Genomic DNA, 112,118 nt, shown 5'->3' with positions numbered 1-112,118 from the left:
CAATTTTGCAGGGCAGCAGCTCAAATTTCACTACTTCAAGTTTATGCATAAATTAACACCCAGGCTAGTTGTCTGTACGATTGTTGTAACACTGTTCAACCAAAAACAATGTCCCGACGGCTTTTTGAAGATAAACACATTGTCAATCATTTGTGAACATTTCAAAACAAAAGGTCAAAGCGCCTAGATGCTATTTTTTAAAGAAAGGCTGAGATAATTGCTAATTTGCATAACAACTCACTCAGTAAGTAGTTTGCTAATGCTCATAATTAAAATGGCTGTAACAGTTCCAAATTTAAATGTATTATCGTTCTGTTAAAAGTTATATATAGTGCATAATATGGAGATCCCATCATTTCTTTTTCCCACCATGTTTCTTTTTTATTATTTATGTACAGCCTTGCTAAATCTTGCTAAGCATTCAAAAGAGAGAATGTTTGCACCTGTTATCTATATTTTAAAATCGTTTTTTGAGTATGTTCCACTATTCACAATTCTGCAAAATGTCAACAGTCTATAGCCAAGACTGTTTGAATAATAAAAAGCAAAAAAAAAAAAAAATCACTCCCAAGTGCCCACGAACCTGCAACTCTACCTTAATTTGAAAGAGCGTGTGATGATAGTGTCTTCACTATGAATACAAATAAAAATAAAATAAAAATAACACTCATTTTGAATTGTAACCATATAAAATTGAGCCCGAAATTTATCAAAAAAACATAAAGGCCAGAGCATCGATAAAATAAAACACTGACAAAAAACAATCATCTGGTCCGAAGGTTTTAAAAGAACAGTCCAGAGAACTAAATTTATTTATTTATTTATTTATTTATTTATTTATTTATTTATTTATTTATTTATTTATTTATTTATTTATTTATTTATTTATTTATTTATTTAATTTATTCCTTACTATATCATCGCATACACGTCTTACCATCGTTTTGACGACACACATTGGATTGACTTTTAATATAGTTGAATTAACTTTTAATATAGTTATGTCATGTTTGGATTAAAACGCAACTCTATATAGGGTTGCTATTTAATTGGAGTTTAAGTAAGCTCAGTTATAATTCAATATAAAATTGCGTTTTAATTCAAGTTTAATTAAATAAAAATGCAACAAAAAGAAGAAATAACATCATACATTCTGTGTTAACATAGAAATGTTTGCGAAGCTTAGGTTTAGTAAAAAGGGAAGGTATGGTACAATTATATTAATATTAATATAAATTGTACCATACCTTCCTCTTTACTAACACTAAGCTGTGCAAACTTGACTTAAATTCGATTAAATATTAATATAAATTATGAAGAATAATGAGGGTTGTCACTTGGTAGGTTTGCCGTCACTTGATAGGTGTAAGTTAAATGGAAGTCGTCACAACGTTGATAAAACAAACACACACACAGACAGACTTGCCGCCCTAACCACCACAAGCCGAGTCACTACACAAACACACACACACACACAGACACACAGACAGACTTGCCGCCCTAACCAGCACAAGCCGAGTCACAGTGTATTCACTATACAAATCTCAACACCGTGCCGATAACTAATTGTAAATATTCCGGATATTCTTAATCACTGGTACGGCTCTCTTCCGTGTTTACTGAAGACGAAACAGACATAACACAGCAAAGACAGGTCAATTATATATGTAATAGAGGGTGCTAGCTAATGTACGCGTAGACGATCATGACCGGACAAATGCCCAAATTTCCCCTTCATCTTAGAATGCATAATTGGCAATTTGAAATTCTCCAATATGACAAGCCAGTTACAGGGCGCCATTTTTTTTTGAAGTCATAGATATGAAACATTTTTCGTCGTGAAATAGTAAACAAAACAGAAATTAAATGGCGTGTAAGAAAGTTACATATCAGACGCATAGAGCATATACTGTAGTTTGAATGTCACAGGAATGTATACGGTTCTTGTATGTCTGGGACCAGGAAAGGCATGAAATGAAATAGAATGAAATAACATGGCTGCCAGTCAACGACTGATCCCATGATGCTCTATGTATGAACCATATTTGAACGAAATCCGTCAATGCAACTTTGGAAAGGCGATTCTAGTCGACCACCTGGGAGTACCAACATGTATGTATCCCAAAATGCATTGCGCATGTATGAAGTTAAACCGTCGCTACGGTAGTATATACAACCAATTGGCTGCCAGACAGCCATTCTGAATCATATCTGTTAAAATAAATGATGTTCATCTTGAAGATAAATTACCGGAATGGCAGAAATGATAGATTCCTAGTATCACGAAAATGATAGTCGGTCAACCATCCCGCGCTGTCACGACACTAAGCGAATGCTCGTGCATATGTATCGCAATAGGTATAATGTATATGTACTGTTTGTCCGAGATATGACGAACGGACAGAGTTCAACCTCATAATACGATTTACATGTGACCTGACCATATACATTGATCACTTTGATGAACTCATTTTATTAACTATACTGCTCTGTGTAGTGTTCTACAAGAGCAGCCATCTAACAAAACAGTTGTTTCTGGTTGGGAGGTATTTAAAAAAAAGTAACCGACGTACGCGCTGGCCAGAAACAAATCGTTTTTGGCGGCAAAACATAAATAAATATACCTGGAAATGTGCAACATGTTTCTTCGTTTTTAATCAGTATACATATGGTACGCAGCATTTCACTCGACATAAAAACGGACTTAGATTCCGGCCAGATCAGTAGAAACACACATTTCGCGCATATAACTATTATGAATTGGTAATTTAATCGACTGTACTCGTAATGCCCCACAATTCTTAGTGCAATCTAAGATATATTTCATTGAAAACAAAACAAGCTGTAATAACAAGATGCTCACAAGTTTTCGCTTAGTAAATCTGATTATTGTATACGATGGTTCGCTGTACCCTGGTTCCACAGAACAACCATTCGAGAAAACATGAATATTGTGTAAGACAGGTGAATGACGTCACAACACTACAGTGTCTGAAACACAAACAAAAGCAAAAGGGATTATTTTTAACGACATTAAAGATAGTAATTACTCTACCAATCATACACGTATGTATATTTCATCCCAGGAATTATATGTGTTGATAAAATAATACCAGTTAACAGCCAGATATGTTCTATCTGTATGAGTATAATCTGTCCAGTGGTAAAAAAAAACTGGCCCGACCCTGGAATCAGATTAGTTCACATGACAACATCGGCAACTGGTCAAGACGGGCCGTTAAATATTTTTGGTTATGTTGGTGTTTCAGTAAATTTCGTGTTGTTTTACTCATCCTTATTGATTAATAAGTTCTTAATTTATCATAATTTATAAGGTGTGTACGGATACATGTCTTAGTCGCCCTATTTGTCTTACTAAGTGCCGGCTATAGAATAACGCAAACTGCAAATATGTTGTCCTTACACAGTCAAGTGTTTGGCTAAAGTGTATTTAATTAAACCCGTGTCGTTTTCTTGGTTTGTGTAAGCAGCGCTGCCACTGAGTCTAGACTGCAGATGTGGAGTGCTTCGTAGCTGCAGCCACCCGTGGCCTAATAACGTGCCTTTATCAATACAACACTGCAAATATGTAAACTATGACTATCCCGATCTAAACACTACATTCTTCAACGCAATTTGTTTATTGGTTCGTTGCATGTGTTCTCATTTCTGACGACGCATGGATGTAGAACACCCTAGTTGAGTTGGTTATACAAGTAGGTGTGCGTTCGACATTAGTCATGGCCATTTTACGTCAGCACAAACGCAACTGAACAAATATTTTGGAATTCTTCTTCGGGATATCCTGAATACTGTATGTTGTACCAGTGTAGTACGTAATGATATGTGTTATGTATTTCGCATCATACATTACATAGGCACACACAGCAATCCATCACATCATACATTACATAGGCACGCACAGCAATCCATCGCATCATACATTACATAGGCACACACAGCAATCCATCACATCATACATTACATAGGCACGCACAGCAATCCATCGCATCATACATTACATAGGCGCACACAGCAATCCATCACATCATACATTACATAGGCGCACACAGCAATCCATCACATCATACATTACATAGGCACGCACAGCAATCCATCGCATCATACATTACATAGGCGCACACAGCAATCCATCACATGATCATACATTACATTGGCGCACACAGCAATCCATCACATCATACATTACATAGGCGCACACAGCAATCCATCACATCATACATAACATAGGCGCACACAGCAATCCATCACATCATACATTACATTGGCGCACACCGCAATCCATCACATCATACATTACATAGGCGCACACAGCAATCCATCACATCATACATTACATAGGCGCACACAGCAATCCATCGCATCATACATTACATATGCGCACACAGCAATCCATCGCATCATACATTACATAAGCGCACACAGCAATCCATCACATCATACATTACATAGGCGCACACAGCAATCCATCGCATCATACATTACATAGGCGCACACAGCAATCCATCACATCATACATTACATAGGCGCACACAGCAATCCATCACATCATACATTACATAGGCGCACGCAGCAATCCATCGCATCATACATTACATAGGCGCACACAGCAATCCATCGCATCATACATTACATAGGCGCACACAACAATCCATCACATCATACATTACATAGGCGCACACAGCAATCTATCTCATCATACATTACATAGGCGCACACAGCAATCCATCGCACCATACATTATATACGCACACACAGCAATCCATCGCATCATACATTACATAGGCGCACACAGCAATCTATCGCATCATACATTACATAGGCGCACACAGCAATCTATCGCATCATACATTACATAGGCGCACACAGCAATCCATCGCATCATACATTACATAGGTGCACACAGCAATCCATCGCATCATACATTACATAGGTGCACACAGCAATCCATCGCGTCATACATTACATAGTCCCACACAGCAATCCATCACATCATACATTACATAGGCGCACACAGCAATCCATCGCACCATACATTACATAGGCGCACACAGCAATCCATCGCACCATACATTACATACGCACACACAGCAATCCATCGCATCATACATTACATACGCGCACACAGCAATCCATCACATCATACATTACATAGGCGCACACAGCAATCTATCGCATCATACATTACATAGGCGCACACAGCAATCCATCGCATCATACATTACATAGGTGCACACAGCAATCCATCGCGTCATACATTACATAGTCCCACACAGCAATCCATCGCGTCATACAATAATATATATATAAATTGGTAGTAGGTAATCCCAATGCGGTCAGTGATATGAATGGTAATATTATCGTATGTCCGTCATACGATGACAGATGCACAGAATATAGATCTACCATTGAGAAAGTACATCGTCTGATTATATTGAATAATTATCTGATAGCAGATTTTCCCAATTTATATTTGCGTCATTCATAACATGGCCCACACAGTAATGCATGTAATTACGGGATTTTAATGTGGGCGTGTTACTTTGCTGGCTTTGCTTGATAATATTGGATTACGGAGCGTACCGGGAAAATACACAAATACGTATCAAGTTCAGTTTTCATTCATAAATCACTTAGAAGGTGGTGATACTGCCGTCTGAAGACGTGGAACATGCCACAAATGTCCCACCTCTCAATATTATTAGTGATAACAACTTGCACGTGACTTGAATTGGCTGTACTCAATTACGACATGCTATATAAACACATCTTCAGACTCAAACGTGCGTTGATTCGTATACGAGGCCGTGTCTTTATTTGGTAGTCGGTGTCCGTGACTACCTCAGAACATGGCTCCACTAAAACAGTGCGTATATTGAATACGCCCAATACAATGTTACGGCCCTCACTATTTGCCTGGGCTCATTGAGTTTGCAGTCCAGTACAGATTTCCATTCAACGTTCCACTTCACTAAGCATAGGTATTGCCAATGATTGTAGAATGCGTAACCTTTGACCCAAAGGCTATAGAAGTGATAAAGTGTGGCGCCAGGATGTCGGGCTTTATGTCCATAAATAGCCTACAAAGCCGTACAGGTGCGTTTACTGCTCAAATGACCTCTACTCAAAGGTCACCGCCCTCCAGGTGTGTTGTGTTGCTAGGTGTATCAAATATGTCGGTTTCGCACCTGTTTATTTCGTATTCCCATCTCAAATCCCTGGCTACGATCACCGCCGTCGCATCAGATGTCCGTCTGATATTTACTGCAATTCAACGGATAGTGGGTAAACAGAGCAGCTATACGCCGTTTTACATGCATTCTATGTATTCATATTAGTCAACACACATAAATCTCGAAATAATTCCCGTCTTAAAATGTAACGTGGAATACTATATGTGTAACATACACAATACAGGGTTGCGTGAAATCCTGGAAAACTAACAAGACAATCAAACTAACTGAAAAACTATTGTAAAACATTAAACTGCACTAAACTATATGCCATAAGTACTAACACTTTTACGTGTCCGCTGATTGATCTGTAGAGTTGACCTTCTAAGACATTTTCTTTTACTAGTATCTGTTGATTTTACGATCGGCATATCAGACGTTATGTGTTTTTTTAACGACAACACCAGCAGACATTGCCCTCCCCCTCCCTCCCCAAGCTTGTGATGTCTAATCTGATAACAAATACTGGCCTGTTTATGATAAATATTTGTTTACCATAATAATCTTCGAGTATTTTTTTTTTAGTTCCGGGTAAGATCAGAAAAATTGATAGATCGTTGAGGTATTTCGGTTTCGTTGTCAGCACCATTTTGACTGAATTCACTACATGAGATTTTAACGTGAAATGCGATACAAAACAAGGTTATTTCCATGGCCATGGTTGATTCAGCATGTGTCACTAAAACGTTTGAGTACATATGAGCATAGAGCTCGTTGCACTTGAACCTCGTGAATATGACGTGAATGCCCATGACTAGAATAATCGTATGACGACAGACGTTTGTAATGCCGTAACATTTTGTGATAATTTGCGTGTTTTGTGATAATTTCGATAGATTTGTAATGAGTATGCGTATTTTGCGTATTTCCAATGTTATTCCAGTCATTAGTATAATACATGGTCTACCTTATTGGTTGTCTGGGATTGGACTGCAGGCGAACTACCTTATTGGTTGTCTGGGATTGGACTGCAGGCGAACTACCTTATTGGTTGTCTGGGATTGGACTGCAGGCGAACTACCTTATTGGTTGTCTGGGATTGCACTGCAGGCGAACTACCTTATTGGTTGTTTGGGATTGGACTGCAGGCGAACTATCTTATTGGTTGTCTGGGATTGGACTGCAGGCGAACTACCTTATTGGTTGTCTGGGATTGGACTGCAGGCGAACTACCTTATTAAATATTCATGAGATGCGTTTATTGTGAGTATACATGAGTGCATGATGACGTAATAGGGTTCGTTTAGGTCACAGACATGGCATGTTTTACAATACCAATTGTTCAGGCCAGAATTCATCAGATTGAAATTGCGAAAAAAAAAGTTTAAGGAAGACAACGCAAACCCCGGGACAAAGACTCAGAATGACGTCAGTCAAAATTCATCGTTCTTTTGTAATTATTGTATCCAAGTAACTCGAAAACTATTGTATGATAACAATTTGACAACAAAATAATGTATATGTGCATGTACCGAACCATTTTACAAAACACGTTGAATGGTTATGATTACGAGAAAAGTACTAAGTAATCATCTTAATGTTCGTAGGTGTTATACTGATCTACAACGTTCTCAGATGATGTTTCGATATACTAAAGAAAGGCAAGTTCACGTGACGTGTAGTACTGGCATTGCAGCAATTAAATAAAAATTCAAATTTTCCAAGTATGAAAAAAGGTGCACAAATTACGAACATCAGTTTGTCAATGAGCAGAATTGCCCCCAAAGCATGCCTGTCATAAAGGAAAGACACAAACAGTAAAACGTGAAATCAGCACACTAATGATACAGTGAGATACAGTGTGAATAATGAAATACATACATGTACATTTATTGTTGGCATCAGTCATTCATGAAACAATAAAAGAAATCGAATTCACGAAAATAATTTCGCTTATCAATGATTTTAGAATATAACTGAAATACTTTTTATTTTATGTATTCAATTGTGTATTGAGTTAAACGATTTGTACCCGAATATCAAGTGTTTGGGGGAAATTGCGTCATTTGCTTTTCTATGCATTGATCGGACCACCCCAGGATTTTAAGTATTATTAACATTTTCGTTTTTCCATCAGTATACCCAAGTTGGGTGTAGATGAAACGTAACCAAATTTTTGAAGTGTCGGAACTTCAAGAAGCCAAAACATTATTTTACCTGACAGTGTGTGATAGAGATTTAAAAGCTCAGTTGAGTGGTTCATAATCCAACAACAAATATCCGTCCGCAATGAAAAGAGGTTGGTCCCATTCACTCACTCGAAGTCTTCTACAAAACTAATTTTTAGAGAAAAATTTTGCCATGGCAACGTCATTAAGCTGTAGACTTATGATAATATAATCAAAGTTATTTTCCTTCTATAATTATCAGTTAAATAAGATGTTATAACGGTGCAGACATAAGTTATATATTTTTACACTTAAAAAGTAAATAGCAATATAATATTTCCATAATTTGCATTTTTAAGTGTTTTAATAGCATAATATGTATACAAACACGGCACCATGGATTTCCTGATTCCTGGTATCCATAGCTACAATTTGATATTTTCATGTTTGGGTTACTTAAGAAATAACAGCTTGCGTTCATCATTACGCTGCATTACGTTATGCAGTCAATCCAACGACATTGGTCTGAGCGTGATTGGATAATCTGGGAGCTATACATTAGGTGACGTCAGCAGAAAGTTGCTCATCAAATCAAATAAATTATTAACGGTTAATGGTTTACCCTCTTAAAATCGAGAAGAGTATTTTTCATGTACACCAGTATCCAGAACTCTTTACATTTCAGTATTAGCAGACAGACCCTTCTAACAACATCCACCCAACCCCCATTTAGTATGTGGCCCTTATCTGTATCAAAGTTCTGCTGACTTGCCAAATTTGTTTACCATATTACGGCCTGAATTGAAGATAATGGAGTATAAGACAATCATGATACTTGTGATACTCTATACGGAATGATTGCGTCTTCAATTTAATTCCACACAGAGTTCCTCTGTATTGTCATGCTTGGCAGTGTATGGTATACCTTTCATAGCAGGCGACTATCAGTTTGGTAATTACCTTTCAGATCGGTTATGTGTTTATTGAAGAGTAAAACAATCAAGGTTTTTTACTTTTGATTTTTGATTTTTGATATGTTTATTTATAAATCAACAGTAAAGTTGAAGGTTTGGTGTTAATGTTTAGATTGTTCTCAGCATTTTAGGTTTAAATAAATGTCCATAACTTTGGGATCAACGTTGGAAAAGATTGGCAGGAAAAATATTTCGAGACTATCCAAAGCTCATATAGAATACTACAATTTGGCGAAGATGCTTTGGATCCGATTGAAACCATACATTGATTAGTACCGTCAGCTAATAATATTTTTGAGAAGAAAAAAAAACGTCAAGTCTAAATAAAATAGAAATTGCAATGATAAAAATATACCTGTGAAGTAAGATGCGACACACTCGGCAAATAATCCGTGTCAGAGACTTCTGATAACAGAAAAAATTTCGAGCATTAACGTAGATTCATTTGATGGTTTAGCGACGGCGTTCATCAAGTCACTGAATCGCACACAAAATGATCTAATCGAGAATTTTCCAGATGACGATATCACAAAATGAAAATTCGAAGTGAAACATTTGTTTGTGCTACAAGTCATTTCCGTGTAGTCTTTTTTATAGAATGGTTATTTTACTAGTGTTCCCTGTAAATGCGTTCAGGTGACCTTCTTAATCGTTCTACGTTAATTCATATAGGATTGTGAGATTCGACTGACCGAACGCAGCCTTAGTCGCAGGATTAGCCGATTTTAGCGGGCACCGAATAATAACTTAGGTTAGGCGAACGGTGTAACTGTCAGATTTGTTGTTGGCCCATGTTACATAAAATGTAAAGGGTTTTGGAATAAAGTTGCTGACGTCACATACTAGCTGCGGGTATTTATTGAGAGGTCGGGTACGTGTCGACTTAACTATTCGGTCAAATTAATAATTAATTTACCATGGAAACAAGTATAGTATACAACTTGGTTACCGAGCGGCTGAGGTTGGCCATCTGAAACGAATGTGCTATCTTTGTCAATGAACTTGCATGCTAATTTTATACTTGACTTCAGTTACGTCACGTACTTGATAGCGTTGCAGTGCAAATGCAAATCAATCGGTTATAAACAACCAACGGTGGATAAACAACCTGCACGCACACCAGCATTTCGGACATTCCGGGTAATCGTTTAAAGATTCTGAATTAAAAACTTAATAGTTATGCTTCAGTTATGACGTTATGGGCTGTGATTGGCCAACTATGATAGTGATATACTCGGCACGCGCCAGACGAATACATTTTAATCAAATTATGGCTATGAACAATGCATTACCTGGTATTAAACCACGCCTTAATTTGCATATGAATGAAGAGCCCACGCGCTGCACTTCACGAGAACACTCAAACACGCGACCTGGATCAGTACACCACTGAAACCGTTCAAAGCATGCAGCTTTTTATCTTAGTAAAATTTCGCAATTTGCTCTTTCGTGTATGGAATATTTTGCAGCATACTTGTTTCAAGGAACCAGGATGAAGTATTGAGGCCGTTACCACAATGAGCGAGTTATTGAAGTTGTGACGGGAACTTGGTCTGAACGCTTACATGGCAGATGGAACGATTTTGTAGTAGCATATGCCTGGGATGTCTTTGTTCGGAATTACTTAGGGTTTAAGAGGACTATATGGACTGCATTTCACCTGTTACTACAATCTCACGCTACCTTTAACGATACAAAGAATATACAACTTTGACAAACGGTTTTCCTGCTGTCGGGTTTCGCACGAACTATCGTGGGAAAGGCTAGAAGCTGCGGCGCACACGGATTTGGGACTAAAAATTGATATCGGAAGTACTTACGACTTTGTGATATCCGGAGTCGGAGAGGACTACGATAATATGTCGATTCGATGGGCGGTTTGTATTCGCTCGTTTCTTCAAACCATCCTCGGCAACGTTTGTGAACATCTGGCCTTATTGACCGCGTGGAGATAGTTATGGGACATTGTTTGGACGGAACATTGGTGTTTAGTGTCTATAAGCATTAATGAGTATAGTCATAATATGCATTGGTGAACCCGTGGTGACATCAAGATAAACACAAGAGAGTGGCATACATCACGTGGTCACTGACATCCCAAGTCTAATGCCTTTCGGGTTTGAATGGGACAACATGGAATAAGACTGTGTCAGTACCGCACAGTAGTATATTATGGGATTAGTAGTATATTATTGTCAGATTGGTAATGCCAGTATATTCTCAGATTGGCAATGTTAGTATATTGTCAGATTGGTAATGTTAGTATATTGTCAGATTGGTAATGCTAGTATATTGTCAGATTGGTAATGCTAGTATATTGTGGGATTGGTAATGCTAGTATATTGTCAGATTGGTAATGCTAGTATATTGTGGGATTGGTAATGCTAGTATATTGTCAGATTGGTAATGCTAGTATATTGTGGGATTGGTAATGCTAGTATCTTGTGGCAATTCTAGTATAACTAGGGTTGATAATGCTAGTATATAATGTCGGATTAGGAATTCTAGTATATTGTCAGAATGGTAATGCTAGTTTATTCTCGGTTTGGTATTGCCAGTATATTATGGAAGGCGAAAATCTAGCATACTTTCGGATTAGTAATGCTAGTATATTATAGGACTGACAATTGTAGTACAGTCTCGGATTGGTAATGTTAGTTTATTGTCGAATTGGTAATGCTAGTATGTTGTCAGATTGGTACTGCCAGTATATTATCAGATTGGTAATGCCAGTATATTGTCAGATTGGTAATGCTAGTATATTTTCAGATTGGTAATGCCAGTATATTGTCAGATTAGTAATGCCAGTATATTGTCAGATTGGTAATGCCAGTATATTGTCGGATTGGTAATGCCAGTATATTGTCAGATTGGTAATGCTAGTATATTTTCAGATTGGTAATGTTAGTATATTGTCAGATTGGTAATGCTAGTATATTGTCGGATTGGTAATGCCAGTATATTGTCAGATTGGTAATGCCAGTATATTGTCAGATTGGTAATGCTAGTATATTTTCAGATTGGTAATGCCAGTATATTGTCAAATTGGTAATGTTAGTATATTGTCAGATTGGTAATGCCAGTATATTATCAGATTGGTAATGCTAGTATATTGTCGGATTGGTAATGTTAGTATATTGTCAGATTGGTAATGTTAGTATATTGTCAGATTGGTAATGCTAGTATATTGTCAGATTGGTAATGCTAGTATATTGTCAGATTGGTAATACTAGTATATTGTCAGATTGGTACTGCTAGTATATTGTCAGATTGGTAATACTAGTATATTGTCAGATTGGTAATACTAGTATATTGTCGGATTGGTAATGCCAGTATATTGTCAGATTGGTAATGTTAGTATATTGTCAGATTGGTAATACTAGTATATTGTCAGATTGGTACTGCTAGTATATTGTCGGATTGGTACTGCTAGTATATTGTCGGATTGGTACTGCTAGTATATTGTCGGATTAGTAATGCTAGTATATTGTCGAATTGGTAATGCTAGTATATTGTCATATTGGTAATGCTAGTATATTGTCATATTAGTAATGCTAGTATATTTTCAGATTTGTAATGCCAGTATATTATCGGATTGGTAATGCTAGTATGTTGTCAGATTGGTAATGCTAGTATATTGTCAGATTGGTAATGCTAGTATATTGTCAGATTGGTAATACTAGTATATTGTCAGATTGGTACTGCTAGTATATTGTCAGATTGGTAATACTAGTATATTGTCAGATTGGTAATACTAGTATATTGTCGGATTGGTAATGCCAGTATATTGTCAGATTGGTAATGTTAGTATATTGTCAGATTGGTAATACTAGTATATTGTCAGATTGGTACTGCTAGTATATTGTCGGATTGGTACTGCTAGTATATTGTCGGATTGGTACTGCTAGTATATTGTCGGATTAGTAATGCTAGTATATTGTCGAATTGGTAATGCTAGTATATTGTCATATTGGTAATGCTAGTATATTGTCATATTAGTAATGCTAGTATATTTTCAGATTTGTAATGCCAGTATATTATCGGATTGGTACTGCTAGTATATTGTCGGATTGGTACTGCTAGTATATTGTCGGATTAGTAATGCTAGTATATTGTCGAATTGGTAATGCTAGTATATTGTCATATTGGTAATGCTAGTATATTGTCATATTAGTAATGCTAGTATATTTTCAGATTTGTAATGCCAGTATATTATCGGATTGGTAATGCTAGTATATTGTCAGATTTGTACGGCTAGTATATTGTCGGATTGGTACTGCCAGTATATTGTCAGATTGGCAATGCTAGTATATTGTCGGACTGGTGATGATAGTATATTGTCGGATTGGTACTGCTAGTATATTTTCAGATTGGTACTGCTAGTATATTGTCGGATTGGTACTGCTAGTATATTGTCGGATTGGTACTGCTAGTATATTGTCGGATTAGTAATGCTAGTATATTGTCGAATTGGTAATGCTAGTATATTGTCATATTGGTAATGCTAGTATATTGTCATATTAGTAATGCTAGTATATTTTCAGATTTGTAATGCCAGTATATTATCGGATTGGTAATGCTAGTATGTTGTCAGATTGGTACGGCTAGTATATTGTCAGATTTGTACGGCTAGTATATTGTCGGATTGGTACTGCCAGTATATTGTCAGATTGGCAATGCTAGTATATTGTCGGACTGGTGATGATAGTATATTGTCAGATTGGCAATGCTAGTATATTGTCGGACTGGTGATGATAGTATATTGTCGGATTGGTACTGCTAGTATATTGTCAGATTGGCAATGCTAGTATATTGTCGGACTGGTGATGATAGTATATTGTCGGATTGGTACTGCTAGTATATTTTCAGATTGGTACTGCTAGTATATTTTCAGATTGGTAATGTTAGTATATTGTCAGATTGGTAATACTAGTATATTGTCAGATTGGTAATGCTAGTATATATTGTCAGATTGGTACTGCTAGTATATTGTCGGATTGGTACTGCTAGTATATTGTCGGATTAGTACTGCTAGTATATTTTCAGATTGGTATGGTACTGCTAGTATGTTGTCAGATTGGTAATGCCAGTATATTATCGGATTGGTAATGCTAGTATATTGTCGGATTGGTAATGCTAGTATATTGTCAGATTGGTAATGCTAGTATATTATCGGATTGGTAATGCTAGTATATTGTCAGATTGGTAATGCCAGTATATTGCCAGATTGGTAATGCTAGTATATTATCGGATTGGTACTGCTAGTATATTGTCAGATTGGTAATGCCAGTATATTGTCAGATTGGTAATGCTAGTATATTATCGGATTGGTACTGCTAGTATATTGTCAGATTGGTAATGCTAGTATATTATCGGATTGGTAATGCTAGTATATTGTCAGATTGGTAATGCCAGTATATTATCGGATTGGTACTGTTAGTATATTGTCAGATTGGTAATGCTAGTATATTATCGGATTGGTAATGCTAGTATATTTTCAGATTGGTAATGCTAGTATATTGTCAGATTGGTAATGCCAGTATATTGTCAGATTGGTAATGCTAGTATATTATCGGATTGGTACTGCTAGTATATTGTCAGATTGGTAATGCTAGTATATTATCGGATTGGTAATGCTAGTATATTGTCAGATTGGTAATGCCAGTATATTGTCAAATTGGTAATTCTAGTATATTGTCAGATTGGTAATGCTAGTATATTATCGGATTGGTAATGCTAGTATATTGTCAGATTGGTAATGCCAGTATATTATCGGATTAGTACTGCTAGTATATTTTCAGATTGGTATGGTACTGCTAGTATGTTGTCAGATTGGTACTGCTAGTATATTATCGGATTGGTAATGCTAGTATATTATCGGATTGGTAATGCTAGTATATTTTCAGATTGGTAATGCTAGTATATTATCGGATTGGTACTGCTAGTATATTGTCAGATTGGTAATGCTAGTATATTGTCAGATTGGTAATGCTAGTATATTATCGGATTGGTAATGCTAGTATATTGTCAGATTGGTAATGCCATTATATTATCAGATTGGTAATGCTAGTATATTTTCAGATTGGTAATGCTAGTATATTATCGGATTGGTACTGCTAGTATATTGTCGGATTGGTAATGCTAGTATATTGTCAGATTGGTAATGCTAGTATATTGTCAGATTGGTAATGCCAGTATATTGTCGGATTGGTAATGCTAGTATATTGTCATACTAGTAATGCTAGTATATATTGTCGGATTGGTAATTCTAGTATATTGTCAGATTGGTAATGCTAGTATATTATCGAATCGGTATTGTTAGTATATTGTGGGATTGGTAATTCTATTATATTGTCGGATTGGTAATGCCAGTATATTATCAGATTGGTAATGCTAGTATATTATCAGATTGGTAATGCCAGTATATTGTCAGATTGGTAATGCCAGTATATTATCGGATTGGTAATACTAGTATATTGTCAGATTGGTAATGCTAGTATGTTGTCAGATTGGTACTGCTAGTATATTGTCATATTAGTAATGCTAGTATATTTTCAGATTTGTAATGCTAGTATATTATCGGATTGGTAATGCTAGTATATTGTCAGATTGGTACTGTTAGTATATTGTCAGATTGGTAATACTAGTATATTGTCGGATTGGTACTGCTAGTATATTTTCAGATTGATAATGCTAGTATATTGTCGGATTGGTAATGCCAGTATATTGTCAGATTGGTAATGCTAGTATATTGTCAGATTGGTAATGCCAGTATATTGTCAGATTGGTAATGCTAGTATATTGTCAGATTGGTAATGCCAGTATATTGTCGGATTGGTAATGCTAGTATATTGTCATACTAGTAATGCTAGTATATATTGTCGGATTGGTAATGCTAGTATATTATCGAATCGGTATTGTTAGTATATTGTGGGATTGGTAATTCTATTATATTGTCGGATTGGTAATGCCAGTATATTATACTGGCAATTCTAATATATTTTATACGTCCTACGTTCATCATGGTGATGGTTTGGCACATCCCTACCCACCAGCTCCATAAAAACACTCAAGTTAAGGATTATTTCATGTAGATTTCCAAATCAAACGCTGCCTGGGTTTATATATTAGATACTGGTAATTGGAAGATATTGTCGAGACTTTCCGTCTCATCCTATGTTCGCATGTGGCCTATGGTAGATGAGTGTGTATGCAAAAATGGGTAGCACGTGTTTGTAATTTCAACACGAACTCAAGGCAAATATTACCCGCTGTTGTGATGTACGATATTAGATACGGTGTATGTGTGGTCCTTCTGTGTGTGGTATGTGGCTTACCCATGGGCAACTTTATGTTCACGCCACACCATCCCTAGCTCACACATAACAGCACAGTTTCAGCGTTTGTATTCGTTGTACGTTGTACGTACTGCAGAAACCAAGTGACCCATCAGTGGGAACCGTGGTTGCTATGGGAATCGTTGGATGAAGATGCCGGTCGTTTGGCAGACGCATTGCATGCGGGTCCTTCATTAGCTCATTGCAAGCAATGTGACTGTTTGTGTATTGGAATTTAGGGCTCTACTCGCCAGTGGTGGGTGGAGTTATTAGTTTGCTCGATTCGTTCATATCGCTTACCACCCACGACTCCAACACCTGTATTTGTCATACTAGCTCGTAGTTCTACGCAATTCGTGTTTATTTCTGCAGCGTTCAAACGTCCCAGTGTATATCATTGCGTCTGGCAAGTGCACACAACGTGGGAAACATCAAATCCCGCTAAAATAACTATGAAACTGTTAGTGTGGGAACGGTATGTGATTGGCCAGCTGTTCTTCCTAGACCCAATCTTCACAATAAAGTAGTCTTTTCTATTGTCATTCTAGACTTTGACGACAATACGCGAGAAAGCCGGCATCGATGAGGTATAAGTATGTAGCTATTGCGGACACAATAATAAATGCAATGTTTAAGTAATCTTTTATTATTTCTGAAAATACTTGCATTCGTCCAGTCTCGATGACCTATGCCATAGCCAGGTGTGAAGAATAGAAACACCCTAGATACAGGTTTAATACGTTGTGAAAGTTTCGGCGCCGAAAAGGAAGAAAACACTAAAAAAACTTTGGCAAAGTTTTGGGATTTCATTGTAATTAGTGCCGATGGAAAGATGCAGATTTGCAGGTGTGTAAGTGTGAAATGACAACAGTTCGAAGGTGACGAATTAAAAAGCCATTTATCACACAGGAATTGGTCCCGAGTAATTGCCAGTGCCGCGGTTCCCTTGTACTAAGTTTTGATTGGCGTGTGCGTGTCCATAGCGACCGCCATCGTGTCGCCAGTCTGACAGCATTCATGAGCCCAATGAATGGGTGACGTCACAAGACTGGCGCCAGCGAGCCGGCGGCAGCTGTTGTTGATTGTGGCTTGTTTTCCCCAATTAATCACTTGTCAAATCTGATTCGGTATGTCATGCGAAAAATACACACACCTCTCACACAGCTGTGTGGTACGCGGGAAAACACATCTGTGCTGCAACCCAACTTCAAGAAAGTGCAAGAAAATTGTACGGACTTGGAAAAATCGACGCGAGTTGCGAGTGAGAGCGTGCAATGAGGAAGTAAACAAAGGGGATTCCGCGTAGAGCGTACTATTGACAGACATAAAGTACACAAAATAGGGATATCACATGGTTTTGTAGACTGCCCCCTAGGTATTCATGATTGACAGCTTAGTCGTGGTATACAGAGTGCTGATTGGCTTTCAAAGTGTAATCAATGTCACTCGTACAATCAGGGCCCTCATCATGTTTACAGGTAATTAATCATATGCCGGAGTTGATTGGTTGATCCTGATCACAGTGTATTTAGACTGTGTTGGTGGTTTGATATACGGAGCTTATCTAAGACTGCCATTCCATAGCCAGGCTCTACTGCAGTAATACACACATCGCATCCCTTCTCGCAACCGTTGATAGCTATCGCCGACTGTGATTTGTACAGCAAACATGAAAGAAAGACAAGGAAACCGGGCTACTAAGCTCCACAACTCTACATCAGCGCTGCGACATGTGTCTAAAGAAAGTGTTGAAACGTGTAGCAGGGGAAATATGGTTGCCGCTGCTGCTGCCGTCCTCGCTGCCGGGTCTATGTCGGAGTACTTGGATGGGATTTTGACGTATAGCATGTCAGACTGTTACAGCAAATTGAAAGACTTAGTGCCAACTATACCGCCAAATAAAAAAGTCAGTAAGGTTGAACTTTTGCAGCATGTCATAGACTATATCCAAGATTTACAGGTCGAATTGGAGGCGCATCCTGCTATGAGGAACACACCACCACCACCCCTCGAAAAACAAATACCAACGAATCGCACGCCACTTGGAACGATACCACCAGAAAACACTGCCATTGCCGCAGATCAGGTTAGTAACATGCCTAGATATTAGTATTATTACGCTAGCGTAGGATAGTTTGTGTGTGGCCTATATTTCCAGTACGGTATACATTGCATTGGAATGTGTTCATCGTTTACACACATCATGTTACGGGAACATACGCGCTGAATGACCTAATGTGTCAGGTTGTCCATCAAGTCAACGCTTACAGATTGATTTTACGATTTTTTTACCCACTCTAAATTGTCCTCTTTCCAGCAGCTGTTCAATATGCTTTGATTTGATACTCTACGTTTGTTTGTAGACACCATATGTCAATTTTCCGTGTGATGTTCCTCTCTTTACATGTACTTATCGTTTAATAACTGTCATAATCATATATTCATACCATCCATGAGCAATATTTCTTATTGTGTTATTTTTGTTCCTGTTCAACCAGGTCAGTCATTTAGAGAAAAGCGCAAGCTGTAGCTGGGATATAGACAGCTGTTCGCCGAGAAGTTGCTAGCTATGGGAACACTGCTTGTCAACCACTCACTTATCTCGGTAAGTTCCGTCTGCTCGTATTCACACAATTCATTGTTTTCGTCTTGTCGTATTTAACACTGTTATCAAACACATAAACCTGTAAATGTAATTAGCTCAGCCTTTCACACATGTTAAAACACATGGCTGATTTCAATTGACAGTTTTCACACCTTACATATACGCCGAACGCAGTCGTTTTTTATCTGGTGTGTTTTACAAATGCATCGTGAATAGTAGTACGATAATATATATTACCAATCATTAATCACACTTTTTTTTAACTATTTTATCCTTTCGATTATTTTCAAATACTATAGTAATATCCCCATGTTTCTAACTATGTATAAAACAACGCCTTTTATAAACGGCATTAATTCAATATATATTGCAATAGTACGTAGCTCTTATTTATTTGTTAGCCATAAAATGACAATCTTTCCATTAAAAAACAATAATTAATATGTATATGCATTCTGAATTGTTATTTTAGGTTAACGAAACCATGCAGTGAACAGCGACTTAGCTGAAATGGTCGACTATGTTTATAACGAAGTCATACAACTGGGCGAGGTGGCTGAGATACGTCGCTGTCTGATATAGACTTGTCGCTAATACATCGAAAACCATATGTGTGCGTTCCGTTGATCCAGATGACTGCGATTTTAATGTGCTTTTCCTGTGCCAAAATAAGGAACAAAATATTGTCTGAAAAATGACTCTAAGTGTAAATAATATATTATTAAATGTGCGTCGTTGTAATGCAGAAATGCGGACAGTGTAAAACTACAGCGATGAACGCTATATAAACGATGAACCAATGTGTGTTCTGTCAAATAGTTTTTTTTAAAAGAAAGCGACATTTTGTAACTTGGGTATTTTTGTGAATTTATTCTTGTCTGTGTTTTATATTTCTGACTTCTCAAGAGATTTAGTACGGATGGGTGGGCACCGTTTCCATATGGCGTCTTGTTTGTACAAAATCATCTCGATGTGTCTATTGTTGACAGTGTGATTTTCTCACGGAGTATATCGTTGGCCAATAGAGCGTTTCACCCTCTATACACGGTACAAGTCTGTGTCAATAAGGACAGATGATAACTTGACTCTACCATATTGATCGCTGAAATGTCAACAGGTGACATGTGTATCCATCTGTCCATTTTTCTAACATAGATTCGTTATTTCTCACCGGGGCCATTTCAGCCTATCAATCTGGCTGCCAGTTCAGTTAGATTTACATATCCTATAGCCGCTCATCCGTGGAAATATTGCCGCCTTTCCCATTTTCTATACTGAACCAAATTTTCAATTAAATTAAATGTTTTTAAATAAAGCCATTTACTTTATGATATCATGATAATAAAGTATAGATTGATATTGGATATTACGTAACCATGTATTGTACTTCCTTCTATTGTTACATAGCGACGTATGTGTGAATGTGAACGCCCCTTTTTCACGTGTTTTAGTTTAGAGAGCACAGACCCCATTCAGAAGCCTCCACCCAATTACGCGGGTACGAGTTAGAACAAGTCGCAATCATTTTACCATACTATGAATACATCAAAACGTCGGTCTTCTGTGTCCGGTTTTATCCGGTGTTCCACGGAAGTAAGCGACTGTAAAACAATGCCAAAATAGGTGTGTATGTACTTTTCACAATTGTACATTACAATGACAAACAATCCAATATAATCGGTCCAACAACATGTCAGTTGTTCCCAGTGATATATTATAATTTCCTATTTGGCTTGCATGCTCTGTTTACTGGTTTACACGAGATTAAAATATGTTTGACGGAGTATAAGAAGAGGTTGAACATCCCCGCTGGCCAACAACATAAATGTTTACATTAAGAGGTGTTGGCTTTCAGCTAAATTATATCCTTTTATCCAAATTATATTCCTTCTGTAAACACGTTCAGTTTAGTTCAAATCAGCGCAGTTAAATGATTATATTGTGAACAAATGTACACATATGCTTATATGTATTACACAACTCCCTAAATTACAAGGTCACATAACCATGGCAACTGGTGTATGCCGTATCGCACATTCCCAATTACTTTCAAATTGGAAACCAAACTGTACCCCTCCCCCTTACACCGTGCAAATCTCTTGCACGGGAATTAATACATACAATGTTATTGTGACTGGATTTATGTATATTTACCGTTGACACATAGGAACCAGCTCCATGACAGGCTGGCATGGACTCAACTCGTTCCCGATACCGTTCTTAGTCTAAACAAACATGTGTTTTTATTCATAATTATAAACTCGTTCAAATGCAATTTGTTTGGTTATCACGACATATCGCATTTGATTATTTATTATGGCTCCTCAGTAAACGCTTGTTTATTTTATTTTCTATAAATTTGTCTTTAAAAATGAATTTGGCGTTAAAAATAAAATAAAATAAAATGGCGTTAAACGTCACATCACGTGATCCTATTAATACTACTAGAAGTGTATTGTATAGCAAAAAGAAAAATGTAGCATTATTACACCGACACAGTTATTGGATATACTAGTATTATTTTTTGTGAGAGTTGCGACACAAATGAACATAGGATGAAGATTTTTTGTTACGTCTTTGTTTTTATTTCCTCGCTGTTTTTTTCGAGGTTTCCATGGACTGCTTTGGTCCTACTGCTTTCCATGATTACTGCCAAGCCTGGCCACAGAATATTTTTGTAAACCACTCACCGTGTTTAATAAACGAATCTCAATCATGAATGCAATGACGTATAGTCGTCGGGAGGGGAAAACGAGCGCCCAAAACGAGAACGTACGTTTATTTTCAAATTTGAGAGGAATAAAATTAGATTTTATATGCGTAAGTATTTCAATTTGCGGTAATAATAGCAGTTCTGTTAAAATACACACTTCATCGTCACGTGATCATTGGAGTTACTTTAATAAAACCATCACAGGGGTCGCCATGTTGTTAGTCGTCTTGTCACGTGACACCCACTATGTGATACATGACTCGTATATTCGTATAAAATATTCAACCAACAAACTCATCCATTCTATGGGATTTGCATTTGTACTGATTACATGTGAGATACACACGAGATGGAAGTCGCCTTACATTGCCCTAAGCAACTAACAGACTAATTTGCACTCACTAGACGACGGTTTAGCTATAAGGAGGATAAAGTTGCCATGGTAACGGCTTTCCATTCTCTCTTTATTGGCTTCATCAGCATGAAATGTAGTTTTAAAATGACTTTGGAACACGACATGGCATTAGATATATTACCGTTCTTATTCTGTTTGAACGGAGATTGCGATCATAGAGACAGTGCAGCTATCGTTACGGTTTTGTGTGTACAAGGAATATACCAGTATTCGTTCCATAAAAATATATCTTTCTCACAAGTTTTAATTTTTTACCTTATTTAATATTAATAAAAAAATGTAAAATTTTACTTTGGTTTCATGTCTCCCGATTTGCTTTGAGTAAGCTGAGCCCTAGAGATAAACTCTTCATTTTGATACACAGTAATTACAGATATGGCGAATACCATGGCAACGCTCTATAATATCTTTGTTGCACATCTTTATTGCAAATAAAAGCTCATTTCAAAGTCAGGACGATGGGGATAATATCAATCATGTTTTATATGATTATTAATGCATATCAGGATAAAGAATGTAGATCTTTGTCACATTGTAACCATGACAGCACGGACGCTGTCACCGTGACGTCCAGAACAGACCTCCTAGAATAAGAACTGATTCAGAATGAAAATATGCAATTTAACTATGGGTTTAAAATTGTCTCAAGTGTCTAAGTCACAATTAGAAATCAGTGAATCGGTATATGAGAAATATTCATCAAATATTGAGACATGTGGATGGAGCAATCTTGATGTGACGACAAACGCGATTAGCGAGGCGGCAGAGGGCGTGAAGTAATGTCAACTCTGATTTTGGCCATGTGTAAGAGTATCACGTTTTGTCTGGAAAAATATACAATGTATTTGCAATTCGAAAGATAGAAAATATAGTTGCTAAATGAAAGACATAACATGTGCATATCTACATTGTGTCAAAAAAAGTTCGAACCATCAACGAGACGCAGTGTCGATTAGTTCTCATGTTCAACTTGGTGTGATTCATAATGACTCGCTGCCTTGCACATCGCTTGCCGAGTACTAGTATAATATCGAATCGCCTGTGTCTGTAGTTCTAACACAATTACAAGAGAGTTTTCGTAACTAAATATATGATAATGTACGCGTTCAAGTCTTAAAGTCGTCGGACATTTGTTAATATGTTATATATTAGCTGAACTCGTAATTTATTCTCCAGTTGTTAGCCAACTGTATATTGCTTGATGGACAGATCCCCTCACAGTGGCATCACAGATGATGAAATCACAGGGATGTCCTCTAAGCCTCTCCTACCCGTCACGCCATCTTGAAGATGATGGAAAATAGTATAAGGACGGTAATAGACATACGGAAGGTAAAGGCGTGCGTACGCTTTGAAGTTTGTTGCCGTCAAATCATGATGGTCGAAGCCAACACATCTCAGAATAACTTGTATCTAGTGTAATATCCAAAAATAAAATTCAATGCATTATGGGTTTTATCAAAATATTCATGCAATAAACATCATATATATCATTTGTTTAGATGTCAATGACTCTGTGTTCGGTTTCCCATGTGCATTTCAGGCCGGGAATACTTTGACAATGGTTTTGACTTTCAGAACAATGCTTTGTCCAAAAGCTAAAACTAGTATCCCCACGGGGTATTGCCAAACTTCTATCACCACGGGAACTGTCAGCTGCGAACTCCCAGTAACCATGACGATCTCGGCTTTATGAGAGAGCCTATAGCTGCACGGCATGAGAAAAGAGTTGTGTGGTGATGGTGGTGTGTGGCTTTATCTCACAGCGTGTGTATTAGCAGCGTTCTTAAAATGCACAATTTATGTATCCAGTGCCATTATCAACATAGTCTTTATTAAACATTCATTGCCATTACAATAAATCATAAACTAGTTTTCACTCAAATTCATAACCCAGCTCCTGGAATGGTGACTATTGTTAAACCCAAGGTCTTTAGTTTCCATAGTGAAGTGCACACACATCGACGTACTTTTCTAGACAACTATAAGGCCGTACTCAACTTTGGATTATATTTCCCCCAATAAAAAAATATTGCGTGTCTACAAAATATATATTGTTTCAATATTATGAATACATGGAATATTTGCTGTACGTTGATTTCTGTGACGTCACGGAGCCAAATGAATGTACGAGTAAGTGGCGTAGCACGTTCCGGGCACGTGCGAGTTCTGCACCTGTATCCCGTCTCATCGTCTCCCCTATCTAGCAAGTTGGATTCTAAAATGTAATCATTATATTCCGCCTCATACAACGTACGCTTTCCACATTCTCTATTTAAATATCTTTTAACATGCACGTGCGCTCGGCGGGCTACCTGGCCGGAAGTTCACTTCTCTCGTTACCACCGTCATCACTCGTCTCCATCATAGATTGATCGGCAGTCATTTTAGTTTAGCTGTTTGTATAATTATCTTTAGCCGTAGATGGAGAAGATACGGTTTAAAATCATTATATACTGTTTCCTATTTTGTGATCTCCCAGCCATGGTTATACTTAGACTGACTCACAAATAAACTGAGAATTTTTGCCACAACAGAATTATGAGAAGTTTTTGCCAGAACGGAAGGATATTTGTGGAGCTTTCTCAATTTAACTGTTGATTTTTGTGTCAATCGGGTGGTGATATATTTTGGAATAGCTTATATGGTGGTTGAATAATTACATGTAATGAGCCAGATTTAATGGCAGATTCCTGACTTGGTTGAATAGACGCCGCCATAGAATATTTCATATTTGGTCATCGTTAAAAGTTATCGAAATAACATCACCAATATCAGCTACGAGTATAACACGTTTAAGATTTACTATAAATAACCTATGTGTGTTGTTGATATTAGAGAACATGTTAATATACTGAATACTATTATCTTGTTGAGGTGCTATATTTCATGTAGCGTTTATGAAAGCAAAAACAGATCTGAATGTGTCAGAGGTTAATTATCTGCATCTCTAGTATCTTGCTGGACAACAACTAGTATATAAATAGAAATGCATATATGATTTAGAACGACTTAATTTTTTAACTTGACTAAAATTCATAGAAATCTCACGAATTTGTTGTAAAAATCATTTACAAAGAACATTCCGATTTGCCGATCGCCGAGACCGTTGTGTTATTGGTACCGCCATTTTGTCTGTCCTCGTTACTCGGCGTTCTCACTAAACCATTAAAATCAAACAAATTATGAAATTATATTTTTTTATATTATTATAATGATACCTGTGAAAATTTTAATAAGTAAAAATGACATATTTTGTGCCGATTTTATATAAATCGAAAGCTTGTTTCCGCATTTTGGGTAAATTATGATCTCCTAATGGAAGGTTTGTGTACATTGCATGATGAACTAAGGTACGTTCTCATTGATATGGTACGACATATCGAATTTCACAAACACAGCGTACATCTGAGATTTGCAAACACTTCGCATCAGTAACAATTACACTAAATGTAAATTCTGCACAGTGTCATAGTATATAGCCCATTACTGAGGTCAAATCGGATAAACTGGTTGTAGCGCTCAAAATAAATAGTTTTCATGACTGTGCTCAAGATGATGCCGCAGAAATCACATTTTTGCGTGTTTTTTTTTTTTTTAAATACGGGCAATATATATGACCGTCAGTTTAGGGGTTTATTCATTTACAGCCATAATAGTATCAATAGCTGTGTTCGATTGAAATATTCAAATACATCAAACTGTGCCTAACTGCAAATGATTGATCTTATATCCCCACACAAAGTCAAAGACCACGCTGCTCAAACTTCAGGTAAAACACCCAACATGGAAAAAAAGAAATACTGAGATCACATCGGGTGCCGGAACCCATTATACAATACAATGTCAATGTTAGTGGTCACTTGCAGTAACACGCAAACAGAACAGATGGCCTCTCGATTTGTGGGAAAACTATCCTCAAAAGAAACGAAAAGAAAAGAATATCCAATAAAATAAGACAATGCGTTGTGGTGAGCACGAGACCAGGACGTAAATACACATGCAACACGTCACAATTAACAATTTGTGTTGATTAATTAGTTGATTTATCCTGACACAGGTGGACAATAATGATGACAAGTAATCATTACCATGCCTTCATTAATTTCATTTTTATTGTTTATTTCAATAGAGTTAATTCATCATTAGTTTACGTTAATTATCTTCCTTGTGAATTTGAAAGGAATTGAAAGAAATGTATATCGTTTCAGTTCATTGACTCGGAGTATTTAGCTAATGAGTTGGTATCTAAGCAGCTATTGTTTTATTCGTAGTTATTCTATTCATTGTGAAATGTTATTAACGCGGTTTGCTGTTAATATGTATTTTGACACAGCGCTGTTTTTGAAACAAAACAGACAAGATTATTTTCTCTTCGATGATATTCGCTCTTTGTCTATTGTTGTTTGAGTTTACAAAAGACTAATTAACACTTCGCATCTGTTGAAGGAATGGACAGAGTGTTGCCATGGTACCCTATGGCACCTTCGTCGTGAACTAGAGATGAAGAGAGATAAATAAGATAGATGCAAATCCTCTCTGAATTTTCAGGAAATATTGCATCCACATATTGAAGAATACTCAACGGATATGAAACCTTGCAGCGGATGATGGTGATGAGCACGTGTTTACTGTTAAAAACTGACCAGAACTCTGGGTGAGACCATCGCGTGGGTCAGTAATGTGGGTTGCTGAAAAGCGCGCCCCTGGGGTGGACGATGAAGAAATCACTGGTGTATTTCAGAAAAATGAATGGGTACTATATACAAATCACACATATCTGTGGGCACTATAGTGATACATTATTCGATGTATACTGTACGGCAGATAGTCTTTGTACTGTTAATGAAACAGGGCATGGCGTATATGAAATAACAGGGAGGGGTGGATTTGGTTGTGGGAGGGGGAAACATACATTCAATGAGAGTGTTGGTATTCATTACGACGAAGAATAAAGCACTGCCATGGATTATATGATAGAATAGAAAAAGAAGAATAGAAAAATTCACACAATGGACAAAATAATGGGGTGTTGACACAGGTGCGCACGGCACTATGAATGGTAGCGACACTATAGGGATAGCAAGCGTGGGAGAGAATCCTAGAGCGGGTTCCAGTAAGAAAACCAACATACGATATCGACCCACCGTGATCATCGTCAGTCTCATGGCTATGTATCTTTTTAATGTGAGATTGAACACAGCGATATACATCCCATATAGTTACAATACTGTGCCACGTGACTAGCACATAGTACACAGTTCACAGAGATCGTAGGGACGAACACAGTTTGATAATAATTCAGAATACCGGGCCGCGATAGCGCACTATCATCCAAAACATTATGACTTGAGTTCAAAGTACTAATTGAAAATAAATGTAAAAACACGTGGTCCTGTCATAGAAAAATATTCCTTTTTCATCACAGTGCTGCAACAACCAAGATTGTAACGTAACGTAACAGCACTGCCCTAAAACGTGAACTCTACCACAAGACAACATGTGATAATAGCAGAGAGGGGCAATATGTGGTAATAGCAGGGAGGGGCAAAATGTGGTACCATTGGGGTGGGGCAGTATGTGGTACCACCAGAGAGGGTAAAATGTGGCAATGGCGAGAAAGGTAAAATGTGGTAATGCACACTAAATATCACCAGTCTGTGCTCGAGCAGTAAGGAAAACAAATCGGACGTCGGTACTATGGGCAATATAATAGCAGAGAGGGCAATATGTGGTACTTGTGGGGAGGGAAATATGTGGTACTTGTGGGGAGGAGCAATATGTGGTACTTGTGGGGAGGAGCAATATGTGGTACTTGTGGGGAGGGGCAATATGTGATACTTGTGGGGAGGAGCAATATGTGGTACTTGTGGGGAGGGGCAATATGTGGTACTTGTGGAGAGGAGCAATATGTGGTACTTGTGGGGAGGAGCAATATGTGGTACTTGTGGGGAGGAGCAATATGTGGTACTTATGGGGAGGGGCAATATGTGATACTTGTGGGGAGGAGCAATATGTGGTACTTATGGGGAGGGGCAATATGTGATACTTGTGGGGAGGAGCAATATGTGGTACTTGTGGGGAGGAGCAATATGTGGTACTTATGGGGAGGGGCAATATGTGATACTTGTGGGGAGGGGCAATATGTGGTACTTGTGGGGAGGAGCAATATATGGTACTTATGGGGAGGGGCAATATGTGGTACTTGTGGGGAGGGGCAATATGTGGTACTTGTGGGGAGGAGCAATATGTGGTACTTATGGGGGGGGCAATATGTGGTACTTATGGGGAGGGCAATATGTGGTACTTGTGGGGAGGGAAATATGTGGTACTTGTGGGGAGGGGCAATATGTGGTACTTGTGGGGAGGAAAATATGTGGTACTTGTGGGGAGGAGCAATATGTGGTACTTGTGGGGAGGGGCAATATGTGGTACTTGTGGGGAGGGGCAATAAACAATCCGCCAAGACAAACAACCAAACAATAGAGATATAAGTGAGATATAAAAAACAAACAGTAAATATTTGGGTAATATATTACACCATAAAGACAAGAAAACCATTAAAACAAATAACTTGGATGGTCTATATGTTACTAAAAGCTTTGTCAAATTATCACTGTCTTTAAATGTTTGCGAAAAGTCAACCTACTACGAGATATATCGATATGAGAATTAGTTTTCAACATTATTATAGCCATCCAAGCTACAATGGTGAACAGCGTCTTGATCCATCGATTCTTTGGAAATAAATCGGCAGGTTTATTCGTAAAAGGTGACAATGATTGCGTTCAAATGACCACGTTACATGTCTTCAATCCTTATAAGACGGACAGTATATTTTGAATGTCGAGGTATAGTAGGATTTTTTGGAGTTGTAACATTTCAAATATATAAGAGTTTCCCTGGGTGATGTGCACATGTATTTTTAAAGTCTATATCACATTGGCAACGACGTATTTTCTTGAATACCTCCTAATTCATCTTCATATTGTAACCTGTGATTAGCTATAATAAATCATAACTTGGTCTGTAACGTGGCATGTTTATTAAATAAGACATTTCTATGGTTTGACCTTTTGGTCACACACCTCTTTCAAAATGGAAGCCAAGTGCCCCGGGCTACAACTGTCCCCAGACATGAACACTTGAAATCAGCATCATCATAGCTCCAAGTGTTAATGTTTTATTTCTGCCACAAAATGTAAATACTAACAACAAATATTTCCCTTGCATCAACAGTTGCCATTTTTTGAAGCAAAGTTCCCATGTAAAAAAGAAGCATTACCTTTATATATTATTATAAATTCACGAATTGTGTTTATTGAGTCCGCCATTGATTTTACCTATTGTGAAGCTATTATGATTTGATATCAAGGAAAAGGAATTCATTGTTTTTTCCACGCCCATCTTATACGACTGTGCACGAAAGCCGCATTCCCACTTCATGCGACTGCGCAGTAAACGCATGAACTAACACGACTGCGCAGTAAACACATGAACTGATACGACTGCGCACGAAGCCACACCGAACTATATTTATTAATTACACATTCATTCATCGACCAGTTATTTGGCAGGCACAGGAAGTGACGGTGGACAGGAAGTGAGTTCTTCCTCGCTCCATCATGTATTCAATACATTTTCTTTGTAATTGATGATGATATTCGAAGCCTCGTTCTAGATCACTCACGTGACCACTTTCACGCCTTGTTCGATTCAATAGTTGGTTTCTTAATTTGGCGCGAAATGACTTTGCTCTGATTGCTTTCATTGTGTCAGCATATAATAACTCAGCTTGAAAACGGATATGAAATATACGCATATAATAAGTGAAATAATATTTATGTTAGAATGGGAGACAGCGGCAAATGGAATTTTGATTTGCATTTGAAAGACCGTGTAGTAGGATTGAATGCCGGTCTTACACTGCTTCATTGTAAAATATGCAAACGACATCCCTTGGTATTAGGTTAATTACCGTAGTTGGATGCAGGTGTAGACAGTATCGATCAGCAATCCCATTTCACACCAACATTCACCCTATTAAAACACCAAACATTCACCCTATTAAAACACCAACATTCACCCTATTAAAACACCAAAATAACTTTTTGCCCCTGGGAAAATCAATGTGCCCGGTTAAATCGTTGTAATTTACCGTCACGGCAATTTAACAGCTATTAACAGGAATTTCAAAAGAAATCCATATTTTTAAAAGCCAAAAAAAAAAAAAAAAAAATATGACAAATTTGACTATATGACCTTTGAAAATGTCGTAGGTTAGCTTCGTAATGCCAGAGTAAACAAAATAATATCATATATTTGTACGCACGATATATCTTTATTTCGAGTATATTAGAAACGTATTATAATTTCAGAATATCCACAAAAACAAGTAAGTAAGTAATAATATTCTGCATGATTAATTATAACCACGAGAGCAACTCCAGAAGTATAAATGGAGGCCACTGTTCACAGTTAAATTTTTCACTGTGATTTACTAAAATTAAGAATATTTTTGACATGTATTAAATTTCTAACTCTTGAGTCACATTATAAGTGCAAACACATTAAAACAAACGGTTTCCACTATATTAATACACAAATATTTAATAAAAGAATTGAGGTATGGACCATCTAAATACATTATTTAGCTTCAACTGTTCTTGTATCATAGTACTACCCTTTTAATATCCGACATTGTTCGTTATTAAAAAAATCAAATATAATCATAATTTTTTTATTAAAACATGATAGCATTTAGAGGCAAAGTTTGATTTATATTTAGTACATAACAGAATATAAATTTACTAATTCAAAATGTATTCAATTTAAAAATACAATTTGTTTTACATAAATAAATGTATAATCGCGTTGTTTTATGTCATCGTCGACTATTTCACATACCCCGTGGAGTTAAGTTTTTTTTTCATTAAGATCTAAGCAATTCATTTCTGTATGGACAAAGTCACTCTTTCTAAACCACGACTAGATATCAATGAGGGTTCTGTAATATTTCGTCGCGCAGTCGCAGTCACACCGATTTGAATACATGTAATAAACTAGCAGCTATTTAGATCGGTAATTTTCTTATTACGCCTTTCCGAATTTAAATTGTCTAGAATGCTGTTAATAATAAAAACTTCGGTGTACTCTAAGTGCTGAGAAATCGTGACGTAGAAAAGCTGAGACGAATCTAAAATTGTAATAATGTATGTACGGGGACAATATGAACAATATGTGTGCATATAATTGGCACAAATTACACCAGTTACACTTGAATACACGAATTACTCACACAAACGAGAACATATCGTAAAAGAAATAATTTTGGCGATATTGACCAATATGGGACAAAAGAACACCGACGGTTTTCTACAAGCGAATCGACCAATCAGCATCCCCCGAAGATGATGATCGTGATTTCATGGCCATTAATACTTGACAACCGAGCTCTAATTGACCGGGTTAAAATAAACACTCGTATTGCATGAATAAGTCATACAATAATCAATCAAACTGTGCAGATTTTATGCCATGACTTCTCTTGTAAAGGATTGCACACTATTTTCATTTTCAATGTTTTCGTTGGTTATACATCTCCATATCCCCAGGGCAGATGGACGGCCATTGTCTTTACAGCACAGAGACAGTTGACTTGTAGTCTGAATACTTCTACGGTGAAAGATGGGATTGCTTGGCTGATACCTATGTACACAGTGTGGAGGGACTGTGCTATATACCAATAAAAAAAACTCGCAATATACTGGCGCTAAAGAGGATATGCAATTTGAAACCATACTACAGCGGAAATGAGAAACGTGCAATTTTCTTTCGTAGCGATGGCAACCACACTCAACAGATAATTGCTGATGGCATTGAGTTGCTTTTCTGAACTAACAGCGCATGTGCTGCTTTTTATAAGTTTTCTATTAACTAGGACATGATGAGCAATTAGTGGCGAGGCGGTAATTACACCATTCCAAACTGATCACCAATTAATGTTATAAAAGGGTGTCTTAAAATAAACGGGTAGTTGTGAAGAATATGATATGAGGGTCCTTTGTGACACTGGAATAGAATTCTACTCAGTCAAAGTTGGCCATGTTATTAATAATACGTGAACCAGCGAGTGTGGGTTATCGTCAAAGCAATATAAGAAAAAAAAATCGTTTTATTTTATTTTATTTTATTTTATTTTATTTTATTTTATTTTATTTTATTTTATTTTATTTTATTTTATTTTATTTTATTTTATTTTAATTTATTTTATTTTATTTTATTTTATTTTATTTTAGTGATTGAAAATTTGACAGAAAACAACAATTTTACAATTTGGTAAAGGCAATTCGCATAATTTGTTTTCTAGGCCAAATTAATGCATACATGTACACATTTTTCGGAACATTAATTCATTTTCCGAAATAAGATACACTGTATAATGTGGTATGTATGGAGGGGCGAATTCCTCACAGATACACAATATAATGTGGGATGTATGGAGGGGTGAATTCCACACAGATACACTGTATAATGTGGTATGTATGGAGGGGTGAATTCCTCACAGATACACTGTATAATGTGGTATGTATAGAGGGGTGAACTCCTCATAGATACACTGTACAATGTGGTATGTATATAGGGGTGAATTCCCCACAGATACACTGTATAATGTGGTATGTATGGAAGGGTGAATTCCTCACAGATAAACTGTATAATGTGGTATGTATAGAGGGGTGAATTCCTCACAGATACACTGTATAATGTGGTATGTATGGAGGGGTGAATTCCTCACAGATACACTGTATAATGTGGTATGTATAGAGGGGTGAATTCCTCACAGATACACTGTATAATGTGGTATGTATAGAGGCGTGAATTCCTCACAAATACACTGTATAATGTGGTATGTATAGAAGCGTGAATTCCTCACAGATACACTGTATAATGTGGTATGTATAGAAGCGTGAATTCCTCACAGATACACTGTATAATGTGGTATGTTTAGAGGGGTGAATTCCTCATAGATACACTGTATAATGTGGTATGTATAGAGGGGTGAATTCCTCACAGATACACTGTATAATGTGGTATGAATGGAGGGGTGAATTCCTCACAGATACACTGTATAATGTGGTATGTATAGAAGCGTGAATTCCTCACAGATACACTGTATAATGTGGTATGTATGGAGGGGTGAATTCCTCATAGATACACTGTATAATGTGGTATGTATAGAGGCGTGAATTCCTCACAGATACACTGTATAATGTGGTATGTATGGAGGGGTGAATTCCTCACAGATACACTGTATAATGTGGTATGTATAGAGGGGTGAATTCCTCACAGATACACTGTATAATGTGGTATGTATAGAAGCGTGAATTCCTCACAGATACACTGTATAATGTGGTATGTTTAGAGGGGTGAATTCCTCATAGATACACTGTATAATGTGGTATGTATAGATGGGTGAATTCCTCACAGATACACTGTATAATGTGGTATGTATAGAGGGGTGAATTCCTCACAGATACACTGTATAATGTGGTATGTATAGAGGGGTGAATTCCCCACAGATACAATGTATAATGTGGTATGTATGGAGGGGTGAATTCCTCACAGATACACTGTATAATGTGGTATGTATAGATGGGTGAATTCCTCACAGATACACTGTATAATGTGGTATGTATAGAGGGGTGAATTCCTCACAGATACACTGTATAATGTGGTATGTATAGAGGGGTGAATTCCCCACAGATACAATGTATAATGTGGTATGTATGGAGGGGTGAATTCCTCACAGATACACTGTATAATGTGGTATGTATAGAGGGGTGAATTCCTCACAGATACACTGTATAATGTGGTATGTATAGAGGGATGAATTCCCCGCAGATACACTGTATAATGTGGTATGTATGGAGGGGTGAATTCCTCACGGATACACTGTATAATGTGGTATGTATAGAGGGGTGAATTCCTCACAGATACACTGTATAATGTGGTATGTATAGAGGGGTGAATTCCCCACAGATACAATGTATAATGTGGTATGTATGGAGGGGTGAATTCCTCACGGATACACTGTATAATGTGGTATGTATAGAGGGGTGAATTCCTCACAAATACACTGTATAATGTGGTATGTATGGAGGGGTGAATTCCTCACAGATACACTGTATAATGTGGTATGTATAGAGGGGTGAATTCCCCACAGATACAATGTATAATGTGGTATGTATGGAGGGGTGAATTCCTCACATATACACTGTATAATGTGGTATGTATGGAGGGGTGAATTCCTCACAGATACACTGTATAATGTGGTATGTATAGAGGGGTGAATTCCCCCACAGATACACTGTATAATGTGGTATGTTTAGAGGGGTGAATTCCTCACAGATACACTGTATAATGTGGTATGTATAGAGGGGTGAATTCCTCACAGATACACTGTATAATGTGGTATGTATGGAGGGGTGAATTCCTCACATATACACTGTATAATGTGGTATGTATAGAGGGATGAATTCCTCACGGATACACTGTATAATGTGGTATGTATGGAGGGGTGAATTCCTCACGGATACACTGTATAATGTGGTATGTATAAAGGGGTGAATTCCTCACAGATACACTGTATAATGTGGTATGTATAGATGGGTGAATTCCTCACAGATACACTGTATAATGTGGTATGTATAGAGGGGTGAATTCCTCACAGATACACTGTATAATGTGGTATGTATAGAGGGATGAATCCCTCACAGATACACTGTATAATGTGGTATGTATGGAGGGGTGAATTCCTCACGGATACATTGTATAATGTGGTATGTATAAAGGGGTGAATTCCTCACAGATACACTGTATAATGTGGTATGTATAGAGGGGTGAATTCCTCACGGATACAAATAGCAGTGGTTAGCGATGAATATGTATTGTATTGTGACGATGCGAGTACAGTAGTAACCTTGCCCTAATATATTTTGCGTTTAATCATTGAAGCATGTTGCTATTCAGTCATTGGAAAATAATCGTGGCTACACAAATATTACCATGATAGGCGTCCTACCTAGTGACAGTTATCTTCGGATAACTTAAATAACGTACCGTAAGGTGAGCGAGCTTTGATCACCAACTTTTGTCAACATTCGCAAAAAAAATGAAAAAAAAATGAGCAAGATATTCAGCAAATAATTTCCATTTATCAAAAATGTTTAAAACATTTATAGAAAAATAAATTAAATTAAAAAATCCATCTTAATAATGTCGTTACGTAGCATATTTACTTCAAACTCATTGGCGGCAGGACAGGGGGATGCGTTGCCCCAAATCAAGCTGAAACCCTTGTACGACATCAAAATTTGCCTGAGGCTCTCAAAATGCAGGAAAATGCGTGTCAGAGGGTCGAGATGTCAAATTTCAACAGATCTCGACCCCCATGCACGATTTCGTGCCGCCGCCTCTGAAATGTTCGGAGTTTCTAGGATTTGGGCGTATCTGCAAGGACTGTACGTGTTGCACGTGTGACGAAATGAGGTACTGTCGTATTTGTTTTCCGCTTATTCATTTGACTTTTCTGAATTACCTACAAACGTGAGATAAGTTGAATTACAGTGGTAAGGTTGTCCAGCAAATTTCAAACCCACTCAGTTTGTTGCATCTATGTGAATCATCCCGATGACGTCATTATTTAATTATACGCAATACTGATAACATGGAGGTGCACGATGATACAAAATAGGTGATTTTCAACTGCGTGATTTCGTCAGTTGCAAAAATTGAACGATTTGATTTTGAACTCAAATTTCTTTATTTCGTAGCTCACATCGGAAGGCCGATCTTTGACAGGGGAAGATTGCGTTTGAATACCCTTTCATTATTGAAATTGACCATCATCAAATGAGTACAGCACATTATTAAGCGTGGAAATATCCCCAAAATACTTTCGCGTTTGTCGCCACTACGACGCTATGACCTTTGTTTGTCCTGTTTTTACGTTCGATTTCACGAATAATGCGGGATCTCGTAGTGGACAGAAAAAGATATATTTTACTGTGATGCAGACCAATACAACCACTATACAGTAATTACATCATGAATCCGCTTTCAGTGCCGCCTATTTGGTTTATATTGTTGTTAATAATGATCAAACCCAAAGATAATATTGCTACAAGCGATAACGAGATTATTCGACAACTGCAATGGATATTTTGTTGAGAATTTGAGTCACTGTTGATTTTCGAATTACATTACTTCGTGAATCGGTGATAAATATTTGATTTGGGGCTAAATTCAGGCGACTCAATACAAATACTGTATATAACAGTTCATTCTAATGGGACGAAGACATCTTGATCACAGAAAGACTTATCGAATCACTTCAATAAGTTATTCTGATAATCATATATATATCAATCCAATTGTAAGAAAATAATCTCAGAAGAAAATTTATTATTTAGTTGATTTTGACGAAGGGTGGACTTTAAATAATATAAAAATAAAAAAGTACCACTCTGTGTAGCGGTGTTGACGACGAAGGCATAACATAATATGGCTACCTGAATGTGACGGACAAAGACGGCAAGAGCAACGATCTGTAGCCATGGAACACATTTATAGGGTATATTATTATCATTACGTGTGAATGGTTTTGATGCTACCCCCTACCAGCACGCCTTCTCACAGTACGACTTCCCGTACATTAGCACACACCACGTGGGCATTGCAATTTCCCCCACAGTATGTGGGTTTTCATGATTTCTATCTCAAATTGCCTTCAGCAATAGTATAGCTATAAACTCAGTCGACTACGAAATATTAATAGAAAATGCAACGTAACGAACCGAGTGTGCAATATTACTCTCATTCAAAAACTCATTCAACATCTCTTCCTTGAGTGTGAGCGCCATCACCGGCGACTGGACTGCGTCATGTTCAGTTTCTAAGTACTGTAAAATACTTTATTTTCGCTCAGAATTAATTTTCGCTGAAGGAATGATTAGGTGAAAATAAAATCCAGTGAATATACCATTTTTCCTATGTTTTACATTAAACTCGTCAAAAATCAGTGAAAATAAATTCTATACAAAACACCCAAAAAGTCTTTTCAGCAAAAAATAATTCCAGCTAAAATAAAGTATTTTACAGTAACTTGGAGTGTATTGTTTCAGGTACACGTTTACAACACACAAATCGGTGCCTATATACTGACAGAAAAATGATAAAATATACTTCATATCAAAATGGACATATAAATTTTCCCCACATTTAGATTTAAGTTATCAAAATAATATTTAAAACAATTACAAGGAAATACAATACAAGATGTAGGTAAATAATCATTACCATTTTACAAGATACAGGAAGTAACTGACACTGCCAATATACTGTAAAAGAATTAATTATTCACTGGGTTTTAATTTTGCTTATTTCGCTGACTGGAAAATGCGCTAAACCCAGCGAATATGTAAAATGGAGTCTAGAACACCTTATCTAAATGATAAAACTGTGAATTTAAAACCCACTGAATATGCCTGAAATGGTAAATCAGTGAAATTTAAACCCAGTGAAAATTAGTCATTGTACAGTAGTCTGGCAGACAAGGTTGGGCAACCTAGATTTGGAGTTTATGTTTTGATGTATTTTAGTCCACAAGACTATGGAAGAGGCAATTTTGCTAATTTGCATGAATATAAAAAAATTCTCAACTATTTTTGAAGTTCAGAAATTTCAGAGTTTCATCATTTTTCTGTTCAGATGCATACTGAGAAATCAATATTAAATCAATCGATTTAGTTTCTTTCAAGATAACAAGAATATCACAATATACAATATCTGAAACTTAAATAGCCCTTTTACCTAAATATTTATTTTATCTTCAAAATTGAAGATATCGTCACAAAATGAACAAATCTGAGAGGCTCACTCAAGGTACACATATGCCAAGTAAGAAACCAATCAGACTGGCAATTTTCATGAAGTCATCGAAAATGTAAAAAATTTAACATAGACGTTGAAAATGTCAGATGGACAGATGCCATTCAAAGTTATGGTGGCCATTTTTGAATTATAAAAATTAGCAAAATTTTCTTATGACATGTCATGCAGTTTCTTCAAAATCCATTAAAACATTGTTATTAGAATAACAGCACAAACAATCACATTCAGCTAGTGGACTGATATAAAAGAACTGCAAAATAATTGTAACCATGACAACAGAAGTCAATATAATATGCAGATAGATATTTATTATTAATCAATAACAAGTTCTATTATACATACAAGACACTTAAAAAATTATTTAATACTGGGACATAATGTAATGCAAAATAAGGACAGCACACATTACATCATTGCAAATGTGCCAATTGAGAATCCGAAAACCGAGCAGTGAAAGTACAGCAAACCCATGTATTTGGAAGCTGTGTGCTACAAAGTGTCCTTCAGTAAACAGACTTACAGAATGTTTTACTGTGCTGATATAAACATAACATATAGTATGTCTGTTGTATGCCTTCACAACTGGAATATATTCCATAGTACACATAGAATATACTGATATGTCCAGACTGTTTATAACAAAATTCATTTTGCCAGTAATATTAGCAGTGACATGACAAATTAGGTTATTGTATTATGGAAAATACTGAACCAGTCAGTCTACAATGCTGTTACCATGACAGCAATGTATGGTTGCATAATTTCCAAGTATCAAGATCCCTAAAAAAAGAGTTACTGTAGAACTAATACATTGGTAAGAGTGATTTATTTTGTGATTCAAAAACAAATGAACATCACATGTTATCCAATCATAGTTCAATGGCTGCGAGTCAATGTTAATTTGTCTGCTAAACTGCAATGTATAATAACCACAAAATTGTAACACATGCAAACATATGCAGGATGTAATGTTTCTACAGTATACCAGTTTATTTTGGATAAAAACAAAATAATTTAATTATAACTACATGAGGGCGCTATACATACAAAAAATGGTGTACAGGGAGATCAGTTGTCTTGTATCCAGAAACCGTGCACAACTAGACATATAAACACATCTCAACATCTATTGTCAACTCACAATAAAAAAAATAATATTGTCATTAAAAACCAACGAAAATGAAATATTTCCAGAGCATGCTTCCATGAAACCATGCTTCTACTGCACATATATTTTCTCAGACATGTTTTTATTTTACTTTAAGTCTATTTAAAATTAAAACATTTTTATTTCTGTTTATCATACTCATTTAGGATAACAAAAATGTTTGAAAAAATATTAACTTTAACTGATTTTTTTTTCTAAATTGTGACAAAATTAATTTTCCTAGAGTTGCTGCAGTAAATACTTTGGTAGAAACCTCAATTTCAAAAGTATTCCAAGTGTCACCACTAGAGGGCACAGTATTCTCTACCAATGTCTTGAGAACACTGAAATCAGTCAGACAAGTTCATACTTCATTTGCTATTTTTTTTTCTCACTCTTGGTTTTATGACTTCTTAAATGAGAAATATTATTTGAGCATTAATCACATTTTTAAAACGTCTTGTTTATCAGACATTATCAAGTAATACACAACATAAAAAGTAGCTAATTTAAGCTATCTGTAGTGGTTTTAGAGATGGTGTTTCTTCTTTGAAAAATCCAAAAATCAAACATTCAACACTGTTAAATATATTGGCAAAGAAAAGTTGTTGAAATATTTGAACGACAAAACATTCTGTATATTCTTGTTATTGTTTTACAAATTTTCAACATTCATGCTGCACAGATTTAGAGAGACAAAAATCATTGTCATAATTGCTGTAGTTTGTAACAAGAGCAGAGGCAGGTTTTTCAAAAATATATGCAAATTTTGGTAGCAATCAAAAGTGTGGAAAAAAAGTTGCCAAACAGTGCTGACAACATTCACCAATGGAAGACCATTGGACCATGAAATATCTTGGCAAGAGTTGAATTCTACAATCATTCATTGATTCACACACAAACCTGAGTATGAATGAAAACTCAATTGAACGGAAGTTGAACAATCCATATACCAGTAAATATAATCTTAAAATCAGATATTTTAAGAAAACTCAATCAAAGCTCTCATGTCAACTAAATTTGGATGAAATTGACTTGCATTGTGTTTGGCATACTTGTTATAAATCAATTAAGGCCCAGACAGACAGTACAGTACGGTTACCTACCATTTCTATCAGAGTTGCATCTGATTTGTAGTGTATGCACAACACATACCGTATTAACTTTGTTAGCAGAGAAAAATAGTTACATTTTTTGAGTAAAAGCTTGACAAAAATTTTGTCTGTTCCCTTATAGAAATATTGAACAATAACATAAGCAAAAAGTGCAGAAACATTAAGGTTAAGGAATGGTAAAATCAATTGCTTTGGCAACAAATTCCAAAATAGTGGGTTACTGGGTCATAGTGTCTAATCACAAATAAATGTCATTGTTGTAATAATTCAATAACTCACTTGCATGCATTGTAGAAATGATTGTAAATTTGATTCTAGGATGTAATGGATAATATTTGTTATGAACTGTACAGAAACCAAAGCCAATGTAATGCTTACAATGATGTTTTCTAAGTGGGAAAGCAACTAATACTATTGTCAGAGGTGACATTGACCACACTGTGAGAGGTACTGATTGGCGGAAGGTGAAAAAAGTTGACATAGGTAGTGAAAAGGTGGTATGATTTCGTCATTGATCCACAATAACACACTAACAAGAATGATATACAAGAAATATTATAATGAATATAGAGAAAAATATTTTAAGAATTTTTTCTAATATTTTATATTGAAAATAAAATATTGTGACGAGTATATGGAAAGTAGCCAGTGTTTTCTTAGAATGAAAAGCATCATAACAATTTATAACATGCACCACAGTATTATGATGAAAGCAATGCAGTATATGACAGTACATGCACCACAGTATTATGATGAAAGCAATGCAGTATATGACAGTACATGCACCACAGTATTATGATGAAAGCAATGCAGTATATGACAGTACATGCACCACAGTATTATGATGAAAGCAATGCAGTATATGACAGTACATGCACCACAGTATTATGATGAAAGCAATGCAGTATATGACAGTACATGCACCACAGTATTATGATGAAAGCAATGCAGTATATGACAGTACATGCACCACAGTATTATGATGAAAGCAATGCAGTATATGACAGTACTCCCATTGCAGGCTTTTAGCCAGGTTATCAGTTATCTTTAATTTAACAGTAAAATTGCAACTAACTTTTGGATTGAATATTTTTCGTGAATTCCTAAATTTTTTTTCCATTTTTACAATCCTATTTTGTACTGTTGACCTGTTAGTTGAAAAGTCACATGATGGATATCGTATCAACTGTGTATTGCAGACTAACTTGCATGTGTAGGTTTCATTATCCAAAGACATGTCCAAATATGTACCAACAGCAAGTCTGTACAGCAAAAATTTCACAATTGAAATTAAATCTATTGAAAACAAATTGGCACCCTGCAATGCACAGTTGACCATGAACACATTGCCTGATCAAGCTTTTTTATATAATAGATATTGTGGCAACCCATCTGTGGAGACTTTTAGCAGTTGATGTGTTAACTTAATTACTACATAAAAAAAAAGAATAATCTGGGCATAAGTGGTCAAGATAATGATAATAATACATGCTCATGTTTTTTTAGAATAGCATTTTCAGAGAACACTGGCGACTTAATGTGATCAAAAGTTCAACATTATTTATCTTTTTTCTCATCGCTCTTCTTCTCTTTGTCCTTGCCATCAGCTTTTTGTTCATTCTCTTCAGGATTATCTTCATACCTAGAAAACAATAGCAGATACCACATTAGTGCATGATCTACCTGAATATGTCTAGACGGCCCGTCTGCATCTCGCTAGATGGCCCATTTGAATATGCCTAGGCAACTCACCTGAATATGCCTAGGCAACCCACCTGAATATGTCTAGATGGCCAACCTGAGTATGCCTAGATGGCCAACCTGAGTATGCCTAGATGGCCAACCTGAATATGCCTAGATGGCCAACCTGAATATGCTTAGATGGCCAACCTGAATATGCCTAGATGGCCAACCTGAATATGTCTAGATGGCCAAACTGAATATGTCTAGATGGCCAACCTGAAAATGTCTTGATGGCAAACCTGAATATGCCTAGATGGCCAACCTGAATATGCCTAGATGGCGAACCTGAATATGCCTAGATGGCCAAACTGAATATGTCTAGATGGCAAACCTGAAAATGCCTAGATGGCAAACCTGAATATGCCTAGATGGCCAACCTGAATATGCCTAGATGGCCAAACTGAATATGCCTAGATGGCCAAACTGAATATGCCTAGATGGCCAAACTGAATATGCCTAGATGGCCAAACTGAATATGCCTAGATGGCAAACCTGAATATGCCTAGATGGCCAACCTGAATATGCCTAAAGGCGAACCTGAATATGTCTAGATGGCCAACCTGAATATGCCTAGATGGCCAACCTGAATATGCCTAGATGGCAAACCTGAATATGCCTAGATGGCCAACCTGAATATGCCTAGATGGCAAACCTGAATATGCCTAGATGGCCAACCTGAATATGTCTAGATGGCCAACCTGAATATGCCTAGATGGCCAACCTGAATATGCCTAGATGGCCAATCTGAATATGCCTAGATGGCCAACCTGAATATGCCTAGATGGCGAACCTGAATATGAATAGATGGCCAACCTGAATATGTCTTGATGGCCAACCTGAATATGCCTAGATGGCCAATCTGAATATGTCTTGGCCAACCTGAATATGCCTAGATGGCCAACCTGAATATGCCTAGATGGCCAACCTGAAAATGTCTTGATGGCCAACCTGAATATGCCTAGATGGCCGAACTGAATATGCCTAGATGGCCAACCTGAATATGCCTAGATGGCCAACCTGAATATGCTTAGATGGCCAACCTGAATATGCCTAGATGGCCAACCTGAATATGTCTAGATGGCCAAACTGAATATGTCTAGATGGCCAACCTGAAAATGTCTTGATGGCCAACCTGAATATGCCTAGATGGCCGAACTGAATATGCCTAGATGGCCAACCTGAATATGCCTAGATGGCCAACCTGAATATGCTTAGATGGCCAACCTGAATATGCCTAGATGGCCAACCTGAATATGCCTAGATGGCCAAACTGAATATGCCTAGATGGCCAACCTGAATATGCCTAGATGGCGAACCTGAATATGCCTAGATGGCCAAACTGAATATGTCTAGATGGCAAACCTGAAAATGCCTAGATGGCAAACCTGAATATGCTTAGATGGCCAACCTGAATATGTCTTGATGGCCAACCTGAAAATGTCTTGATGGCAAACCTGAAAATGTCTAGATGGCCAAACTGAATATGTCTAGATGGCAAACCTGAATATGCCTAGATGGCCAACCTGAATATGCCTAGATGGCCAACCTGAATATGCCTAGATGGCGAACCTGAATATGCCTAGATGGCCAAACTGAATATGTCTAGATGGCAAACCTGAAAATGCCTAGATGGCAAACCTGAATATGCCTAGATGGCAAACCTGAAAATGTCTAGATGGCCAAACTGAATATGTCTAGATGGCAAACCTGAAAATGTCTAGATGGCCAAACTGAATATGTCTAGATGGCAAACCTGAATATGCCTAGATGGCCAACCTGAATATGCCTAGATGGCCAACCTGAATATGCCTAGATGGCGAACCTGAATATGCCTAGATGGCCAAACTGAATATGTCTAGATGGCAAACCTGAAAATGTCTAGATGGCAAACCTGAAAATGCCTAGATGGCCAACCTGAATATGCCTAGATGGCCAACCTGAATATGCCTAGATGGCCAACCTGAATATGTCTAGATGGCCAACCTGAATATGCTTAGATGGCCAACCTGAATATGCCTAGATGGCCGAACTGAATATGCCTAGATGGCCAACCTGAATATGTCTAGATGGCCAACCTGAATATGAATAGATGGCCAACCTGAATATGAATAGATGGCCAACCTGAATATGAATAGATAGTGGTATCACAGACCAAGTAGGGATATCATTAATAATTTAATCTCACAATGGGACAGAGGACCCAAATAACATACAGATTGATACTTACTTGAACATCTGAGAAAGTTCACCTTTGATAAGCGCTACAATGAGAGGTATTCCTAAACAAGCTGGTACAAGGTAGAGTAAGGCTGGCTGGGCATGCTTAAAAACATGCATTACAAATATAGTTGTGAATAATCCAAGTATATATGCACCAAAACTAGCATAGAAGTAAGTCTTACTGTCCTTATTTAAACTACAAATAAAATTATGAAAAGAAATGAATATTAATACTTGAATTACATAGTGGCAATGTACAGTGCTAATATAAAGTGATAGTAAAGCATGTACATTTACAATCAATGCTAGTACTGTAGCAGTGTCACAGGGTCATTTCTCAGTAACTTAACTTTAATTGTTGAAGTGTATATTGTTACAGTTTAATTAAGTTTACCTATTTTGGCCAGAGATGGCGCTGTATTTGACACTTTAATGGGTGTGACTAACCCATCCGAAAATGAAACCTTCCTGAATAAATTAACTTGTTACATGGCATGAAACAAAGGGATCACTACCCCCTGCTGCCTGTCAGCTAACATCTTGAGAAGTTTGTTGCCAGTTCCAGATACTTTGGGTTGGAAACCCCAATGTAAAGTGGATGTTTGGTGGCTATGCACTTGACAAACTATGGTGATAACAACGCATGGTAGGAACAATATATGGTGACACTGTGTAGTAACAATGGGGTGTAGCATTGTGTGATAACAATGTGTGTGGTAATATATGTTGTAATTATGTGACAATGTACAATGACAATGTGTGGTAGCAATGTATGCGGCATGTGGTAATATATGTTGTAATTATGTGACAATGTACAATCACAGTGTGTGGTAGCAATGTATGCGGCATGTGGTAATATATGTTGTAATTATGTGACAATGTCAATGTGTGGTAGCAATGTATGCGGCATGTGGTAATATATGTTGTAATAATGTGACAATGTACAATGACAATGTGTGGTAGCAATGTATGTGGCATATGGTAATATATGTTGTAATTATGTGACAATGGACAATGACAATGTGTGGTAGCAATGTATGCGGCATGTGGTAATATATGTTGTAATTATGTGACAATGTACAATGACAATGTGTGGTAGCAATGTATGCGGCATGTGGTAATATATGTTGTAATTATGTGACAATGTACAATGACAATATGTGGTAGCAATGTATGCGGCATGTGGTAATATATGTTGTAATTATGTGACAATGTACAATGACAATGTGTGGTAGCAATGTATGCGGCATGTGGTAATATATGTTGTAATTATGTGACAATGTACAATGACAATATGTGGTAGCAATGTATGCGGCATGTGGTAATATATGTAGTAATTATGTGACAATGTACAATGACAATGTGTGGTAGCAATGTATGCGGCATGTGGTAATATATGTTGTAATTATGTGACAATGTACAATCACAATGTGTGGTAGCAATGTATGCGGCATATGGTAATACATGTAATTATGTGGCAATGTACAATGACAATGTGTGGTAGCAATGTATGCGGCATGTGGTAATATATGTTGTAATTATGTGACAATGTACAATGAAAATGTGTGATAGCAATGTATGCGGCATATGGTAATATATGTTGTAATTATGTGACAATGTACAATCACAATGTGTGGTAGCAATGTATGCGGCATATGGTAATACATGTAATTATGTGGCAATGTACAATGACAATGTGTGGTAGCAATGTATGCGGCATGTGGTAATATATGTTGTAATTATGTGGCAATGTACAATGACAATGTGTGGTAGCAATGTATGCGGCATATGGTAATATATGTTGTAATTATGTGACAATGCACAATCACAATGTGTGGTAGCAATGTATGCGGCATGTGGTAATATATGTTGTAATTATGTGACAATGTACAATGACAATGTGTGGTAGCAATGTATGCGGCATATGGTAATACACATAATCATGTGGCAATGTACAATGACAATGTGTGGTAGCAATGTATGCGGCATGTGGTAATATATGTTGTAATTATGTGACAATGTACAATGACAATGTGTGGTAGCAATGTATGCGGAATGTGGTAATATATGTTGTAATTATGTGACAATGTACAATGACAATGTGTGGTAGCAATGTATGCGGCATATAGTAATATATGCTGTAATTATGTGGCAATGTACAATGACAATATGTGGTAGCAATGTATGCGGCGTGTAGTAATATATGTTGTAATTATGTGACAATGTACAATGTGTGATAGCAATGTATGCGGCATGTGGTAATATATGTTGTAATTATGTGACAATGTACAATGACAATGTGTAGTAGCAATATATGCGGCATATGGTAATACACGTAATCATGTGGCAATGTACAATGACAATGTGTGGTAGCAATGTATGCGGCATGTGGTAATATATGTTGTAATTATGTGACAATGTACAATGACAATGTGTGGTAGCAATGTATGTGGCATGTGGTAATATATGTTGTAATTATGTGACAATGTACAATGACAATGTGTGGTAGCAATGTATGCGGCATATAGTAATATATGCTGTAATTATGTGGCAATGTACAATGACAATGTGTGGTAGCAATGTATGCGGCATGTGATAATATATGTTGTAATTATGTGACAATGTACAATGACAATGTGTGGTAGCAATGTATGCAGCATGTGGTAATATATGTTGTAATTATGTGACAATGTACAATGACAATGTGTAGTAGCAATATATGCGGCATATGGTAATACACGTAATCATGTGGCAATGTACAATGACAATGTGTGGTAGCAATGTATGCGGCATGTGGTAATATATGTTGTAATTATGTGACAATGTACAATGACAATGTGTGGTAGCAATGTATGCGGCATGTGGTAATATATGTTGTAATTATGTGACAATGTACAATGACAATGTGTGGTAGCAATGTATGCGGCATATAGTAATATATGCTGTAATTATGTGGCAATGTACAATGACAATGTGTGGTAGCAATGTATGCGGCATGTGATAATATATGTTGTAATTATGTGACAATGTACAATGACAATGTGTGGTAGCAATGTATGCAGCATGTGGTAATATATGTTGTAATTATGTGACAATGTACAATGACAATGTGTGGTAGCAATGTATGCGGCATGTGGTAATATACGTGTCACTGTATGGTGGTGGCAAAGCATGATGGGAACAATGTATAGGAGAAAGTGGGGTTGTCAATGTATCTAGGCAATGTATGTGGTGGCAAAGCATGATGGGAACAATGTATAGGAGAAAGTGGGGTTGTCAATGTATCTAGGCAATGTATGTGGTGGCAAAGCATGATGGGAACAATGTATAGGAGAAAGTGGGGTTGTCAATGTATCTAGGCAATGTATGTGGTGGCAAAGCATGATGGGAACAATGTATAGGAGAAAGTGGGGTTGTCAATGTATCTAGGCAATGTATGTGGTGGCAAAGCATGATGGGAACAATGTATAGGAGAAAGTGGGGTTGTCAATGTATCTAGGCAATGTATGTGGTGGCAAAGCATGATGGGAACAATGTATAGGAGAAAGTGGGGTTGTCAATGTATCTAGGCAATGTATGTGGTGGCAAAGCATGATGGGAACAATGTATAGGAGAAAGTGGGGTTGTCAATGTATCTATGCAATGTATGTGGTGGCAAAGCATGATGGGAACAATGTATAGGAGAAAGTGGGGTTGTCAATGTATCTAGGCAATGTATGTGGTGGCAAAGCATGATGGGAACAATGTATAGGAGAAAGTGGGGTTGTCAATGTATCTAGGCAATGTATGTGGTGGCAAAGCATGATGGGAACAATGTATAGGAGAAAGTGGGGTTGTCAATGTATCTATGCAATGTATGTGGTGGCAAAGCATGATGGGAACAATGTATAGGAGAAAGCGGGGTTGTCAATGTATCTAGGCAATGTATGTGGTGGCAAAGCATGATGGGAACAATGTATAGGAGAAAGTGGGGTTGTCAATGTATCTAGGCAATGTATGTGGTGGCAAAGCATGATGGGAACAATGTATAGGAGAAAGTGGGGTTGTCAATGTATCTAGGCAATGTATGTGGTGGCAAAGCATGATGGGAACAATGTATAGGAGAAAGTGGGGTTGTCAATGTATCTAGGCAATGTATGTGGTGGCAAAGCATGATGGGAACAATGTATAGGAGAAAGTGGGATTGTCAATGTATCTACGCAATGTATGTGGTGGCAAAGCATGATGGGAACAATGTATAGGAGAAAGCGGGGTTGTCAATGTATCTAGGCAATGTATGTGGTGGCAAAGCATGATGGGAACAATGTATAGGAGAAAGTGGGGTTGTCAATGTATCTAGGCAATGTATGTGGTGGCAAAGCATGATGGGAACAATGTATAGGAGAAAGTGGGGTTGTCAATGTATCTAGGCAATGTATGTGGTGGCAAAGCATGATGGGAACAATGTATAGGAGAAAGTGGGGTTGTCAATGTATCTAGGCAATGTATGTGGTGGCAAAGCATGATGGGAACAATGTATAGGAGAAAGTGGGGTTGTCAATGTATCTAGGCAATGTATGTGGTGGCAAAGCATGATGGGAACAATGTATAGGAGAAAGTGGGGTTGTCAATGTATCTAGGCAATGTATGTGGTGGCAAAGCATGATGGGAACAATGTATAGGAGAAAGTGGGGTTGTCAATGTATCTAGGCAATATATGTGGTGGCAAAGCATGATGGGAACAATGTATAGGAGAAAGTGGGGTTGTCAATGTATCTAGGCAATGTATGTGGTGGCAAAGCATGATGGGAACAATGTATAGGAGAAAGTGGGGTTGTCAATGTATCTAGGCAATGTATGTGGTGGCAAAGCATGATGGGAACAATGTATAGGAGAAAGTGGGGTTGTCAATGTATGTAGGCAATGTATGTGGTGGCAAAGCATGATGGGAACAATGTATAGGAGAAAGTGGGGTTGTCAATGTATGTAGGCAATGTATGTGGTGGCAAAGCATGATGGGAACAATGTATAGGAGAAAGTGGGGTTGTCAATGTATCTAGGCAATGTATGTGGTGGCAAAGCATGATGGGAACAATGTATAGGAGAAAGTGGGGTTGTCAATGTATCTAGGCAATGTATGTGGTGGCAAAGCATGATGGGAACAATGTATAGGAGAAAGCGGGGTTGTCAATGTATCTAGGCAATGTATGTGGTGGCAAAGCATGATGGGAACAATGTATAGGAGAAAGCGGGGTTGTCAATGTATCTAGGCAATGTATGTGGTGGCAAAGCATGATGGGAACAATGTATAGGAGAAAGCGGGGTTGTCAATGTATCTAGGCAATGTATGTGGTGGCAAAGCATGATGGGAACAATGTATAGGAGAAAGTGGGGTTGTCAATGTATCTAGGCAATGTATGTGGTGGCAAAGCATGATGGGAACAATGTATAGGAGAAAGTGGGGTTGTCAATGTATCTAGGCAATGTATGTGGTGGCAAAGCATGATGGGAACAATGTATAGGAGAAAGTGGGGTTGTCAATGTATCTAGGCAATGTATGTGGTGGCAAAGCATGATGGGAACAATGTATAGGAGAAAGCGGGGTTGTCAATGTATCTAGGCAATGTATGTGGTGGCAAAGCATGATGGGAACAATGTATAGGAGAAAGTGGGGTTGTCAATGTATCTAGGCAATGTATGTGGTGGCAAAGCATGATGGGAACAATGTATAGGAGAAAGTGGGGTTGTCAATGTATCTAGGCAATGTATGTGGTGGCAAAGCATGATGGGAACAATGTATAGGAGAAAGTGGGGTTGTCAATGTATCTAGGCAATGTATGTGGTGGCAAAGCATGATGGGAACAATGTATAGGAGAAAGTGGGGTTGTCAATGTATCTAGGCAATGTATGTGGTGGCAAAGCATGATGGGAACAATGTATAGGAGAAAGTGGGGTTGTCAATGTATCTAGGCAATGTATGTGGTGGCAAAGCATGATGGGAACAATGTATAGGAGAAAGTGGGGTTGCCAATGTATCTAGGCAATGTATGTGGTGGCAAAGCATGATGGGAACAATGTATAGGAGAAAGTGGGGTTGCCAATGTATCTAGGCAATGTATGGTGATGGTAATGTATTAAACAGTCAAGTGCATTGTTCTAATGTAGTAGCATATTAGCTCAAACTACAATAATTATTCCAATTGCATAGGAGATAGAAAAAAAAAAGTAATATTTATTCGATCTGGTCTCTTTATTTTTACAAGTTTGCTTACCTATGATCAAAACGCAACAAGAGAGCTATAAATATACCAGGTATAACAATATCACCGAGTCCTAACATGGCAAAATTATTAGCATCTAGACCTTTCTCTAGTAGATCTTGAGGGAACACCACTAGAAATAAAACATATGAAATAAGATTTATACATGGTTTGCACTACATTCACAAATATACAAAAATATATCAACACATACATTTTGTGAGAGAAACATATCTCTTCTGTATTGATAAATGCTAAAATGTTAAATTAACAACGACACCAGAAAATAACTAACATATCATCACAAAGACTAAATACCAAAACAACTGACAGGTCCTCCGTAACTTTTGTTAAAAATAGTACAGAAAATTATGTATGTGTTTGAATGTAATTGTTGATTGTCTTGTGTATTTTGCACTAAAATAGTGACAAATGCAGATGTATATACGTATGACAGAGTACAAAATGTTTGTGCAAAGTTTGAATGTGATCAGTTCTGTAATACGTATTTAAAATTGCAGGAATGAAAATTGTGAAATTGTGTAGCATTAAAAGATTCTCTCAGTGTCTCAAAAAACATGAAATCTAAGCAGTAAAAATTAAACAGTAAACAGATGTTGTAAGTGCATGAATGCAGCAGGTGGCTAGACAGGTCAGTAACAATGATGAGTCATAATATGAAGCCTTCACAATTTGAAACAAATCATACCGTAGTTAAATCACTTACACTTGATAGGTGCTTCAAATGATCTTGCAACAGACACCATCACATCGGTAGCAAACACCCAGAATATATCGTATATAAATAATCCACTCAGTAATATACATCCAGTCATAACTGTGTTCAGTTGTAATAACTCCACTCCATTTACAGCAAAGGCTAAACCAAATACATTATTAGCAATCCAATGCTGGAAGAAATCAAATATACTGCATTTTAAATCCGTTGACCATCAACCAACGCAAAATAAATTAAAATGGCTGAACTGAAAAATCACTGGATTTTATTTTCACTTGTTTCGCTCATAGCTAAATATGCTAAACTTGTACATGGAATGACAAAAACCAACTTATAAACGTTTTATACATTCAATTTTTTATAAATCAAAAATCCAAATATAGCATGGGTTCTGATTAATATTAATGAGTTAGTTTAATATTGTCCAATCAACAAGCAGCAAAATACTGTCCAATCGGGAGCAACAAAACATCATCCAATTAGTGCAGACAATGTTGAAATGAAAGCTGATTATATTTACTAATAAACACACAAAATGAAGCTACATTAGAAACAACAGTATTTATTCTTGCAATTCCAGACTGTACATATAGAATACAATGTCAGCCATATTAAAATCTTTTGCTGGATAGATGTAAGACATCAGACATAACATTTATCTATTTAGCTCACTTACCTTTTTCCACAAATACCAAAGGCCGACAATACCAGCAACAGCCAGGCATGTAAGATCTTTACGATCAAACTCATAATCCATTAATTCTAAAAATAAAAACATAGAGAAATTATCTAAGCCTTGCCTGTATGAGAAATGCTGATTAGTGAATAGGGCTAGGTATTACAGTATAAATAAAAAGTATTTTTCATTTCAATCTTTCCTGACGCCTAAATTAGATTTTCCGTAGTCATTGATGCTTATTCAAGAGTATGATGTTTTATGTGGGTAGCATGAATGGGTAAATTGAGTTTTGACAATGAGCTGTTATCACCATAACAAGTTTTAAATTCTACCTCAATGCTCAGTCTATTTTTCGAGAACAACTAATTTCTTGTATTTTTCAACATTTCGTGACTCCTGTTTCAGAACCAAATTAAGGAGTTTCACTCTTCCCTGATGTCTAAATTAGAGTGATGCCTATTCAAGAGATTATATGGTATATATGTTAATTAAAAGCAGATGATGTATAACAGTGTAAGTGTTACACATCAAAGAAGACAGGCATACTTTGATAACAACAGGCAAGGTAAAAACTATCTGGGTTCTGAGGGCGCTGTTCATTAAAAGGTATTTTATTACACAGTGTTCTTTATTGTGAGCAAGTTGCACACACATGTAAGTGCATCTGCAGAAAACAATCTTGCATACAAGTTGCACACACATGTAAGTGCATCTGCAGAAAACAATCTTGCATACAAGTTGCACACACATGTAAGTGCATCTGCAGAAAACAATCTTGCATACAAGTTGCACACACATGTAAGTGCATCTGCAGAAAACAATCTTGCATACAAGTTGCACACACATGTAAGTGCATCTGCAGAAAACAATCTTGCATACAAGTTGCACACACATGTAAGTGCATCTGCAGAAAACAATCTTGCATACAAGTTGCACACACATGTAAGTGCATCTGCAGAAAACAATCTTGCATACAAGTTGCACACACATGTAAGTGCATCTGCAGAAAACAATCTTGCATACAAGTTGCACACACATGTAAGTGCATCTGCAGAAAACAATCTTGCATACAAGTTGCACACACATGTAAGTGCATCTGCAGAAAACAATCTTGCATACAAGTTGCACACACATGTAAGTGCATCTGCAGAAAACAATCTTGCATTCAAGTTGCACACACATGTAAGTGCATCTGCAGAAAACAATCTTGCATGCAAGTTGCACACACATGTAAGTGCATCTGCAGAAAACAATCTTGCATACAAGTTGCACACACATGTAAGTGCATCTGCAGAAAACAATCTTGCATACAAGTTGCACACACACGTAAGTGCATCTGCAGAAAACAATCTTGCATACAAGTTGCACACACACGTAAGTGCATCTGCAGAAAACAATCTTGCATTCAAGTTGCACACACATGTAAGTGCATCTGCAGAAAACAATCTTGCATGCAAGTTGCACACACATGTAAGTGCATCTGCAGAAAACAATCTTGCATACAAGTTGCACACACATGTAAGTGCATCTGCAGAAAACAATCTTGCATACAAGTTGCACACACATGTAAGTGCATCTGCAGAAAACAATCTTGCATGCAAGTTGCATACACATGTAAGTGCATCTGCAGAAAACAATCTTGCATACAAGTTGCACACACATGTAAGTGCATCTGCAGAAAACAATCTTGCATACAAGTTGCACACACATGTAAGTGCATCTGCAGAAAACAATCTTGCATACAAGTTGCACACACATGTAAGTGCATCTGCAGAAAACAATCTTGCATACAAGTTGCACACACATGTAAGTGCATCTGCAGAAAACAATCTTGCATACAAGTTGCACACACATGTAAGTGCATCTGCAGAAAACAATCTTGCATGCAAGTTGCACACACATGTAAGTGCATCTGCAGAAAACAATCTTGCATACAAGTTGCACACACATGTAAGTGCATCTGCAGAAAACAATCTTGCATACAAGTTGCACACACATGTAAGTGCATCTGCAGAAAACAATCTTGCATACAAGTTGCACACACATGTAAGTGCATCTGCAGAAAACAATCTTGCATACAAGTTGCACACACATGTAAGTGCATCTGCAGAAAACAATCTTGCATGCAAGTTGCACACACATGTAAGTGCATCTGCAGAAAACAATCTTGCATACAAGTTGCACACACATGTAAGTGCATCTGCAGAAAACAATCTTGCATACAAGTTGCGCACACACATGTAAGTGCATCTGCAGAAAACAATCTTGCATACAAGTTGCACACACATGTAAGTGCATCTGCAGAAAACAATCTTGCATGCAAGTTGCACACACATGTAAGTGCATCTGCAGAAAACAATCTTGCATACAAGTTGCACACACATGTAAGTGCATCTGCAGAAAACAATCTTGCATACAAGTTGCACACACATGTAAGTGCATCTGCAGAAAACAATCTTGCATACAAGTTGCACACACATGTAAGTGCATCTGCAGAAAACAATCTTGCATGCAAGTTGCATACACATGTAAGTGCATCTGCAGAAAACAATCTTGCATACAAGTTGCACACACATGTAAGTGCATCTGCAGAAAACAATCTTGCATACAAGTTGCACACACATGTAAGTGCATCTGCAGAAAACAATCTTGCATACAAGTTGCACACACATGTAAGTGCATCTGCAGAAAACAATCTTGCATGCAAGTTGCATACACATGTAAGTGCATCTGCAGAAAACAATCTTGCATACAAGTTGCACACACATGTAAGTGCATCTGCAGAAAACAATCTTGCATACAAGTTGCACACACATGTAAGTGCATCTGCAGAAAACAATCTTGCATACAAGTTGCACACACATGTAAGTGCATCTGCAGAAAACAATCTTGCATGCAAGTTGCACACACATGTAAGTACATCTGCAGAAAACAATCTTGCATACAAGTTGCACACACATGTAAGTGCATCTGCAGAAAACAATCTTGCATACAAGTTGCGCACACATGTAAGTGCATCTGCAGAAAACAATCTTGCATACAAGTTGCACACACATGTAAGTGCATCTGCAGAAAACAATCTTGCATACAAGTTGCACACACATGTAAGTGCATCTGCAGAAAACAATCTTGCATACAAGTTGCACACACATGTAAGTGCATCTGCAGAAAACAATCTTGCATACAAGTTGCACACACATGTAAGTGCATCTGCAGAAAACAATCTTGCATACAAGTTGCACACACATGTAAGTGCATCTGCAGAAAACAATCTTGCATACAAGTTGCACACACATGTAAGTGCATCTGCAGAAAACAATCTTGCATACAAGTTGCACACACATGTAAGTGCATCTGCAGAAAACAATCTTGCATGCAAGTTGCATACACATGTAAGTGCATCTGCAGAAAACAATCTTGCATACAAGTTGCACACACATGTAAGTGCATCTGCAGAAAACAATCTTGCATACAAGTTGCACACACATGTAAGTGCATCTGCAGAAAACAATCTTGCATACAAGTTGCACACACATGTAAGTGCATCTGCAGAAAACAATCTTGCATACAAGTTGCACACACATGTAAGTGCATCTGCAGAAAACAATCTTGCATGCAAGTTGCATACACATGTAAGTGCATCTGCAGAAAACAATCTTGCATACAAGTTGCACACACATGTAAGTGCATCTGCAGAAAACAATCTTGCATACAAGTTGCACACACATGTAAGTGCATCTGCAGAAAACAATCTTGCATACAAGTTGCACACACATGTAAGTGCATCTGCAGAAAACAATCTTGCATGCAAGTTGCACACACATGTAAGTGCATCTGCAGAAAACAATCTTGCATACAAGTTGCACACACATGTAAGTGCATCTGCAGAAAACAATCTTGCATGCAATGCAAAAATAACAAAATTTTAATTCTATGAATGATTTAATGCATTTACAGTAAATCAAATTACCGGTAGGAAGGAAGGACCTTTATTTTTATTCACATGATGTTACTTTATTTATTTTTGGGTGACATAAATAAATAAATCATTAATTAGTTATAAAACAAACATTAGTCACGGTGATGTGAAAATTGTAATTTCAATTCGGTACATTTATTGCTTACTTTATGGTATTTATTAGTTGATATCACATTTTGCTTTTAAATATTCATTTCCCTATGAATTCTGTTCAGTACAAAGGATAAATTCTGCCTGATGTTGGGAAAACATTGTTTTGGTTTTACTGGATGCCAATTTGATACAACTCAAATGAACATTTGTTACAATTTGATTGCAACCACTGCTAGTTTTGTCTCCATTTTTGTTTTCAATGAGAAAATATGATCAGCGATAAATTTATACATTTTATGCTGTTTCAAAAATGCAGGGCAGTTTGTCTCAAATTTGATACAGTGTACACTGACTAAAACACATGACAGATCTCTGTGTGCCTCACACTCTATGTTGTTATTTGAATAGACCTAATAAAATTCCTTGATTCTGATCATCAATGTTTATCCTATTCATGTACTATGAGAAGTTTCCTAGTAATTGTGTAACAGGTCTTTCATGAGATGAGATTGATTTGTTCCATGAGTTCATAGTCTCAGCATCAGAAGTTTAACTTCAATTTGGTGTTAATAGGTAACATGAAGAGACACCGATGTATTTTGATCTGCTGCCAACAACTATATTTGAAGCATTAAAAAGGAAAACTGTTTCCGTCAGATCAACAGGAGCTGAAAAACGACATCTTGCGATGATTCTGACTGTGACAGGTTGTGACTGAGTTCTTCCAAGCTGAACATCAATGCACCACCTGGTTTGGTTGTCAAGGTCCAGAAAATGAGATGGTGATGATACAGACATGATGAAGAATTGGCTGTGAAGAGTCTGGTTTCCCTACATGAAGTCACATGACTGACTTCTGGCGGTTGATTCATTCCACAGTCATGGACACGAAAATGTAATTGCTCACTTCAAGCCAAAACATCATGTCGAGTCGTTATTCCAAGTGGATGTCATCCAAACTTTGATATCAGCAATAACAAACCATTCAAGCAATATATGCAATATATGAGTTGGTTGGATTGTATTAAAAAAACAAACACACCAGTAGGACAGCAACCAAAAACTTAACAACATTTTATTGACTGGATAGTTGGTGCTTTGTGGAAACAGAAGGACAACCCAGAGATAGTGAAGAAATCCTTAAAAGTAACCAGAATAACTAGATGGCAGCAAAGACAACATTACACACCCACCCCGCCAAACCCTCCCAACCCCGGTAACCAATGAACCAATCATTCATACCAATGTGCTGCTATTTTTGTTATTGACACAACATTTCTGAATAAACACTAGTACCCCGGTAAGCCATTCAGTTGCAACTTTGCCAGGCACTAAATGGTTTAGTGGACATGTTGCAAACAAAACAGGTAGTAGGATATTATTTTTAGTGAGCATTTATTAGCAAACAAATAAGAAGAAGTATTACAATAAAGCTAAGCTTGTGACACTCACCTTCTTTTTGTTGATCTGATCCTTTTGTCAACCGCAAATGATATGGCACATTGGGAAAACTTGATGGTAACATCATTCTTATTGCAGGGCTGTAATCAAAGTAAAATAAAAAATGTAGGTATTTTACAGCAGTCATTATGCAAATAAACTATTCAGAAAAAGTTCCTTTCGCATTGCATGGCGGGTGAACATACAGAACATGGTTCACACCTTTTCTATTCTGTTATTTGCCCGATGTTGCAATACTGAAGTAATCCATATTTCTTTTGAGTAGTAGTTTTTTTAAACGCCAAAATGTGATCGTCAAGTCGTGAAACCTGGTCATTGAACAAAGTTTTACTTTTCCGTATAATAGTGTCCAATCAGACTATCGTGAATAGGGTGTGAACGAGCAAACTATTCTTTGACACGACTTGTTGGTGAGCGTGAAAGGTTTAAATACTTTCTCTACCCTCAGTTTACCTTTCAAAAACAGATCATATTTTAACATCGTGGTAACTCACTTCCGCATTGCATTGAAAAAATTACTTCGTCAATAATCGGAAAACTTCGTCTGTACGGCATAGCATTTTGATTGGTTAATGAAAGATGTGACCTGTTAGGTCAAAGGAAGTTGTTCAGGTCAAATCATGACGAAATACATCATGGCGAAAATTGCTTTGTATCATGAGTTTGCATACGATTGAAAACATTCTACAATGAAGATAATGATAAAGATCTTGCCTTCAACTGTTTTACAGACGGTATGTAAACCGTATTGTAATAAAATGTGTGTATTTTGATGAACATGTTTGTTTCTTCATTGCAAAAAGTGTTGTGGAAATCAATGACGATTCGTTTTGCATTTTTTTTCCCTCAAAAAGACGCAATATTTCTCAGTGAGCGAAAAATGTAATTTGGATAATTTTTCGTGGTTGGGAAGATGGTTACAATTTTAAACCTACCAAAAAATTATCTTTTCTGAGATGGTCCTCGAGTATAAGCCCACACCCTAATTTTTTACATGTTCCAGGCCCCTGGGCTTTTACTCTGAGAAGTACAGTATACAATCGCACTATACTACTGAATAAATGATATCATTTGACGTGAAATGTGCAGTTTTTGGATTGCCAAAACACAGGGAAGACATACATACCTGATAATGTGTGCCAAGGCAAGGACTCCAAGAAAGAAAAAATAAATGGTCAGCAATAAATTAATATATTCTTTAGAGAATATCTGTAATAAATAGAACAAAGAAAGTAAATTTACCAAACTGCTTTTTCCTGTATTGATCACTGACATCAGAGACTAATGTTACGAGTATATTTAGCACTGAAACTGCAAATACCCTTGGATCATTATTTAACCAAATTAGAAGCCCCTTCCCCCAAAGAAAAACATGGCCCTAGATATCAAGAATAACTAAATAAATATGTAGAAATTAAAACTACCACCTACTTTGAATGAAATATTGGTTAGTTGTTTGCTTGTCAAGTATTGAGGCATATTACTGATATTTTTTGTTCATAAAATAATTTTGATGTTCAGAGGTTAGTAATTATTGGTTGATATCAGAACTCAATATCTCAAAGTGACTTTCAAGCTAGACACAAAGTGTTCCACAATATAAAAAGCAGTTTTGATAGTGAGCGTCGTTCACTTCAAGACAAATGTCATCCATGTCAACTAGTTCCATAATGCAATGTGTGAATAACATTGAAGAAGTGATTTGATTTCTTCATACAAAAGTGATATAATAATATTAAATACCTGAAATACAATGTAAATACCAAGGAGTGTACCACTAGCGATTAATGGAAACATAGCAGCATCTTTCTGGGACATCACCTCAGGAGCTTCACCAGATTCCTACATCAGAAAACAAACAAATACATGTGATGAAAGGAGCAAACAATACTACAGAAAACTGAGAGTCAATTCATGCATGTAATCACATCGCCTGATTCTCCTCTCATTTTGCGACACCCCTTCATAGCCCTATTCTCCTCGCAGCTTAGCCCTACCCTCCTTGCATAGCTCAACCTTCTCTTGGGTTCACGTTCAGTTAAATCCCCATCCTATGATATAGCATGGATATATCGAGCGCTGTGTATAACAATATGAAAGGCACTGTAAATAGTTACCTATTCAGTTTACCTTTCCAAAATTACCATTTAAAGAAAAAACATATCATATTCAATTTTGGCATTGACTTCAATTTATTGTACAATTGCATACATGTATTTGTTACTACAGGGTTCATGCAATAATTTCATATATGCAAATTCATTTCAAAATTCCTCATTTACAAATGTCATAATTATTACTATTTAAGCCTTGGACTTTTGATTTATATTATAAGATTGGCCAACTAAAGAATAAAATAAACTTATTGGCAGTTAGTTTTCCTGGGGCAGACATAAAAGCTGATAATAATTATTTAATACACAACAAATTCCAGGAATGAATGAGAACTTTGAAATGCTATTATAAAGTAAATGTTTGCCATATACAATCACCTGATTCATTACAGCTATATACACGTAATCTGTATTAGAAGCCGTGATTCTATTAACATGATACAATGCAACAGAAAGGATGTGGCTTCTATTAGAGCATCTACATGTATGAGAAATGATGAATTTTTACTTCCCAATTTTTTCAAAAAGAGTGGGTGCGGTTACTAATACATCAGTTTTTTTACTAATAATGATTGAGCGCAGAGAAAGACAAGTGTGTCAATTTGTTTCCTAAATCAAAGGATACATGCATCATTTTAATTTGTCACAAAAATAGACCTATTATATTTATTTGAACGAAGCAATATAAAATTTATGTTGACGCACAACATTGTAAATTGGTTATTAAAAAACTAAAATGCATGATGTCATTGATACCAAAAGCAAAGTCTATCAAACTGAATCAAATGTACACAATACATGTAGTAGAAGATATTTGATCTGCAGTTTCTATCAAAAATATGATGCGAGTTGAAAGTATAGCTGTTTTTAACCTTGATTCAAAGTAAATCGCAAAAATAAATCACAAATTGGTGTTGAAAACACTTTGTAAAGAACACTGACTAGCATTCTTCTCATTATATTTTTGATTTCTATGATAACATAGCTTAGATATGACTGCATCAAATGACTGAACACAACATTTCTGATAACATAAACTAGTGTTGCCATGGTTAGACTGACATGCTATGACAATATCTGATTTTATTCAATTATTTCAGAACAATGTTTTACTAGGCCCCAAAAAATTAATTGTGTACTTTCAGCAACAATTTGAGTATATGCAGAGTAATCTTAGGTTATTGCTTGAATAATTCATGTAAGTCATTCAATACATAGAACTTAGAAGGAAGTAAACAGAAATAAAAAATAAACAAAGAAATGGGTAAATGACCACAATTATTTGCACAGAAATAAATAATTTTGGACTTCCATGCATGAATTTGGATAGGTAGATTTACTGGAAATACAGAATTATTTTTTTAGACTTAGTGTTGAAATTTGAATGTTTTCATATTTACTGTTCCTACCATATAGTTTTGTCCAACAGCAAGATTGCCAGCTAATTCTCAGTCTAATCTTGTTGTTCTTGGAATGAGTTGGGTCAAAGCAACAACAGAAAATACCAAATATCAAATAAAACATCAATAGAAAATATGTATACCTTATACATATATACGGATTCTGACGTAAATTCTCCCATCCGAAAAATTTCACGGCTGGTTCAAAATAAAAAAAAAATGATCATCAAATATTCAACGAATGAACCTTAACCCTTAACATGCTTCAATTTATCTGACCATAACGTTCCCCCCACTGCATTCTTTTCAAAAAAAATAAGACAGACAGTCACTGTGGATTCAATAATCGTAACTTTTTTATTTGCCATGCAAAAGTCAATAATGTGATATGTAAACATATCTAGAAAAAACAATCTTTCATAATATTGTATTGTTATGACCACTTATAGATTTTGTGGTATACATTTTGGGTATAAAAACAACAGTTTTAGTAAAATTTAAATAAAAATATTCTTCTTCTATTATTTAATATTTATAAGTCAGATGGCTATCATTTATCTGAGGAATTTGTTGATATTCTGAAAGTATGCATTTAGAAAAAAAAATTCGGACCATATATACACAAATTAGCATATCATTTGCATATCATTTAGCACAAATGAATGACATTTTATAAAAAAGACTACCTAAATAAGTCGTTATAGTGAATGAAATAACCAACACTTGGATTTGCAGTTTGTGATCATCAAACAGTTGCCACTCCTTATTGATGTAATTTACACAAATTTGGGACTTTATTTTGATGTAATAATGATTGTTTTTGGTAAAAAAAAATTAAGACAGAAATTATGTAAATGTCCACGAAAAAAAACTCATGGAAGTAAAATATATAAAATATTGAACAGAACTGTAAATATATTATATGAAGAATGTGATATTTTGATAACAAAAATTGCATTGTAATAAATAAATTTGCATATCATTAGCATACCCATTAGCACCAACAACAGCTGTTGGATGAAAAACACATTTGAATGCAAGAGCTGCAAGCATTTAATACATCGCAATTTAGGGGGAAAATCTCCATTTTGTTTACAAAAGCTGTGAAAAGCATTCATGGATAATTATTTATTTACAATTGCAACTAGATCAGTTTATTTGTAGTAGTTGCTTGTGTTTTCAAATATGTGTATATATAATAAACAAGCTAATGAGCTTCAGCATGCAGTAGTGAAAATTAGAGAATTGCAGGTAAGTCAAGACAAAATTTCCAAATAGAAATTATTCAATAACAATTCAGACCACAGATGCACACAATACTAAGTGAGTAACGAATTAGGTATCAAAATGGAAATCTGTTGGATCAACTGCATCAAAGTGACGTCTGCTGTGATAAATCTCAAAGCATGGGTATGTACATAAGGCGACTTCACACTTGCGGCACCACACGCGACTCTCTTGTGGACGCTTGCCATCTTGATGCTTTTTGTAGTAGGCTCTGTGAACTACACACTGGCGAGTTGGGTTTTGTTTTTTACTACCAGGGAAAGCAGGGATGGGTGAGGGGAAGTGGCGTTCTTCGAGTCGCCTTAGTGGCTGACCAACTGATCTTCGCCCTTTCGGTGCTGGGATGGGTGCAGTGGTTGCACTAGAAACAAGATCATGAACAATGGATAAACGAAATTTAGCGTGAGTTAGCTTCTTGGCACTGAACTTCCTGTGAAGGATGTAGGCATTAGTGACAAGAAGAGCTATCATGTGGAAAAAAAGCTTGATATACCACTTTGAACGTCGGCGATGCATTGTGTACGATCTGATCATCTGGTCTGAAAGATCCACACCTCCCATATTTTTGTTGTAATCAACAACACACAAAGGCTTCACAATTGGTTCTCCGGATCCCCTGGATAGGCCAACAAATTTCCAAATTGGCATGTGTACTGATGACAACATAGTGACATCACGCTTGTCTTTCCATTTCATCGCCAAGACTCCATTTCTCTGACGATAAATGACTTCACCTTGTCGCAATGGCAATTTCAGGGCTGCAGGCATTTCTTTTCTATTCATTCTAGCTGTACCAACTAACATTGTATCTTCAGCTTTTAGATGGTCAATAAGCGTAGGACTGGTGTAGTAATTGTCCGTGTACAGTTTGTATCCCTTGTTCAGCAAACTACCTTTTCTCATCAGCCCCATTACTACATTGAAAGTATGGCCTTCATTTTCACTTTCTATTGTATCGGGGTTAGGGGTGTAATTTTTCCCTGTATATATATCAAAAACAGAAGTGTACCCACTTGATGATTCTGACACCATGTATGATTTCAAACCAAAACGATCTGGTTTACTTGGAATGTACTGCCTGAAGTGAATATTCCCTCTCCATGGCACCATTCCTTCATCAAGACTGATACACTGCTCACACGTATAAACTTCCGACAAACGGCGTGTTATGGTGTCATACAGAGGTCGGATTTTGAAAAGAGGGTCATATCCGGCTTCACCGCGAACGACGTAGGCAGCATTATCATTGAAGTGCAGAAATTTTAAAATGAGCTCGAATCTATCCCTTGGCATCATGCTACGATAAAAAGGCGTCGAAATTATCGGATTTAGGCTCCAATAATCATCAAGATCGTTCTTATGGAGCATCGACATAGCGATTGTCATGGCAAGAAAAATCTTCATCTCGTCTATGTTTACATTCTTCCACTTCCGGAGTCTGGAGTGCGGTTCCAAGTTTTCATTGTTGCGTGCAAGATGACCATTTGCGTAAGCATTTGTCTGCTCAACAATGCAGATAATGTCCTCATCTTTAAGAAATAACTTGACAAAATCTAATGCTGTTGCGTTTTCCGGCAATTGAACATTGAGTCCCGGAACACCGGTGAACGGCGGTACCAAAATGTCGTCGCCACTTGCTTTCGATGACCAACCAAGACGAGTATCGTCGGCAACTTCCACTCCAGAATTTTGAATCTCCCACTCGGTATCATCATTCGGAATATCATCAAAATCGATTCTTCCGCAGTAAAACCTTCAAATTCGTATTCAGAATCAGAATCTGCAAATATTTCGTCCCATACAGCTTGTATTTCAGGGTCATTGAAATGCAAATTTGGCGTCGCCATTTTGATTGCGTTGCTAGTCAAACATTCAAAGTTAGCGGTCCAGCTATGGAATTTGTACATGCAATTTGCATATTAGGCGGGGAATCCCCGGTTGAGGCAAGAATAACACACACATATACACAGGTCAAAGTTTATTTCATACGTTTTTCGGCTTTATTGATGATGTACTCCACATATACGTCATTCAAAACAACGCAATTTCTCAGAGGGTCGTTTACGATTATTCTCGTACTTTGCTGTGGGATTCAGACGCGCTATTACGAGTATTCTCGTACATCGCGTCTTAAGGGTTAAGCACCAAATACAACTTTTTTTTCATTTTATTAGTAACGAAAGTAAATTCTAAAAGAAGTTTCAAATAAAAACGAATATAACTGTACTACTTAGCAAATGATCGCGGTAGCGCAATCCGGTCATGCTGCGTTTCATAATTGTTGATTATTACCTAGTAATGATTATAATAATGTGCAAAAAATAAATTAGTTGAATTGTTATGAAATGAAAATAAATTTCAACTTATTTTATTCCGGTCGATTCGATGCTGTAGAAATGAATATCCACCATGTTTGACCTGAGATGGTGTCCTTTGACCTAACAGGTCAAATTGATAATTAACCAATGAAAACAATGGATGATGCCAACGTGTTGAAATTACCATAGAACACAGCGCGGAAGAGATTTGCCGATGTTGTTGTACGATCTTTTGGCTTGGATTTCGACTGGAAAGCGGTAAGATTTGTTTTTAAATAACAAAATTAGTTGTTTTCAAAAGATAAACTGAGCATTTAAAGAATAATTTAACATTGTTTACAGTTATAACAGCTCTTTGACCAATCGAAGCTTACCCATTCACGTTAGTCGTGATAAACATCATACTCTTGAATAGTCAATGACTACGGCGAAACTTTAGGCATAAGAAAACACCTTAAAAAACTGCCGAAAAATTTACCCAGGGCAAATTTATGACAGAATCCGGTAATTTGCAAAGATATCAAGAAAATGTCAATTCTCATGTCTCTCATGTCAGACTATAGTTCTGGTCTTCATGTAGATTGTTGAGGTGGTCATTTTGTTTCAGTAATTTTTTTTTAAATAAGGTTTTTACATTAAATAGTCATTTCATTCATTCTGATGAGTGATTTGAAAGTAACTAATTTGAAGATGACAAAAAATTTTTCCCAAAGTCTAAAAAGTTTTACCAAATGACACACTTTCACTTTCATTTAACCAGTTTCAATCACATAGCGATCTCTTATACCGTATTGTGAATGAGATAGCTGGCAATGTAGCTATTTTGGTGATCAATATGATCATAAGTTGATGGCAGTACATAGCAGCCATGTATTATAAAAATACCTAGGGATGAGGGTTTCATAAATATTAACATTATTACAACATTCATATGTGTAAATGATATAGGTGATGTCATCATTAAAGAAACAATGTAGATAACTTGCTATCAAGACTAATTTAGCCTGGATTACACCTATCTTATTCGTGTGATAGTGTACCATATGGTACACGTGGCTATAGGAAATTCGTGATCAAAACAATCACCATGGTGTCTGTACAAATTATTTGTCTACTACATAAAAATTAATTACAGAAAAGTGGAATCACCATCAACCATCATCAAAATAATATTAGTTCTGGCAGCCTTTCATCGTGGGTGTTTTCAAAAGACTTTTCTTTTTCAATAATTTGCTACCGACCATTTCCCAGCCGGCGCCCACGACATGTATCAACCAATCTTGAACGAAACGTACCTTTTGTTCTTTATGGTGCCTCACGGAACGGAAAGCTCCAAAGAAAATTGGGACTAACGCCATAAAAACAAGGCTGCCATATGCAATGGCCATTCCCTCAGGCGTAGACGGTATTTTTGTTGTAACATTGCTCGCTGTTTCGTTCAAAGTTTCGTTGATGCTCTGTACTGTTTCGGTCGCAGCTTCCTGTACGTCAGCCATCTTGCAATGTTTCTGATCATGGACTCCCTAACTCGAAAACAAAAATCCAAAAGACCTCTTAATTTTCGATAATTAATAACATGTGAAGTGAAAAAAAAGTATTTTGGGAGTTCAGACCAGAAGTCTCAACTTAATCTAGCTGGAGCTCAGACATTTGATTAGTAAGATACGTACGAGATTCTATATCTTTCATACAGAATCTCTGGATTGATATTATAACACTGTTTAACTTATTGGACGAGCGTGAAGTTAGCATTCGATTCAAACTTCACGTTTGATTCGCAGTTCTATCGCTTGCGGCGCCATGGCAGAGGGAGGGTATTCATTCAACTATGAGACAGGACATCCTTTGTAAAGGCTTTACTTTTTCTTCTCTCATACAACGGGAAACCATATTATTTTAAAAACAATAATTAACAGATATATGTACTGCAGTATATAATAATAAATAAAGATACGTTTTGCATGTTCATCGACCCAAAAAACGTATTTGATATGAGGTTTAGCATGAACATATTTGTTGAAATTATTAAATTCTATTATTTACTAGTGACACGTATAACTTAATAATAGATATGCTAAGCAAAATAAAATACAAATGAAAGATGAAAAATGGTTTAACAGAACTGTTTTCTTTCCAGACAAGCGTCTATAACAGATTTTTCTAAAAATAAATTATATCTAGAAATAGTAGATAATTCAAAGTAACAATGAAAACTTTGATTTAGAAAAGACAAAGAGCTTTTAAATTATTCATTAGAAACATAGACCAGAAATAAAATCAACAACATTATTTTCATTGCTTGACATAAATTAATGACAAAAATATTCATCAACTTAAATTAGAGAATTAAAGATATCATCAATCTAAGAGAGGCCTGCCCAAGGTGCATATACACCAAGTATCAAAGTATTAAGGCTTGTAGTTTTCAAATAGAAGTCGAAAAAGTTGACGTAGACGACGACGGACGACGAAGAATCACTCATATAATAAGCTCCGCCGAAAAACTTTGACAGCGGAGCTAAAAAATCGAAAATAATCCTAAATTTGAAAGATATTCGTATCTTGCTACAATAAAAATGCTAACAGTTAAAAAGCCGTAGCAAATTATGAGTGAGCAATCGGTAAATGGTCTGGACGTGTGCATTATTTCCAGAAAATAGTGAAACCACGGCCGAATGATTCTTGCGAACAGGTTTTATTTGGGAATCGAATCAAACGTGAAATGAATCTAGCGGCAATTTCACGCTCGACCTTCTTGGATTTGTTTTTGAAGAACACCTTGGTCGTATCTGCGCATGTCAAAACTTAGAAAAACGAAATTCAAAATGGCCTTGCCGCGAAAGAAAACCGTGGCTGAAGAAAAAGATGACAACGGCGGATTTATCGACGTAGAACAAGTATCGACCAAAAAAAGTCGTTTACAGCCTGCTATGGAGTACAGTTTTGGCTTCCCAGAGCTATTATTCGTCTTGGTCTCGATAATTAGCTTTATTGTTGACATTGCTACAGGTAAGTTTTAGTCATGGAACAAACCTGCAACGGTCCATCAATAACAAAGGGCAGTCAGTCATCACGACAGTGTTTCATAACTATATCTCGGTGTTGACGGGCGGCGTTGGAAAAGTATATAACTTAGTTTTTTTTTTCTTACGTATTAATTTGATCTTGATGCTGCTGTGAATTTAGTTGTTCTCACTGCTCTCAAATTAGCCGTGGTTTTGGGTCCAGGTAGTTGCCGTGCTTCGTCTTGTAGTGTTGATAAAGTAACGGTAGTCCGGCATGTACACCGACGCTGACGAGTCCCAGGGGTTATCTGGACCATATCGACCTGTCACCAAGGCAACTATCAAATGTGTGTTTGTGTGTGTGTCTACCTCCTAAAGTCTTTAATGGTGAACTCTGTCTCATGCAAAAAAGTATTGATGGTAACGTTTTTTGTTAACTGTAGAAAGGATTTTTCTTCTATTTTTTCTATAATTTGTGTATGTAGGTTTTGTGTTAACATAAAAAATGTTAACTGCAGATGTGAACAATTTTCATACCACATTTCTAGTGCTAGTCAACCATTACATAGAATGAAGTAAATGAATTGAAAAATTATAACAATAGTAACCATAACTAATTTGAAATAGAAATAAATAATTTTGAGCTCATTTGCATAAATTAAACTTTTCAATTTCTTCAAAAATATGGGTAGAAATTTGACTGGAAACGCAGTATTTAGTTTTGTTGGTATAATGTAAATTTATTTTCAATATCTTTCAACAAGACACTGACGGACGTCAAGTTAAGAACACTTGAGGTTCAGTTAACTGTTAAAGTTTGAGTTACTAAATGTGGACGTTCAACAAAAACAAAAATGTATGTTGCCCGTGAATTGAACTGTTAAACTGTTAATTGAACATCAAGTTACAAATAGGGTGTGGTTTCTAAAATATGGGCATGGTCATTATTGTTACGTTTTCGTACTGTAACTCAATGTTCACAACTCAATGTCCTTAACTGAAACAATTCAGTATCTTCTTCAACTGACTCTTAAACCACGCAGTGACATGAGGGCACTACAATACATGTCATTTGTATGTATCAAATAACTTGATTGCATTCTTAGAAATGCTACATTTTTATCAGTTTATAGCAAAATAAAGATAAATTTTGACATAAACCCTATCTCCCTATATGTCTATAGTTTCGATAATTTGGTGTTTTTGATAACGTTCTAAATAAATACTGGGTATGTAGACAGGGTCCTGATAATCTATTTGTGTGGTTCATATTAGTTAATATTTGGTAATTGATGTTCGATATAACTATTAAAAATAGCTAGACGTTTCGAGCAATAGCTTTTTATCGATAGCATCGAATATGTTCCAATACAGAGCCTCATCCTTGCTCAAAATAATGGAAATTATAGAATTGAAACAGTTTTGTAATGTGATTCAAGCATATATCATTAAAATTATTCACTAAATTTGCTAATAACTGTTTCTGTCCAATTTGCCTGTGTTATCACAAGGGGGCTAAAAAACAAAATATGCATACTTTTTATTTGTTTTTGAAAATAATACCTTAAAATACCAAATATCTTGTCCAGTTACAAGTGCTGATAATACACTCGACTAATGGAAAATATTGACTGATTCATATAAATCTTGTATCTTTCCCAAATCGTGAATTCCTAACGAAATATAACTACCGGTAGCTCTCGGCATGTACCGGTATGAGTGCCCTCAAGCAGAAACAAATAGTAGTTGTTTGAGGGCGCCCCACACATGTATTGTAAAATGCTTTATTTTAGCTGGAATTCATTTTCGATGAAAAGTTTTCTTGGGTGTTTTGTATGGAATTTATTTTCACTGATTTTTGGCGAGTTCAATGTAAAATGTAGAGAAAATGATATATTCACTGGATTATATTTTCACTGAATTTCCTTCAAAATATTGGGACAAAAAGCAAAATTATTTGGGTAAAAACTTACCTAATTTTGTTTGTAGGCTCCATAATTAAAGTTTATATAGAGAAATATTGAAGAATGTAAGAAAAACAAGCTAATTACATGACGATACCGTGAAAGTGAAAGTGTTTTGTAAATAGTTGATATTTTCCCATAAGACTTTTTGGGGGGGGTGAGCTCTGCAGTTGAAACATAAACATAATTTGCATGGCCGAAATGCTAATCATTACACTGTATGGATAGCAACAATTGTTTTTTATTTTGCATATTAAAAATATAGAATGAATAAAACTAAATAATTGAAATTTAACAAGTATGTTAAATATCACGTAATCTGTTCAGAATAAACCCAATCGTGTAAACCGTGAAATCTCATCATACTTTTTGAAAATTGTTAGTGTTCAATATCCATTTGATTAATTGATCTGATATGATAATCAGATGCAGTTTGGTCAGATAATACTGATCGTGTAAAAGCAAAGACAATTTTATCAATGTATACATCAACATTTTTTATTCATTTTGTATCAATTAAGCAGAGTTTCAACATAAGTTGTGTACCAAGCTCCTTATTATTTTTATAAAGTTATTCAAAGCCGTTAAACATAGTATTATAGTGTCCAAGAAACTACTAGTAAGTTACTAGTATTTACCGTCACTTATAATACCCTTTACTGTAAAATACTTTATTTCAGCTGGAATTAATTTTTTAGATGTTTTGCATGGAATTTATTTTCACTGATTTTTAAAGAGTTCAATGTAAAATATTTTACAGTATTATTGTTCCTTTTATTTGTAGACATAATAGTGACAAGAGAATATGTACAAGACACTGAATATCTATGGGCTGGGTTGACAATTGGTCTAATTCTTCTACCTTCTATTGTTATGCAAATATTTAGCTGTATATGGTATATTAATGATAGTGACATGACTTGGTGGAAATGGCTTATACATGGATTTCAGTTATCACCATTGTTTAGGTAAGAATTACTGAGGAGTACACTAAGCGCTTTGAGAGTAATGTGTAGTTTTTAGAGTACCCTAAAAATTACCGTAATTGAGGCCATAGCTTTAATAGAAGCTGCACCCCTAACTTGAGACATTGTTTCTTGTTGAAATTGGCAAGTTTTGATCCCAGAGAAACCCTGCAATATAAGCCGCACCCCAAAGTTTCACTTACACGTGTGCCACACAAACCAAACGGCCGCAACATATTTCAGAAAAAGATATACCATTTAATTTTAAAATTTAGGCATAATTTTTCAAACATTTCAATCTTTCCTGACGTCGAGATTAGAATCTAAGCGTGAATGAGTAAACTTTGTTTCAACAAGTATTAACCGTAAAAAGGGTTAAATTCTACTTCAATGTTTAGTCTATTTTTCGAGAACAACTAATTTTATGATTAAAAAAAATCATGCCATTTCCCCATCAAAATCAAAGCCAAACGATTACACTACAACATCCGTCTTTCGCGTTCATCGTGAAGTCACTGAACTGTCATTAACATATTTAAATGAGCTATGCTAATTTGAACACGTTGGGTCCATCCAGCATTTTTATTGGTTAATTAGCAACTTGACCTATCAGGTCAAAAGAACAGTTTCAGGCAGGGGGGGAATTGGCACGAGAGGGCGCCATCTGATCTGAATGGAACGTTTCGACGTCAGTTGTCCGTAGCCCATCGTCAAGCAACAACGTCCCGTTTACGAACAGATAAAATAATTTCAGACATTCCTTTACAGAATAATCCTCAACAAAACTTAGAAACATTTCATAGACAAATACAGGCTCCAAAATTATGTCTATTTCAAAACAATTCAACCAACAACCAATTTGACGCCACAATTTCTTGCTGGAGCCCAAGTTCTACGCGTGATTTTATTGCATTCAAATCTGTTCCATTTCAAACTGCGCATGCACACACACTGTGATTCATTGAAATGCATACTAATTAGGTAACTTGTCACTGATAAAAGTCACCGAAAACATTTTGAGCAATTTTGAGCAATAGTACTAGAGTGAAATATAAACGTGCCTCTGCATTCTCCATGAATTTCATAACTTGCTATGATCATGGTAAAGAGAAAACCTGTGTTTACTTTCAATAGTTAGCTGGAGTCTGATCGAAAATGTGTCTCAAAAATTACCTTTACATCATTTTTCCGATTATTTTTTCAGCTCGTAATGATAGAATCAATCAATTCAGAACTAACATGTATGCTATCGGAAAGCAGTTTGGCACAATTTTACTGAAAAGACAAGTTTTTCATTGCTCATGAATATTAATTTATGCAAATGAGACGAGTATTTCAACCAATCGTGTCATGCAACTCCCCCCCTGGTTTCAGGTCACTCATGTGCATGGATAACATGGGAGATATCGTATCAGATCAAGCGTTTATATTTCATAACAATTCAACAAATTTATTTTGTGTACTTAAATATAACGACTATTATGTAATAATCAACAACTGCAACACTCTGAAAACGAGTAAGTTATTCACTTGTGAAAGGCAGAATGACTGGATTGCGTTACAGTACCACACGTGATCGTGCCGTGATCATTGCTACTAAGCAATGCATTTGTGTTTGTTTTTATTTTGAAACTTCTTTTAGACTACTTTTCGTTAAAATAAATGCATATTACATTAAATATACAGAGTATTTTTTTTGCATGTAAACAGTTTTTTTCAATTGGCTGTAATTTTCAACATTTCGTGACACCTATTTTAGAACCAAATAAAGGCCTTTTCACTCTTCTGTGATGTCTAAATTAGAATGACATCTACCGTACTTATCCAGGTAAGAGCCCATGTCTGGACAAACGCCCACCCCCCACTTTTGGCACAATAAAGAAGTTGAGGTCATATCCGGGCACACGCCCAGGGGGTCTTTTTCTACACAAAAAAAAAACTATTTTCTATTCGTTGACTGTGGTTGTATTAACAGTTGACTTTCTTGAAGTCTGTCGTGATACTTATAAAAATTGTTAATTGCGTAAAACAAGGGGTGAACGCAAAATAGCTGTGACAGCTTAGCAGAAACGGTAGTTCTCTTTTTGAAATAAGTCGTGGCCCTAAAAATGGCCGGCCGTTTGGTTTGTGTTTCCTTAGAAACGATTCAGGCAAATCGTATAAGGAGAGCCGCTAAGCAAGTATCGCACTTGTTCGGCTTTAGCGCCGTCGACAATGAAACCAATGTTGCAATATTGTAGCAACCCGTACCTGGGAGAGTGGTTGAAATCACGTTATTTTGGCTTAATAAAATATTTTGTAGCAACTTGCGAATCCATAACTGGGGTCAGCAATTTTGCAATGTCACGCCGAAGACTGCCAACTTTTTTACCATCTTTCATCACCGTCATGAAAACTATTCTTCTGTCGTTGGATAAAAAAAAAACTTCCTATTTCAAGTCCACCGCGATATCCATATAGTGAGACATTCCAACCGCCGGAACTTGCTGAATGATAACTTTCACCGTTATTAATTAATAAGCGTCGAGTCTGATAAACAAGCAATGTCACGATTTGACCTTTATGATGAAATACGAGTAGTGATGTCATTCTTAGCCAATCAGTGAAGCAGATGCATAAAGGTCAAAGATGATTGCTAGACTGTAAACAAAATCATCGTGTGCCATCGCACCAGAGCGACCCCATTTTTCTTGTCGCTTTATTATGATTAGACATGAATGAAAAGTGCCAAGCTGACAGACTGCAAAATCCGTGGATTAAAAGTGTTAAGTCCAAATTGTGGAACGATATCGACGAACTTCGGGAATAAGCTTTTGTTCGACGGCTACAGTGACGCCGACTTGGACTTTGCAGGTTTTAAGTTTGACGAAGATGGCAATGAACGTACAAATAAAGATCTAAGAAGTTTGAATTTTTATAATTTTTACTGTGTAAATTATTATTGATCTTGTATGACGGTTGATTCGTAATTTGTTGAGACCAGAAATCATTTTACGCAGTTTAACCCCTGACATTTTAATTCATTTTGAGTTCACGCGTATTGGGAGTGTTTGTCGGCGGGAAAATCCTAATTCAAATGATTTCTCACTGTCGATTTTATTATTTCTGGTTTATTTGTCACATTATAAGCAATACATTATTTTTGTTCGACTTCTAGTGTTGCATATTGTTCATTTATTTCCGTTGCATGTTTTCATTTGCCGTTCTATCCCCTATCCCCATCCGCAGTTCGAACTGCGTGTTGTCAATTTTCGCGAATTTTCGTTTTTTTTTGCCGGGGATCTTCTGGCAAACGCCCATCCCTTCTTTTTGGTGATTTTCCATGTTCAAGACCCTGGGCTTATACCCGGATAAATACGGTATTCAAGAGATTATACGGTAGCGTAACCTGCTAATGTGTACAAATCTATTTGTAGATATTGTATTGTACAGTGTGTATTTATTGTGTTACAAGTTTGTCTGTGTATGGAAATCCAAAAGAGTGCTTTGAATCGTAACAAAAATCGATAAAGTGAAAAAGTACATGGAAAATATGTATTCAATTACAAATACTTGTGGTAAACTAATCCGGCAGCCATATTTCGACCCCTCTAAAAATTCGAAGATCTAATTATTTGTCTGGTTTCAGTATTTTATTGGGCTCCAAATTTTTGACTCCGCTAAAAATTACCGACTTATTCTTATTCGAAAATTGCGACCAGTTTGGGTTTTCCCCCAAACCCCCAAAAAAACAAAACGATGTGAGCGTCCAAACGAGACGTTCCCCAAAGGCGTGAATCAGAGTTTTCTGATTGACTGAGAGATTTTTATTTTATTGGTAACGAAAGTATATTCTAAACAAAGTTTCAAATAAAAACGAACACAACATCATTGCGTAGCAGCAAATGATCATGGTTGCGAAAACCGGTCATTCTGCATTTCACAATTGTTGATTATTACTCAGTAGTGATTATAATGATGTACACAAAATAAATTCTTGAATTGTTATGAAATACAAATAAAATTCAACTAAGTTTCATCGTAAGCGAATGATTCCGGTCTCGTATAAACGCTTGATGCTGTAAGATATCCGCCATGTTCTCTTAGGTCAAATCAGTAATTAACCAATCAAAAAGCTGGATGATGTCAACGTGTTAAAATTACCATAGCTTATTTAAATATGTTAATGTTATTGAACACAACACGGAAGAGACTTGCTGATGTTGTAGTCCGATCTTTTGGCTTGGATTTTGATGGGAAAACGGCATGAACGAAACTTACCCATTCACGCTAGTCACAATAAACATCATACTCTTGAATAGAGCTTCAATGACTACAGTAACACTGACTCTATTTTAGGCGTCAGGAATGATTGAAATACCCGAAAAATGACACCAAAATACATCTTAAAAGTCCCAATTTAATTTTTTAAATCATATTTTATTTGTTTAATCCAAACTGTCGTTTAACGGCTCAGGGCAAATTTGCGATCGAATCTGGTCTCTCAAATAAGGGAAACGTGAGCTTTGATTCTAACCGGATATATTGCTAAACTTTCATGTATCTTTTGTCCAATGGGTACTTGTACTTCGAACATTCGTAAGGTTTCCTAGGTGGTGCGAGACAGCTTTGTCTTTTGACCTATTAGTTTTGTGCTGATCTTTTCTCCGTGTCTTATGTTTTGTTTTCCTTGTCATAATACTCACTGATTGATGACGTTGTTTTGATTTTGAGTTGTTCGGCCACGACCTTTGCTTTTACCGTAAAACATGGGGAAGTTTATGTAAATTTGACGGACATTCCATTTTTTATAAACTAACGAAGCACACTGTCTATCATCCCCATTTTTTTCATTTGCTGATTTTTATTCTGAAAAATTTGACTGTTCAAAAATGCATCTTAATTTTGACTCTAAAAACACGTCAGATTCTCAACACCAATTATTTAAAACCGGTCCAAATTTTAGTTTTTATGGTACTAAAAATACAGTTGAAATTACTGTAGTTGCGTATTGTTAGCAATAAGTGGCAACAATACCGGCGATTGACAATGAATACAATGAATTCAGGCGATTGACACATTGCCATGAGTACACTTGATAACTGCTTGCAGACTTCCAGTGATCAGTGTTTATATCTGGACTCTTGAAACAATAGCAAAATAAAGGGTTGGGCAACTACTAGTACTCTTTTGTTTAGGCTTGGGAAGAACAATGCAAGCTTTTTACAAATAATTTCAGCTGGATGTACGTTGGTGGGTGGGTGGGTGGGTGTTGAGAGTAACTAGGCAGACGTAAAACTTGATGGGCGGGGCCGCGCACCTAAAGCCCATTGTAGAGAACACTGCTGACTGACACAATTCAACCTGTAGTATAACTTATCTGAACAAAACATATTGTTAATACCGGTAGTAAAAAAGTTGCTCCCAGTAAATCTGGTTTTACATTTTCGGTGAATACACAAAAGTCCATACCTTAACATGACAGCCATTTTAAAAATTGGTGATTTTCATGTTTTTTTGCACAATTCTGCTCAAATTTCAAATTAAATTGTTAGTTATAGTGATGGAATCTAAGATGGCCAACTGGTAGCCATTTGAATTTAAATTTTGCCAACATAGACATCAAAACTAACTAAAGAAGCATCAATATACTAACTGTTCACAAGAGAGAGGGCTTTAATATTTGTAATGGTTTGTTCCCTTGTAGGTATATAAATGTTATCAAGACTGGTATTGTAGCACAGAGAACAAAGGAGATTGTTGACTTTCAACGTCTTTATCATAAACAAAATGATGCATGTATGTTAAGATTGTTTGAAGCTTTCTTGGAATCTGCACCACAATTAATATTACAGATGTATATTATGTTAACAACCGATGGAGATAAGACATGGACTGGTAGGTTACATACTTAACTCTAATTTGTTTGTGTGCAACATGTTTTATGTATTTTTCTATAATTAGATTATTTAAACAATTGGACATAATTGGCTCTTTAAAAAAAACATGTTATTAAAAATGATGCAGCTTAATATTATGAAAGACAACCAAAGGTTAACATATCTCTGCAATAATTTATTTTAAAAATCATCTTCACAGTGAACACTGTTTTTGTGTGAGTGTTGAGAATGCAGTTGGAACTAAAATTACTCATGGCTGATAGTATGATGGCTGACAGTAGGCTAGCTGATAGTATGATGGCTGACAGTAGGTTAGACAAGAGAATGGCTGACAGTAGGTTAGCTGATAGTATGATGGCTGACAGTAGGCTAGACAAGAGAATGGCTGACAGTAGGCTAGCTGATAGTGTGATGGCTGACAGTAGGCTAGGCAAGAGAATGCCTTCAATAGGCTAGCTGATAGTGTGATGGCTGACAGTAGGCTAGACAAGAGAATGGCTGACAGTAGGCTAGCTGATAGTATGATGGCTGACAGTAAGCTAGACAAGAGAATGGCTGACAGTAGGTTAGCTGATAGTGTGATGGCTGACAGTAAGCTGGACAAGAGAATGGCTGACAGTAGGCTAGCTGATAGTATGATGGCTGACAGTAGGCTAGACAAGAGAATGGCTGACAGTAGGTTAGCTGATAGTGTGATGGGTGACAGTAGGCTAGACAAGAGAATGGCTGACAGTAGGCTAGCTGATAGTATGATGGCTGACAGTAGGCTAGACAAGAGAATGGCTGACAGTAGGTTAGCTGATAGTATGATGGCTGACAGTAGGCTAGACAAGAGAATGGCTGACAGTAGGCTAGCTGATAGTATGATGGCTGACAGTAGGCTAGACAAGAGAATGGCTGACAGTAGGTTAGCTGATAGTGTGATGGGTGACAGTAGGCTAGACAAGAGAATGGCTGACAGTAGGTTAGCTGATAGTGTGATGGCTGACAGTAAGCTGGACAAGAGAATGGCTGACAGTAGGTTAGCTGATAGTGTGATGGCTGACAGTAAGCTAGACAAGAGAATGGCTGACAGTAGGTTAGCTGATAGTGTGATGGCTGACAGTAGGTTAGACAAGAGAATGGCTGACAGTAGGATAGCTGAAAGTATAATTACTGACAGTAGGCTAGACAAGAGAATGGCTGACAGTAGGTTAGCTGATAGTATGATGGCTGACAGTAGGCTAGACAAGAGAATGGCTGACAGTAGGCTAGCTGATAGTATGATGGCTGACAGTAGGATAGCTGAAAGTATAATTACTGACAGTAGGCTAGACAAGAGAGTGGTTGACAGTAGGCTAGCTGATAGTGTGATGGGTGACAGTGGGCTAGACAAGAGAATGGCTGACAGTAGGCTAGCTGATAGTGTGATGGGTGACAGTAGGCTAGCTGATAATATAATGGCTGACAGTAGGCGAGCTGATAGTATAATTACTGACAGCAGGCGAGCTGATAGTATAATTACTGACTGCAGGCGAGCTGATAGTATAATTACTGACAGCAGGCTAGAAAAGAGAATGGCTGACAGTAGGCTAGCTGATAGTGTGATGGCTGACAGTAGGCTAGGCAAGAGAATGCCTTCAGTAGGCTAGCTGATAGTGTGATGGCTGACAGTAAGCTGGACAAGAGAATGGCTGACAGTAGGCTAGCTGATAGTATGATGGCTGACAGTAAGCTGGACAAGAGAATGGCTGACAGTAGGATAGCTGAAAGTATAATTACTGACAGTAGGCTAGACAAGAGAGTGGTTGACAGTAGGTTAGCTGATAGTGTGATGGCTGACAGTAGGCTAGACAAGAGAATGGCTGACAGTATGTTAGCTGATAGTATGATGGCTGACAGTAGGCTAGACAAGAGAATGGCTGACAGTAGGTTAGCTGATAGTGTGATGGCTGACAGTAGGTTAGACAAGAGAATGGCTGACAGTAGGTTAGCTGATAGTATGATTGCTGACAGTAGGCTAGATAAGAGAATGGCTGACAGTAGGTTAGCTGATAGTGTGATGGCTGACAGTAGGCTAGACAAGAGAATGGCTGACAGTAGGCTAGCTGATAGTATGATGGATGACAGTAGGCTAGACAAGAGAATGCCTTCAGTAGGCTAGCTGATAGTATGATGGATGACAGTAGGCTAGACAAGAGAATGGCTGACAGTAGGTTAGCTGATAGTGTGATGGCTGACATTAGGTTAGACAAGAGAATGGCTGACAGTAGGTTAGCTGATAGTATGATGGCTGACAGTAGGCTAGATAAGAGAATGGCTGACAGTAGGTTAGCTGATAGTGTGATGGCTGACAGTAGGCTAGACAAGAGAATGGCTGACAGTAGGCTAGCTGATAGTATGATGGCTGACAGTAGGCTAGACAAGAGAATGGCTGACAGTAGGTTAGCTGATAGTGTGATGGGTGACAGTAGGCTAGACAAGAGAATGGCTGACAGTAGGTTAGCTGATAGTATGATGGCTGACAGTAGGCTAGACAAGAGAATGGCTGACAGTAGGTTAGCTGATAGTATGATGGCTGACAGTAGGCTAGCTGATTGTGTGATGGCTGACAGTAGGCTAGACAAGAGCATGGCTGACAGTAGGTTAGCTGATAGTATGATGGCTGACAGTAGGCTAGACATGAGAATGGCTGACAGTAGGCTAGCTGATAGTGTGATGGCTGACAGTAGGCTAGGCAAGAGAATGCCTTCAGTAGGCTAGCTGATAGTGTGATGGCTGACAGTAAGCTGGACAAGAGAATGGCTGACAGTAGGTTAGCTGATAGTATGATGGCTGACAGTAGGCTAGACAAGAGAATGCCTTCAGTAGGCTAGCTGATAGTGTGATGGCTGACAGTAGGCTATGCAAGAGAATGGCTGACAGTAGGTTAGCTGATAGTGTGATGGCTGACAGTAAGCTAGACAAGAGAATGGCTGACAGTAGGTTAGCTGATAGTATGATGGCTGACAGTAGGCTAGACAAGAGAATGCCTTCAGTAGGCTAGCTGATAGTGTGATGGCTGACAGTAGGCTAGGCAAGAGAATGGCTGACAGTAGGTTAGCTGATAGTGTGATGGGTGACAGTAGGCTAGACAAGAGAATGGCTGACAGTAGGTTAGCTGACAGTGTGATGGCTGACAGTAGGTTAGACAAGAGAATGGCTGATAGTAGGTTAGCTGATAGTGTGATGGCTGACAGTAGGCTTGACAAGAGAATGGCTGACAGTAGGCTAGCTGATAGTGTGATGGCTGACAGTAGGCAAGACAAGAGAATGGCTGATAGTAGGTTAGCTGATAGTGTGATGGGTGACAGTAGGCTTGACAAGAGAATGGCTGACAGTAGGTTAGCTGATAGTGTGATGGGTGACAGTAGGCTAGACAAGAGAATGGCTGACAGTAGGTTAGCTGATAGTGTGATGGCTGACAGTAGGTTAGACAAGAGAATGGCTGATAGTAGGTTAGCTGATAGTGTGATGGCTGACAGTAGGCTAGACAAGAGAATGGCTGACAGTAGGTTAGCTGATAGTGTGATGGCTGACAGTAGGCTGGACAAGAGAATGGCTGACAGTAGGTTAGCTGATAGTGTGATGGGTGACAGTAGGCTAGACAAGAGAATGGCTGACAGTAGGTTAGCTGATAGTGTGATGGCTGACAGTAGGTTAGACAAGAGAATGACTGACAGTAGGTTAGCTGATAGTGTGATGGCTGACAGGCTAGACAAGAGAATGGCTGACAGTAGGTTAGCTGATAGTGTGATGGGTGACAGTAGGCTAGACAAGAGAATGGCTGACAGTAGGTTAGCTGATAGTGTGATGGCTGACAGTAGGCTTGACAAGAGAATGGCTGACAGTAGGCTAGCTGATAGTGTGATGGCTGACAGTAAGCTAGACAAGAGAATGGCTGACAGTAGGCTAGCTGATAGTGTGATGGCTGACAGTAGGCTAGACAAGAGTATGGCTGACAGTAGGTTAGCTGATAGTGTGATGGCTGACAGTAGGCTTGACAAGAGAATGGCTGACAGTAGGCTAGCTGATAGTGTGATGGCTGACAGTAGGCTAGACAAGAGAGTGGTTGACAGTAGGCTAGCTGATAGTGTGATGGCTGACAGTAGGCTTGACAAGAGAATGGTTGACAGTAGGCTAGCTGATAGTGTGATGGCTGACAGTAGGCTTGACAAGAGAATGGTTGACAGTAGGCTAGCTGATAGTGTGATGGCTGACAGTAGGCTTGACAAGAGAATGGCTGACAGTAGGCTAGCTGATAGTGTGATGGCTGACAGTAGGCTAGACAAGAGAGTGGTTGACAGTAGGCTAGCTGATAGTGTGATGGCTGACAGTAGGCTAGACAAGAGAGTGGTTGACAGTAGGCTAGCTGATAGTGTGATGGCTGACAGTAGGCTAGACAAGAGAATGGCTGACAGTAGGTTAGCTGATAGTATGATGGCTGACAGTAGGCTAGACAAGAGAATGGCTGACAGTAGGCTAGCTGATAGTATGATGGCTGACAGTAAGCTGGACAAAAGAATGGCTGACAGTAGGATAGCTGAAAGTATAATTACTGACAGTAGGCTAGACAAGAGAGTGGTTGACAGTAGGCTAGCTGATAGTGTGATGGGTGACAGTAGGCTAGACAAGAGTATAGGCTGACAGTAGGTTAGCTGATAGTGTGATGGGTGACAGTAGGCTTGACAAGAGAATGGCTGACAGTAGGTTAGCTGATAGTATGATGGCTGACAGTAGGCTTGACAAGAGAATGGCTGACAGTAGGCTAGCTGATAGTGTGATGGCTGACAGTAAGCTGGACAAGAGAATGGCTGACAGTAGGATAGCTGAAAGTATAATTACTGACAGTAGGCTAGACAAGAGAGTGGTTGACAGTGGGCTAGCTGATAGTGTGATGGGTGACAGTGGGCTAGACAAGAGAATGGCTGACAGTAGGCTAGCTGATAGTATGATGGCTGACAGTAAGCTGGACAAGAGAATGGCTGACAGTAGGATAGCTGAAAGTATAATTACTGACAGTAGGCTAGACAAGAGAGTGGTTGACAGTAGGCTAGCTGATAGTGTGATGGGTGACAGTGGGCTAGACAAGAGAATGGCTGACAGTAGGCTAGCTGATAGTATGATGGCTGACAGTGAGCTGGACAAGAGAATGGCTGACAGTAGGATAGCTGAAAGTATAATTACTGACAGTAGGCTAGACAAGAGAGTGGTTGACAGTAGGCTAGCTGATAGTGTGATGGGTGACAGTGGGCTAGACAAGAGAATGGCTGACAGTAGGCTAGCTGATAGTGTGATGGGTGACAGTAGGCGAGCTGATAGTATAATTACTGACAGCAGGCGAGCTGATAGTATAATTACTGACAGCAGGCTAGAAAAGAGAATGGCTGACAGTAGGCTAGCTGATAGTGTGATGGCTGACAGTAGGCTAGGCAAGAGAATGCCTTCAGTAGGCTAGCTGATAGTGTGATGGCTGACAGTAAGCTGGACAAGAGAATGGCTGACAGTAGGATAGCTGAAAGTATAATTACTGACAGTAGGCTAGACAAGAGAGTGGTTGACAGTAGGCTAGCTGATTGTATGATGGCTGACAGTAGGCTAGATAAGAGAATGGCTGACAGTAGGTTAGCTGATAGTGTGATGGCTGACAGTAGGCTAGACAAGAGAATGGCTGACAATAGGTTAGCTGATAGTATGATGGCTGACAGTAGGCTAGACAAGAGAATGGCTGACAGTAGGTTAGCTGATAGTGTGATGGCTGACAGTAAGCTGGACAAGAGAATGGCTGACAGTAGGTTAGCTGATAGTGTGATGGGTGACAGTAGGCTAGACAAGAGAATGGCTGACAGTAGGATAGCTGAAAGTATAATTACTGACAGTAGGCTAGACAAGAGAGTGGTTGACAGTAGGCTAGCTGATAGTGTGATGGGTGACAGTGGGCTAGACAAGAGAATGGCTGACAGTAGGCTAGCTGATAGTGTGGTGGGTGACAGTAGGCTAGCTGATAATATAATGGCTGACAGTAGGCGAGCTGATAGTATAATGGCTGACAGTAGGCCAGACAGGATGATGGCTGAAAGTAGGCTAGATAGTATGATGGCTAACAGTATGCTTGGACAAGAGGATGGCTGGTAGTAAGCTAGACAAGAGGATGTCTGATAGTATGATAGCTGTGTGTAGACTAGCTGCATATGACAGTAGGCTGGGTAATGGTAACAATACCTAGCAACCTTGCTGACTAATTACATCATGTTGAATATCTTAATTATGTCATACACATTTTAGTGAATTTACCTGCTACTCAGAATCTATTGTCCAACTGTTATATGACTTGTCTTTTATATTTGTTTTTAGCAATCTCTGCAGCAGTGTCTCTATTTTCATTATCCTGGTCGATTGCTGCATATAATAAAGCACATCGACAAATGAGAGAAGATAAGAACCCACTCAGCTGGCTTGGAATAATCTTACAAGTTATCTGGAGAATAGGAATGGTATCATCACGTGTAGTTGCCATATTATTCTTTGCCTCTGTATTCAAACTATACATATTTGTTGTGCTAGGTGAGCATTCTCTTACACTCACCATTATTAGATCATGTGACATCATTACATAAATAATAGACAAGTGTTTCTTTTGATGACTTTCGGATGGTTTATCCGTCATCCAACTTTAAGTTGTTCCTCTGGATTCAAAAACAAAGATGTGGAAGTTTGTTATGTTAGTCTTGTCAAACCATCGTTTTGCACTGTTTTCACCACAACTGCCATGGGTTAAGGTGCTAAACCTTGTGGGAAGTGGACCAGTAACCCTTAATCTGCCAGCACCATGTACATTTAGGGGTTAATTTTGTTAATTTTTGTATTAATGAATACACAGATATTGTTTTATAATATATTAACTTTCCTGGCCAAGATTAATATTGATGTTGATGACCATGTAGTCATGTGTTTTGTTGAAACAGTTTTTTGCGGGCAAAAATAAATCAGTATAATATTTCCTCATGTAAGTCTTCATTATGATAGACTGGTGCTCACTGGTTGTTGGTATGAATTCATTTACAAAAGTATGATTTCTGTAACTTTATATTTAACAGGTGCTCACTGGTTGGCCATGTTGGTTTGGATTCATTTACAAAAGACTGATTTCTGTGACTCTTGGTGCATGGAGAGATTGTTCAACTCTGTAGTGGCTGTTATCTATTGCTTCTGTTTCTTCAATTTGAAAGAAAGCCGTTCTCGATACAGAGTTGTCTCATTCTACATATTGATGTTATTTGAAAACTCTGCTATGATCGTTATATGGTATATCTTCAGGCCATTTGCGTACATGGAATGGTATGAATACACTGCAATGGTCACAGTATGGGCAGGGTTTATACTAGGTTAGTATGTGTACATTGAATGGTATGAATACACTGCAATGGTCACAGTATGGGCAGGGTTTATACTAGGTTAGTATGTGTACATGGAATGGTATGAATACACTGCAATGGTCACAGTATGGGCAGGGTTTATACTAGGTTAGTATGTGTACATGGAATGGTATGAATACACTGCAATGATCACAGTATGGGCAGGGTTTATACTAGGTTAGTATGTGTACATGGAATGGTATGAATACACTGCAATGGTCACAGTATGGGCAGGGTTTATACTAGGTTAGTATGTGTACATGGAATGGTATGAATACACTGCAATGATCACAGTATGGGCAGGGTTTATACTAGGTTAGTGTGTGTACATTGAATAGTACGAATACACTGCAATGATCACAGTATGGGCAGGGTTATACTAGGTTAGTATGTGTACATGGAATGGTATGAATACACTGCAATGGTCACAGTATGGGCAGGGTTTATACTAGGTTAGTATGTGTACATGGAATGGTATGAATACACTGCAATGGTCACATTATGGGCAGGGTTTATACTAGGTCAGTATGTGTACATGGCATGGTATGAATACACTGCAATGATCACAGTATGGGCAGGGTTTATACTAGGTTAGTGTGTGTACATTGAATAGTACGAATACACTGCAATGATCACAGTATGGGCAGGGTTTATACTAGGTTAGTATGTGTACATTGAATAGTACGAATACACTGCAATGGTCACAGTATGGGCAGGGTTTATACTAGGTTAGTATGTGTACATGGAATGGTATGAATACACTGCAATGGTCACAGTATGGGCAGGGTTTATACTAGGTTAGTATGTGTACATGGAATGGTATGAATACACTGCAATGGTCACAGTATGGGCAGGGTTTATACTAGGTTAGTATGTGTACATGGCATGGTATGAATACACTGCAATGGTCACAGTATGGGCAGGATTTATACTAGGTTAGTATGTGTACATGGAATAGTACGAATACACTGCAATGGTCACAGTATGGGCAGGATTTATACTAGGTTAGTATGTGTACATGGAATGGTATGAATACACTGCAATGGTCACATTATGGGCAGGGTTTATACTAGGTTAGTATGTGTACATGGAATGGTATGAATACACTGCAATGATCACAGTATGGGCAGGATTTATACTAGGTTAGTATGTGTACATTGAATAGTACGAATACACTGCAATGGTCACATTATGGGCAGGGTTTATACTAGGTTAGTATGTGTACATGGAATGGTATGAATACACTGCAATGGTCACAGTATGGGCAGGGTTTATACTAGGTTAGTATGTGTACATGGAATGGTATGAATACACTGCAATGATCACAGTATGGGCAGGGTTTATACTAGGTTAGTGTGTGTACATTGAATAGTACGAATACACTGCAATGATCACAGTATGGGCAGGGTTATACTAGGTTAGTATGTGTACATGGAATGGTATGAATACACTGCAATGGTCACAGTATGGGCAGGGTTTATACTAGGTTAGTATGTGTACATGGAATGGTATGAATACACTGCAATGGTCACATTATGGGCAGGGTTTATACTAGGTCAGTATGTGTACATGGCATGGTATGAATACACTGCAATGATCACAGTATGGGCAGGGTTTATACTAGGTTAGTGTGTGTACATTGAATAGTACGAATACACTGCAATGATCACAGTATGGGCAGGGTTTATACTAGGTTAGTATGTGTACATTGAATAGTACGAATACACTGCAATGGTCACAGTATGGGCAGGGTTTATACTAGGTTAGTATGTGTACATGGAATGGTATGAATACACTGCAATGGTCACAGTATGGGCAGGGTTTATACTAGGTTAGTATGTGTACATGGAATGGTATGAATACACTGCAATGGTCACAGTATGGGCAGGGTTTATACTAGGTTAGTATGTGTACATGGCATGGTATGAATACACTGCAATGGTCACAGTATGGGCAGGATTTATACTAGGTTAGTATGTGTACATGGAATAGTACGAATACACTGCAATGGTCACAGTATGGGCAGGATTTATACTAGGTTAGTATGTGTACATGGAATGGTATGAATACACTGCAATGGTCACATTATGGGCAGGGTTTATACTAGGTTAGTATGTGTACATGGAATGGTATGAATACACTGCAATGATCACAGTATGGGCAGGATTTATACTAGGTTAGTATGTGTACATTGAATAGTACGAATACACTGCAATGGTCACATTATGGGCAGGGTTTATACTAGGTTAGTATGTGTACATTGAATAGTACGAATACACTGCAATGGTCACATTATGGGCAGAGTTTATACTAGGTTAGTATGTGTACATGGAATGGTATGAATACACTGCAATGGTCACAGTATGGACAGGATTTATACTAGGTTAGTATGTGTACATTGAATAGTACGAATACACTGCAATGGTCACATTATGAGCAGGGTTTATACTAGGTTAGTATGTGTACATGGAATGGTATGAATACACTGCAATGGTCACAGTATGGACAGGATTTATACTAGGTTAGTATGTGTACATTGAATAGTACGAATACACTGCAATGGTCACATTATGGGCAGAGTTTATACTAGGTTAGTATGTGTACATGGAATGGTATGAATACACTGCAATGGTCACAGTATGGGCAGGGTTTATACTAGGTTAGTATGTGTACATGGAATGTATGAATACACTACAATGGTCACAGTATGGGCAGGATTTATACTAGGTTAGTATGTGTACATGGAATGGTATGAATACACTGCAATGGTCACATGGACAGGATTTATACTAGGTTAGTATGTGTACATGGAATGGTATGAATACACTGCAATGGTCACAGTATGGGCAGGGTTTATACTAGGTTAGTGTGTGTACATGGAATGGTATGAATACACTGCAATGGTCACAGTATGGACAGGGTTTATACTAGGTTAGTATGTGTACATGGAATGTATGAATACACTACAATGGTCACAGTATGGGCAGGATTTATACTAGGTTAGTATGTGTACATGGAATAGTATGAATACACTGCAATGGTCACATGGACAGGATTTATACTAGGTTAGTATGTGTACATGGAATGGTATGAATACACTGCAATGGTCACATGGACAGGATTTATACTAGGTTAGTATGTGTACATGGAATGTATGAATACACTACAATGGTGTTTTGTTTATTATGTGTATTGAAATATGTCATAAGAATGTATTAGGCTAACAAATATAATTATTTGTTTCTAGTCAGCGACATGCCATTTCAAAATTGGTCATTTGTCTCCTTTTTTAAATCGATTGTGGGTAAGGACTTATTTTATTATTTTTGAATCTATAGACCATCTGCTTATTATATTGTTTTGTTGTCATAGGTGGCGTCAGTATGGTCATATATTACCGGTGTTATCATCCGAATCATTTGTATCTAAAACAATGTGGTATGGTGTCTTCAGAAGATAACACACATGGAGCTAATCAACCAAGATTACTTTATCCTGTGGACATCAATGTGAAAGTTGTAGATGAAGTTCAGTTGCAGAATGACGTAGCATATAAGGAAGCAGTCGGAAAACAAACAGATACAAATATACACAATGTGATGATGCCAAAAGGTGGAAGAGATTACCATGGTAACCAAAGTGAACTAACATCCCTGCAAAGTTTTCATCTTGGGTTGTCTGTTTTCACTGATGACTTGGTAGATCATTTTGATAATGCTCAGCTAGCTTTATTTGATGATTCAGTTGCTGTCAAAGAATCTGTTTCTAACTTGCGAACAAGATCTGTTACCAATTCTCCTCTTTTACTCAAGGATAGACTTGTAAGAAAGACCCGGTCTGTTGCCAACTCTCCTGTATTGTACACTTGTAAATCTGATCAGAGCTATGATACTTCCTTAGAACCACTGCCTAACATATCTCTAGGGTCTCCACCTAAGAGTACAGATGCAGAGGAAGTCAGAAAGATTTATGATGCCATACTTGGTGTATGTAAGAGTAAACCAGTGTCAGCAAGGAAATTATTCCAATCTGGAGAGAGCCTGGATGGAAGCCATACTTCAGTGTGTAAAAAGGGATCCCCTGTACCAACATACGACCACCTAGCACGACAAGATAAACGTTATTATCATTTAGACTATACTGCAAAATGGAATAGTTATAGGTCAGATGAGTCAGCCAATCAGAGTCATTTTAATCTCAGTAGTTTAAGTAAACCAGATGTGTTACCATCAACCAGTCATCATCAACCATTAAAAATGAATCAAATGCAGGAAGTCAAAGCAAGTCAAAATACAACCAATCAGAACCATGCTGTTAAATTACCCATACATCAGGATAAATCAGCCAATCAGAATCAGGTTATTAAAGGGAGTCTGTATAAACCAACCAATCAAAATCAGGTTGTCAAAGGGGTTCTGTATAAACCAGCCAATCAGATTCACTTTGTGAAAGGTGTTCAGGATAAACCAGATTATTATACTCAGAAAACTAGAATTTCAGAGAAACAAGCTGATAAAAAGCAAAGAAGGAATTATTCTGATAAGCAAACTTCAGTGGCAGTATTGAGGGAAAATAAAAATGATGAAAAAAGAGATTTGAAAAGATTGGGTAAAAGTCCAATCTCAAAGATGTATCCTAAGAAGTTTGAAACAAAAGAAAATATACAAAGTACGAAATGGGGTTGCAAAAGTAAAGATGTAGTAAGACCATTAGGAGAGAAACAAAACAACAACCCTAACCATTGTGTTACTATGCAAATCAACTAACTAAAACAACTATACTACGCTACATCTCACTGTACTACATTACACTACTCTATGCTATGCTACACTACATCTCACTTTACTACACTACTCTATGCTATGCTATGCTACACTACATCTCACTGTGCTACACTACTCTATGCTACACTACATCTCACTATACTACACTACACTCCACTACGCTACGCTATGCTACACTACATCTCACTGTGCTACACTACTCTATGCTATGCTATGCTACACTACATCTCACTCTACTACACCACTCTATGCTATGCTACACTACATCTCACTGTGCTACACTACTCTATGCTATGCTACACTACATCTCACTCTACTACACTGCACTACTCTATGCTATGCTACGCTACACTACATCTCCCTGTGCTACACTACTCTATGCTATGCTATGCTACACTACTCTATGTTATGCTACACTACATCTCACTGTGCTACACTACCGGTACTCTATGTTATGCTACACTACATCTCACTGTGCTACACCACTCTATGCTATGCTACACTACATCTCACTGTGCTACACTACTCTATGCTATGCTACACTACATCTCCCTGTGCTACACTACTCTATGCTATGCTATGCTACACTACATCTCACTGTGCTACACTACTCTATGCTATGCTACACTACATCTCACTGTGCTACACTACTCTATGTTATGCTACACTACATCTCACTGTGCTACACTACTCTATGTTATGCTACACTACACTACATCTCACTCTACTACACTGCACTACTCTATGCTATGCTACGCTACACTACATCTCCCTGTGCTACACTACTCTATGCTACACTACACTACATCTCACTCTACTACACTGCACTACTCTATGCTATGCTACACTACATCTCACTGTGCTACACTACTCTATGCTATGCTACACTACATCTCATTCTACTACACTACATTCCGATTATATTTTGTTAATTGAAATTGATTTAATTTGTATAAATGGAAGTTATAAAAAAAACTTATTTTTATAAACATGGTGCATGAAGACACATTTTTAGACTTTTTTTATGAACACAAGTATTCTTACTTTTTTAATATTAATGACTATCAATTTTTAAATTTAATATAAGGCTGTGCAAAAATGATTCTTTTTTGATCAATTAAAAAAAACAAATAATGAGAAGATAGGGCAGTTTACAGAACAAGCTCATGAAATATTCCAAAATATGGAAATCATGCATTAATTAATCGCAATAAAATGAAGAAACAAACTGAATTTTCACAGTATATAAGCTGTATTGAACAAAATAAAACTGTTGACTCTCATGGTTTGTAACTTCACACCAGTTAAAAAATTTTCCACTTTAGTTTCCACAAAGCTTTGGTTTTGCTCCAGACATGTTCCTACACAGGCTAAGCAATGAAAAGACAGTTGACCCGGAGAACCTAATTTGCATACTTGTTTTTCAAAATTCTACAAATCCTAGGCTGAAACAAAAAATCACTTTTGCACAGCCTAAGCTAGATTTTTGTGTAGTGTAGGTTTCTAGATGTGAACAAAAATGGCTGTCTTTAAAATCACATCTCCAATAGAAACTCTAGATGTGAACAAAAATGGCTGTCTTTAAAATCACATCTCCAATAGAAACTCTAGATGTGAACAAAAATGGCTGTCTTTAAAATCACATCTCCAATAGAAACTCTAGATGTGAACAAAAATGGCTGTCTTTAAAATCACATCTCCAATAGAAACTCTAGATGTGAACAAAAATGGCTGTCTTTAAAATCACATCTCCAATAGAAACTCTAGATGTGAACAAAAATGGCTGTCTTTAAAATCACATCTCCAATAGAAACTCTAGATGTGAACAAAAATGGCTGTCTTTAAAATCACATCTCCAATAGAAGCTCTAGATGTGAACAAAAATGGCTGTCTTTAAAATCACATCTCCAATAGAAACTCTAGATGTGAACAAAAATGGCTGTCTTTAAAATCACATCTCCAATAGAAGCGCATATAAACCAAAAATATGTGTTGTATTCTGTACCATGTAATATATATATTTTCTTAATACAAACACATCTGTTATGTATACATATGTGCATGCAATTGTTAATTTGCCAATGACTAGAATGTAAGCTTATCATTACATAGCATGTCTAAGAGACTACCAAGATACTGTACATACTTATTGGCTTTGGATACAAGTTGTCATTCAATTATGTTTTTAAATACAAGGAGTTGGTATCTTTGTTTTTTATAAAATATTTTGAATGGAATTTTAGTTTGTATATATTTTTGAAATGATAAAATGTTTGTCAGTTTTAGATTTTATGTTATATAAAAGTAAGGACATCTATTTTCTATTTTCAGTCTTTTTCAATTTTCTGTTTTGCTGAAGTTTTGAAACAGGAACTTGCAGTTTCACCATCTCTACATCTGTACCTTTAGGTGTATGGACCAATTATGTTAACTTGTACATTTATTACATAATCCAATTTAAGATGTTAGAGTGTTGGTCATTTTGTTTTAAACAATGCTGTTCTAGAGCTGCAGCTGACATGTCTTGACCAATCACATTCCAACACATGTCAAACATTTGCACATGCATTGTCTTGTGATAGATTTTTGAGTTAAAAATGCTTCAAAATCTATCATACCATTCTGGAACCAAATCAGTTCTTGCATGAACAGATTCATTCAATCTTGGTACATGAGTTGAACGTAAAGGGACTGAGATGTATGTCTTTATCATTTTTCAGATAACTGACTTTGTTTCTCAGCATGTAACACAAGTAAGTTTCCAAATGATGATTTAAATGTTTGTTTTTTTAATTATTCAAATTTTGATGTGAAGCATTTTCAATAGAATGATCACCTGTGGTTTTTAAATTCATTCTTTTTATATGACAACTATTGTACTTCCTATGTTGTGTTGAACATGTTCGGAAAGCAGGGTTGGAAACCTTGCATGACAGGATTTTTACTGTACATGTATATGTTAGAAGAAATAGTTCAGCAGATAATACAACTTTACATTGAATGGCAGAAAGCTTTCCCTTAGTTTATTAAAATGTTTAAAAACAGATCCTCAGCTATTGTTCAAATTCAAATATTTAATAGTGATTTAAAAGCTCAATGTTGTCCATGCCCATAAATATTCAAGCATGCTTCATGTGATTCAAAATGAAACACTTGCTAAATAGATTATATGTTGAACTATATCTAAATAATCTGCCATGTCACAGCTTTTTTGATTTATAAAACGTTTACAATTCCCAGGTTTCTGTCATTCACTGTAAAACGGTTTCCACATCCTATATTTTTAGCCATAGTATTTTGTCTATACAATATTGGTATTTAGTTTTACTGACTCAGATATTTTAGACATTCAAGCAACTTAGCATGATTAGAAACTACATTGAAGTTTATTTTGTAGACTCCATATTACTACTCTCTTTACAGATTACCCATGGATGTGATTTAATCTGTAAATATTTAAATAAATAACAATTGGAAACTCAACAGTTGAAACCTGAATTAAACGTCACTAGTGTGGATGAATATATTATTTCAAAATAATCTTTGTAAAGGGTGATACAACAGAATGTCCAATTGTGAATCACAATCTTGAATGTCAATGGGCAATCCACAGAAATAAAAGTTCTTTCTGCAATTTAATCCTACCATATAATAACTACTGTACATATATTTCTGTATTTTTTTGTACACAAGACATTGTTTTGCCATTCACAAGTGTTTTTTGTCAACTTGTCAGACTAATTTTGAATTTTAGAAGGGGTGAAGTTTTAGCAAATCTGAACTCAAATATAAAAATCATGTGAAAGTGGGGGATTGGGTGCTGTTGAGTATAGTGTATTTATAAATTTTTACAAAAATTACAGATAACAGTATGCATTGGTAATGAGTCTACTTTATGAATATTAGGTTTTAACACTGCCAAAATAAAGTGTTGTTTTAATGTTATGTGGATGCTCAGTGTAGAAATGCAATATTTTTTTTTTAATCCTGCCAACTGTTGAAACTTCTTTTTTTTTATGATTTTAATCCTGCCAAAAAGTTATTTTTATTTATTTTTTAAATATAGGAAGTTATGCAAGATTTTTTTTTTCACCAAATATGCTGTTCATGAGTATTTAATGATGCCAGTATTTTTTCGTAGATATTAAATCTTTGCAAATACATTTACTTTTTATTTAGTGCTGTGAATTTGTTGGGTGAATTATGCCTATATGTGTCGTCAATCACTCGTTTCCTTGTTTGTCAGGTTACATGCAATATATATAAAGTTCACAAACTGAAGACACTCGGCTTTCAGAAAATTTGATTCAGTCATAATATTAAATGAGCATAGAATAGCAACATGTCTATTTCAGAAAATTTGATTCAGTCATAATATTAAATGAACATAGAATAGCAACATGTCTATTTCAGAAAAATTGCAAAGAAACATGAATACAAAATTTGTATTATGGCCCAGATATCTGAGACAACTAAAGTTATAAATGAATTATCTACCGAGAAACAAATGTATTTCACGATATTAATATTCAAACATTATATGGCCAATATCATAACATATTCACTTACAGATTTGATTCTGAAGACAGCATTTCACAATTGAAATCCAGCATTTTATTATATTTTATTTTATTATTGCATATAACATTAGCGCGTAACGAAGTTGTGGTAAGAGTGGTATAAACAAGGATCAGTGATTACTTGAAATTGATACCAGGAGGGGGGGGGGCTAAAAGAAAAATATATAACAATTTATTATTTAATAATTTATTAAAATACATAAGTTTGTCCAACTCTCTGTGGTTTTGACTAAACGATTGGCTTTTGCATCTCGCTGACGCCGACTCGTGATCGCGTCCACTCTGGGCGAGTCTATATTGCATTAGGGGACATAGAATGCTTTTTACCCAGCCTGGTACATGTCTGGGTTCCTCTGAGTGATTTGAGCCTGGAATTAACCAGTCAGCTGGCGTACAAGTGATAAATGCGAACACTGCTTGAAACTCAAAAATGTAAATAGTCAAGTTGAGAAACATTTTCCTACAAATCAGGGAGAAAATAATAAACGTTCACATACAAAAGATCCGTTGGGGTAAAATTAAGATGACCGCTAAAGTCATTCGTCATTTTTACGTTTATACGAAGAAAATAGAACACTTTCCCTAGTATATTTGAAAGCGAAATCGCCACCCAACTGTAAAACCGTCGCCGATTAGCTCCTCAAGTATGAGGATCGTTCCCTACTGTTATATAGATTCGCCGTAAGTGGGCGTGATCACAAGACGGCGCCAGCGAGATTCGAAAGCCAACTGTTTAGCCAAAACCCAAGCAGTTATCCAATTCGCTAGCGAGTTTGCAAATTGGCTGCTCCAATACTTCTGAGACTTGCTGTAACAACTTCCGGAATTCAAATTTCCCAAGAGACACCCAACATTTTGCTTTGTTTTCGTCGATCAGTCCGTTATTAACATCCTTTCTGGGCACTGTAAAATACTTTTAAAGAAAACAAAAGTTCCATTAAATATGGTACCAGAACAAGTATTCAACAAGTATGATTTTAAATATTAAGTGAATGAACATAGAACATAGAATAGCAACATGTCTATTTCAGAAAAATTGCAAAGAAACATGAATACAAAATTTGTATTATGGCCCAGATATCTGAGACAACTAAAGTTATAAATGAATTATCTACCGAGAAACAAATGTATTTCACGATATTAATATTCAAACATTATATGGCCAATATCATAACATATTCACTTACAGATTTGATTCTGAAGACAGCATTTCACAATTGAAATCCAGCATTTTATTATATTTTATTTTATTATTGCATATAACATTAGCGCGTAACGAAGTTGTGGTAAGAGTGGTATAAACAAGGATCAGTGATTACTTGAAATTGATACCAGGAGGGGGGGGGGCTAAAAGAAAAATATATAACAATTTATTATTTAATAATTTATTAAAATACATAAGTTTGTCCAACTCTCTGTGGTTTTGACTAAACGATTGGCTTTTGCATCTCGCTGACGCCGACTCGTGATCGCGTCCACTCTGGGCGAGTCTATATTGCATTAGGGGACATAGAATGCTTTTTACCCAGCCTGGTACATGTCTGGGTTCCTCTGAGTGATTTGAGCCTGGAATTAACCAGTCAGCTGGCGTACAAGTGATAAATGCGAACACTGCTTGAAACTCAAAAATGTAAATAGTCAAGTTGAGAAACATTTTCCTACAAATCAGGGAGAAAATAATAAACGTTCACATACAAAAGATCCGTTGGGGTAAAATTAAGATGACCGCTAAAGTCATTCGTCATTTTTACGTTTATACGAAGAAAATAGAACACTTTCCCTAGTATATTTGAAAGCGAAATCGCCACCCAACTGTAAAACCGTCGCCGATTAGCTCCTCAAGTATGAGGATCGTTCCCTACTGTTATATAGATTCGCCGTAAGTGGGCGTGATCACAAGACGGCGCCAGCGAGATTCGAAAGCCAACTGTTTAGCCAAAACCCAAGCAGTTATCCAATTCGCTAGCGAGTTTGCAAATTGGCTGCTCCAATACTTCTGAGACTTGCTGTAACAACTTCCGGAATTCAAATTTCCCAAGAGACACCCAACATTTTGCTTTGTTTTCGTCGATCAGTCCGTTATTAACATCCTTTCTGGGCACTGTAAAATACTTTTAAAGAAAACAAAAGTTCCATTAAATATGGTACCAGAACAAGTATTCAACAAGTATGATTTTAAATATTAAGTGAATGACACCTGTTTCTCTTGGCGGATTCAAACGTTGCGTGTAGGTCATGTAAATATTTCACTGGTTGCTTAACGATTAAGTTTTCTGGAGAGTGCGCTACTGAGCTTGTGCTAAACAATTTTGTTTTTGACCAATCAGAATACATGTAGTCGTATCGCAAATATTTTTGCCTTGTCTTATAGTCAATAAACACATGGTGAAAATCTGATTTCAATGTCAAATCTGATTTCAATGTCAAATCTGATTTCAATGTCAAATCTGATTTCAATGTCAAATACTCCCAATATACTATTAATTGCAAACAGAAAATTATGTTTGATTGCCATTGTTAAATGTTTGATGCGTCTTTAATGCCAATATTATGTTATGAATTTAAGAATTGAGCGACGTTTTAGGGGTATCATTTATTTATTTTTATTTATTTAACACTTTATTTAAAGAGGGTAGGCCAATATACAATAAAGTAATTTTCATTGGGCCCTCTGTAGGGACAAAAAACACAATATACACACTATAGGCTTGAGCCATTTACAACAAATTTTTCACTAAGATAAATGTTGTAAGTTTTCTTTAAAATGCCTAAAGAGGCTGAATTTATGATATGGAATGGCAAGTTATTCCATAGGGTTACCCCTCTATACTGAAACGTCCTCTGACCCATGGATGTTTTCCATTTAGTAATGCGTAAATTATTTTTAAGAGAGGAACGTGTACTATACTTGTGGGTTTGAGAGATAGGACTGAACATTTCACTTATATATAAAGGCGCCAAGCCATTGGTTGCCATATACATTACGATACCTAGAAAATATGAAATTCTGTAATCGATAGGCAAGATACTATGTTTTTTGAACAGTTCAAACGACGATTGGCTAAAGTTGTCAGAGGAAATCACACAAACTGCCCTTTTCTGAAGCTTATACACCCGACATAAATTTGATTGACTTGTATTGCCCCATACTATACAGCAATAGTCCAATAACGACTGAATAAATGAAAAATACAATGTTCTAACGACGGAAATAGGTAAAAAGCTGCGAACTCTCATAAGAACACCAATTCTTTGGCTAAGCTTTTTACAACGCATATCAACATGATGATCCCATGATAGAGTTTTATCTAAAACCACCCCGAGCGACTTTCTGAAACTGACTGTTTTAATTATTTCACCATTGAAGTTAACCAGAAAATCTTCGCCAATATTATTTAGCCTTTGGCGGGATCCAACATGCATAGATTTTGATTTAGATGTGTTGATTGACATTTAATTGCAATTAACCCAACGCAAAATTGGCCAAACATCATCATTAATGCACTTTGTGACTACATTGATACTTGGTGCAGATGATAACAGAGTTTGATCGTCCGCATACATATCAATGGAACTGTTTTCAAGAAATAATGGTAGGTCATTAATAAATAGAAGAAATAATAATGGTCCTAAAATCGAACCCTGTGGTACGCCATGTCGAATATTGACAGCATCCGACTGTTTACCTATCAAATACACAACTTGCTTTCTGTCAGTTAAATAAGAATTAAACCAAACAAGGGAGATTGGAGAAATGCCATAAATTGAGAGCTTATTTAATAATACATGTTTATCTACCATATCAAACGCCTTGCTTAAATCAAGGAAAAGCAAACCACACAATAAGCCATCATCTATGTTGCTAAGTAATGCATCGCATAGCTTAATCATAGCTGTATGGCAGGAATGTGATTTCCGAAAACCTGACTGCGATTTAGAAATTAAATCATTACTGTTCAAATAAAGGTATAAGTGATCATGCACGTGTTTTTCAAAGATTTTTGATATTATTGGGAAAAGCGAAATTGGACGAAAATTACACAAGTCCTGGGATCCGCCCTTGTGTAATGGAATAACTTTGGCATGCTTAAACATGTCTGGAAAAATACCTGATGAAATGCTGAGGTTGAATAAATTAAAAATACATTCACAAATGAATGGAGCAGAAATACGCAAAAGTTTAGATGATGTATTGTCAAGGCCAGCTGACTTAGAACTAGATAGTGAAAACAGTTGGTTCTTCACGAACTGGCATGTGACCGGCGGAATAACAAATTGTCGAGTATTGGTCAATTTGGGTTCAATAAATTTCCGTAAATTCGTAAAATATGAATCACCCACTGAAACATTGGGTCGTAACTTGTCGGCAACAGAAGCGAAATATGTATTGAAATTATTAACAATTTTTTCGAAGTTATTGCCAACTGAAATATGAACGTTGAGAGAGTTAGATTTACCACCACTGATCAAATCGTTAAGGGTTTTCCACAAGGCGGCACTGTTGGAGCTATTGATTTTTATAAGTTGAATATAATGGTTTTTCTTAGCGGCCTTGATTAAATTAACTACCAGGTTACGTTTGGCTCTATATTGGTTTAGGACAGTAACACTGCGAACAATTACCGTATAACTGAGACTTTTGCTATACATAGTAAACAATTTAGGAACATATGCCAAGACAACTCTCTTAAAAACACATTATTCGAATACGAGTTTGGCCATGCATGGATTTCACAGGATACCTGCAACAATAATGCATTTGAGGCAAAAGTCGTGCAAATAAACAAATGTACACAACAAGTAACCTGTAGAATGCTGTGTGGGTAATATTTTTATATTGATTTTTGCTGCATTTGTAGCAAATAGTTACCAAACAATGAGAAATCTATTGGATTGAATATACCTCTCAGGTGGCTTCACATGCATAGTTCAAGCCTGCCTAACCGGTGCTTATACCAGGATTTAGTTACAGCTTCATGTTCCCAGTAATCGCAAGAAATTGACATGACAATAGAAATTCATAAAAGACTGGCACTCCCATGCAATTAACAGCGAGTTAAATTCTTGGGATTGAAACATATATTTTGAAGTCACTGATGTAGGCAATGAATAACTTAAAGTTGACATAAAGACGAGGTAGTTTATGATTTAATCAGTGCTCAACTAGAGGCTGAAATTATAATTAATTTGTTTATTTCAATTTCTCCTGAAGTCAAATAGAATACACTGGTGAAACACGATAGTACCCATGGGCGAAAGGATGTTTTGGGGTGTAGTTTACATTGTGTATGGAGTGGTAAGGTCGGGTGTAATTTGTTCATTTCCAACTCTTATGAAGTCACGTAGAATTTCACTTAATTTATTTTTGCTGACATGTTTTCAAGCATTACATGTGAATCCAATTTTCACTGTGCTGTGTCTCAATAGAGTGTGAGGGAAATGGCATTTTCACTGGAATTTATTTCAGGGGGAAAATGTTTTCAGTGATAATGAAGTATTATGACAGAACCCCATACCCTCCCAGTGGCTTTCATTGCGTATGGAAGTTATTTTCACGAGTGATGCGGTGTATCCTGCTGCCGTACTTTCACGAGCGAAGCCACTGGGAGGGTATGGGGTTCTGTTATTATTACATATGTCCCATATTTGATTATTTCATATTAAAGAAAGAACGTGCAACAAATCGAGATAGAAATTTAGGTCGGGGAACCCAATTGCCCATTAATATGCTCCAAGACAGTGCTGCGACCTAGCAACGCGTGTCAGTGTAGAACGCGTGTCACTGTACGTGTGAAAATAAAATAATCAGACGTCTAAACTTGAGTCATTGTCCGAATAAATACTGCTCAAATTGACTAAGTGTTCAAAACGTCATAAAAAAGACGCCGCCGACGATGCGCGTCGCACAATCTTTTTGCTAGCTGTCAAACAACTTGTCAAGTCAAAACATCTACGCGCCAAAGTGAAAAGGCTGATTTTACTGCTGGTCCAGGCTGCGGGTGGATGTTCAGAGAGCCCTTCAAGATTGATAAAACTCAGTTTCCAGGTGGTCAACATACATTAAGTTCTCCCAATCCTAGTATTCTATGTGATGTACATCTAACATGCCAAAAATGAACGATTGGTGAACGATTTGAACCTGACAAAAATAGCAGACGGAAATGTGTTTACAAAATAAAAATAGTGATTACTTGATTTAGATACCAGGAAGGGGAGGAGGTAAAAGAAAAGTTATATAACATTTTATTATTCAATAATTTATTAAAATACATAAGTTTGTCCAATTCCCTGTGATACAACACCTCAGACATAGCTCATTGTACTCGGTTTGAGTGTGGGTACAAAGTTACTATTTGAATTTTTTATATCTTTTTTCATTAATGAGAAATTTGACCCCAAAGTTAGAGTAACTGTTCACCAGGAATGGCTTTTTAACTCTTCTATGATTTTTTTTTTGGCTTGGCTGATTTTGTTCAAACTTGATAGGCAGATCGTACCATCACTAATTGGAAAAACAATCCTGACCCACCGCTACCATGGCAACAGCCAAAATCTGTTTTTTTAATACTTTCGCCCCAAATTTATTACCTCCTACCAGTCTTGTAATAGCAGTGGCCAAATGATCGTGCCTTTTATTCTGGCTACGTTGCGCACTGGTAAGAGATCACTGGCGCCGACATTGTTACACTGTCAACGTAATCCCAATTGAACTTTGAATAAAATCTAAATGCTGCCTCCAATCTAGAAAATACTATCTAAAAACGGTTGGAAATAATACATTTAACGGCTGAATACGTCCTAGCAATAAAATAAAGTGACTTCTAAAGACTGAATGTTATTTTGCGAACCTCGTATAAGGTGTCTGGTTTTAGTTATAAACCGACGTTAGCTTCACGTTCATGTCCTACCATGGTAACAGCCGAAAACATATTGCTTGTTTTTTACCGGCTTGTTTTCATTGGCATCCGAAGTATTTTTATTTTGTAAATAAATGTTCGTCTGCTATTTTTATCCAGTTTAGCAACATTTTTTGCATATTAGGTGTACATCACATGGAATACTACGATTGTCAGAACTTGGTGTATGTTGACTGAGTTTTATCATAGTACGAAGTACCAGGAGGTTTCTGCTGGCGACTTTGCGGCGTTACCCAGTTCCAAATAAAGATTACCAACGCCAAATGAGCAACATTTTAACCGGTAATCAAGATTCATTCAATCCACGGCTAGCAAGCAACATCAGAAGCGAAGTTGTAGCATGCAGTACTAGGAAGTCATCCCGTCAGTGGAGTACCACAGTAGCACGGCATGCTTGCCTTCAGCATTGTATTCAAATGAATCACGTGGGGTGTCGTTCTCGTTCAAACCCGGAATTCGATCAATAGGGGAGTTTCAGTAAAAAAAAAAACACATTGCAAATCATGCAAGTTCAACATTTTCAAACCAATATACGAAAACAGGAATGCTCAGAGTGCAAAAGTATGATAGTTATTACATTCCAGTATACACATCTCTGTTAATACTATCCCTCACATATTCTACTCCCAATTACTCCTGCGTATAATGGACTAGCCTCTTTTCATGTTGACATTCAGACTAAAATCATGTGACAGGCTGTTAAAATTGGCTGTTGCATACTCTTTCGCCGGTCTGGGAAATGTGTTTAATTAGCTCTCATTCAAGCAACAATGCAGATTTCCCAGTGGGAGTGAAACTATTCGACTCTGCCATTAAAAAATAGGGGTGTTTTCAGCAAAAAACGAATAACCCTGGAATGCACACAAAATACTGAATTTTGGAACAAATCGTGCATTACTTACAGCAGCAGAATACCACAGAAATATCAGACGAAACATGAAAACACTATATATTGTATTTCGGCCTGAACCCTCTATATTGCAATTCAAGGAATTAACCCCTTATGTGCATCCATTTCCCACTTTGGTATCACCCACCCCTGAAAACAAACTCTTAATACCACGCTGAAGCGTTTGGTAATAAACCCAAATTACGTTCTTAGAGACGTTTTTCAAATCCCTCATTAAACCAGTAATATCTCTATGCTTGATGACATGGTAAATTTATTAAAGCATTTTCACGTCTGGAAAAAGAATTCTATAATCTTAGAGAACTTGTGTATACTAGTATTTTAATAACTTGTCCTAAACGTGTCTTAATGGCAAATCAATGTAAAGCATCTGGTGAGTAGCATAGCGCCCTCTATATTCACCTACTAGTATTGTGTTGCAATCTTATTCTTTTAAAGTATGATTTTAAATATTAAAGGGTGGTGGTCGTTACACAGCGCGTGTCTGAATTTCATAGAAACAATGTATTTTGCATTTGAGGAGGGTCAGATCTGCTCACCACCTCTGAGGTGCAAGTGGTCGCCCATTTTCATCCGGGGCGACCCCCCCCCCCCTCCCGGTGTGGCCACTATTGATTTTACACGCGTTGTATGGGTTGCAAGAATCCTAAATCGAACGAACAAACCTGTTTTATTATGGCGGGTCTAAACCATAGTTCTTCTGTGTCGATAAAAATCCCAATATCTGAAAATAACAAATTTAATGAAATGAAATGGAATTCATGACTAAACTACCATCACAAAGACTAAAGACTAACAGCTAATCCACAGCAAACGTTGTGTTCAAATACTGTATACTGTTCTGAATTCTTCTCGGGTTCACTGGTCGTTTTTGTTTCTGTTATACACAGCGCCACCTAGTGCCGAGAAGATACAGCGTAGCATTATGCATTTCCTATGAAGTTCAGAATTTGTGAATGTTATTATGCAAATTTGAAGCGAATTATGGATTACTGACGCTAACGGACTTGTGAGATACTGTGTCGATTTCATTCAATCTTGAATCGTCTCATGATCCTTATCAATACCTCAGATCATGCCTGTCTGACTCACTGCCCCCCTCTCGGAGTCTGACCAGCAATAATGATGTGTAAATACACGTGAGACAGGAATATTAAACGTGAGACAAGAAAATAATACGTTCTGGCTTAACTATTGTACATTATATTTGTTTTGGTCTATCTCTCCAACTATGACCCTGTTTAAAATATGTCTAAATAATCCAGGTTAATTACTCTACGTTCAGAGGTATGGCCAACAACTATATATATTTGACATGTAAATATCTAACACATGCATCTATATGGTCCAGTTTTAAAAAAACGGCTTTTAAAACTTTTACATATTTGAAATGTACGTTTGTCATTTTTAAACCCAACTTTGACCTGGGAAGGCTTGCAAGTTTGACATTTTAAAAAACTTTACTTCAAAAATGTTTATGATGAGACCTTGCTTCGTCACGTGTTCATATTTTGCCTGTGTATTAAAAGGATTATAACAGTTTTAGTTCCATAAGCACACAGTGTTTTCATCTGGCGACATTATCCACTTGTATGTTACCCTGAGCGAATATAAAAACGTAACTTACAATAGCCAGCTGGAAGATTCGTTGATCATTACATGCCAGTAACCACGAACGAACTAATCCGATAACGACGGAACAGACCATTCTACTAATACATTAGTACCGTTGTTCACACATGCCACCCCCCGGGTATCACTGCCCTCCAATGCCTTCCCCTCCCCTACTTTGCTTGTATAAGTATGACATATGAGGGTTCTCCAAAAACCAAAACAACTCTTTTTACTATTTTTTTAAATATCAATGTACCCCTCTGCCTTTGCGTATTCCCGGGGGACATCGAATCACTCTTATTTCAGAGAATCACTGACTTTATTTTTCCAACAAGCTACACTGTAGTCCCAGAAGATACGTTGTCTTGTCGTCCTGTTCGAACGCCTCCGTATATTTGATATGTCTGGTTCAGGTTTTTCATTTTGTATTTTTGTCAGCCTATTGAAAAGTAACTTTTTTGGGGTTTCGGACCTAAATTTCTCTGCGAAAATGAAATTCAGAACGCACAATGCATATTCATGAGTCTAACAGTCAAGAATCCAAGCTTCTATTTAAGTCTATATTCTCAGTAACTTGAACACTCCTCGCATTTATAATGCAGCACCGGGTACCGTCTCAACCACTTTATCGATAAATTATACCCATTTTAGAATGTGAAATTAAGTACTGTAAGAAGGCGGGAAGATGGCCACCAAACATATTACTTGACTTTGCATCCGAGATTGTCCATATCGCGCATATTCCATGACACACGTTTGTCGGCATACTGCAGTAAGACGATAGTACCTGACAAACATTTGTTAACATACTGTTGTAAACCACAAGTACCTTTACTCGCGAATGTAACATTGGGACAGTTTCCGCCCCGTCATGACATACCGTAACGGCGTCGTGGTAATCGATATGAGCATGGCAAGTCAGCAAATGGGGTCGAGATGCATGGCTTTACGCTGAATGCAAAAAGTGTTACACAAAACTAAACATTACAGGATCATTTTTCAGTTGTATTTAATGTGGTTTAATCAGGCATGGCAGCAAACAAAATTACCCCACAAGTAGAAAAGGGCAAAATATTGATTTAAAGTGGTACGTTAAAAGTAGGGTGAGTAGGGTGGCCGTAAACGTGTAAGTGTAGGTAGTAGTATATACGTACACGTTGAATCATTGGGCGTTCTACCATGTCTAAGATCACAAAAATACCATTTCAATCCAATGATCACATCCGACAATTTTAGACCAAATTGTTTGTCTACTAGTAATAAACTCTATTGTAGACCAAATGTTACACAAAAACACTTAATAGGCGAAACATTCGCTATTCGAAAACAACAATAATAATCCACTGGAATTTAAAAAAAACAAAAACAAAAAACAACAAGATGATGTCATAACTTACATGTATCTTGAGATAACCGGTAAATCCAGTTTTGAAACTAGTAGTATATTCTGTGAGCAGAAGGCGACAGTGTCTATTGAAACAATACTTTGCGGTAGCGATAGGCAGTGTCATCACGTGACTGTTTTTAACAATGATAATACGAAAACGAAAATTACGGCCATGGTTGTGGGAGTAAGGATAATTAAAAATAGCTTATTACATTTTTTTCACGTCAAAATGTTTATATTGGCTCAGAATACAACATAATGAAATTTGAACAAATTCTGTATATTTGCATTTGAAGTAAGCTTCTAAATTAAAGAACGGTCACAGTACCGTGCGCTTCTAATTTTGTGTGAATAAACCCTAATATATATGCCTCGTTTTGGAGCCATATCGACCACGACACGAAAAAACAACTTGATATAAACCAATTTTACAATTTGTCAATGAATAAATACAGATTTATAAAGTAAACAATTGTATTGTGTAATCACCCCCTCCACAAATACACTCTTTCACTAGCAATCTTTCACTAGTTGAGCATACTTGTGATTATGGATAAATATGTCAGATATTTCGAGTGTGGACCAACAATCTAACATGGTTTGTAGATCTATGGTTCTAGTTAAGTCGAGGTTGACTGCCTGGCACCACCCTTCCGCCGCCTAGACAGAATGATGATTTGACCGTACTTGATACAAATACATTACCACAATGATGTTGGTTACGTCATAACCCCACTCATATTATATCGTCTTTGTCAGAATGATGCATATTTGACATTACATGCTGATGCCTATATTTTGCTAATATTCTGTTGACTTTTGATATACATGTTAATATTTGTTATCATAATCTATATTAGGATGATCTCTGTGTTAAAATAAATGAAACATACACTATTATATAGATTGAAACACAAAATCATTTTTTGCAAACGCAAGTTTCACATGTACCGTAACTTTTAAACGTATATAAATTATAGTATATAGCGCCGATTTACAAGGTAGGCAGTCGTATGGCATGACATATAAAGTATGAAATACTAGCACACGGTCCCAGTCATGGCACATTGCGAGTGAGTGAGTGAGAATAGCTTGTTTGACGGCGAGATACCAATTAACCAGGAATGTAGCTTTGATGGCTACGGCTCACCATGCTACAATACTATCATGGATTGGATTACCTGTTAAACATTGGCTAATGTGATTTATTAAGCTGCAGGGCCCGGATATGTCAACGTCTTATCACAATGATCCGACATGTTTGTCACCCACGGAGCCAACAAGTCAACACGCTTAATAGCAAATACTCGCATATAAACTATCTCACTTGTACGCACATGTATATAGAGTATATGCATAGCACTGCTCCACAGATACACTGTCATACTAGGGCGCACTAGTATAACAATTAAAATATTATTGATACGCCAATAGTCAATCAATATCAATCAATCATTATCGAACACGTTGATTACGTAATATGCAATATGGACGACGGATGTGGATCGCGATAAGGCAACTTCCGAGATAATAAACTAATTAATCTTACTATCATTAATAAATTCATATATGATATGCAACTAAAATGATACGCTTATGTATTTAAAAATACCATATACAATTATTATTAGTTTATGTACATATGGTGTTGGATTTACTACAACTGATTCACCCCTACTATTAATGGAACAGTCCAATGAAAGTGATGACGGGGTGGCGTTGAAGTCACGTAAAGTGTGGACACTTCTTAACGGCAATCGGCTACTGTGCACTGCGACCACTCAGTATTACGGACAGTCCCAGACCTCCAGAATGACGAAGACACGGAAAGAAAATCAACACTACTCATCAACAGTGACAAATAATGAAGTGATATCCGGATCGGATGAAACCATCAAAAGAAGCAAAAAACGTGTAAATACATCCTCCGCAAAAAATAACGGACCTCGACGACGAGGTCGACCAACAGGAGCTAACGCCGCTCGTGAGAGATCGCGTGTCAAAACACTGAGGTCGGCATTTTTAGAATTACAAAAGACGCTACCAGCCGTTCCACCGGACACTAAACTATCCAAACTTGATGTGCTAGTGTTGGCTACAACTTATATAGCTCATTTAATGCAGACTTTGGATTCGGACAACCCGGACAATGGTCAAGAAACTGAAATACAGCATAGACTTGGTGCTAATGGCTATTTACATCCAGTTAAGGTTAGTGTTGTTTTTACTTGGTAACAACACGTGGTATAATTCTAATCTAAGTAGTGAAAGTGTGTATAAAACACTGCATTATACACGACTCAGTGCACCCTACATATTCACTCTGACCGTGTGTGGTGACTTCGAATAATACGAATTGTTTTAACCAAGTACATTAGATTAGTCATGTGACCTGCTAGTAATTCTCATCCATATTTAGAATTATAATAACGAGATTATTCGATTATTTTTCACCGAGTACTCAGTCTGTATTCATCACAGTATATGGTACTGTGAGACAGGGTTCGAAGTGATACTCTGTATGTGTGTGACGTGGTTACGTTCCAATGCATAGAAAACCTACAGTCGCTTTGACGTCCACCCTAGAATACAATAAGTGCCTTGAACACTCTCGTATACTTAGGTTTTAGCACGTTTTATGACTTTGTGTTTGACACGAAACATCCCACTCCTATGAAATTAACTCACAAACTACTTATATACTTAAATACTATTTCGTAATTTACCGTCTCAATCCCTTCGTCCAAGTACGTAAAAATACACTAGTCGTGGAAGAGACTGATTTCACTGATGGGTTTGAGTTGAGAATTCGCTGTAGTCACCCGTCCCTCTTTAGAAGTTGAATAAAAACGCACTCCAGACAGGATATTGCCTGAAACGACGCGCTAGGAGTCGATATTGATTCTTAAAACGACTTAAGTTTTGTTGAAAACTACTCACAATAAGAACGAAGACCGGAGTGATAACACTACGTAAGGTCGGTGCAGACATCTCCAAGCTTGGTCTATTCATCTTGGGTGTATCGTCAGCGCCTGAGGACCGACGAGGGTATCGGTGATTGACGGACGTGCAAACAAACCAATGTTTTTATTTACTTTATACATAGAGGATTTACTTAGTAATTGAATGTTTGCAGCCCACCTATTATTGACATAACTGTTTTTCCATTCACCGTATGTCATTAATCTTGAAAAGTCAGCCCAATTAAGTAGAAATTCAACAAACTTGTAACTCTCTCGCATACTTTTCCTTCACAATGTACTATTCATAATACGGCACAAAAATGCCCCGGAGTTATTGAAGAAGTCGATTATTGTGTAAAAATGTCAACAATCAGTGATTAACTGTTGTAAACGGTGAAAGACGACGGATAATGTTAAAGATGTACTATTATTTACTTGTTTCACATATCAAAGACTGCATGTAAAACATGTCATCACATAGCCTTCCATTTTTCTACACGTTTGGTGTGAGTGAATGTGTTGTATAATTATTTCTGTCGTGTTATTGGGGAATTAGTGTGTTGAGTTGTGACTACTGTATAACGGACGCATATACAGTGTCTAAAATGTGCACAGTGTATGCTGTCTTCAGCACCATACGTCACTACCCCATGTCCGCATCGTCTAATTCCAATGTGATTATGTTGTGTTTAAAACGTATACATGTATATGTTATCCTTGCACGATTCGTCGCTAGTCTCCGCCACAGTCCCTCCACACTGTGTCTCCGCCCACTGTCGTTGCACGATTCGCCGCACGATTATACCTCCCGTCCACCGATGTTGCTCTTTGTCGATTATCTTCCGTATATACTGTTTCTTTCGATGCTAATTACATTTGAATATTAAACACCTGCTTATAATTATACTATGTATATTTGTGTTATACTCTCTAATTAGATTTAAAATTTGACAATATCCGTCGCACTACGTAGTACACGTAGACCGGTGCGCCAATGCGTCAGAACGCAAGAGACTAATGTACCCTATCTGAACAAACCAAATACTATGCACGGGTTGTTGTGCGTTATTGTTAACACAGCTTTCTTAGACTATCTCACGTTGAGATGTATTCAGGTTTTGCGTTCATCGTTGTGTTTAATAGATATGTATGTTGGGATAGAATATAATAATATACGCTTTGCCTTGTCCATCCCATGTCAGCAATGCTATTTTAAATGTGATGCAAGACTTTCACCATGGATACCATTAAAATATACTGAGATAGAAAGAACTTTAACAGTTTATGTTCAAAGATTTATTTTCCTGGATGAATTGGCATTATGTTTTCAATTCGAATTCAATAACGCACACGGTTGTTTTTAAAGGTCTATATATCAATCCCCGGGACAGCACCAAATCGTTACGAGAAATAAACATTATTATATTACAACATGATCACAGGATCGTCGTCTGTCTTCATCACGTGTACAGCAACTCATTTGCATATATTCTAGTCACTCGAATTATATCGATTCTTAAAGTTATTAAAATTGTCAATCGTCACTAAGACAATCGATGAGTGCATGATGTCAAGCTTTGTCGAATTTACGTACTACTACGAATAAAATCAAATAAATATCATTTTGTCATTGAAATTACACGATATAAAGAATTGAAAGAAAACTGACTGACACCAGGTATGATATCACGGGCTTTGCGCTAACGGCATTATTTATGTGTGTTGTCATGGTATCATCTCTACTAGCAATAAATACACATTTTAGTCGGCTTTCGTACCTGTCAAGGGTACATATCTATGATGTAGTTTGTAGTTTCATGTACTAGTATTTATTATTCAAAGTGAATTTTCGATGGCGTTATTTCCACACCCGTCTTGTGAGAGTTTAGGTCACATTTACCGCTGTGGTCCTATGCGTAAGTAGGGCACGTGGTCATTCTACACTTTCCATTTTATGAATCACAGTCGTAATTTGTTTCCGCATTACGACGACAACTCAGCTCTGTTGCTGTAATTTCTGATTTAGTGGCAGTATATCGTACTTAGCGTACTTAGTATATATTCAAATAAAGCTGAAAAACAAACAAATAGAGCTGAAAAACAAACGTGAAAAGTATTTGCTCGTTGTCCGTTTTCTCACGTGACTCTACAGAACACTTGACTACATTGGGAAATCCGATGCCTGTATTCAGTGATCGTATCGACACAACTTACAAGGCATTCTGAGGGTTCAAGGTTCACTAGTGATAACCATACATCTCATTTCACACACATACCAATTTGATTTAATGTTTCAAATATACGTCACATACGAGATATGGAGTTTACCAACCAACATTGTTATGGCACTCTATTCACATTGTAGGGAAATGACTCAAATTACGATTATTCTTGTGAGAAATAACCAATTATGACAGAAATGGCGGTACATTTTAGGAAAAACTTAACAATGAGTAAGTTTTAGGATTTGGTGTATTTTACCACAACCAAATGTTGAATATCGGGTCTAACAAATGTGCTGACACTGGCTATGTTAAACATCACACTGTGGTCTTGAAATATGTCGGAACCTGTATTTGTGCTGCCCTCCCTGGAAGCGAGTGACGACGTTGGTTGATAATCGATGCAATTAGCCACCTATTTAAAAAAGTATGAATTTTATTATAACAAAAATTACGAAAACTCTGTCGATGTTTGAAAAGCAAGGAGAACATTCCTGTTGATCAGATCATTCGATCAACATATAAACATACTACTTATCTGAGTACACGCAATAAGAATTGTCTGGTCATTATATAATAGAGATCGTGGGTCTGGTTCACTGCAATGCCAGTGATCAATATGGACCCAGACCCACCGTCACTACGCTGTCAGTGATCGATATGGACCCAGACCCACCGTCACTACGCTGTCAGTGATCGATATGGACCCAACCCCACCGTCACTACGCTATCAGTGATCGATATGGACCCAGACCCACTAAAACTATTACACGGTAACCATAACTGGCCCGGTAATGTTCTATATAATAAATATGCTTGGATTTACGAAGCAATTTTCTCATGTCAACAAGAAAAACATTCCCCGTGAGATTCCATCCCTTAGTTATGCCGTCGATTCTTGAAACTTCTTATTTGCTTTCACCATTTGTACAACGCACCCTGTGTACTTACAGCATTTTCTACTCATTCCTGACAATAATACCCAATAAAATTTGGAATTGATATCATAACAAGGCAGCTTGAACATTAATACTATTACCCTGTCTAATAAAAGGTCCTCGTAGAGCAGACTTATTAGACAAACAACGTCGTTGTCAGCACTTTATTTCAAAACATATGGTTTATCGTCTGAGTGTCTAACACAATATTTATTTTGACTGTGTATTTATTATACTGTGTGTGTCTACTAAACCTCTTATTAAGTAGAGTCACCGACTATGTGTAAGGTATGATGAGTTAATATTGTCCAAACAATCTGGTGTTCGGGGTCAGCAGGTTAAGACATACATGTAGATATGATGTCTTCATTCTTGGCATGCAACGCAGATACCAACTTTCGATTATAATTAGAATAGCTATGTCTTCATATTTCACGTCACTTGTCCGTCTTTTGGTCTTAGTTTACGCAAGATGAGACCGACTTAAAACTGTGGAACGTTAGCAAGAGTACGCATGCCTCTAATAGTCGCGCGTTAACGTTTAGGCCATGCGTACATTTCCAATATACTGAGTAGGTTAACTACACCATACAAAAACGGTGTTTCCTGTCTTAATAGAAGAAAAACACCATTACTTTGTGAAATCACCACCATATTATGTATTCCGATAATTCAGTATTTTCTCAAAATAAGTAATAAAGCGTGTAAATTATTATAGTGCATATTTAGATCTCCGCTGGTTGGATTGCACCATAGACCACCCCGCCATTGATAACACTATATAGGGCAGATATACTATTTTCATGTGTGAATATTGTTATTCGTTTCAATCATTTCCTTCCTCATCACATAAAAAATAATGATCTGTCTACCCCATGGCTTGGTTGCCTTGGTTACTAGATCGGAGGAAATTGAAGACTAACCGATCCAGACAGTCAGTGCTCTATAATTGCTTAATTTTGTTTTTGAAAATATTGCATATGTCTGTACTTGTGTTCATTTTAATTGGCTTCAATGCCAATTAGTGTTGGTGCCACGCCATCCGCAGAGCCATGATTAATCCCATATTGCCACTATAGCTTTCCCACGCTCCATACCACCAGTAAGATAACTTACTCATATAGCGATGTTGTTTACATTAGACGCGTCCCTCCAATGCGATCAATGTAAATGATATCTCGGCTGGTGAAAGGGGAGTTTTAGGTAGTTCATGTAACAGCCGATGCGCAGGGGCTGGTGTGGTTGGGAGTTAGGAGTGTATCAGTAATTGTGTACCGACTTTCCGTCCCACTCATAGCAACACAACGTTTCCAGGGAGCGCGCCATATGTTTAACTCTCAAAATGATAGACGCAAGTTTGGTGAATTGTTATCTTCGAAACTTTTTAAAAATGTTTAGCAATCCTGTTCGAATAAAGATTTTTTTACACAATTATGATTCTGATAACAACACTGTTAACAAATAACTATAACACTATAAAGTTCGTTCAATCTGTTCTAAACTTTTTATATTTCGACATTCTCATGATGTATCCTTAGGATGAAAAGACGTATAATAGTAAGGTTATTACGAGGATACCGAAACATATGCACTCAGACAGTACAACGTCACATCACTGCGCGTCGGTCGATACTTCCGCTGTACTGTCTTCGTGCATATTTTTTGG

General features: G+C 37.0%; 4 protein-coding genes and 1 long non-coding RNA gene across 6 annotated transcripts in view; 3 read left to right on the top strand and 2 right to left on the bottom strand.

The window, feature by feature from the left end:
• Window positions 1-2,790: 2,790 nt before the first annotated feature.
• On the bottom strand, window positions 2,791-16,712 carry LOC144360565 (uncharacterized). 2 transcript variants are annotated; one of them, XR_014926942.1, is made up of 2 exons: window positions 16,674-16,712; window positions 2,791-2,991 (listed from the first exon to the last, which is right to left on the bottom strand). It is a non-coding gene; the product is annotated as an uncharacterized LOC144360565 (long non-coding RNA). The 2 variants fall into 2 exon arrangements; XR_013422272.2 differs by lacking the exon at window positions 16,674-16,712 and adding an exon at window positions 6,210-6,260.
• A 1,491-nt stretch (window positions 16,713-18,203) lies between these two features.
• LOC100313637 (inhibitor of DNA binding 4-like protein) lies at window positions 18,204-20,642 on the top strand. Its single transcript, NM_001168098.1, has 3 exons — window positions 18,204-18,759; window positions 19,172-19,278; window positions 19,751-20,642. Exons 1-2 carry the CDS (start codon window positions 18,343-18,345, stop codon window positions 19,238-19,240), a joined length of 486 nt encoding a protein of 161 aa, NP_001161570.1. The 5' UTR covers window positions 18,204-18,342; the 3' UTR covers window positions 19,241-19,278; window positions 19,751-20,642.
• Window positions 20,643-38,639: 17,997 nt separating this feature from the next.
• Window positions 38,640-66,405, bottom strand: LOC100377741 (signal peptide peptidase-like). Its single transcript, XM_085493245.1, has 9 exons — window positions 66,187-66,405; window positions 59,516-59,614; window positions 58,899-58,981; window positions 57,764-57,852; window positions 52,237-52,322; window positions 51,549-51,732; window positions 50,834-50,954; window positions 44,590-44,778; window positions 38,640-42,261 (listed from the first exon to the last, which is right to left on the bottom strand). The coding sequence occupies exons 1-9, from the start codon at window positions 66,385-66,387 to the stop codon at window positions 42,177-42,179; spliced, it is 1,137 nt and encodes a 378-aa protein (XP_085349371.1). The 5' UTR covers window positions 66,388-66,405; the 3' UTR covers window positions 38,640-42,176.
• A 1,272-nt stretch (window positions 66,406-67,677) lies between these two features.
• LOC102809652 (uncharacterized) lies at window positions 67,678-88,903 on the top strand. Its single transcript, XM_085493296.1, has 6 exons — window positions 67,678-67,900; window positions 70,645-70,828; window positions 76,512-76,702; window positions 83,077-83,286; window positions 83,820-84,107; window positions 87,510-88,903. The coding sequence occupies exons 1-6, from the start codon at window positions 67,687-67,689 to the stop codon at window positions 88,901-88,903; spliced, it is 2,481 nt and encodes an 826-aa protein (XP_085349422.1). The 5' UTR covers window positions 67,678-67,686.
• A 17,173-nt stretch (window positions 88,904-106,076) lies between these two features.
• Window positions 106,077-112,118, top strand: part of LOC100366381 (transcription factor 24-like) — a 6,378-nt gene continuing 336 nt past the window's right edge. The window contains exon 1 of the mRNA XM_002740020.3: window positions 106,077-106,540. Within this exon, the coding sequence (XP_002740066.2) occupies window positions 106,142-106,540 (399 nt within the window). The 5' untranslated portion in view covers window positions 106,077-106,141. The remainder of the gene's footprint in view (window positions 106,541-112,118) is intronic.

This window comes from Saccoglossus kowalevskii, chromosome 18 (genome assembly GCF_978046115.1).
Source record: "Saccoglossus kowalevskii chromosome 18, keSacKowa6.1, whole genome shotgun sequence".
NCBI classification, from domain to species: domain Eukaryota; kingdom Metazoa; phylum Hemichordata; class Enteropneusta; family Harrimaniidae; genus Saccoglossus; species Saccoglossus kowalevskii.
This window is presented reverse-complemented; position numbering and strand designations above follow the sequence as displayed.

Excerpts from the sequence above, each read along its gene's own strand:
- LOC100313637 (NM_001168098.1), top strand. The coding sequence starts at position 18,343 with ATGAAAGAAAGACAAGGAAACCGGGCTACTAAGCTCCACAACTCTACA. Across the intron at positions 18,760-19,171 it reads CTGCCATTGCCGCAGATCAG|GTCAGTCATTTAGAGAAAAG; the intron begins GTTAGTAACATG and ends CTGTTCAACCAG.
- LOC100377741 (XM_085493245.1), bottom strand. The coding sequence starts at position 66,387 with ATGGCTGACGTACAGGAAGCTGCGACCGAAACAGTACAGAGCATCAAC. Across the intron at positions 57,853-58,898 it reads GCCTTGGCACACATTATCAG|CCCTGCAATAAGAATGATGT; the intron begins GTATGTATGTCT and ends CTTTGATTACAG. Across the intron at positions 42,262-44,589 it reads GAACTTTCTCAGATGTTCAA|GTATGAAGATAATCCTGAAG; the intron begins GTAAGTATCAAT and ends ATTGTTTTCTAG.
- LOC102809652 (XM_085493296.1), top strand. The coding sequence starts at position 67,687 with ATGTCAAAACTTAGAAAAACGAAATTCAAAATGGCCTTGCCGCGAAAG. Across the intron at positions 83,287-83,819 it reads ATACATATTTGTTGTGCTAG|GTGCTCACTGGTTGGCCATG; the intron begins GTGAGCATTCTC and ends TATATTTAACAG. Across the intron at positions 84,108-87,509 it reads ATGGGCAGGGTTTATACTAG|GTGGCGTCAGTATGGTCATA; the intron begins GTTAGTATGTGT and ends TTGTTGTCATAG.